This window comes from Monodelphis domestica, chromosome 2, assembly GCF_027887165.1.
Source record: "Monodelphis domestica isolate mMonDom1 chromosome 2, mMonDom1.pri, whole genome shotgun sequence".
NCBI lineage: Eukaryota > Metazoa > Chordata > Mammalia > Didelphimorphia > Didelphidae > Monodelphis > Monodelphis domestica.
Genome location: NC_077228.1, coordinates 429,375,872 through 429,520,050, shown reverse-complemented (window position 1 = coordinate 429,520,050; position 144,179 = coordinate 429,375,872). Strand labels below are relative to the sequence as shown.

At 36.4% G+C, this 144,179-nt stretch overlaps 1 protein-coding gene across 2 annotated transcripts; it reads left to right on the top strand.

Moving 5' to 3' along the window:
- The first annotated feature begins 29,816 nt into the window (after window positions 1–29,816).
- On the top strand, window positions 29,817–133,648 carry LRP11 (LDL receptor related protein 11). Of its 2 annotated transcripts, XM_056818925.1 has the most exons (8): window positions 29,817–38,637; window positions 65,138–65,295; window positions 93,342–93,483; window positions 104,376–104,501; window positions 105,905–106,114; window positions 119,160–119,216; window positions 126,294–126,392; window positions 131,505–133,648. In XM_056818925.1, the coding sequence occupies exons 1-8, from the start codon at window positions 37,926–37,928 to the stop codon at window positions 131,657–131,659; spliced, it is 1,659 nt and encodes a 552-aa protein (XP_056674903.1). In that variant the 5' UTR covers window positions 29,817–37,925; the 3' UTR covers window positions 131,660–133,648. The 2 variants fall into 2 exon arrangements, with proteins under 2 accessions (XP_056674903.1, XP_007484773.1); XM_007484711.3 differs by lacking the exon at window positions 119,160–119,216.
- The last annotated feature ends 10,531 nt before the right edge of the window (window positions 133,649–144,179 follow it).

Genomic DNA, 144,179 nt, shown 5'->3' with positions numbered 1-144,179 from the left:
GTCCAGCATCTTGCCAAACTGAAACATAAAATGACTATATGCTCTGCACACTGTTCCATCTGATTCATTTGTGTCAACCTCCAGAAGATTATAATAGTAGTTATATGTTAAGTTGCTGAACACTATTCTATTAATGTTCAATTATAAATCTTTTTATGCTTAGTTTTTCTTTTTGTGAATAGAAATAAATTAATTGTCCCATGACCTAAGCCTTAAGCAATTTTCCCTGGGGCCCCTGAGTGGAGGTTTTAATAAGATTAAGAGTATCAGAAAGGGAATCTTAATTTCCCTAACTAGAGACAGGAACACCCAGAAATGAACCAAGTCCAAACTGCATGTTAAAAGATTCATCACACAAAGTGGTTCAATACCTCAGTCCAGTCAAGCTGTCACCTCAGTGCTAGCATAGAATTCTAGAGCCAGTGTTATAAGGAACCTCAGAAGCCATCTAGTCTAACCCACTCATTTTACAGGTTGCAAGTTGGTTGGAAAGGCATGGTTAGATAGTCATTTATTAAAAATACCCAGTGCTTTTAGTGAACTATAAGTTAATTATGAGTGAAAAGCATGATGTGGCAGTAAAAAAAAAACACCCCATTATGATTTTTTTTTTTGCCTCTGTAAGAGAGGCGTTCTTCCAGAAATAAGGTGATAGTTCCTCCATATTCTACTCTGACTAAACCTTTGTGTTCAGTTCTAGAAGCCACAATTAGCAAAAACATTGATCATCTGGAGAGCATTCAGAAGAGGAAAAACAGAGAAGGGGAAAAACGTTGAGTCCAGGCCATATAAGAATCAGTAAAAGAAACTAAGGATGTTTATTCTGAAGAAGAGAACACTCTAGGGAAATAATAATTATATTCATGGATTTAAAAGGCTCTTCTATGAAAGAAGGATTATACTTATTCTGTTTGGTCCCAGAGGGGACCAGAGATTTCAAGGAGACAAATTTAAGTTCAACCTCCAAGGGAAAATGTTCTAACAATGGAAGCTTTCTGAAAGTTGAACAAACTGCCTTGGGAGGTCTTGGGATAGAAACTAGATCACCAAATGTGTCATAGTGGGGACTGGGAGAATGCTTTTGGCTTATGGAAGGAACTAGTTAGCTTCTGAATTCTTTTCTAATTCTAAAAGAGTTGGATTCTGTAGCTCTGGATTGAAAAGAAACAAGAAGTAGGAAATCCAATCAGGATATTGTTACAATAGCGCAAGCAGGAAATGATAAGGACCTAAACTAGGGAAACTAGGATGGGCAAAAAGAAGGGGGAGGAAAGTGAGAGATATGATAGAGGTAGAATATGAAAGTCATGGATTTGATGAGTGAAGGAGAATCTTGGGGGACCGAAAGGATGATGCTCTGGTAACTACATGAAGAAGAGAGAAATTTAGAAGAGAGGAGAAGGTAAAGAATTCCATTTGGAGTGTGTTGTGTTTGAGATGCTTCTGGTATATACAATTAAAGATGTCTAGGCGGTGGCTGGTTCTGAGGGACTAAAGCTCAAGAAAGAAGTTAAGGTTGAATATACAGTTCTAGGAGTCATGTGCAAGGAGACAATTGAACTCCTGGAGCTGATGAGATCATTGAAAAGGTAAAAAAGAGAAAAGACCCAGGTCATAGACAGAACTGAAGTGTAACAGGATGAGACAGATGATGATGACCCAGCAAAGAAGAGTTAAAGCAGTGGTAGATAAGTGAGAGGTAAACCAGAAAGGAGTAGCTGAGGGAGAAAAGAGTACGTACTAGGAGTGGCTATCAAAGCTACTGAACTATCAAAAAGAAAGAGGTCTGAGAAATGCTTATTTATAGTGTTTAGCAATTAGGATATCTTCAGTAACTTCAGAGAAAGCAGTTTCAATTGGAGAACTGGGGTTAGAAGCCAGTTGCTAGTTGCAAGATGCTAAAAAAGTAAGTGGGGATGGAAGAAATGGAGACAAAGAGTGCAGATGCTTTCCCTCCCTAAGTTTGACTATGAATATAAGGAGAGATATGGAATGTTAACTTCCTATTTTAATTGGATATTGCTAATTAGGCTACTGGTAACCAGTCCAACTTGGAGGGAAGAAAATTTGGTGCCCTTCTCCATCCACTCAATTCCATGTCTTTATGCCATCCCACCCCCACCTAATGCAAGCTATTCCCAGCACACATCCCTCCCTTCTTCATTGTGTTAATGGTGGGTGAATTCTAGTCTCAGAAGTGGGGTGATAAAATTAAGGGACTTTCTCGAGGCATTAAAATATGGTAGTTTAATAGCTAACCAGAGTCAGGTCTGAGCAGTCTTGGTCCCACAGTGTTTAGGGAAGGTAGCAACAGAAGAGGGGTCATTACTTTAGAGTTGGAATTTTTTATAGCAGACCCATACTTCCATGGTAATGAGGCCCTTATCCCATGGAAAATATAATTGATGTTCTCCTGATTCAAAGGTCTTCTTGTGTCTTCCATGAGTCCTCCATCTCTTACTTAAATATCATGGGATTCCAGGTGCTCCCATGCCCCCTTCTAGCTTCTACTTGGATAGAAGTCACCAAGATGTTGGAGCCACAGAGACCTCAGAGAAAAGAAAATGCTTGACTCCAACTTCACCAGAACTTGGGAGAGGGGCAGTATTTCCCAGATACAGTTTAGAAAGAGTCTTACAAGATGAACTTGAGAATTGACACCTTACCCATGTGGGTATCTGTGCCAATTTGGTGCTCCTTAAGTTCTTCCTTCCCTAATAGTTTACAATTCTCCATATAATAGAATTTTTAATAATAAAACAACTGTGGTATCTGAGATTAATGGGTGATTTAACATATATACATTTGTATCCCTTTTAATTTTTTATATATATATACATAATATATATGACAAATAATTTGTATCCCATTTAATATACATTTACACATGATATTTCTACATTTATTATATATTACATATGCATTTATGTATATAATATATATAATATGCCTCCCTCTAGGTGTGTACATGTATATATGTATAATATCATATAAATAAATGTAGGCATTTATATATATACTGAAACACATAAACCTAAAAGGGACATCATTCCATTGGTACCCAAGAAATGAAAAAAAAAAATCCTAGAGGAAAGTCTTCAGTATACTAAGAAGATCCTTTATGAAATAACATGTCAAAAAGACTCCGATGGGTTCAGATCTGTACCGAGGATTAAATACCAGCATAGATGAGATACCCATTCATTGAAATAGATACTTAAAATGCGATGGAACTTTAGCAAGGGTGATTGCTCCCACAGCCACTAGGTGGCACCATAGAATTGGTTTTTAATTTCATTTACAAATCATTTTTACCAATCCCTTAAAATTTAACTAATAATGAGATTCAGGCCCAGAGAAGTTAAGAAAATTGACCAATGTTACATAAAAAGTAATTCAAAGGGCTAAAAATTGTAACCTAGGTCTTCACTCTCCAAATCTAATGCTGTTAACAACACACTGCCTCTTTGGTGAAGTAGAGAGGAATGAGAGAATTGGCAGGAGCACAGTCCAAAAATCTTTTATGCAAACTCCTTTATATTGAAGTCCCAAATGCTATTTCATGAAAAATAATTTTTGATGAACCTATTCTCTTTTTTATTTTATTTTTTAGTCTGTAGTTATGGTATTAAATGTTATTTTTCTCCAATTACATGTAAAAATAGTTTTTAACATTTTTCAAAGAATATTGAGTCTCTCATTTTCTTTCTGACCCCCCAACCCCTCAGCTCTCCACCCATCTTGAGATGGTCATCAATCTCATGTGAATTTTACATATGTGACCATATAAAACAATTTTCTATACCAATCCTTTTGTGAAAGGAAACCCAAATAGAAAAAAATTAAGAAAGTGAAAAAAAATTGCTTTGATTTGGATTCAGACTCAGTTCTTTTTTTCTGAAAGTAGATGACATTTTTTATCATGAGTCCTTTGACATGGTTTTGTATCATTGTATTACTGAGAATAACTAAGTTATTCACAGTTGTTCATTGGACAATATTCCTCTTATTGCATACGTTTTCCTAGTTTTGCATATTTCACTCCTTCACTTCAGTTCAGGTAAGTCTTGCTAGATTTTTCTGAACTCCTCCTGCTTGTAATTTCTTACAGCACAATAGTATTCCATTATAATCATAACTTATTCAGCCATTCCCCAGTTGATTAATATCCCCTCACTTTCCAAATTTTTGTCCCCCTAAAAAGAGCTGCTTTAAATATTTTTAACATATTTGTCCTTCCTCTTTTTATTTTTTTATCTCTTTGGGATACAAACCTAGTAATAATATTGCTGGGTGAAAGGGTATGTACTATTTTATAACTCTTTGGACATAGGTTCAAGTTGCTCTCCTGAATGACTGAATCAGTTCACAACTCCTCTAACAATTCATTCATGTTCCAGTTTTCCCATTGTTAAGGGTAAATTTTAGGGTTGAGATGGAATATATTATATTAGTGGTTTCCAGGGATTTAAATTCTAAAGCCCAATGAAATACTCAAGTCAGAATAGAATTTTATGGTGGTTTATTTACAATAGAAGGAAGAACATTAGGAATGAGGGAGAAAGAGGGAAGGGGTAGAAGATCTGCTCTGTCCTGGCCTGAGCCAGGGGGAGTTCAGAGGCCTCAGCCAAGGGGCCTTCCAAGATTAAATCTTCTGGCTTCCAGCCACAAGGCTTCTTCTAAGATGAGGGACCTCCTTGGAGGCTGGTGCATTCAGAAAGGTCAAAGGAAAGGGGAGTCAGGCTTATCACTCATCACATGGCCATTCAAGGAAGCCATCTCACCTAGACCACTCTTCAGAGATTCTCCAAGTCAAATTCCATTGCCAAAGCCTCAAAGGACACCAAAAGCTGCAAAAAGCTGCCAAAGCCACCAAAAGCCCCTCTCACAGGAAGTGCCACAAAATATATAGGCAGTTCTTTACCTCACTTCCTGTGTCTCACATGTACCAATGGTGGCTTAAACTTGGCTTAGGACAGCCCAGGGGGTCAGTCAATTGTTTCTTATTTGTCACTTGCTAACACATGCCAGGCATAGGCCATCCTCCCCTACAGTTAATCCTTAAGTGGGGGTGTATATATTCCTGGTTGCTAGAATTCTAAAGACTAAGTAGGGTAGAGTAAATCTAAAATTCACACCATATTCCCTCCAAGTTTTGTCATTTTCCTTTTCTTTCAAAATATCCAATATGATAGGTGTATGGTAGTAACTCAGATTTGTTTTAATTTACATTTCCCTAAATAATAGTGTTAAAACATTTTTGCATGACTTAGAAAGCCTTAATTACTTTATCTGAGAATTGCCTGTTTATATCCTTTGACCATTTATCAATTGGGGAATGACCTGTATTCTTCTATATTCAAATCATTTCTCTATGTAGTTGAGAAATAAAGTCTTTACTAGGGAGATGTAAAAAAAATTTTTAACCAATATGATCACTGTATATTACTTTCCATCCTATTTACATCTGTTTAGTTTCTGACTTCCGCCTCCCCCAGTTTACCTTCTTTTCTATCAGCCCCACTCCCTATCCTTTAACCATTCCCCTTCTGCTTTCATGTAGGGTAAGATAGCTTTCTATATATCTATATAAATCTACCCAATTGATTGTGTATGTTCTTTAATTCAGCTTTAATGAGAGTAAGTTTCACATGCTCCCCTCCCTACTACTCTTTCTTCCCCTTCATTGTAAATGGTTTATGTACAGTAATTTATTCCATTCTATTTTTCCCTTTCCTCTTTTCCCAGTGCATTCCTCTTTCTCATGTCTTATTTTATTTTATTTTTTGTATCATCCCATTTATATTCAACTCATACCTTTGCCCTCTGTCTAATGTATACTCCTTATAACTTCCCTAATTATGGCGAAGTTCTTTGGTGTTATAAGAATCATTTCCCCATGCAGGAATGAATAAAGTTTAACCTTATTGAGTGTCTTTTGATTTCTGTTTCTTGTTTACCTTTTTATGATTTTCTTGCATCATGTATTTGAGAGTCAAATTTTCCATTCATCTCTGATATTTTCATCAAGAATGTTTGAAAGTCCTCTATTTCATTGAAAACCCATTTTTCCCCTGAAGCATCATGCTCAGTTTCACTGGGTAAATGATTCTTGGTTGAAGTTCTGGCTCCTTTGCCCTCTGACATATCATATTCCAGTCCCTCTGATCCTTAAATGTAGAAGGTGCTGAGTCTTGTGTTACCTTGACTGTGGCTCCATGATATTTGAATTGTTTCTTCTTGGCTGCTTGCAATATTTTCTCCTTGATCTGGGAGTTTTGAAATTTGGTTATAGTATTCCTGGAAGTTATCCTTTGGGGATCTCTTTCTGGAGGTAATCAGTGGGTTCTTTCCATTTCTATTTTGTCCTCTGATTCTAGAATGTCAAGGAAGTTTTCCTTAATAATTTCTTGAAATGATGTCTAAGTTCTTTTTTCATTTGTGATTTTCAGGTTGCCCAATAATTCTTAAATTATTTCTCCTGAATTAATTTCCCAGATCAATTGTTTTCCCCCACGAGATAGTTCATATTTTCTTCTATTTTTTCATTCTTTTGGCTTTGATTGTTTCTTGATGTCTCATGGAGTCATTAGTTTCAACTTGTCCAATTCTAGTTTTTAAAGCATGATTTTCTTGAGTGAACTGTTTTACCTCCTTTTCACTTTGGCCAATTCTACTTTGTAGAGTTCTTTTCCTCAGTGAATTTTCATACCTCTTTTACCAAAGGTCCAATTCTGTCTCTCAAGAAGTTTTTTTTTTCTTTCTAGAGCACATTTATGTATATACTATTTACATTTGTCCAGTTCCACTTTTTAAGAAGTTCTCCTTTAGATTTTGTGCCTCTTTTCCCAATTGGCCTATTCTGTTTTCTAAGGCATTAATTTTTTCAGTATTATTTGATGCCTCCTTTACCAAACTTCTGACTCTTTTTTCATGATTTTCCTGTGTCACTCTCATTTGTTTTCCCAATTTTTCTTCTACTTCTCTTATTTGATTTTTAAATTCTTTTTTAGTTCCTCCATTAACTCTTTTTGGCCTTGAGAGCAATTAATGTTTTTCTTGGAAACTTTAGATATAGCTGTATTGATTTTGATATCTTCTTCTGAGTTTAAATCTCAGACCCTGTCATCAAAATAACTTTCAATGGTTGAGTTTATTTTTTTGTTCTTTGTTCATTTTCCTGACTTTTTTAAGTTTAAAAACTGTTAAAGTTGGCTCTGTAACTGTGATGTAGGGAGTAAGTCAGGTTCTTTGTGCACCTGCCTTCAGAGCTGGCACTGAAGATCTATCTGCTTTCAGTTAAGAGAGATATGTTTAATATTCTCATGGCATATTCTCTGGTCTGTGAATAACCTCAAGAACTCTTACCCCTTGGAACTATGACCAGGATCTCCAGCTCCCCTGGGGGTTCAAGTCCTGGTGTATACCAGTGCTTCACCTCACACTGTACCCCAGAAATGCAACCTGGTTTTGTGTATGGGCAATGCAAGAAGAGCCTTGCAATAATTGTCAGCAAAGGGACCCTGTAATCTGCTTCTGAGCAGTTGTCTGACCCACCTTTACCATTTGTGGTTGAGAGTTCCAGGAGCCTTATCTGTTTTTTCAGCTGTACTCAAGGCATGTTACCTACCAGCTATGCACCACCCAGATGGACTAGATCCTTATGCTGGCCTTCTAAATTGTTTTGAACTGAAAAAATACTTTACTTTGTCTTTTTGTGGGTTGTGCTGCTCCAGGATTCATTTTGAGGTGTTATATCATAGCTTTCTGGAAGATAATTTAGTAAAAATCAAATGGGTTCATCAAATGTCAAACCTATTGTCTTTAGAGCTATTAATAATCGCTATGAGGAAAATGCTTAAGAATGAGTGGTCTGGCCAAATTAATTATTTAGTTAAGTCGGTCAATAAATATTTTAAAAGTATCTACTGTGGTAAGCATTGTTTTAAGGATTGAGGATACAAAGAAAGACAAATGACAGTTCCTAATCTCAAATAATTCCCAGTCTATTAGGGGAGACAACAAGCAAATTATTTTGTGCAAACAAGTTTTACAGAGGGTAAATTGGAAATTATCAACAGAAATAAGACTCTAGAATTAAGGGAGATTGTGAAAGATTTCCTTTACAAGAAGGAGTTTTAGTTGTGACTTTGAAGGAAAACAAAAGTTAGTAATAAGGACAAAGAATATTCCAGGTGTGGGGGGCTACCAATGAAACTGCCTGAAGTTGAAAGATGGAATGTCTTGTTGGAGAAAAAACAAAGAGACCAGCATCCTTGATAAAGGCAATTTTCCTATTGTATTCAGGAAGAGAGAAAATGAAATTAAGGCAGAGCAACTAATGGCACAATGGGATAGAATATAGGACCTGGAATCAGGAAGACTTCTTCCTGAATTCAAATTCTGTCTCAGACAATTTACTAGCTTCATGATCCTGGGCAAGTTATTTAACCCTGTTTGCCCCAAATTAAAATTAAGATAATGGAGAAAGTAAACTGTATTATTACAATCAAGGAGGCAGTATAGTTGACTTGAAGAGCAAGGAAACAGAAGCCACTGCTACAAACTTTAATTAGAGCATCAGTCTCTCTTCTACTCTGAAACAACTGTCAATAGTAGGAAGCCTAGAAAACATCCCAAATTGAATTTATTATCTTTTGCCGTAAAGCCTTCCTACCTTCCCTATTACTATAGAGGGCAACACCATTCTCCCAGTACCTTAGTTTGCAACCTAGCTGTAATTAATAATTCCTCAATATTTCTTACCCCCTATATCTGCCAAAGACAGCTAGTGATAAGGTAGATAAAGTACTGGACCTAGAATCAGGAAGGCAAGGGTTCAAATACCGCCTCAGCTGTTCACTTGTTGTATGGATCTAAGCAAATCATTTGATCTCTATTGACCTTGGTTTCTTCATTTGTAAACAGAAATGATAATAATATCACTTGCCTTTCAGGGTTTTTAGAGAATTAAATGAGAGAATAAATGTAAAGCACTTAGCACAGAAATTTACACATAGTAAATGCTATATCAACATTAGTTATTATTACTGTTCTCAACTTCTTTATCTCATCCCCAATATCCACAAGAAGCAGCTGGTGGCACAGCTGATAGAATGCTGGATCTGAAGTCAAAAAGACCTGAATTAAACTCCAGCCTTAGATGCTTATTAGTAGGGGAAAGTTAGGCAAGTCACTTAAATCTGTTTTCTATTTTCTCAACTATAAAATGGGAATAACAAGACACAGAGTTGTTGTGAGGGTCAAGTGAGATAGTATTAAAAAGTGATTATCATAGTGACTGGTATATAGAAGGCATTTTATTTATATTTACACACACACACACACACACACACACACACACACACACACACACACACACACTTATTCCCTTTCCTTCCCCAAACTGTTGCCAAGGCCTGTCAATTTCACTTTTACATCATCTCTAGAATGTGCTCCCTTATGCTCCCCTCTATTTACTCTTTGATCAACTGACACTGGCCTCTGGGCTCTTTTAAGAACCAGATACTCATCTCTACTCCAGGAACTTTCTCTGGGTGTCCTCCATGCCTGGAATGCACTCCCTCCTTATCTCTACCTCTGGCCTTCCCTGATTCCTTTCTAGTCCTAACTAAAATCTCATCTTCTACAAGAAGCCTTTTCCAATCCCTTTTAATTCTAGTGCTTTCCTTCTCTTTAGTTTCCTCTTTATTTTGCATAAAGATTGTATTGACATATTTATTTTCTTGTTGTTTACCCCATTAGATTGGGAATTCCTTGAAGGTATGGACTCTCTTTTGCCTTCTTGGTATCCTCCAGCAATTACACATTGCCTGACACACAGTAGACACTTAATATGTTTACTGACTAACAGAATAAAGGTGTAAAAATAATAATTATTGTTATTTATATCATGACAACATTCCTAAGTTTACAAAATGCTTTATGTGTTGAATTGCTTATCAACTCTGGGAGTGGGGAGGGAAGATGGGAGCAAGACAACATGAATCATATAACTTTGGAAAACTTATGTGGAAATTTGTTATCAAAATAAAATAAAGATAAAACACAAAATGTTTTACACAGTCTTAAAAGAACTCCACAACAAGACTATGCAGTCAATACTCAAGGTGTCATTATCTTTATTTTATACAAAAAAGTAAAGTTCATAGAAGTTAGATGACTTGTACAAATGTAGAAGGAATTAAATATAGGATTTTAACCCAGGTCTTCTTGTCTCTAAATCCAACTGTACTCTCTCACACTAAACTGCTTTGACCAAAAGAAATCTCAACAAGCTAGAACAATGGTTCAAATCTATTAAGATTAAATTGTTTTAGGGATCAATGTGAAATCTTGATGACATTTATAGATAAAATAAATGGAAAGGATAGTAAATAGATTCAAAATGGAAGAGATCTACTTGTATTACAACTATCTGTTCTCATTAACAACCACAAAGGAGCCATTACATCTGGTACTCCAACACCTCAATATCTGATAGGCTTAGGAGAGGGAACTAGCAGTCAAAAAAATGAAGTTGAGAAGGGCAGCTAGACCAGAATAAAAAATGCACCAAAGAAATCTGGTCCAGAAGCAATAGGATTTCAAAGAAACTCACTAAGAGTTTGATTTCTAAGGTATATGAAAAATAGGGGAAGATTCCAAGATCATAGATGGTGTAATTACCTCAGCAGGTGATAAAGATACACCAACTCCTGCTAACTCTTATGCCTACTTTCCACTCACTCATCTCTATAAAATATTTATGAGAATAGCTTTTGCTCACATAAGGTAGAAGGGACAATTGGGGGAATCACGGATCAATTTGAAGAGTAAATCAACCTCATGAGATTATAGGGTGGAGGGCAATTGTTCTGAGGCAACTAACTGGCACATTCTCATGGAATACAAGTGTGCCCAATGATGCCACACTGACTAGGTTTCAGTGATTGAAAATCAATAGCCTGTTCCTATGGTCTAAAAAGTAAATTGTGAAATACAGTTCACACTTCTTTAGTCTCCTCTTCTACCTACTTCCCCCTTCATCATTTCCCTTTTATTTTCCTCTGAAGGGCAACAAAGAAAGGGAGAGAATTTCTCATTTTCCCAGATCCTTGGGGCAATGATGGCAATATAACAGAAGCAAACAGCAGTGGTAGACATGTATTTGCAAGTAGCCTGAGAGGATTATACCTAGGATCATAGAGATAGAGTTAGCGAAGACCAAAGAGATCATATAGCATAACCCCTTCATTTTACAGATAAGGAAACAAAAGGCAAAGGAGGTCAACTGAGTTATCCAAGGTTATAAATCTCATCAGCATCAGAGGTGGGATTTGATACCAGGTCCTCTGACATTAGAGCTTGAACTTGCTTCACGAAACCACAATGCCTCCCCAATAGATCATGGTTAATATTTATGAACTAGAACTCTTCTGGGTATTTCCTGATGTACCATGATCCTTGGAGGGATTAAAGGATAATTCACAAAGTTCCTCTGAAGCTTACTTCTTAAAGAGCAAAGACAGTGAACTACTCAGCCAATGGAGATCTGATGCCTTAAAAGAGGGAAGCAGGGGTTGCTTGTTTAGCCACCCCTAAAGTATTTATACTTTCTAGAGGGAGCCTAGAGTGGGGGAAGCTGTGTAGTTCAGTGGATTGAGAGCCAGGCCTAGAGGCCAGAGGTCCTAGGTTCAAATGTGGCCTCAGACACTTCCCAACTGTGTGACCCTAGGCAAGTCACTTAACCCCCATTGGCTAGTTCTTACCACTCTTCTGCCTTGGAACCAATACACAGCATTGATTCCAAGACAGAAGGTAAGGGTTTAAAAAAATAGAGGAAGTCTAGAGAGACTCAGTGAAAACCAATTTGACTGGTATGAATGGCCCCAACCCCCCAGTATGTATGTATGTATGTTAAAGAAATTGTTGAGAATTGAAGAGGTACAGGAAATAAGTAAGGTTTTGAAACAGGGAATGGAGGAGTTGAAGGGATAGAGGTAATATGGATGTTGGTGAGGTAAAAGGAGAGATACCCCTGATGAGTGACTGTCTTTGATAAAAGGGGTTCCCGAGAAATGGCCCAACTATGATAGCCTGAGGGGATATCTTCTCTATTGATTGCTGTTGAAGATACCCCAGGGAAGGTAAGCAGGGATCCTCCTGAAGGACAAGCCTCCCCCCCAACCAAGGTCACCTGGCAGGGGTCCAATAAGGACCATTTATGGTTTAATGGCTGTCCTTGCGTTCTGCTCCCTCTGTGTCCCCTGAAATGAGAGTCCTCCTCTTATCTGACTATGGGCTATTAAAATAAAGATGAATTTCATAACAAGTTTGGATCAGGAAGATATCAGGATAGAGGGAAGAGGGGTTTCCTATACTATTTCCCATATTGGGTTTGAGTCTCTCTCAGCTTTTGAGCTGAGGCCAAACCTCACAGGCTGGTGGAGGGTTTCTTTTATTCCTGTCTATGCTAATCTATGCTAGCTTTCTTAAGTTCAAAGTCTTAGCAGAAGACAGCAAGAGGCAGAAAAGATTCTGACCTTAAGAGCTGGTTGAGCCTGTCTCTTCAGGCTGACACCCCTAAAGACCAGCCTTAAGTTCAAACTGCTCCCCTTAAATCCTTCTGTTCAATGGCATGATCACAGAAATCCAGGTAGAGCACTCAGTTGGGAAAAATCCAGGAATAGAGGTACTTCTATCCAGAGACAGGGAGAGAGTGCTCCTTCCAGTCCAAAAGGCCAGGAAAGAATCCTCAAGAGCAACTGTCACTCTCCCCATGCCCCTCCCCCCACCAACTGTCATCGTTGACAATATCTTCACTCCAACATTCCAACTGCTATCTGTTCCACCTCAGTGGCTGAAATTCCCAAAGCTTGATTCAGTTTTCCTTTCCACAGTATGTATGTATGCTGAAGTTGAAGTGAACTGAAGACCAGACATTGTCCTCATCCCAAAATATGTATTAATGTGGAACAGTTAGAGTTAACTTTCCTAGGTCCCTGACCATCATTCCTCAATTTCATTAAGCAACTCAGAAAATACCCTCGTTTCCATGATTGAGACTGGGAAACTTTGTTGTTATTGTTCAGTCATTTCTCTTTCTCCGTAACTCCATTTGGAGTTTTCTTGACAAAGATACTAAAGTGATTGGCCATTTCCTTCTTCAGTTCATTTTATAGATGAGGAACTGAGACAAATAGGGTTAAGTGATTTGCTCATGGTCACACAGCCAGTAAGTGTCTGAGGTCAGATTTGAACTCAGGAAGATACATCCTCCTGATTCCACGTCTAGTGTTCTATCCACTGCATCATCTAGCCTTCTCCCAGACTGTGAAACTAGTTTGCTTCTCGGACAATGAGTCAGTCTCCTCTTAGCACAATATCAGCAGGTAGGTATCTCAGGCGAGATTATAGGGCATTCTGGGAAGTGCCAAGGACCTCTGGGGATTGAAGTCTGGGATTCAAATCTCCATTTTTACACTTATCCCATACTCATTTTAAATATTAAGTATCTGTGTGGAAATTATGATGTTTATATTCAAGAAGAAAAGACTCAAGGAGGACAGAAGAGCTGTTTTCAAGTAGTTGAAAGGTTCTATAGCCCTTAAACTATCTGGTGGGCAGGGATTAGATTTGACCAACAAGCATATGAAAGTGGGATTTGATTTATTATTTGCCCTGAGAGAATTAGATGTATGGGTGGAAGAGTTGAAAAGAAGCCAATTGAGGGTTTAGATATGTGGAAGAGTTGAACAAGCATACGAAAGTGGGATTTGATTTATTGTTTGGCCTCAGAGAATTAGATGTATGGATGGAAGAGTTGAAAAGAAGCCAATTGAGGGTTTATAATTTAACAACAGATTAGAATTGTCCAAAAGCGGTGTTTATGAGAGGTGGTGAGTCCCCTCCTCCTTAAAGGCATTTAAGCAAAAATCAGATGAACACTTGTTGGGTTATATTACAATAGATACTTCTTTCACGTGTGGGATGGGCTAGATGGTCTCTAAGATTTCTTCCAGTTTTCAAATTCTTTGATTCTGTTTCTCTATTATAGATAATGCTAGATTAACTGGTCATAGACTGATATAAGAAGTTTAATAAGACAACATTGTAGGGGGAAATAGGGTTAACAGACTCAGAGTCCTAATGTGATTCTTGTTGAGACTCAACCAGCTAGCCTTTGTTATTTTATAACTGTTAGGTGAAGTTGAGAATTATAAGGATAATAATGGTAGTTTTATTTAGAATAGTATAAATTTGGGTTTGTCAGATCAGGAAAGATTAGTGTAGTCTGTGAAACACAGTAGAAGTGGTTCCTTGTGGAATCAGGGAATTTATTTGGTTGAATTTAGAATCCCTTAGAATTAGAAATACTTGTTATCCTTATATATTTTAATAAATATTTTGTTTTTTATAATCAGAGTCTCTTTAATGTCTTTGCACCTGGCCTTGAAGGGAAGTTCATATTTGAGCTTCACTTCACTTTATCACTGAAGATACTTTTGATTACATCTATCAAAAGTATCTGAACAGCTTTGAACCTGTATTGGCATAGTTTTCCCATCTATTTTTATGTAACTCAACATTATTATTTTTATACTAGATGCTACTGAAAGAGAAACAGACAATAACAAACTCTGCGAGGATGAGGTAAATCAGACAGCACCACTAATGCTATAATAACTCTTGTTCTTGGATAAAATTTGCCCACAGTCTAGTCTAAATGGTTACCTCAACCCTACAGGTTTATCTAAACAGACTTCTTTAACAATTATAAAAGTATTTGGTGACTTCCCCCTTAGTAGCAAAAACAGAAGCAAATTAAGTGTACTATACCAGGCATGTTCGCATCTTGGAAGTACGATTGATGTATTGATATTTTATCTTATGTATTCATTTACCACACTCATGGTCAGGTTACTTAATAAAGTTACAGTAATTCCTGAGCAGCCACAGGGTCCTAGCTCACACCTTGTCAGACCACATTCCTTTACAAGGCGCATGTCAGGTTAATCTCCACCTCTTTGATTTTGTCATTGTCAATTCAACCAATGTTAAAGCCTATGCCATGTTACCTATTCATTGATCACCTCCCTCTCCACATTCCTAGAATATCCAATAAATACTGGGGAACAAGCGTGAATCTCTCTCTTACATCTCTTGATCATGCTCTAGATCCTCTCTGGATCTTCTGATTACTCTTTCCTATCTTATTCCTCCTGACCTCCCTTTTCTCGCGATGCTGTCGCCCCCATGCTTCTCATTAATTCTTTGGCTCACTTGCTCATGGGAAGCATTAAGGAGTTCTTACTCCCCACATGTTTTCTTATTCCTCATATTTCCCATTCATTCTCTGGCACCTTTGTCCATGGGAAGTATTCACGGAGATCGCGACCACCCACGTGTTTTAACTTGTTGTCTCTGAGTCTTTATTATTCACCTATTTTCCTTCAGTCTCCTTTCTCCTTCTCAGGTTACCACCCACAGGTAAATTACATAGGAATTGCAGGCAGTTCCTATATTAAGCAACCCTACTTCTCTTCTTTGTTGTCAGTTATCATAATCCCAACCATCCCAAACAAAAGCTAGATTCCATCCAGTTTTAATCTCTTTCCTAAAAAAGTTATTTTTTTTAAAATCAACTCTTTTGTTATCTGTATGTATGCATGTGTATGTGTGTATATTCAGTCATGTCCAACTCTTCCAGACCTCATTTGGAGCTTTCTTGGCTAAGATACTGGAGTGGTCTACCATTATTTCCTTTTCCATCTTATTTACACATGAAGAAACTGAGGCAAACAGGGTTAAGTGACTTGCCCAAGGTCACACAGTTAATTAGAGACTGAGGCCAGATTTGCACTCAGGTCTTCTGACTCCAGGCCCAGTGCTCTATCCATTGTACCACCTAGCTGCCCCTTTTATTTTCCTTAGTTTTCCTCAAAAAAAACCACAACTCATTCTGAACTTTAGCATTCTTAATACTACTATTACAATATCATGCCACACTTTTACATTCATCTTCTAGTTTCTGATCTTGCTCCCATTTTCCTTACACTTCTTTTTTAATCCATAGCTATGATTTAATTGGTTTGGGGAAACTCTTAGTGAAAAAATTTGAGATAACTCTTACTTTTTCTCCTTAGCAGAAATGTGTCTCTTTGTGACTTTGGATTTTCTTTCTTGACAATCTCCCATGCCTCTATGGCTAACTTTACCTGTGTAATTTTAGTCTATGAGATTCTATATCCTTTTTCTTATCCTTCTGATCTTGATATCCACTTGAAATCCACTCTTCTAAAACCTAAAGAGCTAGTGAGTATATCAGACTATGGCTCTATTTTCATCTCCTCTATCAAAAAGTATGAGAAAGACTGATCACCTCTCATCAGTGGCCCCATCAGTTCTACCTCTCAGAAATCAATTGCCCCCAGTAGTAAAAATAAAATCTTTAATAGAAATTACTACCATTAGTTCCTTCACCTTTTGCCTTAAGGATAAATTATGACTGTCAAGTTAAGATCCTACTAGTTGTTTTGATTTTGGAAGAGGGAGACTTGTAATATATCTGTTGTCCTATAGCATGTCTATGTGTCTGCATTGTGTTGTATTTCCCAAATTCCTCATCTGTTTCCTCTTACTATCCAAGTCATCTATAGTATACCTTGATGGTTAAAAAAATTTTATTTCTCCCTCTATTCATCTTTATTTGTCCAAATGCTCTCCATGAAGACTCTCTGATTCTTAGACTTCTTTACATAATTATAACTTTTATAATATATACTACTGATTCCACCTTGCACTTTTACCACTTCTATTTCTCTTGAATGAGATATATCTATCCAAACTCATACTCCAGTCAAAGAATTATCCTACAATATCTCAGTAATACATTTAAGGACAAATTTCACTCTTTGCATCAGAACTTTCTAGCTCAACTTCTGTATTGCCCATACTTTGCATTTGTGTATGGACATTTGAGGTCATGTGTGTATATGAATTCTGCTGAGCAACAGTCCCCACTAGACCCTTCTGGTCTCAGCTCAAGGGCAGAGCTGACTAGATCAGTACAAGAACAGCATAAGCACTGATGAATCATACACAGTTTCCTCATGAATCAGCATTCTGTTTCGGTCACAACACTCTAGTCATGTTCTCTTCCCATTTCTGCTGTATCACTTTCATTTTGTGTCCCATTAAAAGATTTTAATATCTTCCAAAATTGCCCACAGGAAAAAAATATAAAAGAAGTGTATATATGGCAAATATATGTACACAAACATCTATACACAGTGATTTGAGGAGAAAGAGGATACTAACAACTAAGGGGTAGATGATCTTTTTTGTGTCTCAGTTTCTTCATCTGTAAAATGAGGAAGGGTAGAATGATTTCTGCTTTGAACTGAGTTTCCTCCAGTTCTAGTGTTTGAGGATTTAGAAAAAAAATGCATATATTACATATTCTGCTTTTCATAAATTTGTTTATGTAATCATATCTCCTGTTAGCCTTCATCTTTTTAGATTAATGATTCCCAATATTCTTAGTCACTTCTCATTTAGAAGTTCTAATCAGTATTGGGATTTCTGATGCTTAGATCTTGAGAACAAAAATATTTCATTCTTGACCAATGTTAAACAGAAAAGGAAGGAATAGAATTCTGAGATAAAATTATTATAAATAATCCTTGATCATAAAAACAATTCAGAGCAAATCTCCTTCACAAGTTTTCCTGGTGATTCAATATTAAGTCATTAACTCAATTGGCCTCAAATGGCCCTTTTGCAATGCAGTAGAAAGATACATTTGTTGCCTTACAAAGCGGCAGGGAGGGACAGGACAGTTATGGAAGAATGTTTTCTTCATACAGTGCATAAGCTTTGCCCCCTTCCACAGGCTTACCTCCAGGGCTTGTAATAAGGATTAAAGAGACAATCAAAATGAAAAAGATTAGAAAAGGTTAAAGTAATACACAAATTTAAAATAGAATAAAGATGATTATAAAGGAAAGACAGTAAAGTCCAGAAGGTGAAAATTCAGTTCAATCTACTGTTTAGAAGCTTGATTAGTATATTCAGAACATTGATTAATAATAAATGTCAAACTGAAGGGAGATTTTCAATGACATTTATTAGAGCTCTTTCTTTCGTTCTGTCCTATGCACATTCTGTCAATCATTTGGATGAAGATACAGGTAATATAAGATTTGTAGGATGAGAAAAGGGAGAGTTAATAGGTGAATGACAGAACCAAGATTCAAAATTATTTTGGACTAAAACTAGCCAGTTCAAACTTATTTCAATGTAGTGAATATTAATGAAGTCTTACTATTTATAAGATATTGTGTAGCACCTACAAGGAGTAGGGAGAGGGGGAAAGGAGGCAGGATAGTAAGGGGATAAAGGGATACATGTGAAAATTCATGGATCTATGTTCTCATCATCAATTTAGATGTTCCCACTCCCAATGGGAACCTGTTCATCCTATAGAACTCTTGTCCACATCCTCCCAAATGTTCACCATGGGGCTCCATCCACCAGGCTAAAAGCCTTCTTCTCTTTCTCCTGGCATGACAAGGATAACAGAGGAGCACTTAGCATGTCCTGTCCACCATCAGCTCTTGCCCTCACCACATAGCCAGTCCATGTTCTTTTCTGATCATCTCAGATGATATTTACCTCCCCTATTATTTTTCAAAGTTGGTTATTGATTGTGGCAGCCCAGTCACTTCTCCATTACCCTTTCTATTATTATTTTTTCTTTTTTTTTAATTTTATAGTATTTTATTTGATCCTTTCCATGCATTTTTCATTAAAGACAAAGATCATTTTCTTTTCCTCCCTCCCACCCCCCGTGGCTGACGCGTGATTCCACTGGTATCATATGTGTTCTTGACTCGAACCCATTGCCATGTTGTTAGGATTTGCATCAGAGTGTTCGCTCAGAGTCTTTCCTCTGTCATGTCCCCTCAGCCATTGTAGTCAGGCAGTTGCTTTTCCTTGGTGTTTCTACTCCCTCAGTACCCTTTCTATTATTATTAATTTTCAGTGCTTTAAAGACTGCTGTGTTCCACATCTTTCAAATGAAAATATATACATGAATAGTATTATACAAAAGAGAATGTAACTAAACAATTATCAACAAGACAAGGATTCGGGACAACTCCAAAGGATTTATGATGAAAAAGGATACCCAGTGTCATAAAAGGAATAAATGGAGTCTGAATGCAGATTGAGGCATACCATTTTTCACTTAATTTCCTCCATGATTTTTTTCTCTAATGCAAGCAATACATTTACAACATTACAAACAGGGAAATGTGTATTATATGATAATATATGTATAACATATCATATTAGCTGCCTTCTCAGAGAGCGGGAAGGGTGGGAAGGCAGGGGAAGAAAAATAATGAGAGATGTTTGGACATAACTAGTGGGGAAATTTGTTTCTCTTGCTTGAGCATATTTATTATAATTTATTACATGTTTATAACAAATCATATGAATTATATTTTATGTCATATATTATGTTGTGTTATATATGAAAAAAGTAATTTTTAAAAAATGTGAAAAGTACAAGAGAATAACCCTGTCAAGATCCCATGCAAAATTTAAGAATAGTGAAATAACTTTCAGGCAGGAGTAAATGGAATTCAAGGAAGGTTTTATGGAAAACATGGCACCTTGAGAGACAAAGCAAATGCCTAATCCAGGTATGAGGGACAACATTATCAAAGAAAGAAATAAGTAGTTATTAATAATTTACTACATGTCAGCCACTGTGCTAAATATTTTCTAAACATTACTCATTTTATTCTCACAACAACCCTAAGATACAGGTGCTATTATTATAGTTGAGGAAATTGAAGGAGTCAAAGTTTAATTGGCTTGCCCAGGTTCATACAGCTAGTAAGTATCTGAGGCTACATTTAAACTCTGGTCTCCTTGACTCCAGGTCCAGCCCTCTGTCTCCTAGGCCACCTAAGTAATAGGTAGTGTGGTAAGGGAAGTTCATTCCCTCCCCCTCCCCAGTTGGAGGGCCAACTGGTTGATCAACATTCCACAATTACATCCTGAGTTACATCCTGAATGTCAATAAAAGAAAGGGGTCAGATCTTTTGAGGGGCTTTTGGAATGGACTCTGGAAGAGAGCAAACAGGTGAGGGAGAGAGAAAGATGCCTATAAAGGCACGTGGTCTGAGAACTTAGAGTAAGGAAGATATTTAAAACTATGCTTCTCTACCTTATCTATTAATAAACTTTATAAAAAATAATAACAGTAGATATATTAATTTTATTATAAAAGTAGGTATAAAGATGAGAGAGGGCAGGATTAGAATAGGGGATAGAGAGTAACTAATTTTGCTTGAATATAGAGTACTTGAGGAGATTAGCATGAGATAAAGCTGGAAAGGAGAGTTAAAGTCTTATCATGGAGGGCCTTAAGTGCCAAGATTTAGGGTTTATACTTTATCTGACAGTCAATGGAAAGACAATGAAAGATGTGTGAAAACAACTATCAGTTAAAAACATTTCTCAGGCAGTGAAGTGAAGGATGTCCTGGAAAAGAGATTAGAATGAATGCAATGGAAATTAGCTTGACACTACTACATTAACAAGTCCATTTGAGAGCTTTTACAGTAGTCCAAAGTAAATAAATGAGAAATTGGACTTCAATGGTCACAGAGGGCTTCAAAGGGCTCAAAAGATAAGAAAACCCTTGGTAATTAATCAGCTCAATAAGGTGAGGGAAAAGGAAGATTCAAAGAGAACTCTGAGGTTTCAACTCAAGGTTACTGGGAAGCTGATGATAAAATACAGGAATATGGAAAGAAGTCTGGTTGCACTAGTGGTTGAGGTAGATTATTGATTCGGTTTTTAAAATATTTAATTTGAAGTGAGATGAGGTTATATGGCAAGGTAAATTTCCCATCCATGGAAATCATTAAGTGGAGGCTGGATGAGAATACAGGAGAGATTCCTTATGCATACAGTTTGGACCTGGTGACCTCTAAGATCCCTTCCAACTTGGAAGTTCTGTGATTTGGGATGGGAAATCAGGTCTGTCTGGAAATTCTTAGTCACATTTTAACAGTGCTCTCTCAAACTTCCACCAAAATGACAGTTCTTCAAGTTGACTTGGAAGCAGTACAAGAAAACAATTCTTCATTGGCACCTCAGCTATGTTTTTCCTCTTAATAAGCTTGATTCAAGTACTTGGTAGCCACTAGCAAAGAAATGTTTTTATGTTACTTTTAAAGAATTCATTCATTCATTTAACAATCTTTTGTGAAGCATCTACTGTAAGTATATAACTACTCTCCTGAGTTCTGGAATAGATAAAACTACAAAATACTCTAGAAATAAAAGAAGACTTAAACAATTATAAAAGACATTGATCATGGTTGGATTGAGCCTATGGTTTTAAAAGATAATAATACCTAAATTTATAAAGTATTTCAAAATTATAAACATTTTAACATAAACAAAATCAATGTAACTAGAATAAGAAGATAAACTCTCAATTAGGAAAAATACCTTCATTTCAAGTATCTCCACTCTTCCATTTCTAACCAACTGCTAAACATTTCTACCTAGATATCTCAATAACACCTCAAACTCGGTATATCTGTAAAGGAAAAAAGACAGGGAGCTTTAGGAGTCATTTTGTGGGTCTTCAAAGAATAATGAACCAGTGAACAAGTCAATCGTCTTTTTACTATATCCTGCTGTTTTTTTTATTTCAACTTGAAGTATATCCCCAGTAGTGGTTATAGCTTGGTCAAAGAATAAGAACAATTTAGCCACTGTCTTCTTTCCTTTTTTCCTCTATCTATACTTGTTTCCTTGATAATTCTATTTATTCCTACAGTTACAATTACCACCTCTATGCAGGTAACTACCAAGTCCATATATCTAGCCTCAATATCTCTCCTGAGCTCTACTTTTCCATCTCTATTTCTACTAAATGTTTCAACCTGGATATTTTACCAATACCTCAAATTCAAAATAGAATTTATTATCCTCCAAAACCTCACCCTTCTTAAAAGTTATCTATTTCTATTCATTGTAACATCGCTCTCCTGGTCACTCAGCATCAATACCTCAGAGTTATCTTTGACTCTTCCCTCTTCTCCCTCCCTAGATCCAATTATTTGCCAAATATTTTTCTTTTCTTTTAAAACTCTTACTGTCCTAGTAGCAATTCTAAGACAGAAGAGTCTCAAGAGCTAGGCAATTGAGATTAAGTGACTTGCCCAGGGTCACATAGCTGAGAAGAATCTGAGGCCAGATTAGGACCTGGGTCCTCCCAACTCAGGCTCCAGCCCCTGGACCATCCAGTTGTCCCCATTTGCCAAGTATTTTTGCTTCTATCTCCACATTTTTCATATTTGTCCCTCCTCCCCACTCTCACTTCCACCACTCTATGTCAGACCCTAATTGCCTTTTGCCTAGAATACTCTCATAGCCCCTTATCTAGTGCTACTCTTTTTAAATGGTCAGCCATTTTATCCAATTAATTTTTTTTAATCTATGAAATGCCCACTATAACAAGACACCGTGCAAGATAATGGAGAAAAGTAAAACCAAAAAAAAAATCCTTACCCTCAAGCAGCTTACATCTAATAGATCAAGGATTCTGAGCTTTTTTTTTTTATCATAAATGTCTTTAGTGATACAATAAAGCCTATAGACTTCTCAAAATAATGTTTTTAAATTTATAAAATAACTAGGATCACAAAGGAAGAAAAATGATATAGCTATCAAAATATTTTTTAAATGTTCATGGATCTTATATTAAAAATACCTTTTGGGGGTTTGCAGTCAGGAAGAGTTGGGTTCAAATATGACCTCAGATATATCCTAGCTATGTGACCATGAGCAAGTGACTTATCCTCAATTGCCTAGCCCTTATCACTTTTCTGCCTTGTTACTAAGACAGGAAGTAAAGGTGAAAAAATGTTTAGGGACAGTTAGATGGCTCAGCAATTAAGAGCCAGGCCTAGAGATAGGAGGTCCTGGGTTCAATTCTGACCTCAGACACTTCTAGCTGTATCTCTGGCCAGGACACATTGTCTAGTCCCTGCCACTTTTGTCCCTTGGAACCAATATATAGTATTGATTCTAAGTTAAAAAGTAAAGGATTAAAAAAAAGAGAGAATTTCTGCTCTAAGACTATCAGTTACAGATAAGCTACCTAATCTGTTTCAGGGTAGAGAGTTTCCATACTAGAAGTTCCCTGAAAGTGATAACATCAATGATCCAAAGAAAAATCCCCTTGATATTTTTTTTAACTGTGAGAGAGATATTATTCAGGGGAACTCAGAGGCAAGCTAATTTAAATTTCTTATTTTATAGATAAGGAAACTGAGACCCAAGGTCATACAAGTAATACATATCACTGATTAGATTTGCAGTCAGTTTTTTGGACTGCAGAGTCAGACTACTGTACCCTGCTGCCTCCTTGGGAGAATGGCATAGTGGAAAGAGATGTGGCCTTGAAGCTGTGAAGACCTAAGCTAAAGTTCATCTTCTGATCAAGCATAGCTTCCAGATTCTGGGAGAGACTCACTTACCCTCTCTGTGATCTAAACAAATCTCTAAGATGCAGAGAAGATGCTGACCTGCATTAATAAGAAGTAATTCTTTCATCTGAGAATTCCCTACACTAACAAAATCACAGATTCAGATCCTATCCATTCCATATAAAGTTCATCATTTTATTTAATTATGTAAAGTATCCAACTCACATTTTTTTAATATTGTATTAAATTTACATGTTAATTTGAATTAGTATTTCCTATACATAATTATTAGCTTATGTTAACCATGTACATTGGATATATCTCCAACTATTTAATTCCAAATTTATTTTTTTAAAAATTATTTCATAGTAGTCTTTATATAGGTTTTACATATATTTTGGAAGACTAATGCTAAAGTATTCAATATATTTTGTCATTATTATAAGTTATATCTATTACTTTTATCTATTAAATCCTTTGGGATTTAGTAGTAAGAAAAAATGGTGATGATTTGAGTTTGTCTTATAACTTATTATTTTTGTGAAACTATTAGTATGATAGAGGTTTCAAACCCAAGAACTGTAAGAACTTTTACCACCAGACTAACTCTCTCTATCACACTAGATGGGTTAATCTGGAGTATCTGAAACATGCTGAAAAAAACCCCATAAGCTTTTTGAGTTTTCTAACTAAATTGTAGCAATTGTGCTTTTAAATCCATTTAACAATGCTTTCTCATTTTTAGGATAATTTGATCTATTTATAATCAAAGTTGTAATGTTAAGTTTGATTTAAACTTTATCATAATTTTAAAAATTATTTGTTACATAAGAAAAGAATAAAACTTTCCTTCTACCACTAACACAAATAATTTCCAAACTTAACATACATAAACACATGGATGTAAATATACACTACTAGTAAACACCTACTATGTGCAAGCGTCTAGGAATACAAAGACAAAGATTAAACGGTTCCTACATTTAAGGAAATTAAATTTTACTGGTTAGAGTGTTACAACATGTATAGAAACAAACAAATACAATTAACAAGTAGAATAATCAGTAAAGACTTCATGGAGCAGGGAACATCTAAGCCAAACCATGAAGGAAAAATAATTATTCTAGAAAACAGAGTTGAGGACTGTAAAAGTTTAAATTAAATCTCAATAATAAAAATATTATATTTTAAGAGATTTTTTAATGATCATTAAAAATAAAGGAATAAAGAAGATACAAAATAAAGACCACATGCCCATGGCTGATCAGTCAGTTCAAAAACCTGCCTTACCACCACCAAGCTCAGGACAGGAAGTAAAGAGGTGGGACCCATCATGTCCCTTGCTAATATACCAGATTTTCAATTATACATTCCCCTCCCTCCCCCTGAGATCTATGGAAGACTAGTCTCTCCAATGGATCTTATGAACATAACCAACTTTGAAATTACAATAAATTGAGGATAAGAGAAAAAAAGAACAAAACCAATGATTGCTAGCCATTGACAAAAAGTAATTAGGGGGCAGTCCCCTTTGGCATAAGAGTATACATACAAAGCAAATGCTTTCAGCCCCACATAGTTCAAATCCCAAAGTTCACTCTGGATCTTCTGGGGCAGCTTGTGGTCTGTGGAGGCATCTTCGTGGTGCCTTCTCCAAACAGTTCACTTTCTGGATTCAGAGAGGTAGCATGTTTCTTAACCTAAAATTACTCTCAAAAAGAGTTTAAACTTTGAAATTTAGAATAATTATACATTGCCTCCTGAAGAGGGTGTTGAAAAACACAGAGTTAACTTAGGAATGCATGGCTGAGTTATGAGGTGTATGAATCAATTGACAAGAGAAATCAAAAACATCAAAATAAATACAAATAAAAAAAGATAATTTCTGGATGAAATATAGACTATTAAAGTCTTATGTGTAAAAATTCTAAGTAAAGGAAAATACATCTATAACAGGTCCTTGAATCAGGGCGCAATTAAAGTGATTTATGTAATTATGTACTTTCCCAATCAGTATCCAGGGCTATAGAAAGTTTGCCACATTATGAAAGACAGAACAGAGACTAGATTATAGGAACCAGGTAGGAGCCAAATTTGAGATACTTTGTAGAATGTGGGACAAATCTTTGTTTATTTGTTGTCATTTATTATTGAAATCAGATGCATTAGTGTTCAATAAATACACCACATAATTTTTCAAAAACAGAATGTTAAGCTATTAAATTCCAACCACATATTTGACATATGTCAAAACAGTCACAACCTTGAACCCCAAACAAGTTTAAATCCTTTTGTCTTGGCTCAAATTTTCATTAATCCCATTGGGATTGGTTGGTCTCTTTGACCTTGTGCTCAATTGGCATTATGCAGATTAGCTTTGTGCTTCTTTGGCACTGTGCAATGGCTCTTTTTGTATTCCCTTCTCCTGGAATCAGACAAAATCATTAAGCAAAGTCCCATCACTTTTTTAAACAATCAATGGCATCATTTTTATAGTCTAAAGGTTTTGGGGTGTGCATTGACATTAGGGCAAGGGTATTTTAAACTTATATTACTGCAAAATAAAAAAAAATTAAAGAAAATCTTCTCAATGCTGGTGATGTGCTTCAAACACAAAAAGGAAAGAAAAAAAATAAAACTGAAATAGTATATTGCACATGCAAGCAAAAACAATAATAAAAGAGTTTTTAAAATCAAAAATATATAGCTTGCAATCATTGACACAGTGTGTCAGCTAAGAAAAGGTAAAATACAAAGGTTTATCACCCAAAAATGAGATCTATTTCCTTTTCAAACTTGGCTATGATCCATTGTTTACAAAGTAACAGTTTTTATAAAGAACAATAGAACAACATGTAATGCACATTCAAGAACTATCAAAATCCCCAAAGTTATAATAGCCCATTTAATGGCAATAGCAAACAAACCCACTATCATGAAGATTCACATGAGTTTGCTGTATGACATTTAAAGCCAATGGATACTCATCTCAATATTTTCCAGATGTAGCAATGTTACAACCTTGGCTGAGATATTTTTTAAAAATCTGTTACTGTAATCATTACAAAAATGTGGCAGAGGAGTCTAGAAAAAACCAAACCTCTTTACTGTTGATGTTAGGTCTAAAAATGTCACCAAGAATATAGATCATTCTGGTAGAAGTGTAGAATAGGCAAAAGAGTTACAAATGAGAGATGCTCCCTCTTGGGAGCCATCCAGGGGTACCATACCCTGGAATCAACTTCCCAGATCCTTTGGTATAAGACTGTTCTGTCCCATCCATTCACATTTTTAAAAATGCAGGAGGTAGAGATTATAATTGCACTTCACTTCAGCTACTAAAATGGACCCTTTACCTCTTGTTACAAATCACTCAGAGGTAGGCAAAATCATCAGTCAAAGCTGTTTAAAAAAAATCTCAAAATCATGTCTAAAGACCTCTTAAAATCAATTTGAGATATTTAATTCATTAAATTTTCCAAAGGTTTTTATACAATTGTTACCAGTTTTGATGAAGTCCATCCAATTTACACAGCCAAAATGGAAGAAAAATCAGTTTTGGGTTTTTTTGTGGGCTTATTCAATAATATTTGTTCAGTATAGTTATAGGGGAAAGGTAACAAAATATAACAGTAGATAAAACACAATATATTAAACTGATTCAGTGTAACAGATAGTATTGAATACATTAATATATGAACTTCAAACAACAAAATTAAATCTTAAAGCAGATAATCAGCAAAATAAAATAAAATACAGAAACTTTCATAAACAGTGAAGTCTGAAAAGGCTTAAAATCTTCACCTCCAGTCTCTTTAAAGTTCCTTCTCTGGTATCTCCCATAGTGAAGGAGAACATGGGTTTGAGGAATCCTAAACTGGATGAATCTTAGAGACTGGGCAGGCCCAAATGGCAAAGGGTTGTAGGGAGATGAATTTCTCCCCTGAATCTTAGGCAAGATAAGAGAAAAAGATCAGTGCACTCATGAATGGTAGAAGCTGTTTGAAATAGGCAAAGTACTGCTCTTTCAAAGAGTATACCATTCTTATAATTTACTTCCTGTTTGAAAGAGTAACTTCCTTCTTCCCTTATCCCCCTAAGGTAAAATGCTAGTTTCCCCAGCTACATGGAGAGGGAGTTAGAAGGCTAATTGTTGCCTAAGGAAAATACTCCCCAATTTTTACCAGTTTCCCAGAGATCTGCTCCAAGTTTGTGAGTTCCAAAGACACATCTGGGTCAGAGGCTGGAGATCAGGAGGAGGATTTCTGAGGGCCAGGAGCTGGGGTCAGGGCCAGGGCCGGGTGAGTGATCTGGGTCAAGAAGGTCAGGAGAAAGCAGTATCAGCAACACAAGAGTCAACAATGAGGAACTAGGAATATGAATATGGGCTCAAACATATGAGCAGGTCTGTAGAGAGGGTGACTAGGCAAAAAGTAGGGATTGAAGAAAAAGGCAGCAGCTCCAAAGAGAGTTCAGAGTTTGCGAGAGTGGGTGGGGTGGGCAAAAAACCTTGGCAGAAGAAACATGGCTTAAAAAAAATTTATCTAGGATAACTTGAAAAATTGAGAGGTTCTTCTCCAACTAGTTGTTGTCATCAATGGAAATTAAATCTCAATAATAAAATATAATATTTTAAGAGATTTATTAATGATCATTAGAAATCAAGGAATAAAGAAGATACAAAATAAAGACCACATGGCCATGGTTGATCAGCCAGTTCAAACACCTGCCTTACCACCACCAAACTCAGGACAGGAAGTAAAAAGGTGGGACCTTTAACGTCCATTGCTAATATACCCTGTCTACAGGAAGTACGTAAGGACAGGAAGTCAGTGGGCTCCTGGGAAATGTAGTGCTTTTTTTTAGGGTAACAGATTTTTCAATTATACAGGAGATAGTACATTCCAGAGTAAAGGAAAGTCTTTGGGAATAAATGGGGCAAAAGATGACATATAAAATATGGAGAGCTGGTTTTCCAGTGTGACTAGAACATAGAATATAAGATATATGTGCACCCTAATAAGATATATATATATATATATACATATACATATAGGTTATCCAGATGCAGTTCATGGAAAGTACTTATAGAAATGGTCTAAGAACTGGATCTCCCTTGATAACTATGATAACTGAGGAAGGGGGATGGAATAGAAGTGGATTGGGGAAAAGATTAGAAAGACCATAGTCCTCTTTTTCCTCTTCCCTTTTTCCCCCTTGCTGGGAACCATCAAAGATCATACTGTTTGACATGGTCACATGTGGAAACCGGGGACTGCAAAGCAGCCCCTAGGAAGGATGGAAATACCCACTGAAACCCCACTAAGTGACTTTCCTTATTAACATCCCCTTATTATTGGAATTGCTATGATTATTATTCTTACTTAGCCCCAAGAAAAATCGATGAGAGCAACATGCTTGCAGGGTTAATATAGATGTCTCACTCTGTCCCCCCCAGAATATTACCAAGAGATCCCATTTACAAAATTAAACCTAAGGATTCTTATATACCCACTTAGATAGGACCCTCTTTTCTAGGCATGAAAACTTCTGGCAAATCTGTGCCCTGAATTCCCCAACCTATATCTGGGTCATGTTGATTCTACCCTCTGACCCTGCACTTAGCAACAATGTTTTGTTGACTATCTCCTTAGACTTCATGCCTATTGTTAGGTTCTAGGGAAATATCTATGTTGAGAATGAAACTGTGTGCCAAGTAGATGTGTGCTCATGAAGGTATAAAATAAAGCCAAGGCTCAGCCAAGGCAGAGCAGTTTCTCTGTGAAATCCTGTGCTGCGGGTTGAATATGAAAGCTGTCTCTCATTCATCATTATTTCACCTAAGTTGCCACACCCAGTCAGGAGGAATCCTCAGCTTCACAGTCCACAAGTCAGCTTGCAAAACGCCCTCAAAAAAAAAGTATTATTAGGTGACTAAACAAAATAAAATTACTATTGGTTTTAGTGGTGATTGCAGTAAGATTAGCTAGTTGATGAGGTTGCATTAAGGCTAGTTAGTTATTCAGCACTACAATTCATCAATTTCCATAGTTAGCCTGATGATGCCATTCTCTTCCTCTTTACTTTTCAAGTAAAATCCATTTTAATGTTATCCTTTCTTTGTTTTGTATTTCTCAGATTCATACAAACTTTCAAAGTACTCATGAACTTTCAAATTACTCTCATTTCTTCTAAAAGAATGCTTAGCTTTGCTTGAAAGCTAATTTTAGGAAGAGACTGTAAGGTTATGTAAGGGATTTTAAGGAACAGAAAGAATATCTCAGAATTAGTGATCCAAATACAAATTTTATTCAGACTACATGGATGTACTCATATAATCAAAAAAGAAGATGTGCATTCTGTTTCACTGACATCTACTAGGTCTTCCACTTTGCCTGACACAGAAATGAAAATATATACTTAATTTCTCCCAGAAGGTCAGTTCTTCCACATAAAACCCCCAAAAACAGATGACTTGAAGTCACTAATGGTTCTAAATTTGGGGTTAAATTATACAAAGTTAAAATATATATATATATGCAAAGTAATCTGGCTATGCTATTCTAAGGTAAATAAGGCCCAGCCATCTTTGAAGAGTCATGAGTAGGTTAGATTAAGTTTAAAACAGGGAGTGATAAATTTCCACTGGAAGGGAAGGACTTCACTCATGGATATTCATATGTTGCACTTCTCAAAATAAAGTCTTTAAATAATTGGAGGAAATACTCAATTTTAGTTGGAGGTTAGTAAAAATAAAGATATAATTTTTGGCCATACACATCCCCTTGAATTCTATCCACAAATCTCTTCCAAGACTCTGTAAACAATGTTAAAAGCCTCTGCTCTGACTTTCTATCTGCATGCCCTTCCTGAGCTTAAGGGACCTGTTCTAACCAGCTGGCAGTGATTCCTATATTGCTTCATTTTATATATATGATGTTCCAGATTATTTATCACTTATGAATTTTTGTAGGAAAATATGGTGGTATTCAAATGGTCATTTTTTGATATGTGATATGAGAAGTAGTCAATCTTGCCATGCAGAAAGGCAACACTTTTAAATGTTTTCATTTTTCAATTCAAACCATTGACCAGAAACAATCACCCAACCATCTCAGCAACCACCTAATTGCCACAATTTTTCCATTTTGCATACAATTAAATCATGAGAGATCTTGTTAAATCTCTTAAATTTTCTTATCTATAGCATTCCACTGATGTAACAGTCTTACCCCACACACAGAGAAAAAAAAAACAGAAACAAGATTCAAGATGAAAAAAAAAGGGGGGGAGCCTGTGGATAGCCAGGAAAGGATAGGAAAACAGTGATTAGAAGTCTGGCAAAGACTTGAATTTCCCAGAGTACAGTTGTACTAAACCTACTTGGGCCTGTGTTTCTAATGTAGGGCTGGAGCACCTATACCAAAATGGGTGGGCAGTACTATCCTATCCACACTGAGAGATCTGAACAATACTACTCCATAAGACCAAGCATTAAAGGATGGAAACCAAGGTCTTTTCCATGATTCTACCATAATTTTGTCATTGAGATCAACATCACCACCCAGAATTGGATATAAGTGGCTAAGATGAGGTCAATAGATGAGAAAGGGCTGACCAATACTTTTCTAGCTTTAAGTACAGGACATTAGAGAAGCTGTATGTTTGGAAAGAGGAGAGGAAAAAAAACTTCAATGGATAAGTCTTTAAATTCAAACTTTTACATCAAATAGACTTCAGCAAGATATTCCACAGGGATGGAAAAGGAAGTAGTGTCTCCCCACTAGTCTCCACACTACCCAACTCTCTGAAAAGAAAGTTTAAGGGAAGGCCAGTAGAATAGTCACAAAATACTGAACAATAAAACACAACATCAAAGTCTTTTCCTGCCCATTAGCCCAGTGAGAGACTATGAACTGCTAAATGCTTTGTACTTTTAACTAGTAAGGTAATAGCCAAGGGTAAGCAGTTTCTTTAAACTTTCAGAAAACCAAGTTCACTTTCCTTTTTTCCTAAAAAGAGGATTAAAAGGCAGGTCAAGATCTAACTACACAGTTCTTATCCATTTGTGTGAAAGTCTTTTCTCCCTCATCCTACTCCATTCAACATGTAGGGTGACTACAAAAGGAAACAATCCATTGCATGTATTTTGGAGAATCAGGAAGCATGAATGAAACTAGTATATTTGTCCTTGAGAGCCTGAGAACCAATCAGACTATGGCAAACAGAGACATGAACAGAGAAGCAGTAGTTCAGGGCAGAGTTTGGAATCCTTGACTATGTGTTGAGGTATAGCTTGACTAGTGAAAATGAGAAGAAATAGATAAAGAATTGATTGGGGGGGATGGTTAAAAATTAAGTAGTCTTCTACAGCTATAATTCAGAAAGCATTTGCAGGGCATCTATGTGTCTCAGTGGATAGAGATCCTGACCTGGAGAATGGAGGTCCTGGTTTCAAATCTGACCTCAGACATTTCCTAGCACATTCCTTAACCTCCCCTGCTTAGCCCTTATTGGTCTTCTGACTTGGAACCAATACATAGTATTGATTATAAGATGGAAGGTGAAGGATTAAAAAAAGAAGAAGAATTTATTAGGCACTTACTATGAACTAGGCATGTGCTAAGCCCTAGGAATAATTTAATACTGGCTACTGGCAAAGAAGTTGGTTCTTACCTCAAAAAACTCAACAGTCTAATAGAGAAAGACAAAAAACATAATGGGGAGCTGGAAAAATGGGAAGTAAAGGAGAGAAGTTATTCACAAAGGGAGGGGCAAAGCTACTGGTGAGGAGATAAAGCAGTCCTGAGAAGATTGGAAAAAGAAGCTAAAGTTTCCAGGCTGTACCACTGCCTGAGAGTAGAAAATGAAAGTCAGAATGAGAATGAGTAAGCAGGTACTTATTACAGAATCCCTTCCTCTATATGGATATCACTGTATGCACAAAGGTATATTTGGTGGCCTGCTTGCTAGTCCCTCTCTCCATCCTCATGCTCTAGAAATGGCACATACAATACAGTCTGAACAATGATGATACATGAAAAGATCAGATTCAGTCTACCACAATTTGTCTTATTCACAGACAGCTTAGGGATTTATGTTTCAGAAAGAGATTGACCAGGAGAAATACTGAGCAGCCTAACAGTTACCAAAGAGCATTGATGAAATAATATCATTCTAAATAGAGATTGCTGATGACCTGGCACAAGGTTCTAAGCTCACTCCTGTCCTATTCAATATTTTTATAGATGACCTGAATGAAGACAAAGAAAGAAGGGTTATCAAATGTATAGAATGCAAAAAAAAAAAAATAGGATAACGAACATACTGAACAACAGAATTAGGATACCAAAAGTGTCCTCCAAAACCAATCAGAATATAGTTTTACTTATTAAATTTCAAGTTATACCAATGTTTTTTTTAATAGCTATTATAGGAGAGGACATCTTGGATTAATAGTAGTTCACATGAAAAAGATTTTGTTTAGCAAGAGAATCATCAGTCAATAATTTGAGATAATTTTTAAGTAATCTTAGACTACTAGGTGATGGTGTGATAGAGCACTGGACCTAGAGTCAGGATAGACCTAAATTCAAATCTAACCTCAGGGACTAGCTATGGGACCCTAGGCAAGTCATTTAACTTCTATCTCAGTTTGAAGAAACAGATTAATATCATGGGACCTTGCCCTCCAGATTAATCCCTAATGGGCCCCTAGTCCCAAGAACTAAGGTTGACATGTCCTTAGTTATGTGGTTTCACAAGGATATGTTATCCCAGGTTTTCACAAGGATATGTTATCCCAAGTTTTCACAAGGATATGTTATCCCAAGTTTTCACAAGGATATGTTATCCCAGGTTTCACAAAGATATATTATCTCAGGATTCACTGACCTAACCTCGGTCACCATGACCATATGTTAAACATCTGGGTACCAAAGACTATGAGTGATGTGTCTTCCCTTTTGGCACCTGGGTTTCAGGACCCCAGCCCCAGGAGTTCCTGTTCACTCCCCCCACCCCAGGAATTTCTCTGTACTCCCCCTAACCTAAAAGTGTATAAAAAGCCTGCAAATCACAGACTCAGGGCCAGCACTTTTGGTGCTGAGCCCCAAGCTATAGTTTGGTTAATAAAGTACCTCTTGTGTTAATAAAGCAACTAATAAAGTTGCATTACCATGTGTGTATCCTCCTTGGAATCAGAGCCAGAACCAGACATTACAAGTTTCCTCATCTGCCAAATGGGAATAATAGCACCTCTCCCCCAAAGCTGTTGTAAAGGTCAAATGAGATAATATTTGTAAAGCTTATATAAATTCTAGACTGCATTAGTATTTCATTATTACATTAAATACTGAATTTTCAGGGCACCATGAGAAAAAAACTGGTAACAGCATGTACCAGTTATATCAAATCACTACTTCGACCTTGATTACCACCTCCCCTCAGATCCTGATCCATGGGAATAGCAGTGTTCCTCAAAACATCAAACTTGCTTCCAGCCTATCACTGAGAGGACCCAAAAACCATAGGAAGTCATCTTGGTGCTCATAGCCATCATCTTCAGAATAAGAAAAAAAAAACTCCTGGGGAAACTGCTTCTACAGGTCTAATAGTCACATCTCTTGAAGATCCAGAAAAGAAAGTTCTTGCCACCAAGTCCTTAGCACTGCCAAATGGTTCCACATCAGATTCTGATATGATTTTATCAGCAGAAATGACATTAAAGAGGCATTACCATCTGCTTTGCAACAGCACCTTAAAAACCATGGAACCTTTCCAGCTGGACTGACAGCTAAATCTTCCATCTATGTTGTTTCCCCTACTAGAATATGAACCTCTTCAGAGAACAGATTATCTCACCTCTCTATTTGAACACCTAGCATTTAGCACAGTGATTTGCACATAGTAGGTGCTTATAAATCCTTCTTTCATTCATTCATGAATAGAAACAGATTATCTAGAACCAGGGATAGGGACTGAACCTGTGATTTCATAAGGAAGTCCTAGATGAAGAAATTGCCTATACTAATAGAAGCAACCTTCTCTATAATGCAAAAGCACGGAGAGTTGTCTAAACTATTGCAAGGCAATGACTTTGCTTGGCATCACCATTATGTGTCAGGGGAAGAACTTGAACCCAAATCTTCCTGACCCAAAGATTAGCTTAAAAAAAAACCCTTACTATTTGTCTTAGTAACAACTCTAAGACATAAGGGCAAAGGCTAGGCCAACACTGTTAAGGGACTTTCAGGGTCACACAATAAGGAAGTATCTGAGGCCCAACTTCAGGCATGATATTCTATCTACTGTGCCACTTAGCTGCCCCAAGGCCAACTAAATATCTATCATGCCACACCCTCCTCAGTCTAGGATGGAGAAGATGTTCTCCTTTGCTGACAAGATCACATCTAGAGAACCATTGTTCATTTCTTGGCACCAGATTTTAAGAGTCACTTGACAAATATTCCATGGTAATAAAAATTCCAAGGGAACTCAGAATCATGCCTCACAAGAATCAGTTGAAAAAAAATGGGGATGTTTAGCCCATGGATGCTGTGAAAAACAGCTGGCTTCAAGTATTTGAATGGTTGGCATATGGAACAAATTTATTCTGTGTCACTCTCAAGAAAGAAAGTAGGAGAACTGGGTGAAAATTTTGGGGTTTTTTTATGCCACCTCTAATCTATAATACTACCATATCAGCCTGAGATGCTAGGATAATACATAATAAGAATCAATGGTATCACACAGTAGTAAAATCTAGGATGCATTCTTAACCTATATAAAAAAAATTGGCCAAAACAAGGGAGGTTTATTGTTGTGTTATACTGCACCCTACATAACACATCTGAAATATTCATTTTAAAAGCTATATTGACAAAGTATTGTGTACACCAAATAGAACTAGGATGGTATGAGTATTCAAAAACATGCCTTATGAGAACCAATTTTAGTAACTTGAAATGTCTAGCCTAAAGGAGGAAATATTTAAGAAAGTTGTAATAACTCTCTTCAACTATCTGAAGCATTGCTCTAAACCTAGATTAGGATTATTTTTGGTTATTATTTTGTGCTCTATAATTTGTCAGTTCTATACACTGAAACTTGCTTTATTTTATCTTTTTCCCTTAGCCCATAGATGAGTACTTTGGAAAAAATACAACCTTTGCCTCTGCTGAACAAATAGGAAGAAGGGGTTTGGCTATACCTACATAAAGGAATCTGGAGAAACTGGAACGTGACAGAAGGCAAGCAAAGACTGGTAATAGCAGAAAAAAGAGAGAAAAGCTGACTGCTTTCAAAAGCTATCCAACAGGTACAGTCACATTAACCCAGATGCATAGGCATATTTTAAAATAATTCTTTAAAATAGTATAATATGGACATTTATATCTTTCACACTCTAAATTCATTTTACAAGCCTTTGATCAAAAGACAAAGATCCCTATCATTTTAGGATTTGCCTTATTTTGGCTCTAAGGAGAACATCTCCTTATACTCTACCTTTTCATGATCTTTTTTTAAAATATCAATTAACAGGTATTTATTCAATCAATCAAAATGTATTGACCATGACTAGGGCATTCTGCTTACACTAGGAATATAAATACAAAAAGATGAGAGCCCACCTCTCAAAGAGCATATTTTCTACAATAGCTGATAAAGCCATATTTGTTGTTGCTTATATCAAATAATTTCAAATAATTTTATATACATATACATATGTATATGGGTGATCATTTTTTGTAGGAGAGACTTTAAAACTATATGTTAATGTTCCTTTTCATGGTCTTAACCCAATATATTTATTTCTGCTACTTGCTACCTGTGTTGCTTGGACAAATCAGTATTTCTCAAAGGATAAAGTTCTTTACCTGTAAAATGAAGGAGTTGAATGAGTTGATCACCTACCCTCTGATTCCTTCCAGCAGGAAAGTTATAATACTGTTTCCATTATGTAGTAATTATCATTTCTGTAGAAATCCATTCATCTCTTAAATGTTCCATTATTAAATTTCCTATAATCTATATTGAGAGGTCTAAATAAGCAAGAAGATCTGAAGAAAATGGAGAGCCCTGGAGACCAGGCACTGTATCTTGAAGGAAGGGCCACCACCTTCAGTTTGCACATACATCAGAATTTACATACATTCTTTTGTTAGATCCTCACAACAATCCTGTAAGATAGGAAACCTTTTTAATCCAAATTTTACAAATGAGTAAAATGAAGCTCAATGAGATTAAGCCCAAAGTCACACAGAACTTGAGCCCAATTCAGCCTTTAGCACTCCTCAAATTAATAAAAATAAATATGAATCTAAGCCAGGTTTGAAGACTTTCCCATTTGCATTTCTGCCTACTAACAAAACAAATCGTGTATATATACCTTATGTATATATACATATACTCATATGTACCTACATGTTTCAAAAGATCAATTCATATATAATTTAGTCAGTCTGGGTTCTAGCTCTACTACCTCCCTTTTCACAGGTAAAGAAACTAAGGTCCAGTGACTTGCACAAGGTCACATAGGTAGTAAGTGGCAGAGTCAGGATGAACCCAGAGTTTTTGTCGTTAAATTCAGTGCTCTTTCCATGACGCCTAGCTGCCACTACAGAGAGCTCATATTCTGGGAGAGATAGATTATTACTAAAGCCTCAGTGAATCTTAATTACAGGGTTCGCTCCACCCCTTGCCCTTGACCTGAAAATGTTTCTGGTTCAGAAAGGCCCTGCACATTCCGTTAGCAGGGCTAGGAAGATCTTCACCCCCCCCCCCCCCCCCGTGTCCACCTCCTCAGTCTCCCTCTAACCAAACTGAGGTAGAGCAGGGCAGCAGATGGAGAAAGAGAAAAGGAGAGCGGGGTGAGGGAGGAGCCTCCGGGGCGGTGAGCCAGCTGCCACTGTTCAGTGTCTCCTGGCACAGAACTGATTCTGTTGGCGGCAAACAGCACCAAGCCCAATCTCCAGGGCGGGCAGGTGCAGAGAAAGAAGAGGGAGGGGAGAACGACAGTGAAGTCGCGTCAGGCGCGTGGGTGTGCGCCCAGGAAGAGAAGAGGTTTGGGAATCACAACAACCCCGCAAAAAGGAGTCGTGCCGCCGCTGCCGGCCAGGCCATGCTGCCTCGGGCGGCTGTTCCACGGGCCGGGGTGGTGGCTTGGGCCGCGGTGCAGAAGAGCCCCTCAGGTGCGGTCCACTGAACCTGGAGCGAACTGGCTGTAGGGAAGAGAGCCTGGAGAGCAAGGGGTACAGCATTTCGCTTGCATCCTCGCTGCCTGCTTTCCCCTTCTCCTTCGTCTCCATACACCTTTGCTCCTCTTAGGTTCTTTCCCGAGAGACCCAGGAGGCTTCGCTCGCAGCCTCCTTGCTTCTCCCATCCCCCCGGCCTGCAGCCATGGCCTGGACGCTCCAGGGCAGCAGGACGCGGGGCCAGCAGGTGCGGTTGCTGGGGCTACCCCTGTTGCTCGGTGTGTGGCTCCTGGGCCAAGCAGCCGACGGACAGCGCTCCGCGCCGCTAGCCGAGCTGCGCTCGTCCATCTCGGGCGTGGAGGAGCTCCTGGAGGAGTTCCGCAAGCAGCTGCAGCAGGAGCCGCCGGGACGGGAGACGGAGGAAAGCGACGACAACCGCGAGCTGCCGCAGCGTCGTGCGGGGTCGGAAGCCGGCTGTCCTGGCGGCGGCTACACTGTCAAGCCTGACTCCATCATCCGCACCAAGGACTCGCTTGGCGCAGGGGCCACCTTCCTGACGGCGCCCGCCGCAGTACGGGACTGGCAACAATGCGTGGCTGCCTGCTGTGCCGAGCCCCTCTGCACTGTGGCGGTGGTGGAGCTGCCCCAGCTCCAGGCCTCCAGCGACCTCAACTGCTACCTTTTCAACTGTACCTACCGGGGTCGCAACGTCTGCAAATTCTCGATGCACCAAGGCTATAACAGCTACAGCCTGAGCCTGGCCGCCGAGAACCACCGCAACACCACCTCCCGCCCTGGTGGGCCCCCAGGAGGGGGCAGAGGCAGACCAGCTGCTCCAATCGGGCCCCGGAAAAAAACGCTGCAAAGCTCGACTCTAGCTGCAGAAGCCGCCTCCGCGGCCTCATCTCCACCCCAAGGTAAGGGCACCTCTGCAAAGAGCCTCGGGCATTTCGTTCTCTCCCTTCCACCAGCCATCACTTCTCCGTTATCTGTAGTGGGGTTAGAGGACACAGCTTGATACTTTTTCCGCTAGCCTCATCAGTTGTTTCCTTTAGCTTCTAGTACCGGGAGTCTCTTACTGACTTTCAAAGTAAGAAAGAGGCGGAATGGCCGTAGGGATACATTGCCAGCTCAGAAAGTGAACTGAGGTGTGTTTTGTTTTTTGTTTTGTTTTCCATTAGGCTCCCTCTACGTGATTAATAGTTGGCCATTCAGGGAGAAGTTCGAGGATTTTCCATCATTACTGTGGTTTCAGTGAGACCCTGAGTGGAAACTGGCAAATAGCAAACCAGCACTCCTGCATGGTCCTGAGTTTTGATGTGAAAGATTCAGGAGAGTTTAAAGAATGCAATTCGATTTAAAAGTGAAGCAGAGAAACGCCGGACTTAAAAACACACTTACAAAACTGCTTTTATACTGAATGGTGCCTGTATGTTGGATAGGATATGGGTGGAATCGTAGCAAATGCAAATGTAACTGAGCTGTCTTATATGATTACACCATTGCCTTTAAAATATGGCTCTCTTGATTCCACCTGTAATTGCTTCCACCAGGGAAGGAAAACGTGGACCTTATTTTGGAAATGGCCCTCCAGCTGTTATTCTTTTGATGAAGTGAAAGGACAGGACTTCAGGAAATAACAGTAGGAAATCACATGCCAGTTCTTAAAAAAAAAAAAAAAAACAGGGGGCAGCTGGATGGCTCAGGGGATTGAGAGCCAAACCTAGAGATGGGAAGTCCTGGGTTGGAATGTGACCTCAGATACTTCCCAGCTGTGTGGGCAAGTCACTTGACCCCCATTGCCTAGCCTTTACCACTCTTCTGCCTTGGAACCAATACATAGTATTAATTCCAAGAAGGAAGGTAAGGGTTTTTATAAACACACACACACACACAAAACCAACATACCTTTAAATTTACTACTAAATCTGTGGTTTTATTTCATGCACACTTTTAGCGTTTTCATTTTAGCTGTGATTAAGCATTAAGACACATGCATGGGACTGTGCTGGAAGAAAAAATATTAGGAAGGGAATAAACCCATGACAATATTTTTACAAAAATATGTTGTGTGAGTGGGTTGAATAAGAGTTTCTTCTTGCTGGGCCTCACACAAATCACAAAACAGAAGGCAACTCAGGAAAATCCACTGAGAAGGGAAATGAAGACAGAAAAGAACAATACTTTAAACAGAAATGGATCAGACTTTCATCCCAGTCTTGATAGTTTAAGGAGGAAGGGAAATAAATCATAACTTAGGAGGACCAATCACAATTTCACAGGATCATAGATCTGGAAGTATAAAGGACCCAAGGGGAAATCTAATCCAACCACCTCATTTTAAAGTTAAAGAAAGCCCAGAGATTCACTTGCCCAAAGTCACCCAGACAGCATGTGAACCTAGGTTATTACACCCCCAACACCAATGTTCAAGTCTCTGTGCCTAGCCGCTTGCTGTCTTGTTGCTGGAAGGCACCTTGAGAAGTCACCTAGCCCATCCCTCTGAATTTAAACATAAAACCTTTCTTTGCAGATAAGACTATTCTTCATTTCTGATAAATGCCATTCTATACTGTCCCTCTTTTATAGTGTTCTTCATTTTGTTTATTTCATAATATTCTTCTCTCGGGAATAGTTAGTAAATGATCTCATCTACTTAAATACTTGTGCTCATACTTCTTATCTATAGTCTAGTCTCATTTCAATCAACAAATGTATAGGGAGTTCTCCTAGGACTTAACTTTGTTTTATAATCCATTCATGTTCATTTTTTACTCTTTTATGAAGTCTCACAGTTTTGCTTTTGGTTTGGGGTCTTAGAATCACATGGACTTAAGGGTTTAACAGTTCCTAGTGTTAGCCACGATTCCAATGTCATATGCCCATTTTGGCATCTTATTGTCATGCTTGATTTTTCCTAACTATACAATTGAGTTGTAACTTTAAACATCCTTCTCAAAAGCCAATTTGATTTTACTAAATTTACTAAAGCACAGTCTGACTATATCACTCCCCCACTCAAGTAATTTCAGTGACTCACTCTCACCAAGAGGGTAAAATGCAAACTCCTCTGTTTGGCATTTAAAGTCTTTTACCATATGGTTCCTGTAGGGCAGCTAGATAGCACAGTGCATAGAGTGTGGGACCTAAAGTCAGGAAGACATCTTCCTGGATTCAAATCTGCTCTCAGAAACTAGCTGTATGACCATGGGCAAGTCACTTTACCTGATCAGTTTCCTCAACTATCAAATGAGCTGGAGAAGGAAATGGCAAATCATTCTAGTATCTTTGCCAAGAAAACCCAAATGGAATCAGAAAGAGTCAGGCACAATTGAACAACCAAATGGCTCCAGCCCCCCTTTCCACACTTCTTACATATCACTCTCCTTCCTGAACTGTGTGTTCCAGGCAAAGTGGCCAGCTTGCTATTTCCTATATATATCATTCCAACTCTCTCCTCTGCATTTTTAAACAAGCTTTTCTCTCATGCCTGGAATGCATGACCTTCTCATCTCTGTTTCACAGAATCTCTCCCTACCTTCAAGCTCAGTTCACATGCCACTTCCTACAGGAAGCCTATCTTGAATCCAACTCACCCACCCTGTTGCTAATACTCTTCTTTCAGGAATTACTATACATACATACACCCACATACCTGTGTATGTGTATATAAAACCCTTACCTTCTGTCTTAGACTTGATACTAAATAGTGATTCTAAAGCAGAAGAGAGTGGTAAGGACTAGGCACTTGGGGTTAAATGACTTGCCCAGGGTTACATAGCTAGGAAGTGTCCAAAGTCAGATTTGAACCCTGTACCTCCCATCTCTGGGCCTGGTTCTCTATCCACTTAGCCACCTAGCTGCCCCCTTACTTTATATTTTGCATTAAATGTTTTGCTCCATATCCCCTTCCTATATCTTGCACTTATGCTGCTTAATTTTCTTTCCCTAATATCCTATACTGTACTTATCTCCTTTGGGCTTTTTTCCATTTGTTTTATTTATGAGGACTTCTAATTTTTTCTTGGGATGCTAGTTGGCCTTTCTTTTCTGAACTCTTGTATCTTTATAATTTTTCTCCAAGGTTGCCTTCTTGCTTTAGTTACTTAACTAATCCTTTCCTTTGGTAAACATTTGTAAATATCAAAAAACTTACATTCTATGTTGTGCACATTGACCTTATGTAAATCCCTTAATCTCTCTGAGTCTGTTTTTTTCATCTAAAAAATGAAGGGATGGGATTTGACTGCTATAGCTCTAAATCTTAAGAACATGGTCTGTAGGTCCATTAATGACTTGCTACTCTAACTGACATCATGGTAACTGCCACTAGACTGGTTTGCCTTTGCAGCTTTGCTAAATTGCCCACAGCTTTAGTATACCCAGATTATGTTAATCTTCTACCAAAAGGTCATTTTTCTTTTTCTCTTTAGAGATTCATTCTGGCTAATCTTTCTTTTTATTTTTTTAGCTGTGATATAAGCATATTTATCTTTAATATATAAAACCTTCAAATATTAGAGCAAGAAGGATTCCTAAAGATCACCTAATTCTACTTTCTCATTTTACATATTAATAATTTTAAGCAAAGAAGGGTTAAGGCTACTTTCCCAGGGCCTCACAGTTAGTGACAGAATAGGGGCTGGAATCCAAATCCCCAAGTTTCTAGTCCATTATGGCATTACTACACTAAATTACCTGTCTTTTGAAAGCTTTCCATTTCTCCTAAATAATCTGTACACCTCCAGTCAGAGAATATCATCACATCTCAAAGAGATCAACTCTGGTAGAGCTATCATCTTCCACAGCACATACAGACCAATTTACAAACACTTGACTTTATCTATGATCCCTGCTAGAGCCCTCATTCAGAACATCTGAGGAATGAGTAACTAGAGAGGTGTCATTTCTCATGCAGATGTACAGATATAGAGAAATACCTTCCAGGTCAGGAAGGAAATAACCAAAAATTACTTTCTGAGATAAAGGAGGATACAGAGCTAGAAACTGACAAGCCTCAGGTTTCTAAGGTATAAATAATCTCCTTTCAATTTTTTGAACATAACTGATTACAAACTACTCTTTATGTTTGTGATTATAATTCTAGGGTGGAGGCAGTGAAATAGAGAGATTTTTCCTTCTGGGAGAAGAGTATAGATACCATATGTAAAACTTTCTTTTCTGAAAAGGAATAATTTTAAGTTCATGGGAATCCAGCCTCAGGAATATAAAAAGCATTAAAAATTTTAGGGGATGGCATTGAATCTACAGAACTAAAACACAATAAGAAGGATCTAGTTTCAAATTGCTTACCATCTCTGAGAGTGGGGAGAGAGACCACTTAGATCTTACAGTTCTAGAAAATGTATGTTGAAAAAAAATTTTATATATAATTGGGAAAATAAAATATGTTTGAAAATCAATAAAAGGAAGGAAGGAAGGAAGGAAGGAAGGAAGGAAGGAAGGAAGGAAGGAAGGAAGGAAGGAAGGAAGGAAGGAAGGAAGGAAGGAAGGAAGGAAGGAAGGAAGGAAGGAAGGAAGGAAGGAAAGGACGGAGGGAGGGAGGGAGGGAGGGAGGGAAGGAGGAAGGAAAGAAAGAAAGAAAGAAAGAAAGAAAGAAAGAAAGAAAGAAAGAAAGAAAGAAAGAAAGAAAGAAAGAAAGAAAGAAAGAAAGAAAGAAAGAAAGAAAGAAAGAAAGAAAGAAAGAAAGAAAGAAAGAAAGAAAGGAGGGAGGGAGGGAGGGAGGGAGGGAGGGAGGGAGGGAGGGAGGGAGGGAGGGAGGGAGGGAGGGAGGGAAGGAAGGAAGGAAGGAAGGAAGGAAGGAAGGAAGGAAGGAAGGAAGGAAGGAAGGAAGGAAGGAAGGAAGGAAGGAAGGAAGGAAGGAAGGAAGGAAGGAAGGAAGGAAGGAAGGAAGGAAGGAAGGAAGGAAGATCTAGTTCTTAAAAGGGAATAGAGAGCTGGGCCTGAAATCAGGAAAACTCATCTTCCTGAGTTCAAATCTAGTCTCAGATATTTGCTAGCTATATGACCCTGAGCAAACCATTTAACCCTATTTACTTCAATTTCCTCTGGAAAACAAACTGGAGAAAGAAATGACAAACCAGTATCTTTGCTAAGAAAACCCCAAAGAGGGTCATAAGGAGTCAGACATGACTGAAATGCTGAATAACAACAAATGGAAGTCAAGGTCATATACATAGTACATATATACATTTTCACTGAAGTTGGTGGTTGAGAATGAACTCCTCCTATAAATTGTTAAAATTTTGTGAAACTTTGTTTCAGTCTCTTTTTTGTTTGTTATTGTATACAAAGGAAAGAGCATTGGATCTGAAGTCAGAGAATCTAAATTCAAATTCCAACCTATTATCTATTATCTGTGTGATCATAGGCAAGCCACTTAACTTATTTGAGTCTCTCTTCATCTATAAAATGATTAGGTTAGAAGAGAGAGAGAGAGAGAGAGAGAGAGAGAGAGAGAGAGAGAGAGAGAGAGAGAGAGAGAGAGAGAGAGAGAGAGAGAGAGAGAGAGAGAGAGAGAGAGAGAGCCTGAGAGAGCCTCTAAGGTCCCCTTCAGCTCCAAATCTTTGATCCCATGATTCTGCCTCATAATTTGGAAGTTAAGAATTCTAATATCTTAATTTATTTATTTCCTCTAACACATATTGGTTTCTTCATGATACTGAACAAGTCACTTAATAAATTAGTGTCTATAAGCTTTAGAATAGACTGATTTGCATTGGCAGAGGAGGCTTTCTCAAGAGAAACTCCCTATTCCAATAAAATCACAAGTTGTCTTTTTTTTTTTAAGTTTCCTGGTAGTAACTAGTTTAAAAATCCAAGGAAATGGTCTTCCTTGTTTATTTGAGAGATAGCTAGGTAGCCAAGAAACTCTTCATTCCCACTTTGTCCCTTTCACCTTGGAGAACTAGGCAAAAGGAACACAAGATCAGAAAAGGAATGATGATACTGTTAGTAAAGTGAGAGCAAACAAGACAATACCTATAATTCACAGAAAGAGGGATTACAGAGAGCAGACTATGATTGAGGAGTGTTTTAGCCTTACAACATAAATGCAAGGGATAGAGAGCTGTTATTCTTATTCAGCAGAAAAACTACCCTGTTTGATCTCAACCCTCCCTATCCCTTTGCCAGCAAAATGGGGGGAATATGTTCCTAGGATTCCTACTTACAACCCGGAATGTGTCTTTCCATAGAAACAATATGGTTGTCAAGTATCTTTGAACAAGCACTACTAATATAGAGATATAGTTTATTTTATTTAAATCCTTACCCACTATCTTAAATCAATACAAATTTAGTTTCAAGTGTGAGATTTAAAATGGTTGAGGTCTTAAACTGTAGTGATTAAAATAGTGGAAGATATAAATTGTGATAGATATAAGAGAGGGTGAGTAAATTTGACTACAGAAATATGTTTCGCTATAGTGTCTTGGGTTTTAAAATCAAATATAAGGTGGTCGCCAGGGAAATATTCCCAATTATTCAAATACCCAAGTCATTTGGGTTTTATAGAGATTTTAATTAACAATACAATGAGTAATCAAAGAAAGAGAGAGTAAGAAAGGAATAAGTATGAAGGGCCTCAAGCCAATATGGCCTAGACCTGAGTCTTAAAAGAGCAATCAGTCAGTTTTTTATAACTCACCATAAGATCTGTCTAAGTAAGGATTTCTAATGACACCAGGCCAGCAGCATCTCAGCTGTTTTCACCAGCTCCCTCCTCCATCTGAATGTTTCAGAATCAGTCTCCTCAGAATGAGTCTCTCCAATCTGAATGTTTCAGAATGACTTCCCAGCTCTTACCTGAGCTCTTATTTTTAAGGGCAAAATCTTCTCTGTCACCTCCCCTAAGTCCTTACATCTATCAATCACTGTAGATGTTTCTAAAGGACCGCCCATTTTGAATTCACAGCTGAGTAGTTTTAATCTCTTTAGTAAGTCAGGAAAAAAATGCTGCTGTGTCGACAAATTTCATTAGAAAAAAACTCTGAATAAGTTATCACCCTTTTAGGTTTAAGTAGTTTACAAGTTGCCCCACCTTTATAGGTACTTAGTATCCCATTATATCAATTCTAAAACAGTCATGACTCAAAGAACTTCCTGTCCCTTCCATAAGCATGGATCAAAGCACTTTCATTGTTCTCAAGCAATTTTCTGTCCTAAAGCAGTCTTAAGTAGGGTGGAGCAGGGACACTCCCATAGTTAGGAGCCCCCACACTCAAGTAGAGTTCTCACCATCTGCTAGGGAACTTTTCATAAGTCTGAGAAATTTTGAGGTTTACACAGCACAGAACAGAGGTAAGGCCTAGGCAAGTAGGGTTAAGTGATTTGCCCAGGTCACCTAGCAAGGAAGTTTATGAGGCCATATTTTAACTTAGGACCTTCTGTCTCCTGGCCTGGCACTCTATTCACTGAGCAACCTAGATCCCTGTCTCACATCCCCAGAGATAGAATTTAAATGGGCCTTTGTGGGCCAGTCTGAAAACCAAGACAACACTTAAAACATTGTGACCAGAACCCAATTTTCCTATGAAATAATCTTCTGTTGTTCAGTGAGTGTCATCAGGATGTTGTATCTCCACTCCTCCTTGGGCTTTATTTGATATCTTTTTTACTTCTTCCTAGAAGTTTTCCTTTTTTCAATAACTTTGTGCATTATTCATCCCTAATTTGTCCTATTCTCATCCACCCTATTTTAAAATTAGTTATTTTCATCTTTTTTAATGGAAAGAAAAGAACAGAATCAGACAAGTAAACAACCTTGAAAGCTACAAGATGATCTTATTATATACTTAAAAAGAAAAGCCATCTGTAGAGAATAGAGACCTGCAGTTTCCTGTTTCATATTTTCCTGTTCTTCCATGTATTTGCAAATGCCAATTCTGTTTGGTGCTTATTAAATTCAGGATGAAAACAAAAATTAATAAAAATAAAAACTAGTTAGCCTTATGTTAAAGACATTCTTTTCTGATCAAATAAACTTTATCTCTTTTTATCAGTCTCTCCTTCCAGAGACCAATAGACATATGTAAAAACAGTTCTTGATCCTTACAAAGGCCCTTTTCTCTAGGGCCAGGGGTTTTTTACCTTTTATTTTTTTTTTATCATGGAACCTCTTGACAGCCTGATGAAACCTATGCACTCCTCAAAATGATTTTAAATGCATAAAATGAAATTTAGAGGATTGCAAAGGAAACAAATTATATTAATATACAGTTATCCAAAAGAATTACATTCCTGGGGGCAACTAGGTTGCTCCTAGAGCTAGGGCTGAAGTCAGGAGAAACTGGGTTCAGATCTGGCCTCAGACACTTCGTAGCTGTGTGACCATGGGCAAGTCACTTAACCCCACCTGCTTAGTCCTTGTTTTTCTCTCTTAAAGAAGTTACAAAGACAAAAAGTAAAGGTTTAAAGGGGGGGAAATGTTCATAGACTGCCTGAAATCTTTCCATATCCCTTTTTGTGATTGGTAGACACCAGGTTAAAAATACTTGCTCTAATCTAACTTCCCTTGCCTCTTTAGTCCTATGGCACCCTTTTTTCTTCTTAGCATCCTGTCAGATGTGCCTACCTAAATAAGTAACATGGGACAGGGCATTAAACCATATGTATAGTAGATATATTATAGATACATCAAGTAATAGCTATTTGTTATATTAATCACTTAACATGCAAGTTTTGTTTTTGTGTATTAGTTATTTATAATTGACACATTGGATTAAAAATATGAAAAGACTTAACTGACCCTAAAAAAATAAGAAGGGAACAAAAAGGAGAGGGCAGAAAGGGAAGCTTATTAAGAGTGGGGATTAGGGGAACTGATTTAAAGCAAACCTCTGGTTTAAAAGGATATAGCAAGGGGGCAGCTGGGTAGCTCAGTGGATTAAGAACCAGGCCTGGAGATGGGAGGTCCTAGGTTCAAATCTGGCCTCAGCCACTTCCTAGCTGTGTGACCCTGGGCAAGTCACTTGACCCCCATTGCCTAGCCCTTACCACTCTTCTGCCTTGGAGCCAATACACAGTATTGACTCCAAGACAGAAGGTAAGGGTTTAAAAAAAAAAGGATATAGCAAAAGAAGAAAGGACAGAACTAGGAGAGGATATCAAAATGCTGGGGAATACACAAGTGGAAATCATATCTTTGAGTGTGAATGGGATGAACTCACCCATAAAACCTAGACAAGTAGGAGAGTGGATTAGAATCCAAAATCCTACCATATGTTGTCTACAAGAAACACACATGAGGCAGGTAGATACTCACAAGGTCAGAATTAAAGGTTGGAGCAAGACCTCTTGGGACTCAACTGATAGAAAGAAGGCAGGAGTTGCAATCATGATACCTGATAAAGTGAAGGTAAAAATAGATCAGATTAAAAGAGATAGAGCAGGTAACTACATCATGATAAAAGGCAGTATAGACAATGAGGAAATATCAGTAATCAACATGTATGCACCAAATGACATAGCATCCAAATTTCTAAAGGAGAAACTAATGTTTTTGAAGGAAGAAATAGATAGTAAAACTATACTAGTGGGAGACCTGAACTTACCACTATCAAATTTAGATAAATCAAATTTAAAAAAATAAATAAGAAAGAGATAAGAGATATAAATGAAATCTTAGAAAAATTAGAGTTAATAGATATATGGAGAAAAATAAATAGGGACAAAAAGGAATACACCTTCTTTTCAGCAGCACATGATACATTCACAAAGATTGACCATGTACTAGGGCATAAAAACATGGCAAACAAATGCAGAAAAGCAGAAATAATAAATGCAACCTTTTCAGATCATAATGCAATAAAAATAATAATCACTAAGAGTACATGGAGAGGCAAATCAAAAATTAATTGGAAATTAAATAATATGATTCTCCAAAATTGGTTAGAGAACAAATCATAGAAACAATTAATAATTTCATTGAAGAAAATTACAATGATGAGACATCCTTTCAAAATCTATGGGATGCAGCCAAAGAAGTACTCAGGCAGAAATTTATATCCTTGAGTTCATATATCAACAAATTAGGGAGGGCAGAGATCAATGAATTGGACATGCAAATCAAAAAACTTGAAAGCAAACAAATCAAAAATCCCCAGATGAAAACTAAATTAAAGATCCTAAAAATTAAGGGAGAAATTAATAAAATTGAAAGTGAAAGAACTATTGAACTAATAAATAAGACTAGAAGCTGGTATTTTGAAAAAACAAACAAAATAGACAAAGTACTGGTCAATCTAATAAAAAAAAATAAGAAGAAAACCAAATTAACATATGAAAAGGGAGACCTCACCTCCAATGAAGAGGAAATTAAGGCAATCATTAAAAACTATTTTGCCCAATTATATGGCAACAAATATGGCAATTTGGGTGATATGGATGAATATTTACAAAAATATAAATTGCCTAGATTAACAGAAGAAGAAATAGAATTCTTAAATAATCCCATATCAGAAAAAGAAATTGAACAAGCCATCCAAGAACTCCCTAAGAAAAAATCACTAGGGCCTGATGGATTCACAAGTGAATTCTATCAGACATTCAAAGAACAACTAATCCCAATATTATACAAACTATTTGGCAGAATAAGCAAAGAAGGTGTTCTACCAGATTCCTTTTATGGCACAAATATGATACTTGTTCCAAAGCCAGGCAGGTCAAAAACAGAGAAAGAAAACTATAGACCAATCTCCCTAATGAACATAGATGCAAAAATATTAAATAGAATACTAGCAAAGAGACTCCAGCAAGTCATCACGAGGGTTATTCATTATGATCAGGTTGGATTTATAACAAGAATGCAAGGATGGTTCAATATTAGGAAAATCATCCACATAATTGACTATATCAACACGCAAACCAACAAAAGTCACATGATTATCTCAATAGACACAGAAAAAGTCTTTGACATTCATTCATTCATTCCTATTGAAAACACTAGAAAATATAGGAATAGAAGATGTTTTCCTAAAAATAATAAACAGTATATATCTAAAACCATCAGCAAACATCATCTGCAATGGGGATAAACTAGAAGCCTTCCCAATAAGATCAGGAATGAAACAAGGATGCCCATTATCACCTCTATTATTTAACATTGTACTAGAAACACTAGCAGTAGCAATTAGAGAAGAAAAAGAAATTGAAGGTATTAAAATTGGCAATGAGGAGACCAAGCTATCATGCTTTGTGGATGATATGATGGTTACTTAAAGAATCCTAGAGAATCAACTAAAAAACTAGTGGAAATAATCAATATCTTTTGCAAAGTTGCAGGATACAAAATAAACCCACATAGGTCATCAGCATTTCTATATATCTCCAATACATCTCAACAGCAAGAAATAGAAAGAGAAATTCCATTTAAAATCACCCTAGACAATACAAAATACTTGGGAATCTATTTGCCGTGACAAACACAGGAACTATATGAACACAACCACAAAACACTCTCCACACAATTAAAACTAGATCTAAAAAATTGGAAAAAAAACATTAACTGCTCATGGATAGGATAAGCTAATAATAAAAATGACCATCCTACCCAAATTAATTTACTTATTTAGTGCCATATCCATCAAACTACCAAAAAACCTTTTTTTTTAATTGAATTAGAAAAAAACATAACAAAGTTCATTTGGAAGAACAAAAGATCAAGGATATCCAGGGAAATAATAGGGGAAAATGTGAAGGAAGGTGGCCTTGCAGTACCAGATCTCAAACTATACTATAAAGCAATGGTCATCAAAATAATATGGTACTGGCTAAGAGACAGAAAGGAGGATGAGTGGAATAGATTTGTGGTAAGTGACCTCAGCAAGACAGTCTATGATAAGCCCAAAGATCACAGCTTTTGGGACCAAAATCCACTATTGGATAAAAACTGCTGGGAAAATTGGAAGACAGTACAGGAGAGATTAGGTTTGGATCAACATCTCTCACCCTACACCAAGATAATCTCAGAATTGGTGAATGACTTGAACATAAAGAAGGAAACTATAAGTAAATTATGTGAACACAGAAGAGTATACAATTCAGATCTTTGGGAAAGATTTTTAAAACAAGCAAGAGTTAGAAAAAAATCACAAAATGTTAATTAAATTATTTTGAATACACAATATTAAAAAGGTTTTCTACAAACAAAACCAATGCAACCAAAATTAGAAGGGAAGTAACAAATTGGGAAACAATCTTCATAACAAAAACCTCTGACAAAGGTCTAATTACTCAAATTTATAAAGACCTAAATTAAGCCATTCTCCAATTGATAAATGGGCAAAGGACATGAATAGACAATTTTCAGTCAAAGAAATCAAAACTATTAATAAGCTCATGAAAAAGGTGTTCTAAATCTTTTATAATCAGAGAGATGCAAATCAAAACAACTCTAAGGTATCACCTCACACCTAGCAGATTGGCTAACATGACAGCAAAGGAAAGTAATGAATGCTGGAGAGCTTGTGGCAAAGTTGGGACATTAATGCGTTGCTGGTGGAGTTGTGAATTGATTCAACCATTCTGGAGGGCAATTTGGAACTATGCCTAAAGGGTGCTAAAAGACTGTCTGCCCTTTGATCCAGCCATAGCACTGCTGGGTTTGTGCCCCAAAGAGATAATAAGGAAAATACATGTACAAGAATATTCATAACTGCACTCTTTTTAGTGGCAAAAAAATTGGAAAATGAGGGGATGCTCTTCAATTGGGGAATGGTTGAACAAATTGTGGTATATGTTGGTGAAGGAATACTATTGTGCTCAACGAAATAATAAACTGAGGAATTCCATGGGAACTGGAACAACCTCCAGGAAGTGATGCAGAGCGAGAGGAGCAGAACCAGGAGAACATTGTACACAGAGACTGACACACTGTGGTACAATTGAATATAATGGACTTCTCTATTAATGGCAATGCAGTGATTCTGAACAACTCGCAGGGATCTATGAGAAAGAACATTATCCCCATTCAGAGGAACAACTGTGGGAGTAAAAACACCAAAGAGAAACACCAAAGAGAAACAACTGCTTGAACACAGGGATTGAGGGGGATATGACTGGGGATGTAGACTCTAAATGAACATCCTAGTACAAACACCAACAACATGGAAATGGGTTCTGATCAGGGACACATGTAATACTCAGTGGAATTGCATGTGGGCTCTGGGGGCGGAGGGGAGGGAGGGAAAGAATATGATTCTTGTAACCAAGGAATAATGTTCTAAATTGACTAAATTTTTTAAAATATATGAAAGGAATACACACCTTATCCTCTGGAAATTTATTCTATTTTTCTTCGTACCAATCATAACCACAGCTGTTCTAAACTTTTCATCTCTCTCAGTATATAGAAGAATTCCCTGAACAAAGGATGTGTTAATAAATGTTTTTTTTTCAGTTGAATCAATGAGATAGAAACACATTGTATATCTGGAGATAAAGCTCAAGGTCAAGAAATGTAGTCTTAAAAAATTTTTTTTTTATTTAATACATTGTGCCTTTCTAAAACATAGTCCTGACCATGTCACTCCCCAACTCAGAAACCTTCAGTTGGTTTCTATTGCTTCTAAAACAGAATATAATCTTTTCACCTTTGCATTTAAATCTTTTACAATCTCACTCCAGCCTACCTTCCCAGGCTTTTTTTGTTTGTTTGTTTGCCTAAATTCTTTTTATACACTCTACTTTTCAACCAAACTGGCCTGCTTGTTATTCTTGTATTCCTACTCCATACCTTTTCATCTGGCCTTTGGGTGACTGATTAGTTAAAGAGAGATTCATCTTTATGGGTTCAAATGTGGCCTCAGACACTTACTAGCTGTGTTATCCTGGGCAAGTCACAACCCATTTTGACTCAGTCCCTTGTCTGTAAAAAAAAAAAAAGCTGGAAAAGGACTGGCAAACCATTCTAGTATCTTTGCCAAGAAAACTCCTACTAGGGTCTGAAAACATTGGGCATGACTAAAAAGACTGAACACTTCAGGTATGCATTTTTCTACACAATTTCTGTTCTTAGAATCCTTTGTTTCTTTTGAATCTCACTCAGCTCATAGTTTACCAGCTCAGGGGAGCATTTCTGGACTCCCCCCCCCCTCCAATTTTTAGCATACTCTACAAATTCAAGTTACCTAGTATTTATTTATCTCTTTCCTTATATTCCTCAGAAGAACTTAAGCCCCATGAGAGTAGTAACTACTTTGTAGTTGTGGTTATTGTTTCTTTGTAGTCCCAGAGCCCAGCATTATACCTTGACCACTAGGCACAATAGGAAGTGTTTGTTGCAATTTATTGAGCTAAATATATTAACATAATGGGAAAAGTGAAAATATATCAGAGCAGAAAAGACAAAAAACTGATGTACTTTGAGCAGGTGAAAAGGAAAGGGAAGCCACAAGGAAAACATGTTGAAGAAATTTAAATAATGTCCATAGCCAAAAAGAAATGACTTAATTCCTTAAGGTGGCATGTTTTCCAAATCATTTTGTCCATGTACTATTTTTTACTTTAAAATACATTAATGGAACCATAAATACTAAGCTTGTGAGTCTAGGGGCATAAAATTTTATCCTCAGAATCAAAGGGAGTCAGGGTCATTTTGGAGCAAAACAGAAGAAAGCAATCATATTTTATGATTGTTGCTTGCCTAATTTAATATTTTAGAAGGTAAAAGAAATAAGCAGTAGTACTGACATTTAATTCTCTTGCAATTCCTCTATTATCAACAGAGTTCCAAGTGCAAGAGTGGAAATAGCATAGGCAACAAAGAAAATTTAAAGAATTCTTGAAATATGGTTAGTTAGAAATTTTAAGAATATCAAAATTCTCCTTGTATCTATAAACTATCTTTAGTATTCCATTAGTAGGAAAAGTACTGGTAGGATTAAATGAATAACCAATTGGTTTATTTTTCTTAAGCATACTGAATTAAGAAAGTCTTTAAGAATAGGAGTATCAATTAAAACTCTTTTGAAGCTGTAAGTCATGCCCTTACCACAATTAGAGTTTCTAATTTTTCCTGAAAAACTCAAAAAATGAATGAAAACATGATTTTTGTTTAGGAAACAAAAAATTTTCTTCTCTTCAGCTTTCCCCACCCCCTATACATGACTTCTATTTTGACACAAAGCATTCACTGTGGTTTTGTCATTTTGTAACCTATCAAAAGCATTTTACAAGTAGTTTCAACAAAACAGACTTAAGGTGACAGTGGTTTATAGAATATATCAAGAAATATTTTCTTTATTTAGCCAGAAGAAGAATTTCTCACTCATAAATTACCTCAGTTTCAACAACTATTTATTTTTAATGAAAACATAGAAAAAAAAACAAGCATTCAATGCCATTAAAATGCAGTGATATTTTTCTTGTTCAACAGCCAGGTTAAATGCCTATGCCATAAATAATTGATCCTCCCCTAGATCTCCATGGTAATACTCATTCATTTTAAACTGAATATTGTGATGTCATTCTTACTCTAAATAGGAAAAATTTGACTCTTAAAATGATGCTCTCATGTTTTCTGTCTAGATGTGTGCCTACCTTTGTCAAAGCATATCAGTAATCAGAGAATGTAAATGAATAAATAGATCAATAGCTTTTGTTAAACATCTATGTACTGACCACTATAGATACAAAAACAATGAATAATAAGGATAATAGCTAGCATTTATATAGCACTTTAATGTTTGCAAAGTGCTTTAGAAATATTATCTCATTTTATCCTTGCAATATCCCTGAAAAATACATGAAATTAATAGCCCCATTTTATAGGTGAAAAAACTAAGACTTAAAAACAAAGGAAATAATACCCACTTCCCAAAAGTTTGTATTCTATCAAATGTCAGTTAAAGAACCAGAAAACCATATAACTTCAGAATTGAAGGAACCTCAGAGACTATTTCAACCTGCTCCTGAACAAGGATCCCATCTACAAAATAAATGAAAAAAAGTGGTCATTAACTCTTTATTTGAAGACTTACTTTGAGGGGGAGCACACTCTCTCTCAAGCTAACCAGTTACATTTTTGGATAGCTCTGTTTTTCCTCACAGCTCTGACTAGTCATCACCTCGCACAGCCAGTCTTCCTTTCCTTTCCAATGCTACCCCCACCCCATTCCTACAGCCCTTTAGAACAGATTGTGAAGTATTCAGACCTTAAGGGTGAAGAAAACCAGGTAGTCTGGACTTTCATCCAGGGCAAGAATTTTCTTTGGGGTTAGCTCAATTCAGAGTTGTGGGCTCTAATGGTACTAAATGTTCCCAAATTATAGAAGGCCAGACCCTGAACTGCCCTTAGAGCTCATCCAATTCCCTTAGAGTTAATAATCCCCATCTTTCACTTTATTTGTTTTTCAGCTTTTAGGAAGAGTATATTTGGCTACTTTCAGATAGCATGTATAACTAATGAGGATGTTTTTATGTATGGGATACAATACAATAAAAGAATAAGAACCATCATTTTCTTGAAAGCAATAATGAATAAGAATAACTTTTATATTCCTGCTTTCTCATCTAGAAGACATTTCTTTGAGAATAAAGAAAAGAATACATTATATCCAAATGCTTCTTGTGTAAATTATGCTGTCCTGCTTTGAGACTCTAGTTATTCATTGCATAAATAAGTAATAATAATGTGAAGACCTTTATAAAAAACAGTATCACCGAACCAAAGCCAAACCTGGGAATTGCAGCATCTTATATAAAAATCAAGAAGGTGAATGAGAGGAAACACTTCATCACTGATACTGATTTCACACATCCCACATGGCATGAATTCCCAGGCCATAATATGGGCAATCCATAATAATCTGACTAATAGTGAAGCTGGTAGGAGAATATAGGATCAGAAATGATGATAAAGAATGGCTCAGAAGATAGGAAGAGGCATGGCAGTCCTAAGATTAGGCAGTAGTGGGGGAAGCATTTTATCTCCCTCTGTACCTCCCCTTTGTTCCCTATCCTAACACCATCCGGAATGACTGCTCAAATAGGAAGACCCTGTCCCCTCACCATTGTAAGCAACCCAGAGGCAAAGCCCCACTTACCCTAGCTCTTCTGCCTCCAATAAAGGTTGTGTGTTTGTTTTTCAGATATTACAATTGTTAAAATTAGTTGAATTTTCTCATAACACAGGATCATTTGCCTGAGAAGGCAATTTTGATTAAACTTTGTAGTTTAATCTTTTTAAAGTCTGACTAGATTTTTTTATTCAGGTCATGCCTAATAACCCATGCCTTATATAATCAGAATCTTGTATTCAAACAGATCTGTGATCATTATAGTTATTGAACTCCAGCCTATGTGAACTGTTGTCTATGTCCTCCCATAAGTTTTCTGCCTAACTTGGAAGAGGTCTTCCTAGCTTTCTTGCAATATTGGGAGGACAGTAGCTGTGGTAAGCTAAAAGCTAGATTAGTTAGGCTATAGTACAAATATAATATAGCACAACTGAAGTTAATAAGGAACTCCCTCCAGGTAGGTAATCTTGGATGTAGATAAAGGTTGCTGGATATACAACCATCCAAGAAGAAAAGCTCTCCCAAAGAGCAGATCATCAGTCTTTCTAACGAAATGAACCTTGTGGTCTGCCTTTACTGGGAAGCTGTTCTCTCTTTATCCCTGTGATACTCTTTTAAGAACTATTTCCTGTCTCAGTAAATCAACTGTTTACTCCACACAGTCCATGGCATCAGAGCAGACCCCTGCTTAGAACAGCAGAAAGTCTTAAGGTGTCTATTTGTTATTCTGCATTCTTACCATATTATCAGAGAGTCCATTTTGTTTATACACTTCTTGGATGACAACTTTTCCTCATTTTCCCTTCATAATTCATTGTTTATAATGTGTCACAATGTGTTTATACCCACTAGACTTTGGAGACTAAAATGTTCCATGATGTATAGCCATGTAATGCCAATGCAATGTTGTGATTAGAAAGGCTGAACTTTTCAGGGAGAATATGGGGTTTATTACAAGGAATTTTGTAATTTTCCAAAGGCAATTAATCCATCCCACTTTCTATTGTTCAATTCTGGGCCCATTTGCAGTGTCTCTCCAAGATATTTCTACTAATAAGCTCTACAGGTTCTCTATCCAATTTAATATCATGGAACAAGAATGGAGAATAAATGTTGCTTTTCCTCTTTGTTTTACTATATAATTAGTTTAGGTCATACTTTTTCTAGAAATTAATTTGTTCGTTGCATTAAAACATTCAGTTAACTATCTCTTTCTCTCTCTTCCTATTTGACAAAAAGAGGTATGCATAAATAAAACTCTTACTTATTTCTATTGACCAGTTCTTTTTCTTGAGACAGACATGTACAAGTCATTCTTCAAACAATATTTCTGTTACTATAGATGTTTTCTTGGTTCTACTCATTTCACTCTTCATAATTTCATGTAGATCTTTCAATGTTTTCCCAAAATTAGCCTGTTTGTCATTTCTTATGTTACAGTAGTATTTCATCCCAATGATATGCCAAATGTACTCTTTTGAGTTGGTTTGAATCTCATTCAAAAAATTTTGCAGAGTTCTAGGTCTTGATACAGTCCATCCCAAAACAGGAGCCAAGTGGAAAACCTCATTATGTAAAAGAAATCACTCTTTGACTTTAACTCCAAACTGGATCTCATCCATGACATTGGCAAACACTTGTCAAGCATATGTTTCCCAGGTTTATACTTCACTTGGTATTAGCAATTATAGGATCATTTAATAAGGTTATTTTTCTTATATCTTGCCAGGATTCTTGTATAATTTTTGACATATAAATAGGAGAAAGCATTATGGAAGATAAATCTTAGAGTAGTATTTGCAAATGAGATAATATCTGTAAAGCACACATTATGCCAACATATAATAGGCACTTAATGAATGTGTTTTCCCTCTCTTGCTGTAGCCAACAAATAATAAGCACAGTATTCTTTATTTCTTTGTCAATTTTGTGATGGCAAAGAATGGTTGGCTATGGAATATTACCTGCAAAGTCCTACCTGTTCCCTTCTAATAGCCTCATTAAGAATACCTTCAATGCATGTATTATTACTATTCTCAAGGAAATTTTTATAGATGAGAAAGCAGGAATATAAAAGTTATTAATTGCTCATCTTTTTGTTTATAATACCTGAATATTTTTCCATGTCTTTAGTATCTTCTCTTTCAAACAATTTGAAACTTGATGTTTCATTTATAGCACAGACCTCAAAATCCACTTGATCTATTCAAGCTGTCTTCTCCATCTTTATTCTTTTCCTGCCATTTCTAGCCAAACAAGACTATAAGGTTACAGTACAAGTGTGGTTATCCCACAATCTTTGCTGAAGAAAAGAGTTTATTATAAAAATCTTCATATATACTTTTTCATCTTTCATCTATTTCTGGTCTCTTTCCAGGTTCATTCTTAGATTCCTTTAGGGTTATTTTACTTAGTTGAATCTCTTGCCAATTTTTCTTTAAATACATTTTTTCCTCCATAGCTTCTATTTTATGTGCCAATTCTGTTCATAACCTTTCACCTTAATTTTCTATAATAATTAACAAAGGCATTTACATTCTTACTGCTGTTCTAAATCTTTTCTTCTCTCCTCAAGCTTCTCACACCCAACAAAAGACCTTGTTCCATACTTTTCTGAGAAAATAAAGGTCATTTGCCTTATGCTTCCTTATCTCTCCTACTCTTTATCACAAAATTCTTTGACATCATCTCCCATCCTTCCTCCATTCTCTGATTAAGAGAAAACCCTTCACTATGGTTCTTTTCCTCCTATCTCCTCACAAACATGCCACCTCTCTAATTTTTAGCATCTCACTATCTCCTGATTTGTTCAGTCCTTATCCTGATTTACCTCTCTGCAACATTTCAGCTGTTTACTGTCTTCTCCTCAATATTCTCTTCTATTTTAGTTTTCCAGAAACAGTTTTTCTCTAGGTTATCCTACCACTCCTCAGTCTCCTTTGCTGATTACCCACCCCTTCAGTGCCCAAATTCTGAACTAAACTTTGAAGAAGGTACAGGGAAAGCAATAGAGAATTTCAGTCACATACATTACAAGTAGGTGCTAAGATCTAGAGATGGGAGATGAGATAATTTCAAGTGAGCCAGTTTGCCTGGTTATAGTGTATGTAGAGGGTGAAGTGGAAATTAGTGAGAGAAAAAGGTGTAGGAAAGTAGATAAGAAACTATTTGTGAAGGGTTTTAAAAGCCAGAGAAGTTTGAATGCTTTTCTTTCAGAAGAGCTTTTGAGAAAAGGGGAGTGATATGATCAGATTAGCAGAGATGTAGTATCAGAGAGGAGAAAGTTTAGATGCAGAAAAGCCAATTAGGACACTGTTGCAGTTATTTAAGCAAAATGTCATGAGAACATGAACTAGAATTATACCTAGGTATGTAGAGTGAATGGGGTCAAAAGCAAGATAGATTTTGAAGTCCAGTTTCCAGCATCTCTTTCAAAAAAGCACTCTGTGAAAGGAGCAGAATCAGAAGAACATTGTACACAGAGACTGATACACTGTGGTAAAATCAAATGTAATGGACTTCTCTACTAGTAGCAATGCAATGATCCAGAACTATTCGGAGGCACTTATGAGAAAGAACACTATCCACATCCAGGGAAAGAACTGTGGGAAAAGAAACACAGAAGAAAAAACAACTGCTTGATCACATGGGTTGATGGGGCTATGACTGCGAAAGTAGACTCTAAAAGATCACCCTAGTGCAAATATTAATAATATGGAAAAGGGTCTTGATCAATGACACATTTTAAACCCAGTGGAATTGCGCATCAGATATGGGAAAGGGTTGGGGGAAGGGGAGGGAAAGAACATGAGTCTTGTAACCATTGAAAAAATATTCTAAATTATCTAATTAAGTTAAAAAATAAAATTATAATAGAAGAAACAGAAAAAAGGCACTCTGATACTGTGAAAGAACAATGGATTTGGAGTCAGAGGACCTGAGTTCAAATTCCTACTCTGTCATAAATTATCTATATGACCTCTTAATTCTCTATGCTTAAGTTCTTCATCTGTTACATGAAAGAGCTGAACTAACTGACCTCTAAAATCCCTTCCAATTCTAAATTTAAAAAATCTTATGAATCTATTATAAACAAGATTTAGCAACTGATGGAGAAGGAATAGCAAAGATTTGAGGTTTATTCTGAGACTAGTGTGACTAGAATGATGGTTGTGCCCTTGGCAGAAACCAAGATTGTAAAACCAAAATACTAATGCTTTTTATTTGTATAGTGTTTTTACATACATTATGCAACAAATGGTTTCTAAATTGTTTTATTTCAACAAAACAAGCTTATGGGTCCTATTTTCCAGGAAATTTGCAAAATAAAGAATTTGGAGTCAGAGGGCCAAACCTTTAAAATCTTTTCCAATCCTAAATCTAATCCTTAACCGTAAACAATTATTTTAATGAAACAAGTTTATTATATGTTAAACTATTTCAGTTATAATTTTAAAATCTGAAGTTTTAAAACAAAAACCAAATAAATTACTTCACTCAACCAAAAAGAGAAGATTTAAAATATTATAAAACTTAAAGCAAATTCAGCATTCTTCCTCTTCCTCCTCATTATTCATATCCTAGAAAAGGAATTGGTTTCCTGCTCTTTTAGCTTACAGACAATTTTTAGGATGAATTTTCCCAAAAGAACAAAACATTCTTTCGATGTATGTGAAGGGAAGTTCCTATTCTTAAAAGTTAACTTATTATCCCAAAACAGTGACACCTAGGTCATTTGAAACACTTAAGAAAATTTGAGGGTAATGTGTTCTAGGTAAGTAGGGTACACAGATTATTTCAGGTGAACCTTTTAATTGACCATACTTTGGACTATTAGAAATCTTCCCTAAAAATATCTTGCTAAAATACACATTATAAACTCTCTACCTAGTAATAGGTTTTCTTGAACATGATATAAATACCATGACTGACTCTTTCAGTTCATATTTCTATTTCATAGAATAGTGCTTGGCATATAATACATGCTCAAGATCTGCTTTTTCATTCATTCATGATTTGTGGGGGAGGGAAGGTATTATTTAAGAGAAATAATATTCTATTAACTTGAAAAACCATATAAATGTGAGGTTGTTATTATATTTAATATTTTAACAACTTAAATAATAATTGTTATATATAATATAATAATTACATATGTTAAATATAAAATAAATATTTTAATTAAAATATTTAATTTATTTGCTAGTCAGGAAGAATAAGAGGCTGCTACATATATATCTTAATATCTAAGAGGTTTTAGTAAGTCTGTGAGTAAAAAAACCTGCTTTCTAGTCATACCCCTGTAATAAATTGGTTTATGGCCTTGAGAAAGTTGCTTAACCCCTTTCATCTCAGTTACCTTATTTGTAAAAAGAAGGGATTGAGCTTGATATTTTAAGGAACTATTTCAGTCAGAAATTCCATAATCTTCTTTGTCCTCTATGGTGCCTAGTACACAACTCAATTAAAGCTTATCGAATAAAAATAGAAATATGTTATTCTAGGCAATGAGCACATATCTTTTTCTAATCAGGAAAGATTTTGTCTAATTCAATAGTCCCCACCCTGGAATATACAGACTCCCAAAGCATATGACAAGCTCATCAAGGAATACAGAGAAAACTTGGAAAATAACAATATTATCCTATTAACAGTACATTTATATTTCTTATGTTCATATTCATAGTAAACTCTAGAATTTGTTTCCTTTTGTATCGAATATAGAATAAAGGAATGAATAGAAAACTGCTGGGGACAGAAAAAGGTTAGAAGCCCTTCATCTAAATTTTAGTCTTTGAAGGAGGAGGGAAGACCAGGTTCTTATGCACAGAAAGTAGCTTGAATAAAGGCTATTGTTGGGTTAAATATTAATTTTAGGGAATATTTATACAGCTTGATTATAAGGAGAGTGTGTGATCTACAGAGATACAAGAAGTAAAGAATACTTTTGGTACTATGGAGAAAAATTGGAAGTCAGTCTACAAGGATTTATCAAGCAATTACTATTTGATAAATACTCTACTAGACCCTAAAATACAAAGACAAAAAATGAAGCAGGCACTATTTAATGGAGCTTACAGTCTTTTGGATGGACAAGTGAAGAGCACAGTGGATAGAGCCTGGAGTCAGGAAGATCTGGAGTCAATAATTCAAATATGACCTCACATACTTACTCACTATGTGACCTTGGGAAAGTCACTTAACCTCTTTCTATCTCAGTTTCCTAAACTGTAAAATGGGAATAATAATAGCACCTACCCCTGTAGGGTTGTTATAAGGATCAAATGAGATATTTGTAAAATACTTAGCACAGTGCCTAGTTTATAGTAAAAGCTTAACAAATGCTTTTTTTCCTTCCTTCCTTTTTCCAGAAAATATGTCAAATAAATACAATATAAATTCAAAGTAGTTAAATACAAGATAGTTAGAGAAGCATTGAAGGAATCAGGAAATAGAAGGTGGTGCTTGAACTTCATTTTGAAGAAAGTTAGGGGTACATGAGAGAGGAGTGAAGAGGACATGCATTTAGGCATGGGAGGCTGCCAATGCAAAGACAGTTTGGGGGGGGGGGTGAAAAACAAAGAAAGACTCCATGTAGCTAGACTAAAAATTGCAGGAATGACAGTAATGTACAATGAGGCAAGAAAGATGGGTTATGAGCAGGCTGTGAAGTGCTTCATAAGCCAAACAAAGGAGTTAATATTTTATCCTAAAGTTAATAAGGAAAGATCCCTGATTCAGTTGTGGAAATAGTTAGGAAGCCATTAAAGGCAATGATTGACACAGCTAGCAGTTTAAAACATTCCAACTAAAAATTCACTTTTATTCTTTATTACAGAATAGACATCTGCAGTTTCCCTGCTGTTCAGTGTGGGGGACTGTCTGGCAGTACTTACACCTACAGAAAGAGAATGGAGAGGCAATTGATAGGAACAGATGTTCTCTCTTGCTCCCATCCTACTTTGTTTTCCATTTCATTTTATACTTTATACAGACCTTAACCATCAGAGTGGAAAGAGGGCTAGATGTTGAGTCCTTCCTCTCAAGAAACTGTGACCATTAAGCCACATAACCCCTCAGACCCTATGACAAATAAAAACTCCAAGGGTGAGTGTTCCAGGTGTGAAAAATTCATTTATTAATTAGACTGGTGAACATATAAATTAATTGGTCAGTAATTCTCTCAGTAACCATAGATAATTCATCTAGCCTTAAATCATTTAAATACAGTTCTGAAAGCTCATTATTCAGTCCCCTAGACAGCCCAAGACTAGGTATCTATCTAATTGATAGAGACCTAATGAAGGGATGAGCTAATATTTTCCAATACCTCCCTAATCCCTCATGATGCTGGGGGAAAGTCACGTGCCTAGTCACAAGATTCCAATATCCTTGCTAACCTGGATGGAGAAATCACATTCAGTGAGGTAATATTTGACATCCATCATGGAGGAAATCAAGGACACAGCCATGCCACCCTTCGGCATACTTGATTGGAGTCAGATTAATTTACAAGAAAAGTATGGAACTTACATTCTCAAACTTAATTATCTGAATTTTATTTTATTTTTTTAACCCTTACTTTCCATCTTAGAATCAATACTGTGTATTTCTTCCAAGGCAGAAGAGTGGTGAGGGCTAGACAATGGGGGTTAAGTGGCTTGCCCAGGGTCACACAGCTGGGAAGTGTCTGAATCCAGACTTGAATCCAGGATCTCCCATCTCTAGGCCTGGCTCTCAATCCACTGAGCCACCCAGCTGCCCCCATCCCAATTTTAGAAACTTTTCTGAGGCAAGATTCAAGGTACATTTCTAGGTCTATAAGGTCAAAGAAATGAGAGAAAGTCTTGGATATTAAATAAGCAATATTAGAAATCAAATGATAAATAAATCTTTTCAATGCTCAGTTTCCTCATTTGTAAAAGGGGAATAATATTTGTTTTACCTGCCTCACAGGGTTGTGGTGAGGAAAAGTATGTTACAAACTTTAACATTCTATATAGGTAGGAGTTATTATATTCAAGATTAATACATGAGAGTCAGCAAAAAAGTAACTTCAAATTGTAGAAATTTAACTAAAGTTGTTGCTACATACAATACAATGTTTTATAGAACTAACTTTGTTTCTGAAAGCTCCTGTAAGTACATCACTACCTGAATAAACAGAGTTGCTAGGTCAGACCATATAGCTTTAGTATTCTGACTTCAAGATTGGTCATGGTCCTTACAGAAGATTTCAGGTGGTACCTCTGGCATGATTAAAGAGTTTGAGGAGTAAAGTGGTGCCATCACAGTGGTGAAAGAAATAACTTGAGAGCATCTAATCAAATTATTTGAAAGAGTGACAAAAGGTAGAATATGTCTAGACCAAAATTTGACTGATGGTTTTTGCTAGTGGGAAGTGGAAGAGAAATGGTAAATCCAAGAAATACTACCTAAAAAACAGAAGAACATTATCTCATTAGACAATGCCCCTATGTTGTCGTAAGGATCCAATGAGTTAATTTTCGTAAAGCATACAGCATAGTCATTGGCAAAGCATAGGGACTATCCAAAGGCTAACTAACATCATCACTATTGTTGTTATTTCCCTATTATGTTATGCTACTTCTTTTAAAATAATTACCTATTGAATTTTTAAATCAATAGAAATACTCATGTGCCTTTTTGTACTTTGAAATATTTTCAACCCTAAAACAGATGACAGCATTAATATTTAAAGGAACACAATTAGCCTTAAATTTTTAAGCACCACATTAAGTCACAAGATTGAACATATGCTTGATTTGCTATTATATTAGTTTTGATGTTAAGTAAAAACTCATATCTAATTATATTGCAATATTAGTTGCATATTATAAAAATATAGACTTTTTTCTAGGTAAAAATTTACATTTTGTACATTTTCTGTGGATTATTTTTATAAAGGAAATAGGGATTGACATAATTTTAGAAAATTCGTTATTACTTAGTGACCATCAACAAAAACAAAAAAAGAAAAAAATACAAAATGTTCATTTAAACTTTACACAAAAGCCATAATAGTGAACAAAGTAGACCCAAACAAATGATTAATCAAGTATAAAAAGCATTTGCTCTGTGATCCTTCTCAGAAAAATGAGATCCCAGAGGAAGATGTTCTTTGATTTTGCTTTATTTTATTTTTTAAATATAGCTACAATCTGTGTAGATATGGTTCTAGTTCTGGTGAACTGGCTTCATAGTAAGCACACAGTCCCAGGTGACAAATCTCTTATGTAGAGAAAAGAATACCAGAAACAGAATGTTGAGAAGAGAATGAAATTAGGGGGATGGGGTTAATCTGGAAAGTAGGTAATTTTCTGTTCTATTTCACTAATTATTTTTTTTTCTTTCTTAGAATACGATGAGCCTCCACATAGCAAGGCAGGACAAGATGTAGTTTTGCAGCTGCCTACAGATTGGGTGACTTTGGATGGCCGAGAAAGCACAGATGACCATGCAATCATTAAATATGAATGGACTTTGCAACAGGGTGACTCATCATTGGATATGAAGGTAATATAGACTATATAGATGCATTTGCTCACCAGAATTGAAGCCTGATATTGTTTGGTCTTCTTAAGCTGCCTCTAATTGTCATCTTGCTCCTAGTCTCGGGCTGGCTAAAGCCAAAAAAAGTGAGTATAAAATTCATCTAGCAAAATCAGCACATTATACACAAATTAACTTTTGAATTGTTTAATCAATAATATAGAAAAATTGCTTTTCTAAAAATGGGAGGATTCTCTATCAGTTATTATAGTGTTTGGCCCTAAGGAAACTGGGAAAGTTTTCCACTCTGCCCCAGGTGTCCCCATTGGGAGACCTGTTTTCCTTTGACTTCTTGTTAAAGAAATATGTAGCCCCTTACCAAACCTACTTCTGCCTTTACAAAAAAACAGAGTATGGCCTCTTTTACCATGAGTTACAGAACTGAAACCAAAAACAAACTTAAAAGCAATATCTAGTGGTCCAACTCCCTTATTTTATATATAAGGAAACTGAGACCCAGAACATGTAAATTGTTAGGAAAAGGCCATTTGACCAAGTTGATGCCTTGTGCCAATTTGTAGAACTATAATTCCAGCTTTTGCAAAGTTATAGTCCCAAGAAAGGTGGGAGATATCAGGAGCACAAGAAAACTGGACCTTGTCCCACAAAAATCTATAAGATCACAGATTAGAAAGAATTTCACTTAAATTGTCTTATTTTTCAGATTTGAAAATTAAATAACTCAGATTCAGTAATTTTTCTGATTAGGTAATTCAGAATTTTCAGAATTCCAGAATTTATTAAGTTTAGGTTATTCAGGCAGTTAGGCACAGTGGATAGAGCCTAGAGTCAAGAAGACTCATCCTCCTAAGTCAAATCTAGCCGCAGACACTTACTAGCTGTGTAAGCCTGGGGAAGTCAATAAACGCTGTTTGCCTCAGTTTTGTCATCTATAAAATGAATTGGAAAAGAAAATGGCAAACCAGTCCAGCATCCTTGCTAAGAAAACACCAAACGGGATTTCAAAGAATCAGACATGACTGAAATGACTGAATGACAACAACTAATTGAGAATTAGGTAGTTAGGTCCAGAGAGAATTAAGTGACTTGCTTACTTATCACACTACAGAGACACAATTTGAATTTGGGTTTTTCTCCTCCAAATCCAGTGCTCTTTAACTGCCATACAATCTGAAGAAAAGGTTCTCCTATTTAATTTATATTAAATATAAGGTTTAAAAAGTGGGGTTTTATTGATTCCCTCTAATTTTGTGCCAAGAATTCCCGTCATAATCAAAAGACTCCTGCCATTCCATATGTGACTCTGATGAGATGTTACAAGGACACCAAGCATTGTTTCCCATAATATAGAGGACTTAAGGAGGCTTTTACTAACGCAGACTATATGAATACCCAGACATATATATATCACCCTCCTTCCACTGTCTTTCATCAGAACTTCTTCAGAAAAGGCAATCCTCAAGGAGCACTAGACTCAAAATTATAGAAATTAAACTTCATTGTTCACCTGTTTTTAATAAGTGAATGAGACTTTTCTCTTGAATCACTATACATTTTAAATGAATCCTGGCAACTTCTGGTCAGAGTCAGCCCCTGTGCCAAAGGGTAGCTTCTGTCCATATAGTGCTAGACAACCTTTTATGCCAACTTTGCTATCACTGGCAAGTGCCAAATGGATAGCCATATAGGGAATAAATTATACCTACTTCAGTCAACCTTTACTTTTCTCAGCCAAATCTGTATCTAGAGTGTTTCATAATTAATGATGCTGACCACCACCTGAGTATCACATCCCAGGATCTAGTCTCTAAGCAAGATTCCTCTAAGCAAAATGTCATTCATCTAGTTTCAGTGGATCCCCATCCCTCAGTTCTCTTATATACATGATTGAATATCCCAGGTTTATATGGGCTTTGATGAGTAAATAATCAAGTTCTCAACAGACTCTCCTAGAAAGAGCCAAGAAGATTTAGATACTTTCCTTTCATTCTGTAAGCTGCCAGGAGTGGCATGAACTTGGCTGGAGATATGACACAAGATGCCATTTTTGTCTTCAACTACTCATAGTCTCATAAGAAACAACCACCAAAATAGAACCTCTCCCCATTAATGCAATATAGATATAGATATAGATATAGATATAGATATAGATATAGATATAGATATGTGTGTGAGTGTGTAGGAACATTTTTTAAACTACAATTCCATACTAATCCACTTTACATATTCTTATGTCTTACTAAAATAGAGTACTGCTATTTTCTGGTCTTGTCCTTGTCTTTCATACTTCCATGTATTGGTTCATACCAGACTCTATGCATGGAATTCCTCTCCTCCCTTTCTCATTCTCTAACCCTCTGTGCACATCCCATCTTTAGCTGATCAAAACCTGCCTATCCTTCCATGAAGCTTCTCTTTACTTTCCCAGTCAAAAGTATTCTCTACCTTCTCAGCTTTTCCATAAATTTTGTACTTCTCTGTGTGTTCATATTCTATTCTGAGTATTGTTATTTTTATACATTCTATCTTCTTTGACAGATTGTAAGTTCTTTGAAGATAAGTTCTATTTCTTACATATCTTTGGATCCTCTAATATAGTGCCTTGAATATAGTAGTTGTCTAATAAATGAATAAATACTTATTTCTTGAACTTGTGTTTTAGGAAAGAAAAGGACGGATCACATAGGACACAACAAATATCCAATTGATGTGCCATACAAAGCACCAAGCTAATCACTGGGCAAAGCTTAGTTAAGAAATGATAGTTTAGAAGAGGGAATAAGATGCTGATAACCAGTGATAATGCACATTATTACATGATAAGCAAATGAGAGTCATAAAATAAAATGTTATATATGTAAAGCTTGAAGTGGAAGGTTATTAACACTGGACTATAGACTTCTGGAGGAGATTACATTTGAAATGGACTTTAAAGGATCAAACGGATAAAGATAGGAAGAAAGGATATTTCAGGAATAAGGAACACCCTGAATAGGAACATAGAGAGAAGAGGGTACCATGAATGTTCAAGGAACAAAAAGTTTTTCAATTTGACTAAAGCATAGAATATTAGGAAAAGGAGATGTGTAAAATAAGGATGGTGTAGAAGAGCACAAGCTGCTGGCAAAGGAATTTCATCTTTACTTGGTGGATAATAAGGGCCCACCATCAACTCTTCCCTCTCCTTTCAGATTTCATTTCACACTTTACTAATAAAATTTAGTTATCTATCATGATTCATCTCTTCTCAGTTTTCATTCATTTTTTTCATTCAGCCTTTGAGAAAGAGGCAGTTCTCCTTGTCAAAGTCCACTCTTCAAGTTCTACCCATACTGCTATCCCTTAATGTCTCTTCTGGAGTTTGCCTCATCCTCCCTCCAATCATCCTCTCTACTTCTCTCATCTTCAGTCTCTCTTTATTTGCTGACCTCTTCCCCTCAGACTACAAATATGCCCAGATCACCACCATCCTTAGAAAATCTTCATTTGAGCTTGCTAACCTCTCAAATTATGCACCAATATCTCTCCTCACATTCACAATCAAACTCCTGAAAGAGTGAGGAGAGAGAGAGAGAGAGAGAGAGAGAGAGAGAGAGAGAGAGAGAGAGAGAGAGAGAGAGAGAGGGAGAATAAGGCATCAGAGTAAGAATTTTACGGAGTTGAGAATTAACAATCTGTTTATATAGGTTAAACTGGGTACCAGTTGAAGACAATGTCATATCTTCAATTTTATTCTTTTCTTTAATTTGGTGATGATTTTTACTCCTGTTCTGCTTCATTAATGGTCTGGAGGCATACAACAGTTGATTCAGAAATGACTCCTACATCAATAACAAATCATTTCCTCTCTATAAAGACAATTTTATTTTCTGTAAGGTTCTTTGGGCTTTATGTTTGTTGTTTTCCTTCTCTCTTCTTAAATAACTTATTATTCAAGTGAGAGGAATAGTCCATAAAGGATTAACCTCTTTTGTTGTTTTTTTCATTTGTTTTGTTAGCTTCCTCTAAGTCTTCCTTTACATTTAAATTCCTTCATATCAAAGTATTATTCACTTAGTTTTGAGGTTTTCAACTCTTTCACAGACTTTTCCTACTTCTTTATCCTATGCAACAGATGTGTACACCTGAGCTGCAATTATTCATAATGGTCTTTTTTTTCTTATGCTTATTTGGACCAGTGCAAGAGGAGAAAGCTAAGTGTCCCATGAAATGATTGTTTGTTGCTCTTGGACCCCAAGTAAAAAAACAACTCTGTCAATTCCTTTATTCACCTATAAGAACTTTTAAGTAGTCCTTCTAATTAACCATAAATTCTTTTCATCTTTTACCTTTACTTACTTGTGAGAATGTCAGCACACTGAGGTTCTTAAGGTCTTTTGTGGCATGGACTGCCTTTGGCAGGCTAGCAAAGCATATGAACCCATTTCTCAGAATGTTTAAAAATGCATAATTACAAAGAAATCCTGTTATACATAAATATAATTATCAAAAAAATTTTAGCTTGCAGAATTTAGGTTAAGAACCCCTAAAAGCATCTCATTAGTAATTGGGCAGAGATCTCACATTTTGTGTACCAACAGTTAGACAAATAAATAGGGACAATCTAAAAATATCATCCCCAGCACCCTCTCTGCCTACTTTTCTGCCACTCCACTACTATCATCACTGCAGAAGTGCATAGCAGAAACACATTTGTATTTTTGTTTTATACCATGTCATCACCTCATGACCAATGTGTTGGCAACCAGCCTAGGTATTCTTAGCCAGAGCAGGTACAGTTTGTTACAGGAAACTGTACTCAGAGTTCTTCCAGGATAGTACAATCTGCCAGAGTTGACACCAACATGCATAGGCTTTGAGAACGTAGGACTACTTCTGTATCATGGACCATGCCTCTTAGAGAGGCAGCAATAAGCAATAAGGTTATTGGAGCCAAAATTCTCAGGATGAAGTGAAGCTATACCTGCTTTTACCATTAACAGGAGCTCTTATCAAGCTCCAAAGAAAAACAATCTGGAAAATAAAAAGCAGCCTATGGAGGATTGGGGAGGGAAGAAAGAAACCTTCCTCACTACCATTAACCTACACCAGACCCCCCAAAGCAATCTAAATCTCCCCTATCGAAGCTGGGTACTGGGACACCTTTGAGTACCTCTTTACCTGCCTCAAAGGCAATTTCAAAATTCAAGTGAGAAAAAACTTGAGATATATATATATATGTCATATATATATATAGTGCTTCATAAGCTCCAAAGCGAAGTAAATGAATGTCAGTTTTTATTGCTAAAAGTAATATTAAGCAAAGTACTAAATAGTTGTATGGTTTTACAAATACAGTCATATTCTTCATTTTAACTTTCCTGGTCTTTTGTTTGGAGCCATATTCCTACCCCTGACTCAGCTTTAGGAATTTTCTACTTTTAATTGAAGAATGCATGGGTCTTTTATCTCTGGCTGATGTCTCAGCCTAACTAAGCCCAGTGTTTCAGTAGAAGTTCTAAATTTGAAGCCAAAAGACATTTTTTAAAAGTCCTATAACAGTCTATTAAAACTTAGTTCTGATTTACTGGTTCTACGCCCTTGGAAAAGTCATTTTATCTTTATGAACCTCCTTTCCCTTTTGTAACATGGAAAAGGTTAGACTAAGGAAGCTGGATTAGTACGGTGGACAGTTCAAATTCAGCCTCAGACACTTGCCAGCTGTGTGACTTTGTGACGGTGACTTAACCACTGTCTGCCTCAAGTTTCCTTATTTGTACAATGGAAATAATAATAGTACCTACCTTCCAGAGTTGTTATGAGGAGTTAACAAGTTCATAATTACAAAGCACTTAACTTGAAGTCCATGAAAGTTGTATAGATAGATAGATAACTGCTTTTCAATACAACTTATTTCTTTTGTAATTATATATATTTTATTTTATGCATTTATTTTATTTTATGTACTTAAAATATTCTTCTGAGTCAGGTTTCATTGGTTTCTCCAGATTGCCACAAGGGTTCAAGACACAAAAAGGAATTGAGAACTTATAAACTAGAAAATTTGTCTAATGTTCCTTCAAGCTGTAATGTTCTATAACCCTAAACTCTTAACGCTATGTCCTTTTAAAGTCATATGAAAGTCTAAAGCTTGGAGCCAGACCTGTGCTCAGAACTGATTTCCTTTATTTTCCACTTTCAAAATTGGCACTCTTCTGGCACTTTTCCTCAAGTTCTGACTGTGGGTACCTTTGCCTTCCCTTTTATTCACATTCCCACCTTTTCTGGGGCTAAAGGTCTTGTGCTCTATGTTCCCAAGTACTTCTCTTCCCACCCAACCCCCTATCCCCATCTCAGAGCTGCAAGCTCTTTTTAAAAGATAACGTTACAGTTATACAATGCCCAAAATACTTTAAACATAGTTTAACAATTCATAAACTCCATTAACAGGAAGAAAAGGATTATTTCATCACACAGGAATAATACATCTCTTGAGAGAAATAGTCTTACTGCTAAGCAACTGAAGTTTAGGGTAATCATTGTTCCTGCCATTCTTTTGTTGACTTATTCACTGTACATAAACAGGGAAAGAAAGAAACTATTCTTAAATGTACCTTAAATCTAGCAGCACCTGAAACCTGATTTTTCCTCAGGATAAAAGCCTTTAATGACTTAAATATAATTGAGCCCCTGGATCAAAGGGCAAGTTTACATAAAGAGATCCTATTCAGCAGAAATACGCAAGCTTGAAGCAAAAAAAAAATACTCTTTTTCATATGTATTTAGACTAGGCTGGGTTTGACAGATAAAAATGACTGACTTGTCAAGTTGCTGCTTTACACACTGGGACCATTGAACTGTATGACTGGTAGCTTTTCAAAATCATGATGTGGAAGCTTTCCATCCACTTTAACTGCAGACTAAGGATAAATATGTTCAAAGAAACATTTAGATCAGAAAGGAAGTTGGAGGGGATATTGGGAACCACTGATTTATCACCTTCTATTTACTTAACAAATACTTTATTTCCAAGAATTTGACAGGGTGTTTTAAAAAATACTATATATATATACCTAAAAAAACACATTTGATTTTGCTATAAAATAATAATGTGGAGCAATTGGACGACTTGTCCTGTGATTTCACTGGTGTAGGTAATTCAATGAGAAAACTCCCTCTGCTAATATATGTTGGCATCCACTCTGCAACTTCTAGCCTTAGAACATTGTCTAGGACACTCAAAGATTAAACATCTTTCTCTGAGCCACACAGCCAGTACAAGTCAAAGGCTGTCCTTAGCTTCCTCATTTATAAAATAGAGGAAATAAAGGTTTAGTACCTTGTACAAATCAACTGAAATAATCATCAGTTAATTAGAATTTATTAAGCACTTACTATTTCCAGGCACTGTACTAAGTGCCGGGAATGCATTTACCTTTCATCTCTAATATATACAAATTATATATATATAATGTACATAGTTATTGAAATGTCTCTCCCATTAGAATGTGAGCTGCAAGAGGAACTATGCCTTTCTTTGTATTCCTAGTGCTTATACAGTGTTAGAAATTTATTAAAAGCAAGGGTTGTATAGTCTTACCACTTCTATGGAAGATAATCTCAAAGGTAGCAATGGAGGATTTTGTTTGTTTCTTTTAATCAATTTGTTTGTTACATTAATATTCCCAGGTATCTCCCCATACTAGAGAAGGCATCATTTAACAAAATGATATCTATATGTATATATAAAACTATGCCTTGCTTGTTCCTATTTATCAGTTCTTTCTTTGGAGGTGAATATATACAATTCATTCTTACAACAATATTTCTGTTGCTGTGCTTAATGTTCTTTTGGTTCTGCTCATTTAATTCTTAATAATTTCATGTAGATCTTCCCATGTTTTTCTAAAATTAACCTGCTCATTATTTCTTGTGTCATAGTAGTATTTCCATCATATATGCCACAACTTGTAAAGGTAACATTGTAAAAAAGGAACTAATGGAAAAAAATAATTATCATGTTTCTCCACTATATTACTATGTGATTTTAAATATGTACATATATTTATATTACTGGATCAAATATGTTTTCTACAAGCAATATGTAATTGGATTCTAATTTTTAACCAATAAGGTAACATTTCTTTTAATGGAATAATTCAGTCCATTTATATTTAGTATTGTGATCATTAAATTACTTTTCTTTTTCTGTTCTTTGTTAAGCTATTATTCAATTGACCAGAAAGCTATATGGTCTTATTTTTATTGCTTTTGCTAATAAATTTAACTAGATCATGTTTTTTTTAAGTTTTATATCATACACTATTAATTTTGAAGATTTCATTGACTCTGGACTCTCCATTAATCAAAGACAGGAAATGTACTGTGGGACTATATTATCCTGATTCCCTTCCATCTTCTTTTTCTTTTTAATTGAGACAAATTTCTGAAACATTTAATGATTTAACAATATTCTAAATATTGTCAAACTTAATTAGTAACTTATTTATCTCTATTCAAGAAGTATAAATTATTTTAAGTATTATATCTTTGGGGCTTACAGGCTTTAAGGTTGCTTAAAAAGTTTCTTGAAGTATATCTTTTTAACATATTTTTTCAAAGTTCATGTGCTTTGCAGATGTGCATCTCTTGCCTTTATGTATGGCGCCAATCTTTAATAGATAAACAGTTTGGGATACATTCTCATTAATTTTAGATTCATTATATTCTAATTCCTTTGAGTCCTTTTTTGGGGGCAAGTTGACAAATCCACTATGATACTACTTAATATTTTATCATTTAATTTTTGTTGACAAGTATGCCATTTCTGTCTTTCATAGTGCAGCTTATAAAAATTTGTATAGGAAAAAGATTTAGAATTAGAAGAGAATTTAAACATCATATATTCTAATCCATTATTTTTTCTCATTGGGAAATTAAGGGTCAAAGAGATTAAGTGTATTACTCAAGGTTACAGAGATAGTAAATTATAAAGCAAAGACTAGAACCCAGCTTCTCTGAATCAAAATCCATCACTCTTTCTACTATGTCATGGCTTGTTACTATAGTCTTGAAGCTCAATGATAGGATGTATACATAGTTTAATTTTGAGTTTTTCTAGATCATAGCTGTATAGGTTCTTTCTACTATATGTAGATGCTTTTTTTATAATTTTGGAATTTTTTTTCCTGAATTGATTTCCTGAAAATAAAATTTAATACTGTATTTTTAAATTTTTTCTTCATTTCCTGAGGAAACAGTAAGCTTAAAGTTATTAATAATTATGATAATAATGACTGAAAATTATACAGCTCTTTAAGACTTAAAATGTGAGAATATCATTTGATCTTTACAAAAAGTCTGTGAGGTAGGCAACTATTTTACAGATAAACATAAAACTGATAACTGTTTCCTTGTCCATGCTTATACCATTAGTAAATGTATTAAGATGAGAACTGAATTCAATTTTTCCAGCTCTAGGTCTTGCATTGTATACACTGTATTCTATAGGTCTGTCATCAAAATTTTCATAATTAATAATTGTTTCAATAATAGAGTAATTTATTAATTCATTACTTATTCTGTGCTGAAATTCTATTTTCTACTATATAACTCTGATCTTGGTTTTTCATGATTTAGTTATAATTTCCATATTTATCACTTTCATCTAATTAATTTTAGTTTTACTTCCTCCTGTATTTTAAAAAAAAAATCTACATGATCTTTTATTTTAGTGCTAGTACTAATTCTTACTTAAATTCTTTAAATGTGTTATTTATCCACTTGTGAATGAATTTCAGAATATCCAGCATTTTGTCTTTTTCTCATTTGTATTATTTCAAATAGTTGATACTATTTCATTATTATCATGGTAAAGATATTCATTGCTCATGGTTGAGCCATATCAATTTGATCAAAATATGACATTAATAAGTAATAAATTATTCACCTCCATGGCAGTCAAACTGCTAAGAAATCTAGAATAACAAATATAAAATAACAAAATTATCTGGAAAAACAAAATGTCAAGAATATTGAGGAAAACATAAAGCTGGAATATCAATAAGAAAAAAGGGGGGAAAGGAGATTTGGCAGTACAAGACCTCAACCTATTCTGCAAAGCAGGGATCATTAAGTTAAACTTTAGACCTAATTAAGAAAAATAGAAAAGTTGGGAGCAGTGAAGTGGCTCAGTAGATTGAGAGCCAAGTCTAGGGATGGGAGATTCTAGGTTCAAATATGGCTTCAGACACTTCCTAACTGTATGACCCTGGGGAAGTCACTTAACCCCCATTGCCTAGCCTTTCTGCCTTGGAAACAATACACAATATTGATTCTAAGATGGAAGGGAAGGGTTTTTTTTTTTAATGAAAGAAAGGAAAATAGAAAAGTTGATCAGTAAAACCAATTTACCCAACATATAGAAAAAAAGACCAATGTCCAATATATCCTGTATATATCTTGTTTATTCATGCTAATTTGCATTTTTTTGTCTCCCATTAGACCATGAGGTCCTTGAGAGCAGGAATTGTCTTTTAACTTTCTCTGTATCTACAGTGCCTAGTACAGTGTCTGGAATATCATTGGAGATTTAAAGAATGTATATTTACTGATAGAGAATGACGTACTAGTGTAATGTTCAACAAACCCAATTACTAGGGTAAGGCTTCACTATTCAACAAAATTTCTATAGTGCTGTAGAAATTAAGTTCAAACAGATATCTCACACTATATCACAATAAGCTCCAAATGGATGTAGATTTAAATGAGGCCAACCTAAGAAATTTAGAGGACAATGGATAATTGTGAACAGGGAAGAGTTTTTAACCAAAAAAGAAATAAAGAGGATCACAATAGACAAAATAGTTTTGATAATATAAAATTGAAAAGCTTTTGCCCAAGCAGAATCAATCAGTCACACTTAAAATTAGAAGGAAATAGTGAAATAGGAAAAAATTTTGCAGGAATTTTCTCTGTTAAATATTTCATTTCTAATATCTATCAGGAATTGATTCAAATATTGAAGCAGGTTTTGAATAATAATACATGTATAACCCAATGGAATTGCTTGTCAACTCCAGTGGGGGAGAGGGGGAGACAACATGAATCATGTAACCTTGCAAAACTTATGTGTAAATTTGTTACTGGAATAAAATAAAGAAAAAATAAAAATAAATAAATTTGGTAGGTTTATTAAGTATAATTGAATTATTAAATGATAGGAACTTAGTAAATGCTTATTGGTTGACCAAAAGAAAAAAAGGAATTGATTCAAAAATGAAAGAACAAAAACCATATAAAAGAATATGAACCAGCAGTTCTGAGGAGAACTCTAAGCTATAATTCAATTCACATTTTAAAAAATGATCCAAATCACTAATAATAAGAGAAAGGAAATTAAAACTCTGAGTTTCCATTTCGTATTCATTATATTGACAAAGATGACAAAAAAGAAAATGACTGATGTTAGAGGGATTGTGGAAAAACCAATAAATTGATGCACGGTCAGTGGAGCTATAAGTTGGTCCAGCCATTCCAGAAAATAATTTGTAACTATGTCCAAAAAAGTCAATAAAATGTTCATACCCTTTGACCCAGCAGTACCATGACTTGGCTTGTATCTGAAAGAAATCAAAGATGAAGAAAAAAACACTTGAATATATTTAGTTAAAATACTTTTAATGCTAGCAAAGAAGTAGAAAAAATTGTAAATGCCCATCACCTGGGAAATGACTAAATAAATTATGTTATAGTAATGTAGTGGAATAATACTGTACAAAAAATATTATGTAAATAAATATATATAAAGAAAAAAAAGAAACTTGAAAAGATTTTTTATGAACTAACACAGAGTGAATTGAGCAGAACAAGTGGAATAGTTTATATAGCATGTACAACATCATAAAAAAAATTTTAACAACTTTGAAAAACTTAAATATTGATCAATGTAAATATGACTCCAGGGGACTGATGATGTATCAGGCTAAGAATGGATAGACTAGAGTTGTGGAATGAAACTTATCATTTTTGGGTGGGGCAATGTGTGGATTTGTTTTGCTTGATTATGATTACTTTTTAGAAGAAAGAGTTTATTCTAATTTTTCATAGGAGAGATTTGAGAGTAAGAGAAGGAGTTAGGAATAGTGATTAAAAAAACAAAAATATAAAGAAAAGTGTTGAAGCATTCAAAGAAAAGAGAAGAAAGTTCAGAATGAGAAATACAAGCAAGATTGTTTTGAAACATGTTAAACTTCATATATATTAAAAATAAACTGTACATAAGAGAAATGTGCAGTTTCATATACAACCCATTTCTATTCATTGTATTTACAAATATTCATGTTTGTTAATGTTTGTCAAATTCAGAATAAGAAAATTAAATTAAAAGTCTATAGCAGACTCCATCTTTGCAGTCAAACAGCTGACTGAGAAGTATAGAAATTTTAAATATCTCTGCTTTGTCTATTCATTGATTTTTTTTTAAAGATTTTGACTTAGAAAAAAATCTCTCCAAAGAACTATTGGAGTTGTCTTTCACATCAGGGTATCTTTGGATTTATTTGGGGCATTTGTTATGTATGAGTGTAGTCTTACAAAATAACCAATATGGAAGTGTGTTTTGTATAACAATAAAAATGAAGGAAAAAAAAAGAAAAAATCTCAGACCTTAAAAGGTCTTCTTTTTTTCCCCCCTAAACCTTTATCTTCCATCTTGGAATCAATACTAAGTGTTGGTTCCAACACAAAAGAGTGGTTAAGGGCTAGGCAATGGGGGTTAAGTGATTTGCCCAGGTCACCTAGCTAGGAAGTATCTGAACCCAGTACCTTCTGCTTTTAAATCTGACTCTCCATCCACTGAGCTATCCAGTTCCCCCCCCCCATAAAGGACCTTCTTGAATAAAATGTATTCCTCCCCTATTTAAACTCATCTGATAGATCCAAAATTAGAATAAATCTTTTCAACAAATTGCTGGATATAAATGTTAAGCAAAGCATGAGAGAAAAAATGTTCACAAAGGTGTTTTTTTTTTTGGGGGGGGGGTGCCCTTGAAGACATCCTTTTTGAAATCTAAAGAGAAAAGAGATACTTTCTCAATGGCAAAGTTCTCCTGAAATCCTTGTTTGAGAATGATATTGGATGGATCGCATACCACCATCTAACATCACAGGGCTTCTCCAGTAATACTTATCATCTCTCAAAAGACCTAGATACCCAAAAAGGAAAAATCAAATGAATAAAAAATTAATATTTCCAAATTTTAACATGGTTAGAGTAGCAGCATGATATGCCAATAGAGACCTGGCCTCAACATCAGGAAGAAATCTAGGCAAGATAGTTGTTACCTTTGAAACAGGTACATTACAAGCATCATCACATGATAATTTTCTGTGATGGAATGAACATTAGAAACTAGATGAGTGTCTTCATTATTAATCTTGCCTGAAATTTTTAAAAAGCATTTATCAACATTAAAATTCTTTGTCTTTGTAAAAAAAACTACATCTCTAAAAAAGAAAACCATCTTTCTAGCTCTTATTGTGTATGGTCTTTTTTTTTTACCACTTAAGTGGTACCACTCAGAACACATTTTTGTCCTTGACTTTCTGCTAATTATTCCTTTGTATATTAAAGCTATGTATATTTACTAAGTACTTATTGTGGGCAAAACACAGGGAGGGATAAGAAAACTTATAAAACAGTCATTCCTTTCAGTCACCTTATAGGCTAGCAAGAGTGGAAGAGCTAAAAGAAATGCAGAAAAACTATAATAAAAAATGATAATAATCCTGAGAGGTCCAGAAAAAGTACTATATTATGGGGATTCAGAAGAGGAAGAAATTAAATACATTTGAAAGAAATCAAGAAAGGGTTTTATTAACTTTGAATAAATATTACATCATATTTCTACAGGCAAAGATTGGAAAAGGAACATTCCAGGAGGAAGAAAGAGCACGAGGATTAGTTTGGAGGTAGAAAAATGTTAGATGTACTATGAGACAACAAATAAACCAGTCTGACTGGGAAATTGGGTCAATACAGGGAAATGGTAGAAGATAAAGCTGGATAGGTAGACTGGAGCCATGATGTATCCCTAACCCATTTCTATTTGTAGTTCACCCGAAACAGAAGCAATAATCTGATTGAGTGGCGACCTGGTTTCACATCAATACAATCTGTACAAGATAACTTGCCAAATTCAAAGTAGATCCTCCTTGGTGTGAATGTTTTCTTGTGGCTGTCTTGGTTCTCTGATCATCACTTATTACCCTAAGCGCTATTTTTACTCACATCTTAGCTTGTTTCTATTTTGTATTTTCAGTTACACAGCCTATATTCCCTGTCACCACCTACATAGAAACTTCGGCAGGCTAGGCAGAAAATTACCAGCAAGGTAATATCCCCTCTGTCTCACACCCACATACCAATCTACCCAACCAGATCCAGAACTACCCCCATCTCCTACACACAACACAAATATGGGAAGAGTGACAATAATCTCAATATAGTTCATGAACACTGTGTTCCAAAAGTCTTGGCGCAGTGTTACACTATTAAAAAGATTATTTTAACCTATTAAAGCCTAAAGTTACATTAAGATAGAACTTTTGGAACATCATGTTTTTAAGGCAATTCCAATCAAAACACCAATGGCTATTTTGGGTCAGAGATTATAGAATTAGATAAAAATTACTTTGTCAATCATCAAAGAAATATACATTAAACCACTTTGATTTATCATGCTCATCAAATTAATTATTTAATTTACACACCTAGTAAAGACAATTAAAAGCTACAGAAATCAATGGAAGCAAAAGTATGTGCATTGCAAACTCAGGAATTTTTTTTAAGAAAAGCAGGTAGAGAACCAGGTCTAGAAACAGGAGGTCCTAGGTTCAAATATGGCCTCACATACACATACATCCTAGGTGACTGACCCTGAGCAAGGCACTTAATCCTAACTGCCTACCTCTTACTACTTTTTTTGCCTTGGAATCTACACCTGGTATCTGTTCTAAAATAGAAGATAAGGGTTTAAAAATTGTATATTAGTATAAAAAGAAGGATGGGAGATACATGCTATGTCTCTTAAAATATGTATATACAAATATGATGGAAGATGAGTGAATATCACTTAAAGTTTCCTCTTTTCTAAATAAAGAAGGTTAAATGAACACATATAGAGTTTGGTTGAGAAATATATTAAAATTCAACAAAGAAACTGCAGAGGAAGAAGAAGGGATGAGGGAATACTAAGGGGTAAATAGTTGCAATCATAACTAACTTCTTGATCCTGAAAGGCAAATGATATTAAAAGGGAAAAAAAATAAAATACAATCTAAAGAGGATGTCTGTCAATCGAGATAAAATAGCTGAAGAACTTGTGATATATGAATATAAGTGAATATTATTGTGCCATAAAAATTATAAAAGATTATTTCAAAGAATTCTTAGTCTTATGAACTAATTCCTGGTAAAGTGAGGGGGACAATTTACAGAAGAGCAATATTATTTAAAAAAAAAAACAACTTTGAGACTAAAGCACTCTGATCAGTTCAGAGACCAACCAGGTCTCCAGAAAATGAATGATGAAGTATGTTATACACCTGGAAGGAAGAAAGAAAATATATTCAAGGTGCACATGTAAGGCCACTGTGAGGATTTGTTTTGCTTGACTTCTATTGTCAAAAAAGGGTTTTTTCCCCTTTCTCACATGTTTTTTTTTTAATTTGAAGGTGGGTTGGAGGAGAGGAAGAAAAGAGGTAGCAATAGTAATGCCAGAAAAGAGGAAGAACCAGCATAGGATTTTTTTAAACCCTTATTTTTCTTCTTGGACTCAATACTGTATATTGTTTCTAAGGCAGAAGAATGGTAGCAGCTAGGCACTGGGGATTAAGTAGTTTGCCCAAGGTCACACAGCTAAGAAATATCTGAGGCCAAACTTGAAGCTGGAACTTCCCATTTCTAAGCCTGACTGTCCAGCTGCCCTCAGCATTTATTTAAATACCCAGAAAAGAATAAGAAGTTTGGAAGAAAGCATCAATAAGCAGCTAAACATTTGTAAAAATTAACATATGGAATTTATTATGTACTTTTTAAAAGCAATTTTTTTTAAAGATACAGATTTACAGTTTCATATACAATTCTCTTTTCCTGTTCTGCACTGTATATGAATATGCTTCTTTGGGGAAATATCATTTCAGAATTTTTTTTTAATTTAAACATTAAGATTGGATATTGAATCAAGATTTCCAGCTTTAGAGGGAGTACTGATTTTTTCATGTTATAATTGTTTTATTTATTTTGTTAAATATTTCACAATTATATTTTTTTAATATTTATTTTGAAATTTTTATTTAGTCAATTTAGAACATTATTCTTTGGTTACAAGAGTCATATTCTTTCCCTTCCTTTCCTCCCCCCTCCCTTTCCTGTAGACAACACTCAATTCCACTGGGTTTTACATATGTCCTTGATCAGAATCAATTTCCATGTTGTTGATGTTTTCACTAGGATGATCATTTAGAGTTTACATCCCCAATCATATCCCCTTGACTCATGTAATCAAGCAGTTGTTTTTCTTCTGTGTTTCTACTCCCACAGTTTTCCCTCTGAATGTGGATAGTGTTCTTTCTCGTAGATCCCTCCAAGTTGTTCAGGATCACTGCATTGCCACTAATGGAGAAGTCCATTACATTCGATTGTAACACAGTGTATCAGTCTCTATACAATGTGCTCCTGGTTCTGATCCTTTCACTCAGCATCACTTCCTGGAGGTTGTTCCAGTTCACATGGAATTCCTCCAGTTTATTATTTCCTTGAGCACAATAGTATTCCATCACCAACAGATACCACAATTTGTTCAGCCATTCCCCAATTGAAGGGCAGCCCCTCATTTTCCAATTTTCTGCCACTACAAAGAGCGCAGCTATGAATATTCTTGTACAAGTCTTTTTCCTTATTGGTTCTTTGGGGTATAAACCCAGCAGTGCTATGGCTAGATCAAAGGGCAGACAGTCTTTTGGACATAGTTCCAAATTGCCCTGCAAAATGGTTGGATCAATTCACAACTCCACCAGCAAGGCATTGATGTCCCAACTTTGCCATATCCCCTCCAACATTCATTATTTTCCGTTGCTATCATGTTAGGCAATCTGCTAGGTGTGAGCACCTAAGTGCTCTAAGTGCTCTAAGTGACCTTAGAGTTGTTTTGATTTGCATCTCCCTGACTATAAGAGATTTAGAACACTTTTTCGTGTGCTTATTAATAAATTTTATTTCTTTATCTGAAAAATCGCCTATTTATGTCCCTTGCCTATTTATCGATTGGAGAATGGCTTGATTTTTTGTACAATTGATATAGCTCTTTATGAATTTGAGTAATTAGACCTTGTCAGAGGTTTTTGTTATAAAAATTGTTTCCCAATTTGTTGCTTACCTTCTAATTTTGGTTGCATTGGTTTTATTTGTACAAAACCTTTTTAATTTGATGTAATCAAAATTATTTATTTTACATTTTGTGATTTTTTTCTAAATCTTCCTTGGTCTTAAAATCTTTCCTTTCCCGAAGATCTGAATTGTATACTCTTCTGTGTTCGCCTAATTTACTTATAGTTTCCTTCTTTATGTTCAAGTCATTCACCCATTCTGAGTTTATCTTGGTGTAGGGTGAGAGATGTTGATGTAAACTTAATCTCTCCCATACTGTCTTCCAATTTTCCCAGCAGTTTTTATCCAATAGTGGATTTTGGTCCCAAAAGCTGTGATCTTTGGGCTTATCATACATAGTCTTGCTGAGGTCACTTACCACAAATCTATTCCACTGATCCTCCTTTCTGTCTCTTAGCCAGTACCATATTGTTTTGATGACCATTGCTTTATAGAATAGTTTGAGATCTGGTACTGCAAGGCCACCTTCCTTCACATTTTTTTTCCATTATTTCCCTGGATATCCTGGACCTTTTGTTCTTCCAAATTAACTTTGTTATGTTTTTTTTTAATTCAGTAAAAAAAAAGTTTTTTGATAGTTCAATGGGTATGGCACTAAATAAGTAAATTAATTTGGGTAGGATTGTCATTTTTATTATGTTAGTTTGACCTACCCATGAGCAATCGATGTTTTTCCAATTGCTTAGACCTAGTTTTAATTGTGTGGAGAGTGTTTTGTAGTTATGTTCATATAATTTGTGTGTTTGTCTCAGCAGATAGATTCCTAAATATTTTATCTTGTCTAGGGTGATTTTAAATGGAATTTCTCTTTCTGTTTCTTGCTGCTGAGATGTGTTGGAAATATATAGAAATGCTGATGACTTACGTGGGTTTATTTTGTATCCTGCTACTTTGCTAAAGTAGTTGATTATTTCTACTAGGTTTTTAATTGATTCTCTAGGATTCTTTAAGTAGGCCATCATATCATCTGCAAAGAGTGATAGCTTGGTCTCCTCATTGTCTGTTTTAACACCTTCAATTTCTTTTTCTTCTCTAATTGCTATTGCTAGTGTTTCTAGTACAATGTTAAATAATAGAAGTGATAATGGGCATCTTTGTTTCATTCCTAATCTTATTGGGAAGGCTTCTAGTTTATCCCCATTGCAGATGATGTTTGCTGATGGTTTTAGATATATACTGTTTATTATTTTTAGGAAAGGCCCTTTTATTCCTATGCTTTTTAGTGTTTTCAATAGGAACGAGTGTTGTATTTTATCAAAGGCTTTTTCTGCATCTATTGAAATAATCATGTGATTTTTGTTGGTTTGCTTGTTAATATGGTCAATTATTTGGATGGTTTTCCTAATATTGAACCATCCCTACATTTTTGTTATAAATTCTGCCTGGTCATAGTGAATAATCCTCAGGATCACTTGCTGGAGTCTTTTTGTTAGTATTCTATTTAAGATTTTTGCATCTATGTTCATTAGGGAGATTGGTCTATAGTTTTCTTTCTCTGTTTTTGACCTGCCTGGCTTTGGAATCAGTACCATATTTGTGTCATAAAAGGAATTTGGTAGAACTCCTTCTTTGCTTATTATGTCAAATAGTTTGTATAATATTGGGATTAGTTGTTCTTCAAATGTGTGTTATCCTCACTGTCATTCCATGGTATCTGAATGACTTCTTCTTAGCAGCTTATAATATTTTTCCTTGGTCTGGTACTTGTTGAATTTGGCTATAACATTCCTGGGTATTGTCAGTCGAGAATTAAGTACAGGAGGTGATCTGTGGGTTCTTTCAATCTCCACTTTTCCCTCTTGTTCTAGAATGTTGGGGCCATTTTCTTGGATAATTTCCTGTAGGATGATGTCTAGGCTTTTTCTTTTGTAATGGTCTTCCAGTAGACAAATGATTCTTAAGTTGTCTCTCCTGGAATGATTTTCTAAACCTTCTGTTTTGTGAATGAGGTGTTTCATATTTTCCTCAAATTTTTCATTCTTTTGATTTTGTTTTATAGTTTCCTGCTGCTTTTTGAAGTGGTTTGTTTCTGATTGTTGTATTCTGGTTTTTAAAGACTGAATTTCATCCCTGGCTTTTTGGTCATCCTTCTCCTTCTGGTCTAATTTTCTTTGGAGTTCATCTTTCATTTCCTTTGCCTCATTTTCAAGTTGAATAATTTTGGCTTTCAAGACACTATTTTCTCATTTTAGTTCAAGTGCCTCTGTTTCCAGATGACTTATCTTGCTTTTTAAGTTCTTTTCCTATTCATATTCAGTCTCTCTTAATTGTGTTTTGAATAATGTATTTTGATTTCTTCCAAAGCCTGCGTCCAATTTGCTGTAGTTTCCGTGTTTTTGCTTGATGTTCCTTGATCCTCCTCTGTTACATTTGCTCTTTGTTCATTGCCGGGATAGAAGCTGTCAATTGTAATTTCTTTTTTCTTTTTCTGTTTGCTCATATTTGCCCCTTCTTTTCCCCCTGTAGATGCCTATAGTCTTGCTCCTCTCGTTATGTGCTGGGTCTGTGGTTTGGGTTTTCTGTCAGCCTTCACCCTTGGAGCTTAGCAAGTATCTCAGAGCAGTCTGGGGTGGGGGGAGGGTAGCTTGAGCTTCCCTGCCCTCTGAAGGCTTGATAAGATTAAGTCCAGTGTAGTTGAGTTTGCAGAGCTGGATGTGACCTAAGACCAAAACCTCAGGAAGTAGAGGGGGAAATATGGAGTGTCTCAGCTGCAGTTGGGCTGCCTTCTTTGAGGTTCTTCTCCAGCTGCTTCCCTGCCAACTGTGTTCAAAGCCCTGAGCCTGGCACAGCTTTGCCAGCAAGGTACTCCCTCCAGACTAGCACCCTTGCTGGTCCAGAGATTCCAGCCACTGCTGTAGGTGGGGAAGGGGTCCTGGGAACTCCCTTCTTCCCCTTAATACCGAGTGTTCTCAAATTCAGGCTTTTAACCTTTTAAGTTGAGTTCAGCGGGAGAGTTCCTTAGCTCTGTCCTGTTGTTAGATTTGGTTTTCAATCCCTTAGGAGCATTAGATTTTTAATTGATGAGGAAGGGTTTTCAGAGGTCTGAACTTTCAATGACTCTATGCTGCCATCTTGACTCCACCTCAGTATGCTGATTTTGACACAGCTAATTAAATGCCTGAGGCAGGGAGTCAAGTCCAAATCTGCTGGAGGCCATCATACCCTGATCAGCTGACAAGGTCATGGTCTGAGGAAAGGAGGTCTGCAAAGCAGACCCCAGAATGAGGGCCCCCTGCTGATACCCCTCTGTGACTTCTCTCCCTAAATTATCCCCACTAATGGACTTGTTATGATTATTATTCTCTCCCCAATACAGGAGAAATAATATGAGAGCAAATACTTATAGGATCAATAAATATATACTCTATTTTAAGCCCCCTAGGTTATTACTCTGAAAAGATTGCAATTACAAAATTAAAGCCCAAAGATTACTGCCCATGATCCCTACTTTTTCAAGTATAAGATATGCTCCAAAGCCCTACAATAAACACTGGCCAAAAGTTTGAGTACTATAATGAATCTTTTCCTATAGTTACCACACTCCAATGAATTTCCTGGAACAAGCCAAGCAACATTTCTAGGCACTTCAAAGTAACACAAGAGAAACAGAACTTGTAAATTGAGGAAAACCCCAAAACTGGTCTGCTTTAAATCCTCACACCTAGATATGAAGATGTTTTGTTGTTTATCTCCAAAGCAATTATGATTGATAATGAAAGCTGACCAAAAGCACAATGATCCTCTCAGCAGGTCAAGGGGTACTTACCTACAAAAATCCTTTATTCATATCAATCATATCTATCATGGAGTGTTGTAAAAACCTAGTAAATGATCACAGAATTCTTTGTTGTAGTAACATCACAAGAGTGTTGTTTAGATGATTTGATAATATCCAATCAAATTGCAGAATGTCACATATGTAGAAGATTGATTGTGTGTCAAAGAAGCATGTACCAAAAAAAACCTACATAATAAATGAGCCATCGTTCTATGGCAGAGCACTGTGTGTGATGCCTGCATATGTGGGTTGAATGCACAGTGTGTCTCATATCCTTATTCTGACCATAAGGTCATATCTGGACAGAGAGACCTTGGAATCTCAGAGGGGCCACTGGACGGACCCCTATACAAATTTTTTTTAATTCTTTTATTTGCCAATTACATTTAATAACAAATTTCTGCACAACTTTTCCAAAGTTATATGATCAAACTTTTCTCTCTACCTTCCTTTCCTTCCCCATTCTGGTTCTGGCAGGAGATTCAATCTGGGTTATACATGTATTACCATGCAAAACATAATTCCAGGTTGTTCATTTTTACAAGTGAGTAATCTTATATATCCAAAACCCAAAACATAACCCAAATAAATAATTGAAAATTTGTACGTCAAACCCAATTCTCTCTCTCTCTCTCTCTCTCTCTCTCTCTCTCTCTCTCTCTCTCTCTCACACACACACACACACACACACACACACACACACATACACACACACACACACACACACACACACACATCCCTACACTTGAACAAAGGAAAAGACCCAAAAGGGGTAGGGGTGGGGGAATTAATGAACCAGAAACTTGCCAAGTTTAAGATAGATGAAAATCATTTTTCAACCTTTTCCAAAAGTTTAGGGTCCAATTGCCCTATCTAAAATAGGAAACATCTAGAGTTTATGGAGTGAAAAAGAGACAATATGGTCAGATCTTCTCTTCAGGAAAATCACTTTGGAAGCTGTGTGAAGGATGAACGAAACAGGGAGATGCTTGAGGCAGAGAGATCAATTAAGTAGCCATTATAATAGATGACAAGAGGTGATGAAGGGCAGAGCTAGGAAGGTAACTGTGTGAATGGAGAGAAGGGCCCCAGCCTAGACACATAATATCATAATTGTCACTAATATAATTTAATTGCAAACTGTCAACTGAAAACAAAGAACAGTAAGCAACTGACAAAAATAATCATCTATGCAAAATGCAAAAACAGAAGGTCTGTGTTGGCTAAATGAAGTTATAATATAATTTAAATTTTATTACTCTCTGGCTCCTACCCTATCTAATTAGTCATCAAATCCTATTTTTCCTATCTCAAGTATATCTCCAGAATGCATCTTCCCCCCTGCCCCAGTCCCACTGCCACTATTTTCCTTCAGGCTCTGATAATATCCTACATGGACCACTACAATAACTTCCTAACCCACCTCTTCACTCCATCCTATTACATTGGTGTGAGGTCAGTCTTCCTAAAGGATGGGTCTCAATAATAGCTATTGTTGTGACCCTGGGCAAATCACTTATCCCTTCTTGGTCTCATTTTCTTCAAATAAGAGAGCTGAACAAGGTGATCTCTAGGGACCCTTTTCATCTCTAAATCCTGTGCTTCTATGATTACTTACTTAGTCAGGTGGTTATATCTCTAAACGGTTTACCAGTGTTAGATTTAAATTAATGTCCAATAACTCCAAGTATTATATTTTATAATATTTATTATTAATCACTTGAAATAGAAGAAACAAAAGAACAAAGGTATAAAGCCTAAGTAAAACCACGTGGGTAAAATTCTCCTTCCTGGCTCTCACCCAACCTCCACAAGCATCTTCCCAGGAGCAGAGAGAGGGGGAGGAGCCACACCCACAACTTTATCTTCAAAGCATAAGCATATAACATGAGAACGAAAGTGGGAAGCTGGGAAAGAGAGTGCTGGGGAGCAGATTCTAATTGTACAATTCCCCCTGTGATTCCATTGGGAAATGAATATGTATAAATCTCCCAGATTTACATACCTAGTTTCCCCAATGAATCATTACATATAACCAACTCATATCTCTAAAGACCTTAACTAGAGTTACATACAATATTTCACTTTCTAGGGGGAAATTATAATAATTTGGGGATAAGAGGGAAATAAAAGAGAAAGAGAACAAAATCAGTGATTGCTAGGTACATTGACAAAAAGCCAATTAGGGGCAATCCCCTTTGGCATAAGAGTTTACATTCAAAATAAGTGTTTTCAACCCCCCACAGGTCAATTCGCTACATCCCAAAGTTCATTCTGGATCTTTTGGTGCAATGTGTGTGTGTGGTTTTTGCAGGCTTCTTTAGGGCACTTTCTTCAAACAGTTCACTTTCTTGATTCAGGGAATTAGTGGGTTTCTTATCCTAAAATTACTCTCAAACAAGAAAAATTTTTATAAATCTAGAATTTTATAACAATAATACAATCCCCCCTGAGGAGAGTGTTAACCAACCATGGATCACCCTGGAATACACTGCTGAATTATGAAGGATATGAATCAATTGTCAAAAGAAAATCAAAAGCATAAAAAAATAAAAGAGAAAAAAGTAACTTCTGGATGGAACATACACTATCAAAGTCTCATATATAAAAATTCTAAGTAAGGAAGAATAAGCCTATAACAAGTCCTTTAATCAAGGCCCAATTAAAGTGATTTATGTCCCACAAGCCTATAGTAACAATTATGCACTTACCCATTCAGCAGCCAGGACTACAGAAAATTGCCATACTATGAAAGAAAGAGAAAAAGGCCTAGATTTTGAAGTAGAAGAGAAATGCCATTCCCTGGTCTGATTTTACCTTTGTTCTCAGGGATAAGACAAACCCACTATCATTAGGATTCACACGAGTCTCTATAGCCACTTGCTATGACATTTAAAAATCTATGAAGCTCAGGGATACTTGTCACAAGTTCTCCAGATCTAGCCAATCTATCAACTTTAGCTGAGATATTTCTAACAGAGTCTATTACTGCCATCATTATAAAATTTGGCAGGGGAACCCAGAAAAACCTCTGTACTACTGATGAAGACTTTTTGAGTCTAAAATGCCACCAAAAATCTAGATTACCATCCTGATGGAAGGGTAGAGTAAGCTGAAAAGTTACAAATGTAAAAACCATCTAGGAGCCACTAGGCTCCATGGGAAAATTCTCCCTCTAGGAGGTTGCCAAGCTCCCTGGGAAATCCTTCACACATTCCAGATGAGATTATAACCCATCATGGGATAACCAAGCACCTTGGGAAACCTCCCTCCTGTCACTGCCCTAAAAGGCATGTTTTTATATGTCCCATCCATTGCAATTTGGAAGTGAGGAATACAAGAGTGAAAATCACTTCTGATGTCTTATCCATTACTTTTTTATAAATGTGGAGGTGGGGAATGCAATAGTGCTATTGTACTTCCCTTCAACTACTAAGTAGATCCTTACCTCTTGTTACAAACAACTCAAAGATAGGCAAATGATCAGTCTGAGGTACTGATACTACTGGTACAGAGGTAGTGGTACTACTAGATATCTGAAAATCACTTCTGAAAACCCCTTAAAATCAATTGAGATTTTTAGCTCATTAAATTCTCCAAAGGTTGTTTACAGGTTGTAACCAGTTTGGTGAACTCTTTCCATCATCATCTATGTGACAATTAAAAAAGGAACAAAATGACAAATCCAGTATCCATAAGGACCTCTGGTTTTGCCATGGAAAAGGCATTGTCCAAGTTCTTTATGGACTTTTATAATGGTATTTTCTCCAGTCCAGTCATAGGGCAGTACAAATAAAGATAGAACGGTACAAATGAAAATAGTGTAACAGAGCATATAGCTAATGGCCAAAACACAGTAGCTAAAAATGATATAGTGTAACAGAAGATATTAGATCATATTAATATGTGAGCTAAAAAAACAAAATTGACTTTTAAAGCAAACAATCAGCAAATATAATAAGCATGATGGGATACATTGTTAATAGAGGGCTTTACATGTGAGCAATCAATCTAAGAATCCTTTTCACCAATTCTGATAGCTGTATTACAGAGACTTCTTCACAATTTGGAGGAGTACGGACTGAAACACTTAACATCAATAAAGCAATGGAGTCTGGAAAAGCTTAAAATTCACCTCCAGACACATTGAGTTTCCTTCCCCTCCCTGGTATCATCATCCATCCAGATTCCTTTGATCATGCCTCTGGGGTCCCCATACTGAAAGGGATTTCTGCACTGAACATAGTGTGATCGAACCCCATATTGGATGTGTTGCAGAGGCTGAGCATGCTTAGATAGTAAGGGGGATAAATCATCCTTCTGAATCTTGAGATTACTCAAGCTAACAGCAAGGACAAGTACACCCAGGAACAGTAATAAGAAAAGACATTCTAAAACTGTGGTAATGCACTGTTCTTTCATAGAGTGGGCTATGCTTTTAAATCTAATCATTAAATCAGTTTGGAATTTTACTTCCTATTCAGAGGCGGTACTACCCTACTATGTACTAGCTAGGAGTAAAAACCTCACAAGGCTAGTAGATGGAGACAGATTGGAAATACCATATGGAGACATGCCCCCTTTTAACTCGTTTAAAAATGGCAGACAGCCAAAAAGGCTTTAGCCAGAGGCTGTTAGTGAGGAAAAACAAGTTTTCTATTTTAGGCACAATGAAGGTAAAAACCCCTCAGAACCACTTAGCTGAGCTGGTCTGGGAGAGCAAAAGGGTTTTGTGGATGTAGAATATAGGCTTACCTGATATTTGGGTCAGGAAACCAGAGTCTAATTTCCAAAAATCTGACTTTCAATACACTGAACTACTAGCTGCCCCTCTGCTATGCTGGGTTTTAGGGTTTAAAGAGTGGCATGGGAGACCCCCATATAAGCTAACCCCTCAGTTTCCACTCTCTTAGCCAGGAGTGTGAAAACCCTAGAGTTAGTTTAAAATCAGCTTGGAAGCTAGAAGAGGGGGTGGGGTGGGCAGTGTGGAAAAGGCCCAAGATCTCCAGCTCATTGAGCTTCTGCACTGTGCTGGAGGCTGTCTCGGCTTGAGGCTAACAGGAAACCATTGGTGCACATGGTTATGGGTTTGGGGGCTGTGAAAGGCAGGGTGCCAGTGTCAGCTATTCAACTATTAGTAATATAAGGGAAATTTACACTTTACCTTCTGTGCAGGAAAAACGCCTCACTCAAAAAACACAGAAGGTGGGCAGAGGCTCCAGGCTTGGCAAGTACCCCCAGTCTAAGTCCCATAAACCAAAGCAGGCAGGTAGAGACTCCACTTCAGGTCTCCTACACCAGGAAGACACCAAAGAGAATTTCCCTAAGAGGGAGGGCAAAAGGGGCTGTGGCAGGCAAGAAACATAGTTTTCTCAAAATAATCTACTCCCTATCTTTACTCAAAAACTATCTTCAAAGAAGATCAAGGAGTCTGTCACATCTGGGTCGCCAAAAATGTTAAATTTAAATTAATCTACAAAACCCCCAATTATTATATTTTATAATGTTTATTATTAATCACTTGAAATAGAAGAAACAAAAGAACAAAAGTATAAAGCCTAAGTAAAACCATGTGGGTAAAATTCTCCTGCCTGGCTCTCACCCAACTTCCACAACCACCTTCCCAGGAGCAGAGAGAGAGGGAGGAGCTATACCCACAACTTTATCTTCAAAGTATAAGCACATAATATGAGAATGAAAATGGGAAGCTGGAAAAGAATTCTGGGGAGAATATTCTAATTACATACCAGTCTTCCATTGACTCTTACTGATTCCCATTATAAAAGGAGATGTTGGTGTTGTTTAGTTGTTTCAGTCACACTCAACTCTCTGTGACCCATTTTGGATTTGGGTATTTTTTTTTAGCAAAGGTACTGGAATGCCATTTCCTTCTCCAATTCATTTTATACATGAGGTAACTGTGACAAATATTATTAAGTGACATACCCAAGGTTTCATAGCCAAAAGGCTGAGACTGGATTTAAGCTCATGAAGATGAGCCTTTCTGATATATTTATTCTGTTTGCTAAAATGATATCCCATTGGCATTTTAGAAACTAAATTTTCAGTTTTCTGAATAGACACCTCATCTAATAATCTACAAACATAAGGACTATTATCTTTTTAGACAACTGGATGACAAATATAGTGATAAACCTAGAATCAAGAAGACCTGACTCAAATCCTGCTTCAGATACTAGCTATGTGACCCTGGGTGAATCACTTAACTTACCTTCCAGAGATGTTCTCAGAATAAAACAAGATGATATTTGCAAAGCCCTTTGCATACCAAAGATTAATGCACACAGAGTGTGTATATATCTTATCTATCATTATTTTTCTGACAGTCTTGGAAGTTAGTGCCACTGTTTCCAAAGTTCTGTTTAAATATCAAATATTAAAAAATAACCTCAAATCTATCTTCTATACAACTGCCAAAGTGATTTTCCTTAAAGCAGAAATGTGACCATGTTGCTCCCTTGCTCTATAAATTGCAGTGATTCCTTATGGAAACCAGAATCAAATATTACTTCATCTTTATCTCATCCTTTTAAAATTTCTTTTTTGTGAAAATCTTATAATGTAGGTTATTGTGCATATAAGTAAGTATACACAGAATGGGCATAAATGCTCAAAAAAGTTTACTGATAATGGTATATGATCAAAAAAGGATAGATACCACCATCCTAGAAAATTGCTCACATTCAATAAATGTTCAGTTATATCATAACATCAAAAATTAGTTTAGGATAATTAACAATGGTTACTGGTTCATAATTTTGTTATTAACTACACACCTCGGTTTTTGAAAGTGAAATGTGATGTTTCCTGTTTTTGGATCAGGTACCTCAATCAGGAGTCCTGAAGCTATCCCACTTGCAAGAAGGAGTATACATCTTCCAGCTGACTGTGACAGACAGTGCTGGTCAAAGGAGCTCGGACAACATCTCTGTGACTGTACTCCCCAAGGCAGAAACTGCAGTAGGTGAGGGGGAGAAAAAATGAAAATATCAATAGAGGATAATTTAACAACAAAAAAAGCTATGTTAGTTTTGGATTTGTAGACTTCCTATGCTATAAGTAGGTTGTAGGTTCCCTTTTGTAGGTTGTCCCACTTTATTTCTGAAACCCCAAGTCTGATATCATTTTAGGATGATTAACATTTCAGTATGGACAAGCTAAGAAGGTCTCATTTTTGGAACTTACAATGGGATAGTTCTTAGAACATGAGAGTTTCAGGGCAAAGTAAAAGTTCTATTTTTTATTTTTCATTTTCCTACTTTTCCTGAATTCTTAGTTTCTTGTTGGAAAGAATGTGTTGAAAAATTTAAGATGTGTATGTATAGATATATCACAACCCATTTTATATGTATGCATGTGTGTGTGTATGTGTGTGTGTGTGTTTTCTGCAGAGCCTCTGCTAAGACTTAATTCTAAACAGATAAAAATAAATATGACATAGGCAGGATTTTGTTTTAATTACTTTAAAAATATTGCATAACATTATTACATAAATATATAAGTAAAATCACTTAAATGTTCTTAGATATAAGCAATAATTATTAGATATAGTATATTAGTGTATATATACTATATAAGTATAATAGATACTTAAATGTTATTAGATATAGGCATAATTTTAAATATACAGCATACAAATGCAATGTATATTTAATGGCTTAACATTCATTTCTTTTGAACAATCATAAACCATTATAATTTTCTCAAAATCTCCACATTTCTAAAATGAAAGCATCAACTATATCTAACAAGCCAACTATTATCAGTTGCATGGATTGTTCACAAGGTGCTCTAGGCAACACCAAAGCTGGAGAAATGAGATATTCAAAGTCATTTAGCTATCATGGGAAAGCTACTTTTGGCAAGATTCTATATTTGTAAACCTGAGGACAATGTGTATCTGCAGTAACCATTTTATGTTGAACACCTTGCCTAAACTTTCAGCAAACTTTTGGTGGTCTTGGATTTTCTATTATTTACAAAGGAACATGATGGGTTAATTTATAGAGGTAAAGGATTAGAATATAAATATAATTTCTCTATAACTATTCCACATTCATATCAAAGATATGACACAGAATGCATATTAGAAAGAAAATTTTCCAAGAATCCAAAACCTATGAAGCTTGACAAGTCTCCCAGTGAGTAATGCTTCTTGCCAGGATATCAGTTGTCATACACCAGTTCTTTGGTAGATTTGTGATCACATTGATGTAAGTGTTATCCCCAATATTGCTGAGCAAATTCTATCCATGCCTGCCCAAATTATGCAGTTTTGTTCATGTTTTCCCCAAAGTTCATCACATGGGGTCCACTCAACATACTAGAAACAAACTGTTGGCCAGAAACAAGGTAAAAAAAAATTTGTTGACTGTCTACTTTAAGCTTTCTGTTAATGTGAAGCGTATGTGAACAGGTCAGACAACCCTTTTCTAGTCCAGCAAAGGGGGTATATGAGAGAATTCACAGCCTTATCCAGAAGCCAGCAGAAATAGGCTGATTGATACTCAGTTGACAGCCACATGGATTAAGTATGCTTCCTGTCCCAGGTGGGGGCAACTGATTAACAGCTGTTCCACATAGAGAGACTGATTGACTCAACAATATCTCTTGAGCACATATTTGAATGTACTAGATACAAATCAAGAAAATAATAATAATTCACATTTATAATAGCATTTTACATTTTAAAGAGCACTCACAGCTCTCACATTCAATTCCTTCTCTCCATTCACACAGCCACTTTCCTAGTTCCTTCCTTCATCACCTCTTGCCTGAATTATTATAATCTCTTCATTGGTCCCCCTTGCCTCAAGATCCATTCATCCTCCACACAATTGCCAAAATGATTTTGCTAAAGAGTAGATTTGATCATGTCACTTCCCTCACACTGCATAAACTCTAGATCAGGGGTCCAGTTCACTGTCCCTCAGACTGTTGGAGGGCCAGACTATTAAAAAAAAAGAAAAAAGGAAAAAACTATGAACAAATCCCTATGTATACTCCACATACCTTATTTTAAAGTAAAAAAAATGGGAACAAATACAATATTTAAAATAAATAACAAGTAAATTTAAATCAACAAACTGACCAGTATTTCAATGAGAACTATGGGCCTGCTTTTGTCTAATGAGATGGTCAATGTCCAGTTCCATATTTGTCACTGCTAGCCATAACAAGTGATGCAAGTATGTATCAGTTAGTCTAGATCTGGTTGGAGATTTCAGATGTTTCATTCTGGAAAAAGTCTGTTCACAGACATAAGTGCTGTCAAAGATGGTTGCCATTTTGAATGCATGGTTCCTGAGATTAGGATATGTCTCAGAGGGGAGAGATGCATAGAAACTAGGCAAGCTCCTTGACTTGAATGCATCTTTCAGAGAGTCTCAATTCTGCAGTTCAGCCAGTTCCATTTGGCAAATTGTATTGTATCCACATTTTCAATGTCAAGAGAAAATGGGTTATGGAAAAATTGTATGTCCTGTTCATGGAGATGAAACTCTTTAAATCTGAATTGGAACTCCTTTTGCAACTTTTCCAGTGAATCCACACATGTTTCTTTTGGGAATGCAACAAGGGTTTTTCCGCTAACAGATTTTGAGTTAAGGGGAGATAGCAGAAATTTTCCTCCTTCACTTGTTTGATAAAGAGGTCTAATTTTACTTCAAATGCTTTCACATGTGATTGCATATTACAAATGAGCTTCCCTTTTCCTTGAAGTTGCACTTTGAAACTGTTGAGTAGCTCTGTTACATCTGTCAGAAAGGCAAGGTACCCTTTCCATTCTGCATCATTGAGCTCTGGTACTTCTTTGTTTTTTGAAAGCATAAAAGTTGTAATCTGTGGAAGTAAGTCATAGAAATGTCTCAAAACTCTCCCTCGACTCAACCAATGGACTTCTCTGTGGTACAGAACATCTTCATAGGCAACATTTAGCTCAGACAGAAATTCCTGAAATTGTCTGTGGTTTAATGCATTAGCTCTAATGAAATTAACACAAAATACCACAATTTTCATAACAGAGCCCCACTTCAATGATTTACTACATATCAGAGCTTGTTGGTGGATGAGGCTATTGGTTGTATGGCTATTGGTTGGGAATGGTTACATTTGTCCATTTCTTGGTTAATGTGAGCAATTACTCCCTTCTTAGATGCCACCATTTAGTTTAGCCCAGTCCAGCTCCAAATCCTTTACAGTTTGGGAAACTTTTCATAGATATCCTCTCCTGTAGTTGTTCCTTTGATGCTTTGCAGTGCAGCAAGCTCTTCTGTGACTTCGAAATTATCATTTGTCCCACAAATAAAAATTAGAAGTTGTGCAGAATCACAAACATTTTGCTCTCATCGAGTACCAAGGAAAAATAGGAAAGTTTTCTTGCGGAGTTTTGCAAATGCTGATGCGAATTGTCTCCCATTTCTTCAATCCTTCGTGTAATTGTAGATCCTAAAAGACTAACTGTACTAAATAAGTCTGCCTTTTCTGGACACATCTCTTTGACAACAGAAAGAAGGCACTCTTTAATAAATTCTCCCTCCACAAATAGTCTGCCAGTGCACACTATTAGCTTGGCAACTTGAAAACTTGCTTGCAATGATGAAATATTTAGCTGCTTCTGCTTCACAAAAGTATTTTGCTGAGTTGTCAATGTATTTTTCAGTTTTAATATTTTATCATTTCTCACATCTCTGGCCAAACAATCATATTTTATCTTTATGTTGAGTTTGAGAGTGTCAACACAAATTGTATTCTTTGAACACAGACACTATATTCTGGCATATCAAACATAGAGCTCTTTCCTTGTACTGCATGAAAAAGTAATCATGTCCACTGTTCTTTGAATATCCTACACTCAGAGTCAATTTTTCTCTTTCTTGACATCATTGTTTCCTAGGGATTCCAAGTAATACCAACAATAATTTTGCCCACACAGAGGCATACAAACTGCACTTCCCATCAATGCAGTCTGATCTGTGTTCATCAATGCAGCCTTCCCAGGCCACATCATTTCAGCCTCACCAGTGGCCATATTGCTGGAATTCCACTTTTACCTCAGGCTCACACTGGTGCGGTGTGGGAATTGGCATGATTATAGAGCCAGTTCCTCTATCACCTTTCCAGTTCACACTACTGTGTGTGAACTGCACTGCGATCTGTGAACTTACATAGGAATCTCATGGGTCCCAGAAGAAGAAGGCATACACTAGTGTGTGTCCTCTTGAGGTCCGTATTTATGGATCTGTAATTATAGACCATAATACAAAAAACACATGCCTCACTTCCCCCACAAAGTACAATGGAAACCATTTGCCCCAGATGCACAACATAATGGCCCCTATAACCTCCCTTTCCCCAAAAGTCTCTCCCCACATTACTACACAGTATAATGGCCTCCATACTCCCCCAGGTACACAACATAGGGGCCATTATGTTGTGCATCTGGGGGAGAGTGGGGGCCATTGTAATACAGTGTTTCCCCAAAAATAAGACACTGTCATATTAATTTGACCCCCAAAAAAAACAGGGGGTATCTTATAAAACACCTCACAGTAGAGGCTTACTGCTGATGTCACAGGTCAGATCACCGCTGTCCAATGCCTGTATAGTACTGGAGGCAATGCTGGGCCTGTGACACTGTATACCACTGTCTGGGATAGTAGAGGGTGCAGTGCTGGCTGTTGATGGGCCTGTCACACCTTGCACAGGCAGCAATATACACAGTGTGGAATCCCCTCCTCCAGATCATAGCTCACGATGGTGACGTCTTCCATTGTGCAGCCTCATAATCCTTTGCGCGGCCCCTTGTTCTCAGAACAAGGCACCACACAAAGGATTATGTCACTGGAAGTAGTAATGTACATGAGCAATGCCACACTTTGCAGTGCTGCCACATACAGTACTTCAGCATCCTGTGCTCTCTCACTGACCACCAATGAAAGAGGTGCCCCTTCCGGAAGTGCAGTAGGGGCCAGATAAATGGCCTCAGGGGACTGCATGTGACCCACAGGCCATAGTTTGGGGACCCCTGCTCTAGATGCTCCCTATTATTTCTAAGATCAAATATAAACTCCAAAGTCTGGTATTTAAAGCTTTTCACAATTTTACCCCATCCTACCTTTTCAACCTTTTTCTCCAATACTCCTCTTCACGCTGTATGAATGGTCCAGTCATGTCGACCTTCTAGATGGCACCTCTCATCTCTGAACCTTTTATTTTTAAACCTTTGCTTTTTGTCTTCGTAGCAACTCTAAGACAGAAGGACAAGGGCTAAGCAATGGGGGTTAAGTGACTTACCCAGGGTCATGTAGTTAGGAAGTGTCTGCGACCAGATTTAAGCCCAAGACCTTCCATTTCTAGGCTCTATCCACTATGCCACTTAGCTGCCCCTTATACCTTTTCATTGTCTCCTGTGCCAGAAAGGATCTTCCACTTAGAATCCAGAGTTTCCTTCAGGATTCAGGTCAAGTACCAGCTTCTGCATGAGGTCTTTCCTATTCCCCATAGCCCATCTGCTAGTGCTTATCCCACTAAGGTTGCCTCCACTTTATAAGTTATTTAACATATCTATATGGATGCATGTCATCTTCCCCATTAGACTATAAGCTTCTTGAAGGCAGGAACTGTTTTCTTTTTCTTTTGTCTTTGTATCTCCAGTGCTTAGTCCAGTGTCTGATGCAAAATAAGCCTTTAATAAATACTGGTTACCTGATTGAGTCCTCATAAACCTATGAAATAGGAAGTGCACATTAATATCCCTGTTTTTCAGTTAGGAAGTTGAGGAACATAAAATTTAAGTGGTATGTCTACAGGTAGCCAGCTAGTTCAGTAGAGCTGGGATTTGAATCCAGGCTTCCATATAATACCTGGGCAACTCGGTAACACAGTGAAGAGTACCAGGGTACTTTGGCATGTGGATGGAGGATGAATGGAACAGGGAGTGACTTGAGGCAGGGGGGAAATTAAGAGACTATTAGGCAAGAGGTGATGAGGGGCAGATCTAGGAAGGTGTGTGAATGCAGAGAAGGCATTGAATGTAAGGATTGTGAGTACACTTTGAACTGTAATGAAGAATACATCTGAAAATCTGATTAAAATTAGACACATCCTAGCTATGTGACCCTGGGCAAGTCAATTGACCCCCATTGCCTAGCCCTAACTCTACTCTTCTGTCCTAGAGTTAATATTAAGAGAAAAGTTAAGAATTTGTTAAAAAGTATATGATATGTATCTGCTATATCTATAACATATAGTATGATATATGTATGACATATATTATATTATGATGTAGGGAAAATATGTAATATATGTAGCATGTGATATGTATATATGATATATTACATAGTATATGATATGTGCATATATTATATTGTGATATATTTATATATTGATATTATATATAGTATATTAGATGGGTATATGACATATATAGTATTGATAAATTGTGATATATTTTATATATTGATATTATATAGTATATTATATGTGTGTATCATCTATTATATAGCATATGATAAATGTGTATGATATATAATATATGGTATATATAACACATGTGTATGTGGAAATATATAGTATGTGATAGGTATGTGTGAAATACATATAGTATAGGATATATGATTATTCTCTATTATATAGTATATGATAAATGTATATGATATATTACATATAGTGTATGATATATATAACACATATGTATGTGATAATATATAGCATATGATAGGTATGTGTGAAATGCACATAATATAGGATATATGTTATCTACTATATAGTATATGATAAATGTGTATGATATATAGTGTATGGTATATGTATGTGATATATAGTATATGATAGCTATGTGTGAAATGCATATAGTATAGGAAATATGTATATTTTACATTATATAGAATATATCTATATGTTATATGTACATTGTATGTAATAGTCTACATGTATAATATATCGTATATTACATAGAATATATAATATATGACGTGTGTGTGATATGTAATATAAAGCATATGCCATCTATAAGAGAGAGAACAGATGATACCCGTGTCTGCCAAAATGATTTGGGATTCAAGCCCAGTGAGTCCCACTGATGTTGGGTTTCCTTGGGCGCCAGTCGGGGTCAGAGAGCTCTCTCCTGCTCCAATCCAACATCGGTCCTTGGGACCCTAGAACTAGAGCTGGGCTTTGTCGCTGTCCCCGGTGAAACCATAGGTGAATAGATTCCTTGCCCCTACAAAACTAGGAAAGCTTTATTTCTCTAACAATCCGGGAGCCCCCTTTTTCTCCCTGACGGCTCTGGGTGTGGGTGTGGGTGTGTGTGTGTGCTGGGGGCAGGGAGAAAGTATTAGCCTAAGACGGACAGATGGCCGGCAACCTGCCAGGCATTTGTTTGCTTCCGTCCATTCATTTGGCCAGATTCTCCAGTCTCCAATGGCAACTTGGCCATTATAAATGAGAAAATGTCTTTGAAGTCCCCCGGGGATGAAGTGAAGTGAATGTCTTGAAAAGCTCCATCTCGGGGCTGCAGACCCTCCCCTTCTTTGCAATGGCCCCCGAATAGCTCGGACAGAGCAAGTGGAAGGCAGAGTGACTACAAACGTTCTCTTGAGTCACTGTTACAGCGAGGGCTTTGTCGCTGCCTCATGAATAAGACGCTAGGAATTAGATTCTGGGAGTAAAACAGGGAGACACTGAAAACGGGAGGCGGAAACCTTCGGAACGCCGCTCTTCATTCTGCCACATACAATGACCTTGTAGTTCAGGCAAAGCTGTGGTCATTCAGGGCGACTTCATTACCATATCCGCCTTGTCACACACCAGCAGGCAGCAGACAGTGTTGATTGTGCAACGAAATCTGGCTCGGTGGGATTAGATTTTGGATGAAGAGGCTGTGTTTTTTCAAATGCGAAAGCTTGAAGAGTTCATTTTTGAGGACTGACATGGGCGGGGGGTGAGGGGAGGAGGAGGCAGGGCACATTCTTAAAGTAGGACAAATGGTTCGTTTAAATTTGCCAAATGATCTGGTTGACCCTCCGTTGCCTAGAGTTTTCTTGTGGCTATTTTTTTAATGTAACCTAGTAAGGAATTTGCTATTACAGAACTCTTCTGTATCTTTCCATTCCTTGTCTTGTTTCCAACTGTTCCTTTTCTCCATCTTCCCTGAATTCACTAGAATGCTGGCCCTCTTCCCCACCTTCCTTCCCTGGAGACAGTTGTTACCACTGTTCTCTTTTTTCAGACTCCCCTTGTCTCCTAATATCTTCAAGATCAAACAGGTGCTTTTTCCCGACTTTCCCAAATGCATAACTTAATTATTTATTTTTTTCTAGTGTGAGAATTTTTAAATATATATATACAGTATTAATTTCTATGTCAGACCCCAATCAATTCTTATGTCAGGGCTTTCTCCAGTCTACTGCTTTTTGGATTCTCTTTGTTCTTTGGAAATCCAAGGAACATTTTCTTTTTGAACAAAACCTAGTTGTTGATAATGGAGACAATGATTCTCTTTCTGCCTATGTGATCTCCTTCACTTATGAGGTGAGGAAGAGGGTGAGAGTTTGATAGACCACAACCTAATTAACTATTTACCAATTAGAAATGTTCAAGGGAGAGGCTGAATAATGAGCTCCTAAACCGGTATTTTTAGATCTGCCTGGAGAAGCTGTGGGGTCTTTGTTCATTTGAGGAGGCCACTGACCTATCCCTTTATTGACTATATGCTAGTCTAATCAATAAATTGATATTCTTACCAAAAACCAGTCTCTAAAACAATTTTAATCATTACACTAGAGTATGACTATCTGAAGCTTTGTTTGGGCATATGCCTTGTAATTTCTGTTCTGTAGAAAGAACTGTTTAGTCCACCTTGTTCCCAAGAAATTCTGAAACTCTTCATGAACCAAATTTGCTGGTACCTTTATTTAATCTACATTACAAATGCTAGCTAGATCCCCAACTCCTCTGGTGTTGTTATGTTCAATGAAGTTGCTTTAACTATGAATAGAAAAATTATTCTTCAAAATAAAAGCCTCCTCCTTAGAATCCTCCATCAGATAAAAGGGCTGAAGAGCACAGGAAGAAATATGATTTCATCATCTGGAGAAAATAAAATTATTTTTAGCAAGGAGCCAGAGATTTCTGAAAAGATACTGCCCTTTGTGAAGGACACTGTGGTACTCAATGAATAAAATAGACACAGGTTGAAGATTAATTTTTTTAACTATTAGTAAGGAGATGAGAGTATACACATGGTATGAGGAAAGATAGTATCTTTTAAAAATAATAGTGTTTTAAGATATAGTATCAGTAGTCTTATCTTAGAGCTGCTTTGAGATGAGCAGCTAGACAGCACAGCAAATAGATTACTGGACTTGGAAACCTTAAGTTCAAATTTAGCCTCAGACACTTACTAGTTATGTGACCTTGAGCAAATCAGTAAACCTCTGCCTACCTCAGAATCCTCATCTGTATAATAGAGATAATGATAGCTCCTACCTCCCGGGGCTATTGCAAGAATGAAATGAAATCATATGTGTAAGGTGCAAACTTTAAAGGGCTATATAAATGGTGACTATTATTGTTATAAGGAAAAAGTCCATATAATATAATCTGTACAGTGAGGAAAAACTGGCAGGAGCAAGTGGTAGTAGTTATTTGCCAGTAAAAGCTCAATAACATTCTGAAATACTGAATGAATGAATGAATGAATGAGCAAGTGAGTGAGTATAGGGGCTCCATCACAAAGAGAAGTCTAAGGCAGGAATCACTGGAAGAGATGTGGCAAGTCACCTAACTTCTCTGGGAAATCAGTTTCCCCATTTGTAAAATGAAAAGCTTGGACTAAATGATCTCAAAGATATCTTCACTAACTAAATCTATGATCTTCATTGACCCAGTATTCACCCTTTTAAGGTGGCTTCCACTCAAAAATGGGCTTAACTACGACAGGTAGGATGGGAAAGTCCATAGTAATTCATGAGTTCTAGATTGTCAGGGGCATGAGCAAGAAGACCAACGGGAGACACACCAGCCTTCTCTTATTTATTTGATTTATTTGGTGTCTTTTATGTCTAATTAAATCTTTTCTTTGTCATAATTTTTAAAGTAGGTATCACAGAAGCACATTTGCTTTGGTTTTTTTTACGGTTCTGTCTTGTTCTGAACTTTTTTATTTCCTTCTATATATTTTATGTCATATTTGATACTATTTTTTGTTATTTCCATAGCTTTCTATTAATCATCCCACTCCCCTTAAAGCTATCCCTTAAAATGTATCAATATAGTCACACAAAACACAATCCAAGGACAGCTAAGTGGCTCAGTGGATAGAGAACCAGACCTGGAAATGGGAAGTCCTGGGTTGAAATGTGGCCACAGACACTTTCTAGCTACATGACCCTGGGCAAGGCACTTGGCCCCAGTTGCCTAGCCTTTCCCCTCTTCTGCCTGAGAACCAATTGGCTCTAAACTGCATCTCTTAAAGTAGATATAGTTCTTCTTTGTTGCCTCAGACACCCCTAGAAGTCATAACCAATATTTAGTATTGGTTCTAAGGCAGAACATAAGAGTTTAAAAAACACACAAACACAACCTAAGCCAATCCAGTCCAATAAACAATAAAGCAAATCAACGCATTAACCACATCTGAAAATGTGGCTCCTTTTGAGGGTGATCCCTAGACACCCCAACTTTCCCATTGCCTGTTATTCTGACCAATGACTAATTCTTTCTGCAATAGCTGCATCTCTTAGACTCGATATTTTTTTTACCTGTTCTTTGTTGCCTCAGACATCCCTACAAGTCATAACTTTTATGTATCCCAACTGTAGCTCACCAGTGATTTGAGTTTCACTTTTTAAACAGAATGTTTGAAAGTTTGCTCACGCTATCATTTCTTCTGTGATGACGGCTGCTGTATTGACATCACACTGGCCTGCGATGGAGTGGATCAATGCCCTGATAGATCTGATGAAGCTTTCTGCCAGAGTGGTGAGTAGCTGGAAGGGAGGACCCCTGGAGTTGGGACTTAGCAGACCCCAAAACAGATTCACAGTATAAATACCTGCATGATTATTTATTCATTCATTTTGTTCAAATATATTTTATTTTCTCAATTACATGTAATAAAAATGTTCAACATACATTTTCCAAAATTATAATTTCCAAACCATCTCCCTCCCATGCTTCCCTCCCCCTATTCAAAAATGGTAAACAGTTTTATCTGGGCCATATATGTATTATCACTGCATGATTATCTAGCAAAGGGTAAGCTTTTTTCAGACAGAGGTTGGGTCAGGCTTTTCATCTTGCTGTTATTAGGGTATACCACAATAATAATAATAATTGACATTTATATAATGCTTTTGAGTTTTGCAAGGCACTCCCCGTATATTTTCTCATTTGAACTTCACAAAATTCCTGTAAGGTTAGTATTACTGTGGGGTGGCTAGATGGCATATTGAAAAGAGTACCTGACATGGCTAATAGCAGTGTGACCCTGGGCAAGTCACTTAATTTCTGTTTGCCTCAATTTCTTTATCTATAAAATAGAGATGATAATAGCACTCACTTCTCAAGGTTGATGCAAGGATCAAATAATAGTAAAGTGCTTAGCACAGCGTTTGGCACATATTAAGAGCTATTATTATTATTATTTCATGAAAGGTTAAGAAACTGAAACTCTAAGAACTTATGTGATTTGCTAGTGGTTACATAGAAGTTAGATTCTGAAGTAATATTTGAGCCCAGGTTTCTCTAATTCCAAATCCAGTTTTCTATCCTTTACATCACCCTGGCTCTTATATATACATTATTTTATAGTAGGCACTTAATAAATGTTTTATAATGATGATGATAAATAACATTTGTATCACCCAGTAGAATTGCTTATCAGCTCTAGGAATGGGAAGGGAAGAGGGAAAGGGAAAAAAATAAAGCATGGAGCATGGAAAAATATTTTTTAAAAAATAAATAAATCTAAAAAAATAAATAAATGTTCACTAACTTGAAAAATTTCAAAATGAAGGTAAATCTATACACTCTTTGTCATTGATAAGTACATTTTCCAATCTAAATTTTGCATTATATATACAATATGAAATAGTAATGATTAAAGGACTGTTTATCAAATTTCAAATAATTGTCTAATTCAGGGATTTCTCATATATTTGATGCTGCAACATTCCATCACTGATTGATGTTTCAGTGCTGTCTTTTCTGATCTAAAAGGTGCTCACAGCATATACTTTTTGAAAACTTAGAAACATTTATTTTCTCTCTCTTAGCTTCTCCCCATTAATAATAATAATAGCAAAATCCTTGTGCATAATCAAGATATGTATAGTCAAGCAAAAAAAAATCTGACAACTAATAATTTATCTTCATTCATTCAGTGAGTCCAGGCCGAAAAACAATAACTCATGCAGCTGCAAGTCCAGCCCAGCAAAGAACTGTGGGATTGACTGAAGATTCAGACAGAAGTCTCTCTTCACAAAACAGCCAGAAAGCCACAAGGAAACAGCTGTTTTCATCAGCCAATTCAGTCAAGAGTAACCATTCAGTCTCTCAGGGACCAAAGAATCAAATGAATGCTTTAATGCCAGGTAAGGGCTTACAATTGTCATTTTAAAATTTTTTTAATTTTTTCCAAGGTTACATGATTCATGTTTTCTCATTCCCCTCATTCCTACCCCCTCCCAGAGTTGACACACAATTCCACTGAGTTATGCATATATATAATCACTCAAACCCCATATAGTTGTCATTTAAAAAAATTTTTAACATTAATCATCTTCAACACAAATATTTCCATATGCAAAGAACAAGAAAAAGTATTATATAGAAAACTGAATTTCTATTACCTATGATTTTTAAAATATATATATTAAATTTTAAAAGGAAATTTTAAAATCCTCTATTTGTTATGTCCCTTTCTGAGCTTCTTTTTGTTTTCTTCTATGCATTCTCCAAAAACATTTTATGGAGGAGCTTTTTAAAAAAAAAATTCTATCACTATCCACTCAACCCAAAGTAGAAGGCCTTCCTTGTAACAAATAACTATAATCAAGAACAACAAACCAACACATTAACCCAAAATTATGTATCTCGCAATCACCTTAAGTCATGAAAATCTTCTCATGTTGTTCAATCATTTTTAATCATGTCCAATTTTTCATGACCCCATTTAGAGTTTTCTTTGCAAAGATACTTTCCTTCTCCGACTCATTTTACTAATAAGGAAACTGAGGCAAATAGAGTTAAATGACTTGGCCATGATCACATAGGTAGTGAGTGCCTGAGTGCAGATTAGAACTCAGGAAGATGACTCTAGACCCAAGACTCTATCCACTGTTGCCACCTGGCTGCCATATTTCTCTGAACTCACCATATTTGTTATTTCTCATGACACAATATTCCACTGAATTCATTATACCATCATTGTGCAGCCATTCTCCCATTTTGGGGGACCCTTTATTCTTTCAGTTCTTAGCTGAACCAAAAAGTACTGCTATAATACTCTCATATGAGTCCTTTCCCTTTATCTTTGGCCTCCTTAAGTCATATGTAAAATATTTGTTAAGGCAATGTCTCTAGATCAGAGTATATACAATTTAGTGACTTTAGGGGTCCAAAATTATTGAGTTGTTCTCCAAAAAAAGCAAAAATATATAGTTATGGATAAATCTTAATTCAAAATTGTTTGTACTTAGAAGATGATTAGTAGAAATCAGACCATAGTCAAGGTTAAGAGTTCAACCTAATTTTGCCTCATTTCTAAACAGAGTTCAATCAGAGTCTTAAGAATTGAAGGGAACTTTGGAGATAAACTAGTCTAAATCCTTGTCCTTTAAAACGGCCAGCTTCTGTTTAAACATGTCTTGTGGCAAAAAGTTTACTGTCTCATAAGGCTATTCATTTCAATTTTTAATAAATCTTACACAAAAAATTGCTTAAAGTATAGTTTATAATTCTTGTCTAGGTATCCGGAGAGTAAAAGAAATACTCAGTATACAATATCAACCAGGTATGGGACAGCTACTTTATTCTTGAACACAGAATTACCAAAAACGGGAAACTCAGACGCATGCATTAATTTTGCAAATTAAGCAGGATTCAGATTCAATAAATTTATAATAGGAAACCACATTAAACAAATTTTAAAAATTCAGTATCAACTTTTAACTACAGCTACACTCTTCTGCTTAGCTGATGCTTAACTGTATCAGATCATAAAGCAATTTTAATTATTAATTAGACATTTTGCATTTTACCTCAACTCAGCATTATCCTTACAGTGGCCAGTCATTCAAGGTGCTAGAGTAGTTACTGGGGACCACCCTGCTGCTTTCATTCAGCTCTTACTTTTCATGGGAACTCTAGACCCCTTCAACTCACCTCCAATCTTGGACATGCCCATCTCAATATTCACAGTAAGATAAAAAAAGAGCAAACAGAAAATATATGTTAAGGCAATGTCTCTAGATCAAAGAGCATATACAATTTAATAACTTTAGGGGTCCAAAATTATTGAGTTGTTCTCCCCAAAAAAAGCAAAAATATATAATTATAAATAAATTTTAATTCAAAATTGTTTGTACTTAGAAGATGATTCGTGGAAGTCAGACCATAATCAAGGTTGAGTTCAACCTAATTTTGCCTCACTTCTAAACAGAGTTCAATCAAAGTCTTAAGAATTGAAGGGAACTTTGGAGATGAAAGGGCAGAGGAAGCTATGGACCTGCTGCCAACTCCCCTCCTTATGACTCTCTGCATTAGTTGCTGTGTAGACAAGGTCACCATAATACCCAAGTAGATGGAGACCCATCTTTCTCCATTCCTCACTGGAGTCCCACAATGCTACATGGAGAATCATGGCCAAGGGATTTCTCAAGGATTGCAAAGTCCTTTCAGTTCTGGGCTGCCATCTGTCCAGAAGAAAGAAAGAAGTTCATCATCTCTAATTAGTGCTCATGTCCTTGGAGTCCCCAGAAGTTTCCAAGGGAGCTCTGGGTGCATGTATATTGGAAAGGATACTGTAGGCTAACTCAACCTCTACTATGCTAAGATCCCATGAACTAACATGTATGCATTTTTCTGTATTTCATTCTATCCAACTGCTTATCAAATAAGTACCTAGAAATCTTCCTCAAACTTATTTTACCATCATAAAATGATCACCTACATTGATGATTCCTTTTCAAATCCATGCTTGAGTTTAAGAAATATTTAATTTTCCAACTAGTTTTCTCAGTTGTAAAATTAGAGTTGGTAGAGTCTCAATGATTTCATGCAGCTCAAAAGTTCCATAATTCTCCAAAATATTAATATCCATTTATAGTGTTCAAATATCATTATTCTGCCAAAAAAAATCTCTTTTGTTGTAATACTGATATTAGTGTAATGGTTTTTATCACTCAAAAAATAAAATATCCCATTTCTATCTACATTTGTAAATGTATCTTCAGCATTCACATTGCATATAACATTTTTTGACATTCTCTATAGATATTTACATACCTTAGCAAATATATATACATGGAATAGGTGTATTATGCATAGAAATTATTTTTTTTTGGTAACTGAAATCACAGATTCCTGAAATCTTAGAGCCAGAAGTCAATTTAGAGGCCATTAAAGATAATCTCATTTTATAGATGAGGAAAGTGAGGCCTACAGAATTTAAACTGCTTATGAAACATGGCAACTGCCTATCATGGACAACTGTATCTGATTAAATACATTCTCATAAACATTTGGGTTTATTTTAATCAGTTTATTAAATTTTGAAGGGCACACCCACACATAAAAGAAATGAAAATGGAAAGGAGTAGGAAGCTGAATTTTTTTGATTGGGTTAATAAAGGAAATAGTAAGAAAAGTATCTTATCTCTTGTCACTACCTGAGGTAGGGAAATGGGGGTAGAGGAAGAGGTGCCAGAAATCCTGTATGTGTCAATCATATGTCAAGGAATACTTCAAAAAAACTCACATCATATTAGGCTGAATTAGTATAGAGTCCAGAATATAGAAGATGATAATCTCATTATATTCTACCCCAATCAGCCCCATTTATGTAGTATTCGTGTTTAGTATTGTGCCACTTTTAGGAAAGTATGGCAACAAGCCAAAGTTTGCCCGGAGGAGAGTGCCCAGGATGGTGAGAGAAATAAAAATGTGCCCTACATATTGAAGGAAATGAAGATGTTTGGTTTGGTAGACTTGGGGCAGACATCACAGCTGCCTACAATTGTTTAAAAAGCTAACCTATGGATGAGCATTTATTCTTCTGCCTGGGCCCAGAGAATGGAACTAGGAACAATGGATGGAATTGCAGAGAAGCAAATTTGAGCTGGATGTAAATAAAATTATACAGCTGATTAAGAAGGCAATTGGTTGTCCCTCCATGGATAACCCATTTGTCAGGGATATTGAACAAGGTGTACTATAGCTCTGGTTGAGAGATCCCTTTCAACTCTGAGACTCTGCAATTCTGTAATATGACCTTTGTTGTTCATGTTCCAGCCCAGCTCACTCTTTTCTTCAGCAATAGCATTCCTCAGCAAAACTTTTACAGTCATTGCTTAGGCATACTTTGGGGTACAATTAACAAGGAAATTTTTTTTAAATCCTCCTCATCATTAGGGAAATGAAAAAAAATTGTAGAATAAGAATATGAAATCAAATTTATATAACACCTTAAGGTTTGCAAAGAATTTTCCTCACAATTCATCTGTGAGGTAGGTATTACAAGTATTATTATCTTCATTTTACAGATTAGGAAACTGAGGCCAAGAAGGTTAAGTGACTTGCCTTTGGTCATAGATCTAGTAACTGTAAAATCTGGGATTTAAAGCCACATCTCTCCTGATCCCAAAACACTATTTCTACATCATGCTACCTCTCACTAAATATACTGTGGTTTTAAACCCTTAGATTGTTATCATTTAATTTAATTATTTCATGGTAAATCTTCATTTGAAGATCATCAACTTGTTCCTCATGCCATCTGGGTAAGCAGGATTCTGAGAGGTGAGTAGAAGGTCATCACTCCCAATCACTCTCATATAATAAATGAAAAAGCTATGCCTACATTTTAAAATCAGAAATAAAATATTCCAGGAGCAGTTATTTATTTTCTCTTTTCATTCATTTCTCTGTTTCAATGACTGAGGGGCTAATTCATAGATTCAAAGATAGTTTTATCATAAAGTCTGGAAGTTGGAATATTCATTAATGGTTCAATATTAATTTGGAAGGCAATTTTGTGCCCCAAAGATCTGTACTTGGTCCTGTACTGTTTAACATTTTTATCAGTAACTTCAACAATGGCATAGAGGGCATCCTTACCAATGACACAGAGCTGAGAGCAATAGCTAAACCCTGGGTCACAGAGTCAGGCTAGAGCATTGGATCAAATCTCCTAAAAGGAAATTTAATTGGGGTAAATATAAATAAAGTCTTCTACTTGGGTTCAAAAAATTGCCATCATAAATGTGATATCAGAGAGGCATTAACAAGACATCAGCTCATCTGAAAAAGATCTAGGAGTTTTAGTGGACTGCAAGTACAACATGTATCAATGTCATATATTAGGTGTTATATAATGTTATATGGCAGCCAAGAAAATGAAATCTTAGACTGCATTAAGAGAGGCTTAATGCTCAGGACAAAATCAGTGAGAGTGTGTTCCATATGAGCATTATTTGAAGAAACTAGGGATGTTTAGTCTGGAGGAAAGATGATCCAGTGGGTACATAATGGCTGCACTCTTTCATATGGAAGGCAGATTAAATTTTATAAATAATAAATTTGTCCAGCTTGCCCTCAGGCAAAATAATTTTTTTTCAGGCAACATAATTAGGTTCAGTGAGGGAAAATATCAAAGTGGCAGATTTAGCTTTGGCATAAGGAAAAACTTCTTAACAATTAGAACTGTACAGAAGTGCTAGAATCAGCTGCTTTGGAAGAGCACAAGTTATTCCTTTATAGAAGATCTTCCCCCAAAGTACTTGGCTGAGTATTTGGCAGAAGGAATTCTTGATAAATACAGGCTGGACTAAATTGTTCCCTTCCAATTCTGATAATCTATGGAATGCTGGAAGCTCAAACATTATCTATCCTAACCAGTAGCCCTATCATGAATCATAGAGACAATACACCCAACAAAATGATCTTCCAGACTCCCCACTTGCAGTCCTGAAAAGCCATGGAGGGTCTGCAATCTGCTTCAAGGAATTAGGTATTTTTCTTTCTCTTATTGTACTTGTATGTATACCATAAATGCTGGCAAAGCTGAATGCATAAATTAAAAGGAGAAAAGAGTCCTTTTGTTGCTGGATAGTCTATTGATTGTCTCAGCTGCCTTGTGTTTATCCTCTGTGAGAAGGCATGATCACCATGAAGCTGTTGGACTCCACTTTATAATAACAGACAGTGCATAGTATGTGATCTGTTCTCTCATTAACACTTTTTATCTGACCTTGCCAAGAGAAAGCAAAGCTGGTCTCTGAGACAACTAGGATCTGTTATATATATATACACATAAATCAGTTCTTTTTCATTTGTAACTTGGTTAACTTTGTCCTTTTCAAATCTAATTCTATAAATTAATTTAAGAGATTGAGGCAAAATTTGCATGTCAAGTTACAAAGTTCTGTTTAAGTTTTAATTCATTCAACTGTTTAATAGCATAAATGCTGACATTCTTAGCCTGGGATTTGTGTTTTGCTTTGTAAATCTGAAAGTGCTATAGACTCCAGGCTATAAACACAGGTTTTTGTTTGGTTATTTTTAATATTTTGATCATTGATTTTCAATTAAACCAGTTTCCCTTGTAACCTCATGTTTTTTATGTATTTAAAACATTACTCTAAGAAAGGGCCTGTGGACTTACCAGACTGCCAAGGGGGGGTGGGGTCCATGACATAAAAAAAGGTAAAAATCCTCTGTACTAGAGCTTGGAGGTATCTAGAGTAATTATATACAAAGTATATGGTTTGTGAGATTGCTCAGTGACCAAGACAGCTTGCCTATTGTGTCATTCCTTCAACTCAAGTGCCTTTGAGATTTTGTACAGTGGTTCTCATGATCATAGTGGACTTCCTGTTTCCTTGCTTAAAGAAATTAGAAGATGGCATTTCTGAGAAAGGTAGATTTAATTTATGGGAATTTTACAAAAAACACAGTCATATGGGACTCTCTGGTACCTACAGTCCCTGATTTAAAGCACTAGAATTATTGCCTCTCTATTTTGGAAAAAGCATTTTAATTCTCAAGTGGATAAATGACCATGTAACAGCCAATTCATTTATCACTATGAAGGAAATGAAAATTTTTTGCTGATAGAAAAACAGCTCTTTCTACAAGTTTGTTTTAAGGAAAGTGGGCATTAAGATCTGTGCCAATAGTCTACCTCAGTGATAATGTCTTGTGAACAAATATAATAAATCATAACCAAAAGATATCAATATTAGGCATTACTTCATTACAATCCAACCTCAGGCTCTGAGGAGAAGAAAGCAAAATTAGTTCTTGCTTTTCCCAAGTTTGTGGACATCTATTGGTATTTTTCAAAGTCTATAAATATGATAATTTATCACTTTTCAGGGTAACAGGTGTAGGCAAAGAGATGCTAAGATACATTCATTCGTCTTTCCCAAATCCTCTCTTAGTTTTAGATAAAATAATGCTTTTATTTTGTCAAAGACAGAGTATCCCCAACATTCTGATTCCATAAAAAGATTACCATATAAACAGCCTTGTAGACAAGCATGAAAAAACTTTATCAAAATTGTTAGACTTTTATTGGTTGCTCTCTTCCTCTAAATGCATGCTAGAAATAAAATAAATACAATAAATAGTATTATTAGGGCTTATTAGTATTATATGAGAAGTCTTATTAAAAGGGAGCTAACTGTTTCAGTGGATAGATTCCTGGGCCTATCAAGAAGAACTGAGTTCAAATATGGCCTTAGATACTAGCTGTAAAAATCCTGAGCAGGGCTCTTGATCTCTTTCTGCTTAGTTTCTTCATCAATCAAGTTGGGATGATAATAGCATTTATCTACCAGAGTTTTGGGGAAGATAAAATGAGATAATATTTGTAAGTTACTTTGCAAACCTTAAACAGTTATAGAAATACTAATTATTATTATTATTATTATTATTAACTCTACTCTGGCAAATTGGTCAACTATTTTTCAATTTGGATAATATCATTATATGATAACTGATCAAAAGTAATTCTATTGTGGGGATTATCTGATTGTAATAAAACTCCAGTAATATACCCAGTACAACAAAACAACATGGGAATTAAGATTGCTTTTACTAACTCAGAAGCAACATGATACCTAAAGAGAGCTCCTTCCTGTTGATTTTATAGGCATGAAATGTGGTCTGTCAATGAATGATGGCAAAATAGAAAGTGCTAAAAGTCAATATCAACGTTTCTTGTTTGTACCTCTAATAATAAATGTATTGCCTGAAAAAACTTCTTATTCAAGTGATGGAAAGAACTTCAGGTGAAGGGAAATTCCTGGTGAAGCCATAGTAAATTATTTCTAATAATATTCATCAGAGAATTGCTGAAGGTCATTTTAGTTATGGGACATTTAAGTGAACCAGAAGTTCTTTTCAGAATGGCTTTTTCAATTAAAAAACTTAAGTATTCTGATAAATACAGTTTGTTGTTGTTGTTCAGTCATGTTGGACTCTTTATGACCCCTTTTGGGATTTTCTTAGCAAAGATGCTGGAGTGTCTGCCTTTTCCTTCTCCAGCTCATTTTACAGTGAGAAACTGAGGCAAATGGGATTAAATGACTTGCTCAGGATCACATAGCTGGTAAGAATCTGAGGCCAGATTTGAACTTGGGTATCTCCCAATGCTCTATCCACTGTGCCACGTAGCTGACCAATCAACACAGTGACTAATCATAATTCAGTGCTTAGCAGAATGCCTGGCAAATAGTAGGTGCTTAATAAATCCTTCTTGGCTCATTGATTCAAGGACTCCAATAGAAGCATATTACTGACTTCCTGACAGAGAAGTGATGGATTCAGGGTAGAGATCAAAAAACATATTTTTTGGACATAGCCAATGATGGTGTTTATTTTCTCCAACTATATATATTTGTCACAAAATGTTTTCTTTTTTTCTTTTCCAAAGTGGGGGAGAAGACCAAAGGGAGAAAAAATAGATTTTTATGCATTGAAAATGAATTTAATTTCAAAAAACTGAAAGTAAAAAGAATAGTCTTTTTCACATGAGCTATTGTCTGTGCCTCCATTATTCTGTACTTTTGCAGATTTTTTTTTGGAATCACTCATTTTCTGAAACAGTTCTCTCAGAAGTTTCCAATTACCTCTGAATTGTCATGTTTGGTCTTTTCTCAGTCTTTATCCTTCCTGACCGCTTTACTGCATTTAACATTTTTTACCATTCTCTCTTCCTGGATTTTCTTTCATCTCTGAGTTTTGTTTTGTTTTTTTTACAATTCTCTTCTTACCTAATCATTCCTCAGTCTTCTCTGCTGACTCATTAACCATATCACACACACACACACACACACACACACACACACACACACACACACACACACACACCCCTCACTGTGAGCAAAGAGAGGGGATAGACCAGGAAGATGATAACTCTATTATTTGTTCTATTACTTATCTTTATATCTCCAGCACCAAACCCAATGTCCAACACATTGTAAGGGCTTAATAAATGCTTGTTAATTTGGCTACCTACTTTTCTCCTGAGTGGAAAATTATCCTATTAAGCCACTTTAAAAAAAAAAAAGAAAAGGACATGTGATACCCAGTGGAATTGTGCATCAGCTATGGGGGGGTGGGGGAGAGGAGGAAAAGAAAATGATCTTTTTTTCCCAATGAATAATGTTTTAAAATGACCAAATAATATAATGTTTAAAAGAAAAAAAAAAGAAAAGGAACCATGAACAAAAGTGCTTTGTTAGATTTGGGCATTTGATTTTTATTCCTCTCTCATTATTTAAGAAAATGGAGCTTGGGTCCACAGCTGGGTGACCTCATTCATTTTAGAAAGATAAGCAAAGAGTTCCAATGCAGAGTAACTCTCAGAAGTCAGTCCAAAAGTGAGTTCCAAAGATCTGCAGATAATGCAGCAACTTGACTTTCAGATCAGTCATCTAACCTTTATGTTTATGTGCCTTCTATAGCCTCTGCAGAATGTTTTGCACATCACTGATTTCTATCTCCATAAAACCAGCTTTACTCACATGCTTCTTTTTTAGAAAGCCATTAATAAGATAAATGCTTAGGAGGCTGTCCGAGATTTACGAGTGTGGAAGTGAAAATGCCCACACAGAGCATCCCAAGTATTGATGAGAGAACCATTTATATTGGCAAGGATGGCCTTTCCAACAGACTATATTCAAAATGGAAAGGGAGTAAAGCTTTGTTAACCAACACTTTCCAAATCATTAGCAAGTTGAAGTCTTGGGAAAATTCACAGAACCTGCCATGAATGAGAGAGTGAAAATATATGTACAAACCCATGCTCTGAAGAAATAATGAGTAAAGTATTTAAATCTTAATTAGGAAATCAAGATAATCACATTTCCACCTTGGAAAACACTTGGTAAATTTCAAATAACACAAGTCTATAAATGAGTTCAAAGACATGCCAGTCTCCATGTAGAGGTAGAATCCATGGAAGCAGAATGGTGTAATAGAAAAGATGATAAACTTGGAATCATAAAATCTAAGTTCAACTCTAGGTGCTTACTACTTATATCCTATCTAACCAACCTTGAGCCCCTTTTGAATGATCTTGATTTCATTTATAAAATGAAGGTGTAGAATTAGATGACCTCTAAGTCCCTTCCAGCTCTAAACTATGGCTGTTTGCTTATTTTTCTTGTATAGATTGTTATTTTCCTTGATAGTTGACAAAGTCAGCTTGATGTAGTGGATAGAGAGAGCTGGACTTGAAAATCAGGCTCCAAAACCAACTTCTAACACTAACCAAGCCTCAGAGTTTGAATCTGACCCCTAGGATATCTGTGACCCAGAGCAAGTCATTTCACCTAGAAGTGCTCAAAGCAATTCTCTAAAACTATAAGTTACAGAGAAAGTAGAGGGAATTTACTCACCTAGGTAGTTCCCATACCAAAGAAATCACAGCTACAGTCCTATCCCTAGATGGTTTTTTTTTTAAGCCTAGATTAAAAACATATATGGTATAATCACTAATTATTTTATCCAATTAACTATCTAATTAATTTATATAATTGAATCAGGAACAGAAATGATCTAGACATAATAAAATTTCTATAATATGGGGAAATATTTGACAGTCTTTCCTCTTATTAGGTTGTGAAAATTAGAGGATTTGTTGATGTTTAGCATACCAAGGTATTTCTTACAACCCTGCAGATATTGAATCAGACCCACCTTTAACTTCCCGGTTGGTTTCTTACGATCCCAAACCATGCTGGGTGGCTTAATCCTACAAATTTAGGGGATTAGTCCTTTAGAAGATATCATAAAATCTTGTAAATTTAATATTAGAGATCCTTTTGTCTACCAGACTCATCCTACAAATAGAAAAATGAAAGCCTAGAAATTAGAAAGGAGCTTTCCCAAGGTCACACAGGTATTAAATAGTCCAGCCAGTATATGAACCCAGGTTCTCTGACTTCAAATCCAGGGTTCTTTCTACTGTACCCAGCTGCAACTTGTACCTGAATACAAATTCCCCTCAACAGCATCTCCAAAAAGGCTAACCAGCCTCCTATTGAAGCTTTTCTAACTCTAAGAAGCCCATCCAACTTTTGGACACCTTCAATTGTTGGAAAGTTGTTCCTTAAATCAGTCCAAAATCTACCACTCTAAATGCCCATTCTGTGCCCATATTTCTGCCCTCTGGAACAAATAGCACAAATCTAATCTATCTTCTTCATTGGCTCTTCAAAGACTTGAAAACAGATGTCATATTCCTCTTACGTTTTCTCTTCTCTAGTCTAAACATCTTAAGTTCCTACAACTTGATATGGTTTCTACTCATTTCATTATCCTAGTTGACTTCTACCGTATGAATGAACACTCAAGTGCCTGGAGTCAAGAAGACTCATCTTCCTGAATTTAAATCAAGTCTTAAATACTTACTAGCTGTGTGACCCTGGCAAGTCCCTTAACCCTATTTACCTCTGTTTTCTCCTCTGTAAAATGAGCTGGAGAAGGAAATGGCAACCACTCCATTATCTTTGCCAAGGAAAAGCTTAAATGGGGTCACCAAGAGTTGGACATGACTAAAAAAACAACTGAATTGTCAAGCAGGGCAGAGTGCACCAGGAGGGTCACCTCCATATTCTAGATACTATGTTTCTCTTAATCTAACCCAAGATCACATTAGCTTTTTTTTTGATGACCATTTCATGTAGTTTGCAGTCCACTAAAATCTCCATCTTTTTCATAAACTATTGCCTAGCTATGTCTTCTATGTCCTGCACTTTTACAGTTGGCTTTTTTTTTTTACTGAAACTGCTCTCTCCAAAGTTACCATTGAAATCATAACCACCACATATAATGTTCTTAGCTGTTCTTATTTTTGACCTTAGGTTCTAATACATGTGGCACTGTTGTCCGCCATTTTTTTTCCAGGATACTCTCTGTTCTCAAGTTTTCCTTTTTAAACTCTTACCTTCTGTCTTAAAATCACTGCTGTGTTTTGGTTCCAAGGCAGAAGAGCAGTAAGGGCTAAGCAAAGGGGATTAAGTGACTTGCTGGGGGTCACACACACAGCTAGGAAGTGTCTGAGACCAAATTTGAACCCAAGACCTCCCATCTCTAGACCTGGCTCTCCATCCACTGGGTCCACCCAGCTGCCTTTTTCTCTTGACTTTTTATGACACTGTCATTATCCTGGTTCTCCTCCTACTCATCTCACTCCTCAATCTCCTTTGTTGGCTAATTCATATCATGACCCCCTATAAGAAAACAATATTTTTACCTTCTTTTTTTTTTTTAAACCCTTACCTTCCATCTTGGACTCAATACTGTGTATTGGCTCCAAAGCAGAAGAGTGGTAAGGGCTAGGCAATGGGGGTCAAGTGACTTACCCAGGTCACACAGCTGGGATGTGTCTGAGGTCAGATTTGAACCCAGGACCTCCCGTCTCTAGGCCTGGCTCTCAATCCACTGAGCTACCCAGCTGCCCCCCAATATTTTTACCTTCCAGAGCTAAATGACCTCCTTCCAAGTCAATATATTAAAAACTATGAAAAATTATACATAGATATTTCACTTTTGACTAGTCACAAATTTCTGCCTAGATTCCTTTTCCAATTAGATCCTTCTACTACCAAGTCAGATTTGAAAAGAGACTTCAAAAATAGATTATTGGGGACTGCTCAGTGGCTCAATGGATAGAGAGTCAGATCTGGAGAGAGGAGGTCCTGGATTTAAATCTCACCTCAAATACTTCCTAGCTATGTGACCCTAGTGGGCAAGTCACTTAACTCTATTGCCTAACTCTTACCACTCCTCTACCTTGGAACCAATGGACAGAATTGATTCTAAGAGGAAAGATTTAAAATTTAAAAAAAGGTTTAAAAAAAAGATCATTATTCTAACATCCTTCCATTGTTCTCTTTGGTTAAACAGGAGCCGTTTTCCAACAGGCTGCAACAGAGCCATCAACTCACTCTCACTCCGAGCCAGGTTTGCCCATTTTGCAATTCCTTGCTATTTTTTTTTTTAAACCCTTACCTTCCGTCTTGGAGTCAATACTGTGTTTTGGCTCCAAGGCAGAAGAGTGGTAAGGGCTCGGCAATGGGGGTCAAGTGACTTGCCCAGGGTCACACAGCTGGGAAGTGTCTGAGGCCAGATTTGAACCTAGGACCTCCCATCTCTAGGCCTGGTTCTCAATCCACTGAGCCACCCAGCTGCCCCCAATTCCTTGCTATTAATGTGGCCACAAATTGATGTTGTGGGCCACTGGGAGAAAGTGAGGAAAGTAAAGGACCAAGATGGGTGGGGCAAGGGGGGGAGAAGAGGTTTGGGCTCAGGAAGGAGAGACCATGTGAAGGAAAATGCTTTCTTCTACTATTCAGGGAGATAATGAGGCAGCAGCTTCCCTGGGTTTCTATTTCTACCAGAAGCAGATGAGTGGGAAACATAATCCGTAACCCTGTAAGGCCGGGGCCCCAGCTCTTCCCGAGATTTCAGAGTGTCAAGTTCAAGATCCACAGTGACTGGATTCCACTATGTGGAGTTGATCCAGATGACAAACTTGTCTTGCCAAGTAGGCCATGACTCAGACCCTATCAGCACACTCGCACAGAGAACTCCAGATTGATGCTATGGGGGGGAGAGGGGGGATGGATGGGGGGAAGGAAGGCTGAAAAGAATTCCATTGTAAATGGCCCACTAACCCTAAGGGAAAGAAGGCATGAAGGTTCAAAGGGGAGGCCAGGTGTCCTTTTTAGTAAGAAGAGGCCATAGTCAAAATTCACTAGGATTCAAAAGATGTGGAACTCCTGAGATCCTGATTAAAATTGCTCTGAAGATATTGACGCTGTTCTGAGTAGAGCTGCTGGAGAAAGCACTCTCTGGTGTTAATGCTGCTACTTTCAGACCTGGAAAGTCAGGGGATCTAGAGAAAATTGTCCATATTTCAAGAGGATTAAAAGAGAAAACCAGGGACACATGCCTAGTGATCTAGGAGGTAAAGAAGTATGCACAAAACAAGGCCCCTACCCTCAAGAGGATTATAATCAAACTAATGAACAAGAAAAAATAGAGTTCTTTTGTTAGGCAGCTGGGTGGCACAATGAATGGGTAGAGGACCAAGCCTGGAGTCAGGAAGACTCATCTTCCTGAATTCAAATCCAACCTTAGACACTTAGTAGCTGGGTGACTCTGGGCAAATCATTTATCCCTGTTTGTCTCAGTTTCCTCATTTGTAAAATGAGTTGGAGAAGGAAATGGCCAGCCACTCCAGTATTTCTACTAAGAAAACCCAAAAAATGAGGTCACAAAGAGTTGGACACAAATGAAAAATGACTGAACAACAATAAAAATAAAGGCAACTGTGAGCTTGAGGAATAGGAGGAATTTTCATGGATGAGGCAGACTTTGAAATGGGCCCTGAAGGATGGGCAGAATTGAGGTGTGTAGGGGGCAGCTGGGTGGCTTACTGGATTGAGAGTCAGGTCCAGAGATTGGAGATCCTGTGTACAAATCTGACCTCAGACACTTCCCAGCTGTGTGACCCTGGGCAAGTCACTTAACCCCCATTGCCTAGCCCTTACTGATCTTCTGCCTTGGAATCAATACACAGTATTGATTCCAAGACAGAAGGTAAGGGTTTAAAAAAAAAAGAATTTAGATGTGTAGAGAATAAAGTTTAAGCCAGTTAAACAAGACCCATCACAATCCACCACCACTTTATTTTTGCAACTTTTCCTTCTTTTTCCTCCCCTCCACATATTTTACAATACAGCCAAACATGATTACATAAAACTTACCAAGCATTCCCCACACTCTTCAGGCTCTGCCTTCTTTCACACTATTGCTGATGCCTAGAATATCTTCCTTTCTTTTTTTTTAACCCTCACCTTCCATCTTGGAATCAATACCATATATTGATTCCAAGGCAGACGAGCAATAAGGGCTGGGCAATGGGGGTTAAGTAACTGGTCCAGGGTCACACAGCTAGGAAGTGTCTGAGGTCCTATTTGAACCCAGGATCTCCCATCTCCAAACCTGGCTACTCAGATGCCCCCTAAATGTCTTCCTTTCTACTCTTCATCTCTTGAGTTCCTAACTATCCTTTCAAACCAAACTCAGAGGCTACCTCTACCTTTCCTGAGCCTCTAGATGGTAACAGACTTCCCCCAGGTCCTCACATCATTTTTTTTTACCTCTCCAATTGACTTATCATGAAATATGGGGTCAGATAGTTATTTGTGTGTGTATGTCTCATCCTCTTGTTAGACTCCAAACTCCATAAGGAAAGGAGCCACATCTTATCTAAGTCTTGTATTATCACCTAGTGCCTAGCATATTTTTTTGGATAAAAGTGATTAAATAGTAAAATTTTTTAAAAAGTGATCAAATTTTGAATAAAAGGATTAAATGAGAAAATGATTAAATGAATGATGCACGGGACAGGGTAGAGGAGGAGGAGAGGCATAGAGCTGAAAATCAATATGGTTATATGCCAAAGGTAGTGAGGAGACCTAGTGGCAGCAGGAAAATGTGAAATGTGGCATAGCTGGGTCAAATATAATTTGACACTTGAAAAGAAGGCTGAGAAAAATAGATGTCATGAGTAGTAGGCTGAATTTTCCATTTTCCACTCAGTAGAAGGACTCTGAAGGTGTGATCTGATGCTTAAAGAAAGCAAAAAACCTGTCTGCAAAGCCTTACCTATTCCCTTCCTATGTTTTCATCTGTGATACACTCCATCACGCCAGCACCATTCTCATTAAAATTTCACAAAGATGATAAATTAGCCATATCAGCTAATAGCTACTAACATCTTCTCAGCTGACTTTTTTTTTGTAAAAAAGAACTATCTTTAAGACTCCTGCAAATCGACTCCTGAGCCTTTTTCTGTCATTTCAGAAGAGTTTCTTTTGTTTATATTTGCTCAGATTCAGTTCCTCTTTCAGACACCATTGCCACTTCAAATATATACACATCTGTGTATTTCATAGTTTTTTTCCCTCATATACAGATATATATATATACATTCACATGCACTTAGGATCATAGAACTAGACCCCAGAGACGCATTAGCTTCAACATGTTCATTTTACAGATAAGGAAACTGAGGCCCACAGAGCTTAAATAGTTTCACCAGAGGATAAAGTTAGGAGCCATAAACAATGTAATTTAAAATCAGGACCTCTGATTCCAGAGCTGTCTCTCTTTCCACGATAAAACACCTCTATCAAGCCTTGACGTGATAGAATCCATTTGAGGTGGCTCCACTATCAAGACTGATAAAATTTCATCACCACAGAAATGCCAGAAGATCATGGAATCTCAAGCTGAGAAGAAATCTTAAAGACCCACCTGGTCCCGTTCTTACCTGAACAACAATCTAGTCTGCAATTGTTTTTCCAGATGCTGTTAGCAGTTGCCTTTGAACTGATTACATCCAGCCCCAGAATACAACAAAGCCTCCTTAATGAAATCAATAACCATTTTCCAAAAGAGATTAGCCTGGAATAAAAAGTAGATGGAAATGCTGATTCCCCTCATTTCTTCATACAAGTGGACAGACCTCTTGACTTAGTCCATCAATTTATTTCCTGGAGACAGAACGATGGCTTGAGTAAAGCCTTGATTACATTTGGGGAATTGTAAAATGCCTTTAGTGGTCCTGAGTTGCTTGCTGTCACAAAAGAAAATATCTTTTTAACCCCAGTATTCTCTCCATGATGCTACATGGCAGTGAAATATAGAACACCACAATTTTAGTCACTGCAGGTGACCCAGAAGGCAATGAAAAGATGCTTGATAGGTGTGAAAGTGCACGCAAGAAGGGATGCAAAGACATCGTCAAAGACGTGAGACCAGAAAAGACAATGGGTTAAATCATGTAGCAAGAGTGAGAAATAATAGAGGAACCACAGGAAGACCTTCAGTATTGCAGGTGGAGTCTCTGTGGAAGATCAATGAAGACCTGGACCAGTACTATACAGATCAAATCATGATGTGAAAATTTAATTAATTAATTAAAATTTTTTTAAAAAGAGTCATGAAGGGATCATACTCTGCACTGGGAACAGGACCATCCACACCAGTGAAATCACACATCCTGCTAGGTGTCTAATTCAATTGTAAGTCATTGTAAATACTTAAATAGGGAGAATGACAAGAAATAATATGAAAATGAGAGAGGAAAAAAAGAAGAGAGAGAAAGCTCACTGCCTGGACATGATCCTGAGTGTTTGGTAGTCACATATAACAATTTTTTTTCAGTTCCCTCCTTCCCCAGCCAAAACCTAGATCTCCAACAGTCCAAATTTAAATCCTTTATCTCAACCAGATAAGCTCTTATCTATCTCCTTACCAAAAAACGTACCAAATTATACCTTGGGCTCTACCACACTGATTCTAACTAAAGCTCCAGTTGTGAATTGTGTAACTGCAGAGAGTAAATAAATCATGTCCCTAATTGAGGAGGGGAGAAAGAATACTATCCCATGAGGGAGGAGATGGAGACAACCAAGACGCTGGAGCTGTTTTTGTGTTGAGGAAAGATGGCAGAGTGGAGGAAGATCTCTCTCCAGTCCAACATCTTGTAGCTTCCTATCATTAATTATTCTTGCTTAAAGGATACGAGGCTTTGTGAGGCTGACCCTCTAAGTGTAGTGCCCTGCTGAAAAGTCTTGGTTGTTACATACTTGTTATAGCTCTGACTCTGGCTTCCTTCCTATCAGGTTTTGAGAGCTAGGTTTCCTCTTCCTAAAGACACAAGGGTGAGAAACTCAGTTCCTTAGCCTAAATTAATTTTTATATTCCAGTTGTATGATATTGGGGAAATCATTTAACCTCTCAGCCTCAATTTCCTCATGTAAAATGAGAATAATAATAATAAGCATTAATTATTAATAATAATAATAAATAACACCATAATAATTAATAATAATAATACCTATCTCATGGGATCAAATTAAGTAATAATGAGGAAAACTTTAAAACAATATATAAATTTGAGCTGTTGTCATTATTATGATTTATTTCTCCATGTTGTTCCCTTTTGTATTTGTATTTATGGGAGGGATACAGTGGAGAAATGCACTGGATTTAGTCATTAAAGTCCCAGATTGAAGTGGTTCCATAGTTCTGTTGCTTATTAGTTGAGTCATCTGGGATAATACACTTAATTTCAATTAGTCCTCAGTTTCTGGTTGTGAGAGTATTCTATTTGCTGTGTACCATTTTGGTTATGTTGTCTCAGCCTAACCATATGAAATGGCACCGAATGTGTTGGGAATGTCATGAGACCAGGAGTGGTGATACATGCCTGTAATCCCTGTTTTGGAGACAACTGGAGCTAGTGGGTCCCTTGAGTTTGTGAGTTCTGAGATGCAGTGTATTAAAGTTGATCAGGTGTTCACAATAAATCTAGCAGAGAGGTGGATTTATGCATATAGATATATCCTTATAGATAGGGTGATAAAGCAGTATAATCATAGCCTGTGCAGATCCATTGCACTTTGCACTTACTTCTCTCTGTAGTTGAAAGGCATTGCTGAATAATGAATAAACAAATGATTAAGTAAAAAATATTTATATTTTCCAACTGGAGACTTTTTCCTTCACTCTCAAAATTACAAAGTCATTTTAGAATAAAAGGGAGGGGGAAGCTGGGTAGCTCAATGGATTGAGAGCCAGGCCCAGAGACAAGAGGTCCTGGGTTCAAATTTGGCCTCAGACACTTCCTAGCTATGGCCAAGTCACTTGACTCCCACTCTTCTGTCTTAGAATCAATTGGTTCCAAGGCAGAAGGTGTAAGGGTTGTTGTTTTGGGTTTTTTTTTTTTAACAAAATAACTAAATAGAAAGGGAAAGCTAAGTAACTCAATGGATAGAGAGCCAGGCCTAGAAATGGGAGGTCTGGGGTTCATATGTGACCTCAGGTTCTTCCTACTTGTTTGACCCTGGGCAAGTCATTTAACTCCAATTGCCCAAGTCTTAATACTCTATTGCTTTGGAACCAATATTTTGATTCCAAGACAGAAGGTAAAAGTTTAAAATATATAACTGAATAAATTTTAAAATAATTAGTTAAAATACTAAGTGATCAAGGATCTCTGACAAATAAGCTCGAGCTCAACTAAAAAATATCCAATAAGAAAATACCAATTTTCTGGGCTGATTTAATTGAATCATTAAAATAAGATGGCATATAGGAAATCACTTTAAAATGTGAAAAATTCTGTGGAAACTTAGGCTCTTGTGCAGGGGTCCCCAAACTACAGCCCACAGGCCACATGTGGCCCCCACTGCACTTCCAGAACAGGCACCTCTTTCATTGGTGGTCAGTGAGAGGAGCACAGGATGAATTCGCATCCTGTGTTCCTGGAGTACTGTATGTGGTGGCACCACAAAGTGCAACGTTGCTCACATACAGTACTACTTCCAGTGACATAGTCCTTTGCGTGGCACCATGTTCTGAGAGTAACTGAACAAGAACAAGGCGCCATGCAAAGGATTATGTGGCTGCACAATGGAAGACGTCAGCATGGTGAGTGGCAATCTGGGGGAGGGGATTCCACACTGTGTATACTGTTGCCCAGTTAGGGTGAAGGTTAGTAATTATATTAGTCATCTCATTTGATCTTCTCAACTAATCTGAGAGGTAGTACAGCTATTATTTCTGTTTTATAGATTGGATTCCATTTCTGGATATAGGAGGTTGAGGCTGAAAGAGCTTAAATGACTTTTTCAGGGGTCCATAGTTAGTAAGTGTAGGAGGCATATTTGGAACTCAGGTCTACCTCATCAGTGCTCTAGCCACTACACCACCCAGCTGACTAGCAATAATAAGGACAGGATGTCAGTAGAACACAAAAGCAAGAAATAAATTCAAAATACATAAGCCTGGTATGCTTAGGTAGGTTTGAGACCTGAGCTCTTCTTTCCACCGAAATTTTCTTTCTTCTTTTCCAAGATGGTGGCAATTGGGGGATTGGGAGTGGGGAAGAATGGTTGGTAATCCATCTATTTCTTGCACCACTTCAGTTGAATTCATTTATGTCCTTTTGATTTCCCCCAGATAGTAGCCCCTCAGGGAAAGACACAGAAGAGAAAGAGGGAAATTATATTCCTGAGTCAAAGAACAATCGAATAGGAGAGCACCCAATCCCAGAAACAGGTAAGAAACACTCTAATGCCTGCCTCTTAGTAGAAACAATCATTCACACTCACACCTTGGAAACAGTTTACAAGCTCTAAAGTCAAGAAGACCTGGGTTCAAACCCAGGTTCTTCAGATACTTACTAGTCATGTGATCATGAGCAAGTCCCTTCACCTCTTAGAGACTCAGTTTCCTTATCTGTAAAATTAGAATAATACGATCTACATCACAGGAGTATTCTGAGGATCAAATGAGATAATAGATATGAATCACTGGGTAGATCTGAAAGCTTTATGTAAGTGTCAACAATGAGGAAAGCATTTTACAAGCATGAAACATGATAGTAATAAGGATTATTGTGGAGTAAAACTTTTTTCAAGAGGCTAGAATTTTAGCCCTGATTCTGCTGTTTAGAGGCTTTGTGAAACATCATTCAAACCCCTTCTAAGTCTCAGCTTTGTCATTTACGAGATAGTGATGATTTTCCTGTAAAAGTGCAAATGTTTTCTTTTTTTTAACCCTTACCTTCCATCCTAGAATCAATACTATGTATTGGTTCCAAGGTAGGAAGGCAGGAAGGGCTAGGAGACAGAGATTAAGTGACTTGCCCAGGGTCACACAGCTAGGAGGTGTCTGAGACCAGATTGGAACCCAGGACTCTCCATCTCCAGAACTGGATCTCTATCTACTGAACCACCTAGCTGCCCTGTAAATGCTTTCTAAATTATAATATAGCAAAAGATAATGTGATTTTTAGCTATCATTATGAGCATAGTTTGGCTGCAAGAACTAGTACAGTGGAAAGAGAGGTTGATTTGGAGTCAGAGGACTTGGGTTCATTACTAGTTCTGCTGTTCCCTCTTTGTGTGATCTTCAGCAGCTCACTTCATGTCCCTGGGCTTTCTGTAAAATGAAGGAATTGGTTAGCTTTGGTGCCCTCAGAAGTCCCTTTAAACTCAAAACATAGAATCCCTCGCCCTATATTTTTACAGAAGCTCAGGAAAGCTAAATGATTTATCTAGGGTGATACAGCCCTAATAGTCTATGATTCTCTAAGTGAGATCATAAATGTGGGGATGGAGGATGAGGATGATACCGTGTGTCAGGCTTGTTAAGAAACATTTTAGGGGCAATTATAGTAGCATAGTGGATAGAGAGCCAGACCTGGAGATGGAAGGTCCTGGGTTCAAATCTGATTTCAAACCTTTCCTAGCTGTGTGACCCTGGGCAAGTCACTTCACCTTCATTGCCTAGCCCTTGCTGATCTTCTGTCTTAGAACTGATACTTAGACAGAATATAAAGGAAAAAGAGAGGAAGGAAGGAAGGAAGGAAGGAAGGAAGGAAGGAAGGAAGGAAGGAAGGAAGGAAGGAAGGAAGGAAGGAAGAGAGAGAGAGAAAGAAAGGAAGGAAGAGAGAGAGAGAGAAAGAAAGGAAGGAAGAGAGAGAGAGAAAGAAAGAAAGAAAGAAAGAAAGAAAGAAAGAAAGAAAGAAAGAAAGAAAGAAAGAAAGAAAGAAAGAAAGAAAGAAAGAAAGAAAGAAAGAAAGAAAGAAAGAAAGAAAGAAAGAAAGAAAGAAAGAAAGAAAGAAAGAAAGAAAGAGAGAAAGAAAGAAAGAAAGGTAAAATGGAGAGAGAAGGAAGGAATGAAGGAAACATTTTACTTTAATCTTGGATTATCAGTTATGAATTATCAATAATTTATGTACATTTGCCAAAACCAGATATATGGAGGCTCTAGAGCTAACTGTTAAATTATCAGTATGAGCATTTACCCCTCAGAAATTGACAAGGCATTTCGATATCAAAATACAAAATAAAATCCACTGCCCTAGAGCAGGAGAGATGTAGGTCATCTGCAGTTGATGGCATAATCTGAGAACAGAAAGTATTTCTTCAACTGCTATGTGATCAAGAAATAGAATTTAGTTTCACAGAAGGTCACTAATAAGAATAAACTTGGTTTGCTCTAGGAGAGGGAGGAGCAAGTACATTTTCATTTTCAAATTATACAAGCTAAAAAAAAAAAACAAACACATTCCTAGCTGGCCACCTAGGTCCTGAGAGTTCACTCCAATCCAGTCCAATCCTGAAAGCATTTATTAAGTACCTATTATGTACAATGTACTGCTCTAGTCACTAGGGATACAATGGGGGGGAAAGTAGTTCCTGTCATCAAAGAGCTTACACTCCACTGCAGAATACAATATGCCATGGTTAAGAATCATTTTTACTAAAACTCACACCAGGAACATTCTGTGAGCTTTCACTTTCCTTGATATCCCAATTCTGCCTTGGAACCAACACAGTATTGATTCTAAGATGGAAGATAAGAATTTAAAGAACAATAAAATGATCGTATTACATTTATTATGTGCCTTTTTTAAATAGCATGTTGTTGGTAATGGAGTTCTTTTTCCCAAATCAAAATACTCATGTTAGTGTATGTCAAATATAGAATCATAAAAATCTTCTTTAGTTGTTTTTTCCAAAACAAAATACTCATGTTAATTGTTGTATATCAAATATAGAATCACCAAAAAAATTAATTTATTTTTTAAATTTAAAAATAAAAGCACTTTGAAAACTTTAACTTTCTATAAAAATCTCACTTATATTATTAGGGATCCCACAGAATTATAAAGGAAAATACTTGGCAAAGTATCCTAAATGTGAGCTATCTATCATATGAGTCTAATGATATTTGAGCATCCCAAGAAGTATATAACCTGCCTCAGGAATGCTTCTTGTGTTCAAGCCTCTGAACTTAATGACTATTTTTAGCTCATTAGCTATGAAGCCAGTTCAGACCTGTCCTGTAGGTTCTTCTGTTCTCTGGTTTCACCAGTTGGCTCTAAGATCCCTGTAGCTAAAAATAATTCTTACTGTACCTTCTCTAAAGCAAGTCTAGTGGAAGAATCACTGGCAAACGTTGACGAGAAAAAAAGAGGGACGTGATGAAACCTACCAAATTCAATGAGAGGAATTTCAGCTAAGCCACATTCAGTTTTTCCCAAATCCTTTCAAGCTTGTAAAGACAATTCCAGTCTGGGCATCTGAGCAATGGCTGATGATTATAACTGATGTTCATAAGACTGACAGTGTTTTACATGACTTTGATCTTCACATAACTCTGCAAAGTAGGTAATAAAAGCCTTATTATCCCTGCCTTACAGATAATGAAACTGAAGCTTAAGTCATTTGCCCATAGTCCTGCAACTAATGTCAAGGGCAGGATAGGAAATGGGTTTTTTTCCAGAGTTGGTCTCTACAACAAGCACCATGAGGATCTGTAGGTAAAGAGTAGAGCCTGGGGCAGGTAAATTATTCTCTTGGGGTTTGCAAAATCTTTGCTGCATTTAGAGCCCAATAATCATCAGTACTAAGGGTCTTATTCTATATAGTATCCATCACATACTTGAGGCAGGCCATTTATCTTCCTAAAAATTCTCTAAAAATATTGGAAGTTTTTTGGTTTTACATTTTCATAGAAAATTGAGACCCAAGAATGTGTGCTTTAAAAATATTTTTTATGTTTTCATTTGGTCTAAATGACAAAGGATATAATTTAATTATGTAAGTGTGTTGGTTATCAGGTATTACTTTATCACATGTACGTAAAAGATAATGGTTTATTTGCTGAAAGCCCAGTGACTGACCTCTTTTTTTTTTTTGTTCTTCCTAAGAAAGGAAAATATATTTTTTATCAAACCAAGGACATACATCAGAGAATTAAATGAATCGTAATAAAAAAATTTTTGTTTAAAGAAAAAAAATTCAAATGGGTTCAAATCTGGCCTCAGACATTTCCTAATGGTGTGATCCTGGGCAAGTCTACCCCCATAATCTAGCCTTTATCAATACACAGCACTGACTCTAAAACAGGAGGTACCATTTAAAAAAAAAAACAGCAGCAATTTGCTTAACATCAGTACCTCTACACTCAGCCAAAAATGAAGCCAGCCTATTTTGAAGTTAAGGATCATCATCCAGGATGCCTGCTTAAGCCTCACAGCCTTAAGACTACACTAAGATTTTTAAGACACCATGTATATTGAATTGGGTGAAGATACAAAGACTTAAAAGAGAGTCATTGCTCTTGATGTACTTGGCGAGGCAAAACATACAGAAATAACCAAATAAGACCATGTGTCCTAAATGCTGAGTGAATGTTCATTTCTGTTAGTGCAAAGGAAGAAGAGTTTATGGTGAGCTGGAAGCAAGTCCCAAAGTGGCTCTTTTATAGCTCCATGGTGTTGAGTCATGGATTTGGAAAGCTGGACTGACAAAGTAAACAATTGATGATCCCCAACTCTCTCTTCCCATTCTCATAGCCAGGAACTTATGTAAATCAATAAACTATTTCCTAAATGTTACTAACATAGCAGAGAATGATAGGTTTGGTGTCAGAAGAACAGGTTCAGATCCTACTTCTGCCACTTATTGCCCTGTCTGAGCTTGGACTGGTCACTTAACCTTTTTGTAAGATAAGGAGGTTGGACTAGATAAGCTCTGAGACCTTCCAGCGCTAAAGCTAGGATCCTATAATCCAAATATTGGCTGATTGACATTAGGGTCCCCGAATATATGTTGGCAGAGTAGGATCCCCGAAGGTGTTGACCAGCGCTGACCGAAGGATTTTCCTCACCAGAGTGGAAATCATAGGTTCGTTCCTTTCTTCCCAAAAACCTTCTTAAAGCCCAAATATGACTAAGAATTCAGGAGTCTCTCTTATATTAAGGAAATGAGGATCATTATGCGTTGATCCATAAATAAAGTCGTACAGCCCTTATTTTGTTCATAGAAGTATTCCTTAAAGTGGGTCAAAGCAAACTGGGGTGACATTGGACACTTCCTAGCTGTGTGGCCCTGGGCAAGTCATGTAACCCTGATTGCCTAGCTCTTGCCACTCTTCTGTCTTAGAATTAATACTAAGACAGACGGTAAAGGTTTAAACAAAATAAAATAAAAAGCAAAGTGGGGAAGCAGCATGGTGACAAAGTGCAATTAAGGAACTTTGACAATGAGACAGAGTTCATGTTCAGTGTTTAAAAAGCTAGACTTCTCTACCTCCAAGTAGGGAATTCCATGTGTCACTGACCACTGATCCTTTCTTTTCTGAACCTTCTTGCAGGTGCAGTCTTGCCCCTGGCACTAGGTTTGGCCATCACCGCTTTGCTTCTCCTCATGATTGCTTGCCGACTTCGATGGGTGAGACAGAAACTCAAAAAAGCCCGACCCATAACATCTGAGGAATCGGACTACCTCATAAATGGGATGTACCTATGAGAAACATGTCTCTTAGTGGCTGAAGATGGGGTTTCCATTGATATTTTATCTAGGTGTCTGATTCTAGAAATTAACCTTTTTTTTTTGGACTTGTGCTAAGAACATTGAGAATATTAAAAAAAAAAATCCTCGTCAAATCCAAAAACCTTTAGTCGTATTCCTTTTAACTCTAGTTAAAAATCTCTTCCTCTGACAGTATTCGATAACTATTGATGTGTCTATAGTTGTTCATGGGATTAAAATAAAATATAAGTCAAAGACTGATTATGGTAAGCTGTGCCTGAAAATAGAGATATGGAATGTAATCTGTTCATGCAGGCGATACAGCGGCTCAGGGAGATGGCCATTGTGTGGCAGTGTGAGCGTTTCACCTCATCCTTTGACACAGATATATGTGTACATACAATATACATATACATAGAGAGAGAGAACCAAGGCCAACTATAAAGCAAGTGAAGTTTGTCTTGCATCCCCAGTCTCCCCTTTCTCTGATCTTCCTGTCCCCTCTCCATCTTAGGTACTCGGTGCCTTTCCCTTCATCTCCTATCAAAACCTGCTCTCAGGAATAGATTTCATATTGGTTATTTCTATTTTAGTGTGAATCTGTCAACATGTTACCTCTCCCACAAATCTATATTTTGACTCTTCTCTTTGTCAAAAGAAAGGCTTCTCTCCCCATTAAATGAATTTCAAACATCAGTGATCAGGTGGAGGAATTAGTGGGACAGAGTCAAAATAATTATTGGGAACTTTGTTTAAATTTGGATCAGTGGAGACCATAGGAAGAGAGAAATAAAGTGATGCAAGAGATTAAATTGGGGTAGGGGAGAGACGGGTTTACAAAAAGAATTTGCTCATTTTCCTTTTTATAATTTCTCTTGTCATTGATTGAACAATTAACATTTCTTGAGAGTTCCTAATATGATACACATAAGTTCTTTGTTGTGTCTAACACCTTGATCTCCTTCAGAGCACATTTGGACCACTTGCATATTCACCACATTTCATCTTAGTTTATCAAAGAAAAGGAAATTAAACTGAAAAGAGAAATACTTTCAGTGTATTTGTGGGCAAAATTTTAACAATAATGCCGATTGACTGTAGACAGCAAAAATTTCTTTGTTAAGTAAAACAGACTAGTTCTTACAATTTAATTTTTTCATTCTCTTTTGCCCCAGAAATTAACATTTTATAACTTAGACTCGGTCACTGAACACATTTCAGGACTTGCTAGCATTTTCAGACATAGCTATCAGCTGACTCAACCACTCGTGCTCTTCAGTGTGCAGGGTTTTGAAAGATTTATATAATTCCTGAGTTCATTTACTACTAAGACAATGTGATGTAGAGGCTGCCATATTGAGCAGAAATACCAGTGGGGATGTGTATACTGCCATGCTACTTTCATGCACTGCAAAAAAATCCATGAATGCCTATGGAAAATTGTCAAAGCCTTTTGGAAAGTATCATAGAACCATTTATTTATATAACCACCACGCTAACTAACCCCTTACTAAAAGAGTTTAATTTTGGTAGGGATAAATTATCTGATTCCAATATCACAGTGATAAGCAAAACTAGTTCTGAGATCAGTGCTGTTCCTGCAATCATGAGTTTGATTTTCAGGCCAAATCTTTCAACACATTGTACAAGTGAGACATCATCTCAGCTTCCTGAGAAACTCCAGAAGTTTGCCAGTTATACTGTTAGCACCTAACAAAGCATTAAGCTTTTCCCAAGGGCAGTTTATAGAGATATAAATGTTATCTATGATGTTGTACAGTTTATTTTCATGTGTAAGGATGTCACTAATAGCCATAGCCAATAAAATTAGGACAGATAAGGCATGCATCTTCCTGTAGGTCATCTTTTGTACTTAAGGAATTAAAACCAACTTTAAGATTGCCATGGTATACAAATACTTAAAAGAAGCTGTCCAGTGTCTGTATAAAATAATATTGCTCCAATAAACCCTATTTTATTCTTGTCTTTTTATATTATTTTTATTCAAAACAAATATGGCTAAAATAGTAGCAATAGTTGATACTGTTTACATGTTGATGAAAAGCCTGACAGAGAAGATCAAGGGGCTTGAGTTGATTAAAAAAAAAAAGTCAAGGAAGCATGGGCTCTGGGCCCCCTCCCTACCTTGGCCTGCTGTACCTGTATCATTTCATTCATCTTTTCCATTTTTTAATGGTGACAGATATACCACCACTTTGTAATATGTTGTCTCAAAATCCTTTCTTCATCAAAGTATATTGTTCTTCAAACTAACCTAAATCATACTCAGCCATCCATCTTCTTCTTAGTTCTCATTTCAAGTGGAGAAGAGCTAGTTATTCACTTTCCTGTCATTGTAGTTAAACACGTCTCAAGTTTCCTTACTATGTCTTTTCCATAAGCAAAATAATCAGAATTTGTGGAGAAGGGCCCAAGGAGTGGCATAGCTAGAGATGATTGTGATGTAATGGCAGAAGGTATCAATGAAACTTATTTTTTAAAATAAAAATTGAAATTATCTTATAATGAGGTAATGAGCCTTCTAATGACTTTTCTAATCTATTAGTTACATCCATCTGTGAAAATTATTAGATAGATCTTTACATACACATTTTTATTAGAACTTCCTTCCCACATTCTCCAACAACAAAGCTATCCCAAAGGTACATCAAACTGAGACAAATGCCCTATCCCCTAGAATACTATGAGAACCAAAAGACTAAAGGAATATAGAGATCTTTGGTGTAATAAAAAAAGGAAAAAAAGAAATGGAAATGCCAAAAGATGCCTAGATTACCCATGTATCAGCTTCCTCCAAAACCCAGCTCAGCAGTCACTGCCTTAGAATTATTAGCATTCTCTCCCTCCTCAGATTATTGTGTGTTTATTTTGTCTTGCATTTATATCTCTCCACTATCAAAAGATATGTTCCTTTCCTAAATATTTACTAAAGCCTGCCACCTTCAAGAAATGGAAAGGTAAAGAAAGAAAAAAAGAAAATCAAAGGAATGGAAGGAAGGAAAGAAAGAAAGAAGAAAAAATAAAGGAAGAAAAAGAAGTCTTTGCTCATATATAAACAGCTTTTTACCCTCTCAATAATGCTCTTTGAGCCCATTCCTAATGGGTTCCCTAGGTCAATGAACATAAACAGCTTTACAGCTCTTAATGTATATTTCCATTTTGTTTTCTAAAAAATAAAAGTTCACTGTTTTTCTAACAATGAATTGTTGAGCTTGTTTTTCCATGTTCCTGTCAGCATTTGATTTGATCACTTTAATCTGACTTATTCTCAGTGAAATACATTACCAGAATCATATTTAGCTAGATTAGTCCTTGGGCAGCAGACACAATTTGATGCTGGGACCATATTAATATTAATATTTTCTATTTTTTCATTCTTTTGATTTTGCTTTAATATTTCTCATTGTCTTAGGATATTGTTATCATCTCCTTATCCAATTTTGGTTCTTAATACATTATTTTCTTCTGTGAGTTTCTGGATCTCTTTTTCCATTTGGATGATCTTTCACAATGGTCTTGATTTTCTTACATTGTTCTTATTTTCTTTCTAATTCCTCCTCAAAACAAATTTAGTTTTTGAGGTCTTTTTTAAGCTCTTCCAAAAGCTCTTTTTCAGCTTGTGGTCATTTATTTTATTGTTTTGTTATTTGCGATGTACTTATTTTTACTTCACTTTTCTCTGACCTGAGGTCTTCTCTGTCCCGATATTAGTTATCAATAATTTGGTTCTTTCTCTTTTGCTTGCTTATTATAATTTTTAATTTTTTTCATTTTAGCATTTAAGCCAATAGATTTAATTATTGGCTGTTTACTGAACACCTAAGGTTCCTATTATGCTGGCTGTATATTACCTCAAGTTTCAGAATTCTTTTGTGTTTGTTTTTACCTGGGTTCTATTTAGTTATTGCAGTTTTTATAGGCCAGGGTCTGATGTAATCCCAGGTCCCCTCCTAAAGCCCCAGTCTGTGATTGACCTCAGGTGTTCTAATCAGAGCCCATGGGCAATTCTGCCACTGCTGCTGTAAGCAGCCAGTCTGCTTCCCCCATTGGCTCAACCAGGGACTTCACTCTCCTAGAAGTGACCACAGCGAACAAGGCCCTAGTCCTTCAGCAACCATACTCACCAGGACATCTCCTTCCTCACTCTTCCTTCCCTCCTGTCACAGCCTAGAACAGAGAAAATGTCCATCCACATTCCTCAGGCCTTTAAAGTCCCTCACTTGCTAGTAGCAAGTGAGCTCCTAGCAAGACTTGAGCTCCTAGCCTGAGGGCCCAGAACCTGCAGACTCCACAGTGTCCACTTCTTCAATCCCTAGCTGTGGTACTGCATAGGTCTCTGGATCAAGGGCTGCAACTGACATAGCTACTCCCAGGGCCCTCTGCCAGAGAATTCCAGTGGTATCCTTAGAGTAGCAGACTTCTGTCTCATCAAACAAGGTGAGGTAGCCAATCCTGCCCTCAGGTATTACCTTGTTGATTCCACTCTGTTTGCTCTGTTCCTGCTCACAGAGCCTATATTGGTGAGCCTGAAGCCAGGGAAGTCAGAAACCTTCCTCCCTAGTTTTCCCAGGCTGTTCAACTTCACTCACAACTCCTATCTGTTTTTTGCTATTTTTAGCTTTGATTCTGTGGAATTATTTTTTATTGTTTGAAGAGAGCATTAAGAAGGTAAGAAAGCTTCGTGCCCTACTCACTCTGCCATCTTCCCACAATGACTAAATTCTGTTAATGTTAAGAAAAATTGTCTCCTTTGAAGCTATCTTTAAATCAATTTTGCCTGTCAACACTTGGGTAAATAAAGCATATTATGATTTCTTCCTGTGGTCCCACAAGGCCCTAGAAATGGCAAACATTATTTTAACTTTCCTTATACATCTACCACCATCACATCTTTACTTAATAATCTCTCTCCTTTGCCTAGAATGCACTCCCTTCTGGATCTCTCTCTTAGGATCACTGGATTCCTTTGAAGTTCATCTCAAGCCCATATATAGGAGAACTTTATTTTCCAATCCTCCCCCTCCAGACCTACCGCTTATGCCTACATACACAAAATTACATTGAAGTTATTTGGTAGATACTTTACTTTGATATGTACATGTTGTCTTCCCCTACAGAATATCAACTCCTTGGGAGCAGATAACATTTAATTTTCATCTTTATATCCCCCGTGCCTATTATAATACATGGTATATGGCAGGCACTTATTAAATGTTTAGTTCATTGAATTATATGGTGCTTTAAAACTTGGAGAAATTTATGTAATGGTCCTCTTATCATCATAACTGATTGACCTGATTGATAGCAATAAGCATGACATTACTTAGAAGAGTGTAAAATTATGCTTTGGGATCAGAATTTCCATTTTTTTTTAATTTTTCAGAGCAAAATTTATTTTCTATTTTGGACTATTTGCCTTTAGGCCTATGTTTATATACTTATTTACATTAATCAATTGTGTTAATATTCTATGAATTTTACATCTTGCTTGAATTTTGGTTCTAAATCTGATCCTTACTGGCTCATGGAAGGGGAAGGAGGTTGAGAATTACAGTTCCTAAATTGGAAGGAATTGTTTATCAGGATTTTTTTTCAAACTTACTGTTTAAACAATAATATTATTGATTCATTCTTGGTCCCAGGCCTGTGAATGTAGGCCCCATTCTTCTTGGAACACAGACCTATTATATTCTCAGAGAATATTCTAAAGATGCAATGAACATTTTAAATTACAGCAGTAACCTTCCTACATAGTCAATGTTGAGTTTCTTTGGAGGAACAAGTAAAACCAGATGTTTAGAGAAGAATATTACCTCCTTCAACTCAGATTGAGATCTTTATCTTTACTATATGACTGCAAATTGGGAGATGTCACAACTTGAAAAGAATCAGTATTATGATTCACCAAAGGACAATTAAGAAATTCATGGTGGGTTTAGATTGCAATATATTACCAATAATTAAAGGTATTCAAGAAAGTGTAAAATATATCATCAGTGAGATATAGGCTAGAAAAAGAGGTGGGACCTAATGTATATAGTACCCCATCATGGAGCCACTCCCTAAAGTGGGCAATAGCTTTCACTGATTAATATCCCCAGGGATACTCTACAAATTATCTCATGGTTCTAGTAGTAATCTTGAGGTGCTGGATTTACAGATCCCCATCCCCTATGATCCCCATTAACAGTCAGCCAGCCAAATATAATTAGTTTTTAGAAAGGGCATTTATTGAAAAGTCATGAAAAATATTATCTCCTGAAACCTAAGATAAATTCTCCCACAGATAACACTATGTTCATGGAAAGAGTGGGATAATGTTTAAAATACAATAGCAGTAAGACACACTTATAGAGAACATGTGTGGTAAAGAGGTACTTCCCAACTCCTGACCCAGAAGTCTTTTTCTCTCTTTTAGTGTATCTCTGTTGGACTCTAAAGCTCAGTGCTTTTCTAGCATCCATAGCCATTTCTTTTCCTCTATCATGAAGAGTCTTGCTGTGAAAGCTGCCACTATCCTAGAATTATTGCCTTTCCATATACATTGAAAGTGTTCTCATTGCCATTGGGCACTTCCAAACTGATGGGAACTGCAGCTTCTGTTGCCAGAGAAACTTTGGATGGGAACTTTAGATCTTCTGAACTCACAAGACTTCTCTCTGGGTATTTCTACTTACAAACTGCTGCTTAGTCACCTACTGAGGGAAGCAACCAACAAAGGGCATGGGATGACGACTGCCACTGGCCAGTTTGGGAGACAGAGGAGCTGCCTTTACCTCCACCCATCTTAGAGGGACTGAGGTAACCAAACTAAAAGTTCTCCCTCTCACCCAGTCATAAAGAAAAATAGAAGACAGGGGTAAAGCACCACCTCTTTGGTGTAATCACTCAGTTCCAATACAACCTTCCTCTCATCATACAGATGAGTCCTTCAGTCACACATGGCCAGAAACAGGCTTGCCTGAAGCTTCCACATCATCACTTGTACTGAATCCAACTCTACTCTTCCCCCATAGGCCAATCCCTCCAGGCTACATGCTAAAAAGCAAGAGATAAACTATCTGTGCATTGTTACCTACATAATATCAAGAGTCCTGGAGAGAAGCGTCCGCCATATTGAATGAACCAACTTGTGGAACCTTCATATAAGACGAGAAGGTATAGATCATTTGAGAGAGATCTAGGTGGCAGGAGGAATACCCATAACAGTAAGATCACAGATCCAGTGAAATACTTGCTAAGAACAGAATATTCACAACATGTTTCAATTCTCAAGCCCCCAATCTCTTTTTTTCTCCCTTATTCTTATTGTCAATCAATCAATAAACAAGTTTTAAGCAGGCGTTGTGCTGTACACTGGCAACAAAAAGACAAGACTTGCAAAATAATTCCTGCTTTCAAGAAATTTACCTTTCAGCAGTGGGAAGACTATTAACATAGAAGCATATATATATGTATAAACAGATATAAACATTATATGTACATATGTGTGTCATTATTCAGTCTTTTCAGTCATGTCTGACTTCATGAGCCCATTTTGGGTTTTCTTGGCAAAGATACTAAGGTAGTTTGCCATTTCCTTCTCCAGCTCATTTTAGAAATGAGAAAACTGAGGCAGACAGGATTAAATGACTTGCCCAAGTACAGCTAGTAAGTGTTTGTGGTCAAATTTGAACTCAGAAAGTTGAGACTTCCTGACTCTAGGACTGGCACTCTATCCACTGTGCCACCTAGCTGCCCTTTGTAAATGTATACACAAACCCATAAATATATGTCCATGTATATATGTGCATACATGCATAAATCACTTTGGAAAATGGGAAAGATGCTAAAAAGAAAATGCATTTCATTTAAAAACTGTCTTACACTATGCCTCACATTTAAGAAGCTAATGAGGAGCCACCAGAGGTGGAAGAGTGATTAAAACAGAAGTAAAGAAGACTTCAGTTCAAATTCTGTGTCAGATATTTACCAACTATATGAGTGTGGGTGAATCTCTTAAACTCTCTCATTCTGTTTTCTCAGCTATAAAATGGAGATAAAGCCAGGATCAAATGACATAATATACAAACAGTATTTTGCAAACCTAAGAGCATTATATAAATACTAGCTTCCCACAAGACAACTTTAAACTAATTTTTTTAAAAAACACACTACCAACTTTAGTTTTGTTAAATTGCTTGGGTCAACTGGGATTGATACAATAATCAACCATGATTCCAGGGGCCAAAGTGGAAACTTTTTTTTTTTTGCTCAATTATAAATGTTTGTTATATGAGTTTGGTGGAGGGTTTTGTTTTGTTTTGTTTTTCATTTGAGGGAGTGAAAATAACTGCTTGTTAATTTTTTAACATTTTAATTAAATATAATAAATTAATAAATACACATTTACATATGACTGATTATAAAATAAATAATAAATTTAATAAAATATGAATAAAATAAATCCAAAAAATAAACTTAATGAATAAAATTAAAATAAATATAAAAATAAAAAAATAAATCTATAAATGCTTAGGCCTAAATTTTGAGTAAAAGCATAAGTATTCTTAAAACTACTATTGTTTTCTGACACTTCAATGAGGTTAAAATAAAAAAATAGACCCTTCCCCATATAAATCTTACACAATTATTTAATAAAGTAAGCACTTCCTGGAATAAACAGTTTATAATAGGTTAAATGGGATAACCACATCAATGATCTCCAAACTTTTTTCATTATGTACCCCATAGAGAAAACAATCCTTTGAGTATGTACCCCCAATATGTGAATATTTACTTGTGTATAATTTTTTACATATGTAGTATTATACCAAAAAATGATGTAATAATAAAACTTATACAAAAAATAGAAATTCAAAGAATGAGATAAAGATAAAATGACGTTTGTTCCTAAAGTTTTCCAGCAAGAGAATGGCATGGCCAGACCTATGTTTTAGAATATTTCTTCTCATTCAAGGCCATATAGCTCAGCCACTGTGTGGAGGATGGATTGGAGAGAGTAAGAGAGTTTGAAGACAAAATTTCAATCAAGAATTGTCCAGGTAAGAGATGATGAGGGCCTAAATTTGGGTGTCAACTGTATGAGTACAGAGAAGGAAATAGATATTAGAGATGTAAGGTAAAATCATAAAGATTTGGCAACTAATTGGAAATATAGGATAAGGAAAAGTAAGGAGTTAATAATGGCGCCTAGTTAGGGTCTAGGAGGGTACCCTCAATGTAATAGGGAAGTTCAGAAGTGGAAGAAGGATGGGGAGAAAGATAACATAATCAAAACACTCATATAATAAATGACATAATCAAGCAAAGCAAGTTTCCACATTGGCTATACTCCCAAAAGTACATCTTATTCTGTATCTTGAGTCCATCACCAACCTCCCTCTCAGGAAGCAGGTATCCTACATCATCTCTTGTCCCTTGGAATCATGGTTGGTTATTACATTGATCCTAATTGGCCTAAGCAATTTAACAAAACTAAATCCATTGTTGTGTTTTTAATTATCCTAAATAAATGAATATTTAATTTAATATAACTAAAATGTAAGTTTTAAACAAATAATCATTAATGTTATATAATAATTTTAAATTATCACAGGCACAATTATTAATATATTCATTGATAATTAATTATTAAATTTTAATTTAATTATCCTGAGAAGCTAGCATTTATATAGTGCTTTAAGGTTTATAAAATTTTTTTTGTATGTTAAATTATTTGATACAACAGTTTTGTGAGGTAGATGGCATTATTATCTCCATTTTATGATCTATCCATGAGCCTCATCGTCTTGTCTGACTCTGTCCCATCCAAAATGAAGAGAGACATCAGGGCTCTTACCCACTGGTCATCGCCCCAACTCTGTGGCCATGAAGATGATCTGTGAGGCAGCATGTCAGAGCAGAATTTTCCCAATGGCACTCAAGTACATGTGTTGGTAGGTAGCTGGGAGCCCTGAAGCTTAGAAACTGGGACTTGGGAGTTTGCCCAGAAGACAAGGAAGAGATGGAAAATATTCCAGGAAAAAGGTAAGTACAGTTATGCTGGAGACAGGCCTCATGAGGGGATGTCACCCATCTTCCCACCCTCAGATTGGTTTGTAAGTCCCCCTCAGCCCCCATTTGGAAACCTCTGAAGTAAAGAAGTATATATAGTGGACAGAAATTTAGAATAAATAAAAATAATTCAGTAGTCTTTATATCAAGATAACATCTGTCTTTTGTATTTCATGGAGCCAGACCTGAAGATGTGGTCTTAGAAAGCTGTCAGGGGCACTAAGAAGTTAAGTGATATATAGCCTAAATGTGTTAGAGAAAGAATTTGAATACAAATCTCACTAATTCTGAGGCTACCCTTCTAGTCACAAAGCCTGATGCTTCTTTAGCAATACTAATATAATTTTAAGTGCTTCGAGTGTGTCATTCCAGAAAGATACAACAAAAGCATTTAAAATCCACCTTAAACAATCACCTTACAATTTAATTCTCTATAAGGAAAAATAAATGAGAATACAAAGAATATTGTAGAAATTATTAGCACACAAAAAAACCCCAAATGACCGTGAGTACTAAGCACAAGAAATAGGAGTACCTGTTCAGTTCTTGGTACCACAATTTTAGCTATAGTTGGAAAATATGCAGTAGCTATAGACCAGGATGTTGATATGGCTGGAAAATGAATCTTACTGTCTTTTCCAACTCTATCCAACGTAAAACAAAAACTTACCCACTGGTCAGTGCCCCAACCATGAGGTCATCAATGCGTCAAAATTCAGTTGAAATGGGCAGCTAAGTAGTACAATGGATAGAGTGCTAGTCCCAGACTCGGGAGGACCTGGATTCAAAATTGACTTCAGATGCTTCCTAGCTGTATATCCTTGGGCAAGTCACTTAACCCCAATTGCTGAGCCCTTGCAGCTCTTCTAATCTTAGAATTGTTACAAAGACAGAAAGTAAAGACTTATTTTTTTTTAAATATTCAGTTGAAAAACCTGAGGAAGATTAATTTGGAGAAAAGAAGACTTAAAGGGACATGGACAGCTATGTTGGAGTAAGGTTTTATCAAGTGAAAGAAAAAAAATTAGACTTGTAATCTCCAGAGACCATAGGAGAAATAGATAGATTTCAGAGATGTATATTTAGACAATACCAAGAAAAAGAAATTAGAGTGAAATAAGCTACCCCATTCCATCTCTCCCTTCCCTTTTCTCTCAGTGCAATTCTCTTTTTTACCCCTTGATTTTTTTTTAAACCCTTACCTTCTGTCTTGGAGTCAATACTGTGTATTGGCTCCAAGGCAGAAGAGTGGTAAGGGCTAGGCAATGGGGGTCAAGTGACTTGCCCGGGGTCACACAGCAGGGAAGTGTCTGAGGCCAGATTTGAACCTAGGACCTCCTGTCTCTAGGCCTGGCTCTCAATCCACTGAGCTACCCAGCTGCCCCCTTTACCCCCTTGATTTTTAACGAATCATGTTGTCCTAAATCTAAGAATATTATGTATTTTCTCTACCATGTCCAATCTTTTGATAATTCTTTAATAAATTCCTGGGAGTTGTCATTTGGGGATTTATGGTAAGAGTTGATCTGTGGATTCTTTCATTTTCTATTTTACCCTCTTGTTCAAGAATATTGGAGCAGTTTTCTTTAATAATTTCTTATAATATGATGTCTAGCCTTTTTTATCATGACTTTCAGGTAGTCAAATAATTCTTAAATAGTTCCTCCTAGATCTTTTTTCCAGGTCAGTTGTTTTTTCAGTGAGAAGTTTCATATTTTCCTCTACTTTTTTATTCTTTTGATTCTGTTTTATTGTTTTTTGAAGTCTCTGGAAGTCATTAGCTTCTATTTTCCCAATTCTAATTTTTAAGAAATTTATTTTCTACTGTGAACTTTTAGCCTCCTTTTCCATTTGGTCAATTTTACTTTTTAAAAAACTCTTTTTCTTCTTTAGATTTTTGTGTCTCTTTTTTCCATTTGGCCAATTCTGCTTTTTAAACTGATATTTTCTTCTTGTATTACTTCCATTCCTCTCCCCCAGTTTTCTTCTATCTCTGTTTGATTTTTTAACTCTTCCAAAGCCTAAGACCAATTCCCATTTTTCTTGGAAGTTTTGCATGTGGCTGATTTGATCTCACTGTCCCCTTCTGAATCTATATCTTGTTCTATTTCCATAATGATTTTATATGGTTAGGTGTTTCTTTTAATGTTTGCTCATTTTCCCAGCCTTTTATTTTTAACTTTTATCTTAAATGGGGGAGGGGGGAGGCTCTGTTCTCAGGGTAGAGAGGATGCTCTCTCCAACTTCAGTTTTTCCTTGGTGACTACCCTTAGCTTGGAGTTTCTGCAAGTTTCAATTCTTCCAGAGAGGTATGATGGCCCATGGGTTAGGAGCTCTGAAAGCCATCTCTGCCTGCTGATTCAATGTCCTGTATAATTGAAAATCTGTTACTCTAAAAAAGAAGTACATTTCCTGGGATCTCACTGACTTCCGGTCATTA

Excerpts from the sequence above, each read along its gene's own strand:
- LRP11 (XM_056818925.1), top strand. The coding sequence starts at position 37,926 with ATGGCCTGGACGCTCCAGGGCAGCAGGACGCGGGGCCAGCAGGTGCGG. Across the intron at positions 93,484-104,375 it reads CAAGGCAGAAACTGCAGTAG|AATGTTTGAAAGTTTGCTCA; the intron begins GTGAGGGGGAGA and ends CTTTTTAAACAG. Across the intron at positions 104,502-105,904 it reads TGAAGCTTTCTGCCAGAGTG|TGAGTCCAGGCCGAAAAACA; the intron begins GTGAGTAGCTGG and ends TCATTCATTCAG.